The following is a 144,179-nucleotide window of genomic DNA, read 5'->3' on the forward strand; positions in this document are numbered from 1 at the left end:
TGTATGAATTGTGCAATTCTTTGCAAGTGGGTAAAGCAGTTCAAAAATGGTCGCGACTCAGTGTCTGACGAACACCGTTCAGGCCGACCAGTTGCAGTTTCAACTCCCTCACTTGAAAGTCGAATTGATGACATTATTCGTGCATACCGCTGTGTGCCTGTGGAAATGATAGTTGATAAGGTTCAAGTTAGTACTGGTACAGTTCATAACATTATTTGTGACAAGCTGAAGTACCGCAAAACATGTGTAAGACGGGTCCCAAAGGAGTTGGCGCAGCTACACAAGGAAACAAGTGTGAGAGTGTGCACAGAGGGAAAGGAATGTTATTAAAGAGAAGGTGAGCACTTCAACAAAATTGTAACTTGTGAAGAAACTTGGATTCACTATTATGAGTCAGACTAAAAAAATCAAAGCATGTAGTGGAAGCACACCAACTCACCTGTCAAGAAAAAATTGAATACCCAAGCATCAGCAGGAAAAGTCATGTTGACTGTGTTTTGGGATGCTGAAGGTCCAGTTTTTTGTGATTATCTCGAAGAGTAGCGTACAATGAACAGCCAATAACACTCGGATTTGCTTTTCAACAAGGTGAAGCCAGACATGAGAGACAGACGCCGTGGATCTCGGAGGAGAGGTGTGATTCTCCAGCAAGACAACGCACGTCCTCATATTGCTCAACTAACCCGTGAAACCATTGAAAAAATGAGCTCGGAAGTACTGCCTCATCCCCCTTACAGTCCTGATTTAGCACCTAGTGATTTCAATTTGCTTGGTGCACTGAGCCGGCCGCGGTGGTCTCGCGGTTCTAGGCGCTCAGTCAGGAACCGCGCGACTGCTACGGTCGCAGGTTCGAATCCTGCCTCGGGCATGGATGTGTGTGATGTCCTTAGGTTAGTTAGGTTTAAGTAGTTCTAAGTTCTAGGGGACTGGTGACCACAGATGTTAAGTCCCATAGTGCTCAGAGCCATTTGAACCATTTGGTGCACTGAAATAGGCATTACGTCGGAAGAGGTTCCAGGAAAACGAGGACGTGAAAAACTTTGTGGGGAAAATGGTTCAAACATCAAGATAGAGTTATTTGCAGCCGGAATAAAAAAGCTTGTAGCTCATTGAACAAGTGCATGAATGTTCAAGGGGATTATTCTTGAAAGTAGAACAAGTATTGCTTTGGAAAAATAAACGCTTTTTTCTTCAGACCAATTTGTCTCTTTAGTTATTGAAAGACCCTCGTATATTTACAGTTGTCGCCTGTGTGGCGTTTGATGGGGTTGGGGCTGACTCTTTTTGCCAGAGAAAGCATCCCTTGCCTCAGTGCCTTTGCTGAACGTTCCGCATCCTAGAAGACTACTGCGTTACGATTTCGAACTAGTGGAAGCAAGCAACCACTTGCTTATAGCTGCCCTGATACAACTATCGCTAGAAACACACAAGTGATCAACAGGTACCCCTCGTTTAAGGTAACAGTGTCTTTAGCGTTTCTGGCCAGGCCTCTTAGCTGGTAAGTTCTTTGGATGAAATTGCATGCGGTTGAACCCACAGAAAGGGCTTCTGCATTTCTGTTGTTTGTAAATACGTATCAGATAACGCTTCTGGTTTCGCTTCTCGGTTTCTCCAACGTTATCAGTTGCGGTTGTTGTCGCAGATCACGAGAACTCAGTTTCGCGGTGGTATCATTATTCACCAAGGTTCCCCTTATTAGCCCTTCGTAGCAAGTAGTTTTGTTAGAGTATGGGGTTCCTTTGGTTTTTTAATTTTGTAATTAAAAAAAAAACACAGTGACAGTGCTGCTTAATTTAGTACAGTGTTGGTCTTGGTGACTCATTTGGTTTAGGAACGATTTAGAGGAACTCTCACTGGAATCTGGAAGTTTTGAAACCTGTAGTGTTTTCGAAATGCGTTAATGACACATATACAGCGTCCGTCAACCGCGAGGAAATACTGCATCTGCTTAGCAACATTTAAATTCCACCCTATTAAATATTCAATTATGTAGGTGTCACGTTGTGAACTGACTCATGGTTTCGTGTCGAACTATGTGTCTGTATAGCGGACGCTGAAGCATCCGTGTACATTTGAAGATTTTGCATATAAACCAGTCACCCAGAGCACATGCAAAGCTGGGTCTAAGTTTCCCCCAGAAGGCTTTTTTTAGCACCTTGACAATTTGCTGTTTGCAATGCATCCTTATTCGTTGTATCGCGAATTGTGTTTCGTGATGCCAGTTGTATTAGGAGTTGTGATCTGAAGATGGTTGTTCAGTAATTGAAATCGATTGCCTAACTAATTCTTTATATTGCGATGGAGAAAAATTAATAGTTTCAACAGTGTGTTTCAAACAGTTTCACCCCATTTCATATGACTGTATTTTCTGCATGGAAGAACGAACGTGAGATAAATATTAGCATGTACTGCAAAGCTTTTATTTTCAACAGAACCATCAGACTTTACGAGAGTGTTTCTTTTACATGAATGCACTTACAGCTTTACGTTTTGGATTAATGTTTTCACTTACCTTCTACACATACTTACTGTACCTCCACTGGTCGCACGACAAGAATCCAGACGTCCCGTACCTTAACTAGCATGCCTCGATTTACTGCAATCACTGCTGTTACTCTGCGGCGTCATAATTCAGCAAAATTTGTTTTAAAGGGAGGCATATAGACACAGTCTTTCACAAACCTTTACTAAAGCAAATCACATATCGTGAGATCACACTACCATGGAGGCCAGTGGTGTAGAGCGAGATCCGTAGGTAATTTACGCCCAGTCCATGGTTGAGGCAGCTCATTGACAAGAAATGCAAAAATCCAGATCTCCATATACAGGTATGTAATTCTATGAATCGTCTGTTCTGAAAAAAGAAACAACAGGCCATAAATCATTTCTTGAGTGAGAGCATAAAACACATGAAACTGTAGTGTGTCTGTCTCGTGCCAGATTACGGAATGACAGTACTCCTGTGTTCCCTATATTCTTACGTTGTGATGGTTAACTACTCCACTTAAATGGAATGTAGCCCCGTCACTGAACACTAAATGTGGAAGAAAATTGTTATCTTCCAAATGCATGCCCAGAATGAATTGATAAAATTTTATACATTTTCGTTTGTCATCGTCAGTTAGGGCATGAGTAGTATAGTACTGTGGATTCTGGAACAAAACCGGTTATAGCCTGTTTCTTATCTCTAGATCATATACGGTTTTCCGGTGTCACGTTACATACTGAGGCAATTGGGTGAGGCCACCCACCACTCCCATCCCCCAGCGCCCACTCGTCCAGAATTGATCAGGTTTGTTTGAGACCAGGATGTGGCTATTTGTTACAAATAATAATATTATAATAATAATAAATTGTATTATTATTCCATTTATGAGAATTTCTTGCGTCTGCACCTGACGTCAGCGTTGTATCACGTCAACGTCACTTTATGTCGATATCATGATGCTTTCAGCCAATCAAACTGCAGCATTTGCTCAAAAGTATCCGAACAATCCAAATCATTCATGCACAGTTGCTCACCATTCGAAGTATGTACTTTGTAGTGAGAGGATCAGATTGTATTCGTTGTAACTAACAAATTAATTGTGTTATTATTCCAATCACGCGGATTTTGTTGTTCGAGGAACCAGCAACGACCAGCCATCAGTTCCAGATGGGGTAAGAAGATGTTGTTCTAATTGTTACTGATATTCCCAAAATACCGACTAACCAAGTATATCAGCACATAATGTAACAACAAACACGCTCTTGAAAAAACTTTAAATGTTAAAGATACTAGAGTGCAATATACAAGTAAATAAATTCTTGCTAAGACATCCCTAGATTACCTGTGTGTGTGACGTCATAGTGTATGTATTAAAACCAGCTCGTTCTCCTATTAGCAGAAATAACGGCGACACAGCATATTCTGCAAAATCTAGGTAAATATTAAAGAAAGTGTATAAACTATGACACTAGTGTATGATGTCATAGCAGAATCTTGTAAGCACTGTAGTTTTACCAAATTCCAAGGTCGTCAACCAAAGACGTGCGTAAATACAGAATGTATAAGAATCAGCACAGTGCTATTAAATACGCATCTACAGAGGTGACCCCTGCAGGCGCCATCAGACCACCTCCCCCCCCCCCCCCCCCCCCCCCCACTTCCAGCAGCGGTAGAAATTATTTGAATTATTTAAACAATGTATGTTTAATCGTTTGTGACGCAAACGACTGGTTTGCTGGCAGAAAAGACTCTGCTACTAAATCAAGCATTCATGGAGTGGTATGCATCCCACGTCAGTAACAGCAAATCTCTCTCAACCTGCCAGTAAGCATGCGTTCACCAGCGGAATGATAAGCGCTGCTGACAGTTTAAGCGCTAGGCACTTCCCTCCCCTCCTCCGTTTCCTCTGTGAAGCAACCAATAACACACAAGCTCCCTCCTCCTCCTCCTCCTCCTCCTCCTCCTCCTCCTCCTCCTCCTCCTCCTCCTCCCCCCCCCCTCAACCATTCGGCTTTTAATGTTAGAGGTTATGCGAGAGGGAAAGTTAGTGTGCCAGGCAAAATAAAAGACACTCAATTACAATCAACTTTCCGCAATAAAATATTTATACAAATACACTCTTGCTGTATACCATATATACATCACTCCTATATTATTTTTAATGTGCGACGTAATAGTGTGTGTTAAAATACAAGAATTTCTATAGTTTAATGATGTCCTAGCGTTTTCTGTACACACTCCGAAACATGACCAAAACCAACACTCTGAAACACACATGGGGAGCTTCAGTGTTTAATAAAATTCATAATGCATTATTTAACAACAAATACAGAATTGCTAAGTACCCAGCGTTCGTTATCCCTGCACTATTAATATGCAGTGTCATACAGCTAAAAAGTAAAAAATAAAAAAAAGAACAGTGACATAAACAGTCCAATGTACAAACACTTGTCGATATTTACAGTATTTTCACTAACACGCCACATCACCCCTACGCTCTGTAATAGTGTCCATCTGCTTAGCTGAGTGGTAATGTGATTGCCTACCATGCAGCGGGCCCGGTTTCGATTCCCAGCTGGGTTGGAGATTTTCTCCACTCGTGCATTGGATTTTGTGCCGTCATCATCATCATCTCATCATCACTGACTTGAAATAAGACTTGCAACCTGGCGTCCTAACTTCGCCATATAGGGGCCTCCTGGCCATGAATGCCACACGATCATTACATTTCTGTCTGAGAAACCCAGCGTCTCAATATCTTGCGTATATGTTAACCATCTAGCTGGTGGAAGAACCACCACAGCCTGAACACACATGCATTAGTTGCCAGTAAGTCCCAGAAAAACAGCATATGCAAACATGATACATTGGGACTCACTGATTTTTGCTGCTCTAGTTAACGGTCTAGAATTCCTTTCGCCAATATGAAGCGTGTACCTGCCTCCTGCAGATAACTCTTAGGAGACTGTCACCTGACAGTGTCACCCACGCACTGAGATAGAGAGGCTTGCATGCTATCAGTAGCAGCCACTGGACCCAGTGTGCAAATGACCTTAAAAACTTCCTAAAATTATTTTTGTTACATGGGTCATGTATGCCGTTGAGTTCATTCATGAGCTGTTGCAGTTGCGTATACAGTCGTATTAACACTATGCCGTCCGGCGACATTTAAGTGGTGCCGTGCGCGAAATAGCTGTCAACGGCCGGTAACACCACAATGGTGTCTTTTGTATAGTATCGCTCAGTGGCCGGTGACACCACAGTGGTGGTGTGAGCATAGTATCGCGCAGTGGCCGGCGACAGCACTTTAATATCTTTTGCATTCTGTTGGTGTTTTGTTTAGGTAATAATAAGTTACACACGTCAACAAGTATTTTGTTTTTATAAGTACTTGTGCCCTTTCATCATGGCGGACGGAATAGACAATAGGATTATTTACGATTAATGCGCGGACGTCTTTTCTGACATTCCGGACGACTTGACCGATTGGGAAGAAGACGTTGGATATAAAAAAATGAAAGTGAAGCAGCATCGTAGGAAGATAGTGAAATACGTCCAAGACGAATTTGACGAATACTACGGTTGCCAACTGATTCGGCTGAATCAGACGAAGAAGACAGAGCGCAGAGATCAGACTTTGATTTACCGAGGGCAATAATAAATCTGAAGGATCCTGGGTCCAAACATATTTCCCAAAGATACACAGGGTGTCGAGGATATCGTAGAATTATGTATTGGGAAGGATCTATTTGAATATATTAGCAACGAAACCAAGAAGTACTACAGTCAAAATTGCAATAGAAGGAAAATGGATTTAAAAAAAATGAAAATTTGTCGACGTTACGGAACCCGAACATAGAAAATGGTTTGTGTTGGTTGATTTTGGGGAAAGAGACCAAATAGCGAGGTCATCGGTCAGAAAATTATTTGGTTTGGTTGATTTTGGAGGAAGAGACCAAACAGCGAGGTCATCGGTCTCATCGGATTAGGAAAGGACGGGGAAGGAAGTCGGCCGTGCCGTTTCAAGGGAACCATCCCGGCATTTGCCTGGAGCGATTTAGGGAAATCGCGGAAAACCTAAATCAGGATGGCCGGACGCGGGATTGAAATGTCACCTCCCCAATGCGAGAAAATGGTTAGGGCTTGCTATCCTTATGGGAAGTGTAAAAAAAGCTAGGATCGTTGATTATTAGTGAATGAATCCGTTGACAGACACATCGATATTTCGCAAAACGATGTCCCGCAACCGATTCAGACAAATATTATCATTTTTACATTTTTTCCGACAGCAACAATAAACCAGATAATGCCGACCGGCTTGTCAAAGTGGAATTCGTAATTGATTATTTTTCCAAAAAAGTTTAATGAAACGTTTAATCTAAGTCAGAAAATCTCAGTCGATGAAGGAATGATACCGTGGCGTGGACGGTTAAATTTTGAAGTTTACAATCGGTCGAAAATTACGGAATATAGCATACTCATTTGGATGCTGTGTGATTCGGGTATGGGATACATTTCCTCATTCAAGATACACTCCTGGAAATTGAAATAAGAACACCGTGAATTCATTGTCCCAGGAAGGGGAAACTTTATTGACACATTCCTGGGGTCAGATACATCACATGATCACACTGACAGAACCACAGGCACATAGACACAGGCATCAGAGCATGCACAATGTCGGCACTAGTACAGTGTATATCCACCTTTCGCAGCAATGCAGGCTGCTATTCTCCCATGGAGACGATCGTAGAGATGCTGGATGTAGTCCTGTGGAACGGCTTGCCATGCCATTTCCACCTGGCGCCTCAGTTGGACCAGCGTTCGTGCTAGACGTGCAGGCCGCGTGAGACGACGCTTCATCCAGTCCCAAACATGCTCAATGGGGGACAGATCCGGAGATCTTGCTGGCCAGGGTAGTTGACTTACACCTTCTAGAGCACGATGGGTGGCACGGGATACATGCGGACGTGCATTGTCCTGTTGGAACAGCAAGTTCCCTTGCCGGTCTAGGAATGGTAGAACGGTGGGTTCGATGACGGTTTGGATGTACCGTGCACTATTCAGTGTCCCCTCGACGATCACCAGTGGTGTACGGCCAGTGTAGGAGATCGCTCCCCACACCATGATGCCGGGTGTTGGCCCTGTGTGCCTCGGTCGTATGCAGTCCTGATTGTGGCGCTCACCTGCACGGCGCCAAACACGCATACGACCATCATTGGCACCAAGGCAGAAGCGAGTCTCATCGCTGAAGACGACACGTCTCCATTCGTCCCTCCATTCACGCCTGTCGCGACACCACTGGAGGCGGGCTGCACGATGTTGGGGCGTGAGCGGAAGACGGCCTAACGGTGTGCAGGACCGTAGCCCAGCTTCATGGAGACGGTTGCGAATGGTCCTCGCCGATACCCCAGGAGCAACAGTGTCCCTAATTTGCTGGGAAGTGGCGGTGCGGTCCCCTACGGCACTGCGTAGGATCCTACGGTCTTGGCGTGCATCCGTGCGTCGCTGCGGTCCGTTCCCAGGTCGACGGGCACGTGCACCTTCCGCCGACCACTGGCGACAACATCGATGTACTGTGGAGACCTCACGCCCCACGTGTTGAGCAATTCGGCGGTACGTCCACCCGGCCTCCCGCATGCCCACTATACGCCCTCGCTCAAAGTCCGTCAACTGCACATACGGTTCACGTCCACGCTGTCGCGGCATGCTACCAGTGTTAAAGACTGCGATGGAGCTCCGTATGCCACGGCAAACTGGCTGACACTGACGGCGGCGGTGCACAAATGCTGCGCAGCTAGCGCCATTCGACGGCCAACACCGCGGTTCCTGGTGTGTCCGCTGTGCCGTGCGTGTGATCATTGCTTGTATAGCCCTCTCGCAGTGTCCGGAGCAAGTATGGTGGGTCTGACACACTGGTGTCAATGTGTTCTTTTTTCCATTTCCAGGAGTGTATATTCCGGCGCTGGACAGCCTTTAGTAAAAACAGTGATGGAACTGTTGACATCTTCTGATGGAAAGTGGCATCACCTCTGCATGGATAATTATTATAACAGTGTAGAACTTGCAGAGAAGTTACTTGAAAAGAAAATTCAAGTTCGTAGAACTAGACGGCAAAATAGAGGATTTCTGGCAAATTAAAGCGCGCAAAAGTCAATGTGTTTGAAGCTTGTCATCAACGGAAAGGTGACAAGCGGCCGGCGACAAGCCAAGTAATCCGAATTAGCGCTGCCAACGCCAAGCGAATAAATTTGTACGAGACGTGCGAACGGCAAAGTGTTAATAAAAATACGTGGATAACCTGCATTAACTAAAATACATTTTTTATTACACATAAATTCCTACATGTACACAGTGCAATAAAATCAGCAGATTTAAAGTGTTGGAAGTTAAGATTTACCCTGAATCACGCTCTCATGGCTCTCATGTATCGTTAGTGTCCCACTGATTACCGTTTCATGGAAGGTGATGCACAAATTGGCCAATACGGAGTCACGTTCACTGTCTGATGCTGCTGCGAGCAGAAGTCATTATTTATTTATTTTTTTCGTTCTCTTGTAAGATGGTAAATGCGGCAAATCATTTGGAAGGTGTGCTCAATCCTTGCATGTGACAATTTCCTCTTCTACGAGTAGTTAGCACTCTGATGTGTGAGTTTTAGGGTTGCGAAATAATTATGCATCATCGTATCTACTAATCCAACCTAGTAAGGCTGACGCGCAAATCCCACAACCTGGAGTATTTTTGTGTAAAATATGATGATAAATGCACTGGGAAATCTGAACCATTTCCCAAATATGTTAGGCAAGTGGTAAATGACTACAGATTAGATCGACACAGATGGACAAACAAATGCCAGCAGTGGCTTATTACCAAAAGCGTAGCGTAGTGTGATTGGATCACCTATTGTTAACGATGGTGTAACTGTCATGATGCGTAATCATGATCGTCTTCACATTCTGTGAGCTTTCCCGCTACTACAGTAAAATCGTCAGCTTTCATGTAATGCACAGCGAGATTTACCATATAGCCTCCTTGCCTTATTCTCATGTTTCTTGTATGTATCGTTAGATAAGTAAGAGCTCCTACATGTGTGTGGAATGTGACGTCACGAACAAATAAAGTACGTTACGCTATTTTTATCCCGAGTGTCAAAACTAATTCGAGGAGTCGTGACTGGAAGTAAGTGGCATCTTGATCACATGACCAATTTATTAGCTCATATTATTTCCCAGTAGACAAAGTGCAGAACTGCATACGTAAAATTTAATAGGTAATCACTTTACCGAGCGAGGTGGCGCAGTGATTAGCACACTGGACTCGCATTCGGGAGGACGACGGTTCAAACATACATGCGGCCATCCTGATTTAGGTTTTTCGTGATTTCCCTAAATCGCTTCAGGAATACGGTATCCCATTTGAGTCAATTGATGTTTCAAAGTACTGCACTGAAAAGGTGTTTGAATGTTGTGCAGGTGTGGTTAAATTTAGTGGAGCTAAACTTCTAACTGTTGTTATTTATAGATCCCCAGACTCCGATTTCACAACATTTTTGCTAAAGCTAAAGGAGGTTCTTGGCTCACTTTATAGGAAATAGGAAAAGTCAGTTATACGTGGTGACTTCAATATTAATTGTATAAGTGATTGTGCAAGGAAAAGGATGCTGGTAGACCTCCTTAATTCATATAATCTTATGCAAACCGTATTCTTTCCAACGAGAGTGCAAGGGAACAGTAGAACAACCATAGACAGCATTTTTGTTCATTCCTCATTACTAGAAGGGCATTCTGTTAGCATAAAGGTGAATGGCCTTTCAGATCATGACGCACAAATTTTAACTCTAAAAGATTTTTGTGCTCCAACACATGTTAAGTACAGTTATCAACTTTTTAGGAAAGTTGATCCAGTTGCTGTAGAGACCTTTGTAAGCCTTATCAAGGAACAAGAGTGGCAAGATGTTTATAGTGCTGATACGGTAGACGACAAATATAATGCTTTCCTCAAGACTTTTTCGTGCTCTTTGAAAGTTGCATTCCGTTAGAACGTTCAAAACAGGGTACTAGCACAAACAGGCAGCCTGGGTGGCTGACTAGAGGGATAAGAATATCCTGTAGAACAAAGTGGCAATTATATCAAAACGTTGTAAATAGTCAAAATCTGAATGCAGCAGCCCATTACAAACAGTATTTTAAGGTGCTTAAAAAAGTTATTAGGAAGGCAAAAAGTATGTGGTATGCAGATAGAATAGCTAAGTCCCAGGATAAAATTAAAACCATACGGTCAGTCGCAAAGGAAGTGGCTGGTCTGCAAGGACAGGTCGAGGATATAGAATCAGTACGTAGTGGAAATGTCCATGTTACTGCTAAGTCGCATATATGTACAGTATTTAATAATCACTTTCTGAATATAGCAGGTGAACTAAATAGAAACCTAGTCCCAACAGGGAATCATATAGCACTCGTAGAAAAAAGTGTTCCGAGACTGTTGCCTGAAATGCTCCTCCATGATACTGACAAGAGGGAGATCGAGTTAATAATTAAATCACTGAAGACCATGAACTCTCATGGATATGACGGGGTATCTAGCAGAACACTGAAGTATTGTTCTATGTATGTTAGCCCAGTACTTAGCCATATCTCTAACTTTTCCTTTCCGAGTGGCCGGTTTCCTGACCGATTAAAGTACTCGGTAGTGAAGCCACTTTATAAAAAGGGAGACATGGACAATGTTGACAATTATAGACCTATTTCTATGCCATCGGTGTTTGCTAAAGTTATCGAGAAGGTTGTATATACAAGGTTACTAGAGCATTTAAATTCACATAATTTGCTGTCAAATGTACAGTTTGGTTTGAGAAATGGTTTAACAACTAAAAAAGCTATATTCTCTTTTCTTTGTGAGGTTTTGGACGGATTAAATAAAAGGTTGCGACCGCTAGGTGTTTTCTTTGATTTAACGAAGGCTTTTGACTGTGTTGACCACAAAATATTACTGCAGAAGTTGGACCATTATGGAGTAAGGGGAGTAGCTTACAATTGGTTCGCCTCTTACTTTAAAAATAGAAAGCAGAAGGTAATTCTCCGCAATATTGAGAGTGGTAGTGATGTTCAGTCCAAATGGGGCACTGTTAAGTGGGGCGTTCCCCAAGTGTCGGTGCTGGGGCCACTGCTGTTTCTTATTTGTATAAATGATATGCCTTCTAGTATTACAGGTGATTCAAAAATATTTCTGTACGCTGATGACACCAGCTTGGTAGTGAAGGATCTTGTGTGTAATATTGAAACAGTATCAAATAATGTAGTTCATGAAATATGTTCGTGGCTTGTGGAAAATAATTTGATGCTAAATCACAGTAAGACTCAGTTTTTACAGTTTATAACTCACAATTCAACAAGAACCGATATTTTGATCAGACAGAATGGGCATATTATAAGCGAGACGGAACAGTTCAAGTTCCTAGGCGTTCGGATAGATAGTAAGCTGTTGTGGAAAGCCCATGTTCAGGATCTTGTTCAGAAACTAAATGCTGCTTTATTAACCATTAGGACAGTATCTGAAATAAGTGACAGTTCAACACGAAAAGTAGTCTACTTCGCATATTTTCATACGCTTACGTCATATGGTATTATTTTTTTTTGGGTAATTCTTCTGATGCAAAAAGGGTATTTTTGGCTCAAAAACGGGCTGTTCGAGCTATGTGTGGTGTAAGTTCAAGAACCTCTTGTCGATCCCTATTCAATAGTCTGGGAATTCTGACATTGCCCTTACAGTATATATTTTCTTTAATGTCGTTTGTTGTTAGCACTATTAGCTTATTCCCAAGAGTTAGCAGCTTTCACTCAGTTAATACTAGGCAGAAATCAAATCTGCATGTGGAATGCACTTCCTTGACTCTTGTGCAGTATTCTGCTGCATCCATTTCAATAAGCTACCACAAGAACTCAAAAATCTAAGCAGTACCCCAAACACTTTAAACTGAAGAGTTTCCCCATGGCTCACTCCTTCTATTCTGTCGAGGAGCTCCTGGAAGAGCTGAAAAATTAAGCAAATTCCAGTGTTACATTGTTGATTTTCTTTATTTAAACTTAGGAATTGTCGCCTGAATATGTTACTTATATTTCATTTTATCTGTTTCTACTGTCATGTTATAATTTCATGTATTGACTCGTTCCATGACCATGGAGACTTCTTAATTTGGTCCCACGGAACAATAAATAAAAAAAAGAAAGAAAACGCCGGAATGGTTCCTTTGAAATGGCACGGCCGACCTCCTTCCCCATCCTACCGTAATCCGATGGGACCGATGACCTCGCTGTTTGGTCCCCTTCCCCCAAATCAACCAAGCACCCAGTCACTTAAGTCTGTTAAAGAGGTTCGTTCCTTTAGATATCAAGAAGACCAAATTTGTTCTCTATATCTGCCATCAAGACAGTCATGTCTCTCTGTTTTTACAGGGATTTATAGCTGTTCTTTGTATTCTCATCTACAGTTCTGACATGGTCGCATGTGACCCTAGTTGATTTTTCGCCCTAAAACAAAAGAAACGTTTGGATTCCCAGATTTACGTATCAGCATGGAAACAACTCTTACTACATTTCTCCAGTCTTAACACTAGCAAAAACATCTTGTGAAGGTCAGCTTTTGCCAGCTATACTTGCGAGCGTATAACTGCAAATAATAAACATGATTCCCAGTATCATCATCATCATCATACCCCGTGTTATGTCTATAGCAAGTATCTCACCCCAGTAACATAGCTGCCGAATCGGTTTCCACGTAGAAGAATAGCCAGTAATCAACTCCCTCTCACCATTAACAAATGTTCAGTTGTAATACATATGCATCCCATACTAATTTTGAAATGTAATGTGCTTACAATAAACAGACAGCCATCCAGATGCGCAAAATAGAATTCCACCAAGATATAGTCTGCTGTACAACTGTCGGCATCGCTGTTTAGTAGAGTGTGTAATCGATTTCCACGTTAAAAATTAAAACAGTGGACATACAGAGCATAGTCCTATAAACTACTATTGGTCCTGAATACCTGGAATAGAACTGGAGAAAATGGAGGAATGTGGAAAAATGGAAAAAACGGAAAAATGAAAATGTGTGGAAAAGTGCTCTTGCAACACAACAACGCTCGTCCCCACCCAGTCTAGAAACCACGACTACCACTGGTGAAATGGGGTTCTGATTACCACCTGTTCGGGTCTATGAAGAAACCTATGCAGCTGTTCTGTGGTGGTGCGACAGACTGAAAAAAGTGGTTCGAGAAAGAGCTACATAAGAAGGTGCCAAGTCAGAAGAATGCGGTGCGTGTGGCAGTACCTGAACCTCATTTCAGCTATAGCAGATGTGGTTTTCCGACTTTTTGGGGACGAACATTGTCGTGTAGGAAGAGCACTTTTTAGAGTGGCGTATTCTCTACACACTGCCACCAAAAAAAGTGTGTACAGAAGTTTTTACCGGTATGTTTTTGAATGTTCTTACGTTTTAAGGACTGTTGAGGAAGATATCCATCAGTGACTGCACAGAATTCTAAACAGATGTAGAAGGAAATGCAATACGTTATGACTGGAAGCGTCATCATTCCATTACTTAAAATGGGGACAAGAAGTGAAACGAGCGAACTCTGTCATCCGATGAACTAAACAGCCATATTTCCGAAACGAAAAAAGAGAAGTTGTTAAATCTACATTTGTGGACAAACAACGTGGTTTTGGAGCTGAAAGAAGATTTTACTTACCTAAATGCTCTGTGAGAAGCAATTGAAGAAAAATAAAATACTCAACCTTTCTTTTTTTACGTTGAGTCTGTGACTGCGTGCCTCGCAGGCATGAATGGAATGTCTGAGGCATAAGACAACGTAATCGCATGACTAAGACGATGATTTTATGATACTAAGAGCTGTATAAAGGCTCAAAATGGAATACCATGGTGGTTCGAAAGAAAGATTCGAATCCGACAGAGTTGTTGTCTGTCGTCACTCCTCTTTGCCATCGTAATAGATGACGTTTTAAAAGAAGTCAAAAGAAGGAACGCAACAACTTGTGCTTCAATTTTGCGGATTATTAGGTTTTTTAGTGAAAGTGAAGTTGAGGTAAAAAGCAAACTAGATATATGACCTGAAGAACTGACGAGAAAGAGTCTTAAAATCAGCGAAACAAAGGAAATTGATGTGGTGTTTGGAACTCTACAATACTCAGTCTAAGAAATTGAAATTTTTTTTTGTGTGTCACGTGGTGTTTACAGTTCCCTCGGCTTCGCCGAATCTACGTGTATTTGTGTGTGGTTTGGTTTTGTTATTCTCTGTGGTTAATTTTTATTGACACGAACAAATCGTTGGCTTTGGAGGGCATGGTCGGTAACAGTAAGGCCTTGCGGCCCCCGACCATCCTCGATTTATGAGGCGTGGGTTTTAGTTGTTTGGTTCTGTGCAGCGGGTGCAGCGGGTGCTGCTTCCCACTGCTTTCCTTTTGTGGAGTTGCGCCAGTCGGCCGCTCGGCGAGATGTGGTCGTCGTTCCGTGGCGGCCGCTGTGCTCGTTGTTTTCCGCCGCTTGCCCGCTGGGTACGGGCGTCGTACATTCATTGGTCTGCAGCAGGTCTGCGTCTCACTTTAATATTTATTCTCAAACCATTTAGTCAAGTGTGGTTTACTTTAGTTTACTCTATGTAGGTAAGGGTGGTCGCGCAGCCGACAGAGAGTGGGGGGGGGGAGTGGGCTTAGTCACTACATCTTAGATTTAGTTTGGGTCCTACGCTAAGTTGTTTGGGTACAAAAACGGTAACCCAAGGGAATCTCGATTTACACATTTATCTAACACTATTTGGTTTCAACAAGGGAGCACAATCAGCTAGAAAAATTTAACTACTAATCAAGGCAAAAACAAGTTAAACATATTTCTGTTCCCTATTGGTTCCCAACAAGGGAGCAAGGATTTTCAAGGACAATAACAGGGTATATTATGTTAAGAGGAGTGCTACTGGACTAAGCTAGAACGAAATATTATTAAACTATTAGGCTTTTCACTATTGCTTACTAATCTATGGGGTCTTGTATGATTTGGCGTGGCACTCTCTGCCTGTGCCACGTACGGGCTATCACAGTACCTGTGCCCCTGAGTTGTCTACAGTTTTCTCTAATTTCTTCCAGTTTGTCAAATAGTGTTGTTACTAGTCTTTTAACTGTGTCTTGTATCATCTCGATTTCCACTGTTTCGTGGAGCTCTCGTACGGGTGTCCATGGTGCGGCGTCCAGAATCCACCTTAGTACCTTGTTTTGCACCCTTAGCAACTTTTTGTGGTTGGTCTGGCACGTGATTCCCCACGCAGAACACCCGTACGTTAGTGCTGGGAGGACTGTTGTTTTGTATAGTGTTCTTTTTGTTTCCATCCACATCTCCCTGCTGAGGAAGAAGGGCAGGAGGGCTTTTGCGAGGTTTATGCCTCTCTTCCGCTTTTCCCCGATGTGAAGGTGAAACAACATTTTTTTGTCTAGTGTTACGCCCAGGTATTTCACGGAGTCTCTCCACGGTAATTCCTGGGCGTTTAGGGACAGCTGGTTTCTGAGTACCGGCCGCTTTCTTGTGAAATAGACAGCTGTAGTTTTGTCTGCGTTTAATGTCATTTTGTTTCCCCTACACCAGTCTTCTACCATGTCTAGCTGCCTTTGGAGGTGTGCTATGTTTGAGTGGTGCTACCTGCCACTCGTGTAGAAGGCTGTGTCATCCGCGAATTGGGCTATCCTGGCATGCGGTGACAGGGGGATGTCGTTTGCGTATATGTTGAAAAGTGTGGGTGATAGAACCGACCCCTGGGGGATGCCGGCCCTCAGGGTCTTTCTTGAGGAGCGTTTTCCGTCTACCTCAACAAGAAACGTCCGGTCTGTCAGAAAGCTGTCTATTAATTTTGTGTACACATCGGGGATCGTCGTATTGTGGTGTATCTTAAAGGTCAGGTTGTCGTGCCAAACCTTGTCGTATGCCTTTTCCCAGTCGAGGAATACTGCTGCTGTTGAGTTTGTGTAGTTGAAATTGTGTGTAATGTGTTCTGTTAGTCGAAGGACTTGTAGCTCTGCAGAGACCTTTTTGTTGAATCCAAATTGTTCCGGTCTGATGGTTTCATCGTCTACGAGACATTTGTTGATCCTGTCCAATGCTACTCTTTCAAGTGTTTTCCCCATTGTGGAGAGTAAACTGATAGGGCGATGGTTCGCCGGTAGTTTTGGGTCTTTCCCTGCCTTTGGGATTGTAATAACTTTTGCTGCCTTCCAGGCCGCAGGGAAATTTTGTAGCAGCATGCAGCTATTTATTATGCGTGTTAACAGGACTAGTGGTTTCCTAGAGAGGTTCTTTAGATGTATGTTTGAAATTTTGTCTAGTCCTGGTGCGGATCTGCCCTTTCTGCAGGCTATTATTTTCCTTATATGTGTCGGTGTTGTGAGTTCTGGTGCTGTTTGTGTCGGTGTGTCTCGGAGATTTTGAACTGTTTGTGTGACATTTTCTTCCTCAAGCTGTTCTGCGGCTGTGAGGTCGATCTGTGGTGTTGTGTTTTGCTCCACGTACGTATCCGCAAACAGTTCAGCTTTCGACAAGGCATCAAACACGGTTCCCTGGGGTCCTAGCATAGCCCTTTTAGCTGGTCGCTGCTGTCGAATGTTTTTGACCAGTTGCCACTCGTCCTGGGTTTGGAGGCAGAATGTCTCCATCCTGTCTTCCCAGATTTCAGCGCGCCATTCTTTCAGCCGCTTTTCGAGTTCACGAGACAGTCTGTTCATTTCTCTCCGCTCCCGCGGGTCCCTGCTTCTTTGCCACAGTTTTCTGTGTCTGTTTTTCTGGCATCGGAGCTCCCGCAGTAGCGGAGGGAGTTCTGTTTCGTGTCTATCCGGTAGTATTGTGGTTGTCATGGTCTGTTTTATGGCTTTTTGTATTTTGGATGTCAGGTATTCGACAGCATCGTCCAGCTTTTCCTCTGACGACAGGTCCAGTGTTGGGTCTATTGTGTCTGTGAGGACCCTGCGATACTTTTCTTGGGACGTCCGGGAGAGAGTTCATCCTGCGGAGCCTCACTAGTACCGGATTGTGGTCAGACGTTAGGTCCTGGATCGTATCTAGCGTGACGTCGTCTCCAATGTTTTTCGTCAGCAGTACGTCCAGGACGTCCGGTCTGTGTCCGGCTATGACTGGGACGTGTGTCGCGTCGTCTGGGCCGCGGACGATGTAGTGGTACGCGTCCTCCAGTTGCAGGAGTTTTGTTCCTTTCGGGTTCGTTGTGCGGGAATTCCACGCTGGATTTTTAGCGTTTAGGTCCCCGCCCAACGCCACCCTTTGGTGCCTGTCGAAGATCACTCTGAGGTCCTCTTCCAGTAACTGGCGGTTTGGGGCTAGGTATGCTGCCCCCACCGTCAATTTCCCTCTTTCCGTGTTTATTGTGACCAGAGTGACCTCGATGTCCTGCACTGGAGGCGCGTCCACCACATCGTGCGGAATTGTCCGTTTTAGGAACACGACCGTACCGCCTCCTCGTTGATTTTGTCTGTCGGTGCGGTAACCCGTCATGTTCCGCAGTTTAAAAGCATCGCAGGGCCGGAGGTGTGTTTCGGAGACTAACAGGACGTCCACATTGTGATCCGATATGAACGTCTGTAGCTCCGTGTTTTTGTTTCTGATGCCGTTTGCATTCCAGATGCAAAGTGTTGTGTCAGTGTTTTGTCTGCCTCGTTGCGCCATCTTTACATGAACGCACTAAGCAGACCCTGTAGTATTATGTGTGGCTTTTCCGTCCTGTCCGATGCTTGACGGAGCGCGTTTGCTGTGTTTAATATTGTTGTGACAATGTTTGAGTCCTGCTCGAGGGAACGGATCGTGTTTATGATCACCCATAGGGCGTCCACGAGCAGTCCTTTCTCATTTGTGTGTAGTGTGACAGTGGTTTTCTGTTTGTTTTGTGTTGTCTCTTTTTGCTTCTGCGTTGGTTTTGTCGTGTTTGTTTGGATGTGATTTGGTGTTGTGTCGGTCGTTGGTGATGTTAGTGCCTCTCTGAAGGAGCGGCGGCGAGGTGTTTGCGTGTTTTTGTCTGTGTCTGCCGCCTCCGCGTGTGCGGCTGAGGCAATGTCCGGGTGGACCTGTCGTCGCGCAGGGAGAGGTGGAAACTGTGGTCTTGTGTGTTGTGGGCGTGGGGGGCGTGGGGTGCGTGCGCCCTCTGTTGGGTGTGTGTCTGGTCTGTCTGTTCTGCGTGTCGTTCTTTCTGTTTCGTCATTTGTCACCTGTTGTATTGTTTCCCCTGGAGTGGGGACTCTTAACGGGAGGTTTTCTCTGTTGGTTTGGTCGTGTTGTGTCTGTGGTGTGTGTCTCTTAACTCCTGGTTGGGGTGTGTCCTCGTCTGTCTTTCACCCTTACTTTTGTTTTGTCGGGGTTGTCTGTTTTTCGAGGGCGCACGCTGTTTGTGCTGTCCCTCTGTCGGCTGTCTGGGGCGGTGTATATACTTTTGTTGTTCCAGGCAGCCTTTCCAAGATGCTGGATGGTCTCCGAAGCACAGCACACACTTTGGCGGCTGGCTCTCTGGTTTCTGGCAGTCTTTTGTGGCGTGGAGGCCCGCGCACTTTACGCACCTCGCCGGCATGTTACAATAGTTTGCCGTGTGCGTTAGGCGCTGGCAGCGGTGACACTGCGCGCGACCATTCTTGGGACGGTAGGTTTCTACCGTCACCTTTGTGTGGAGGATGTACCGCACTTCGTATATCCTCTCACCGCCCGAGCCCCTGGGAAGGGAGACTTTGTACGTTGGCTCACGGATGAGCCTTCGTGAATTACGTGCTCGTTTTTTAAACTGGTGCACGTATGAAGGTCTGAAACCTTTCTCTACCAGGGCCTCTCGTAGTTCCTCCTCTAGGACTTGGGCTGGTAGGCCGTGGACGACCACGTGTAAATCCTTTTTCTCGGGCGGTTGGTGGTTACAATGAGGTACATCCTTTTCTCTTAGAAAGGCTGCCGCGGCATAGTAATCTCTTAGGAACTCGAAATTATACTTAACCGAGTCACCCTCGAGGATGGCCTTTAAGGGGCCTGATATCCTGCTTTTTATCTCTTTGTTTAGTTTGGTGTAACCCTCTAATTCGTACACCACTATTGGTGGTACATTTCTTGGATTTGTCTCGTCCTCTTCGTTGTCGGTGGGCTGTTGTTGACACGCGACGGCGGGAGTCGAGTTGTCGTGTGACGTAGCGGTGAAGGCTGCTGGTGTATCCCCTGGTGGTGTTTGTTGTGGTGGCGGTGGCGGGTTGACGTCTGGGGAGGCGGTTGTCTCGCCTTCCTCATCCGAGTCCCCTAAGGCGTCAAATCTGTTGGGGCTCTCGAAGTTGTGTGGTACTCTTGTGGGGATCTGTGACTTCCTTTTCCGTGCCCCTTGCTGTTGTCGTGGGGTGGAGTTTTCTGGTGTGTTCGTCGTCGGTCTGCTCTCAGATGCGGAAGTCGACGCGACGCGGTTGGTTGGGCTTTTTTGCGTGACTTTCGTGATGCCGACGCGGGTGCCGTCAGTGTTCTTTTGTGGCGCGGACAGAGCGCGATTTTGGCGGCTCTGTTGGGCTGTGGAGTATTTGGCGCTCGCCGGTTTGGCGAGTTTCTTTTTAGCCATTTCTTTTGCTAATATTTCACTCTCCTTTTCTCGTCAGCGGGGGAAAGGAGTCGTGGTGTTGTGTAGTTTGGCACGGTCGTGCCGTCTGTTTGGATCTTTCCCCGTCTGGTGTGTTGTTGTTTGCCAGTTTTGTGTGGGGTCCTATTTTCCCCATTTTCTGGCTGGTGGAGATGGTAATTGGTATACCTTACGTGGAGGGCATTTCTCCTATGGTTATGGTTTGTGGGGGAGACTAATTTCCCTTTTCGCGAAGTTCACTTTTGCCTTAATTTATTGAGCCTGGCCTGGCAAAGCGCGGGCTTGTCCCGCCGCAGCAGGGGCCCTGACCTTGCAGCGTTCCCTATGCTATCCAGTCCCTACTATTCCGGCTTTCCAGAATATCTCGCCTGTCTTCTATTGCGACCTAACTGGACACGAACAATTTTGCCTCTTCTTCGGCGTTCCCGGCAGCGTAGGCGGCGGCTGAGAGCGCCCCCAGCTGCTGCGTGGCGGAGCGGCGCGGCGTGCGGACGACCTCACGCTACGGCGGCTCGGCCGCGAGTGGAAATTGAAATGAGTGAGAGGGTGGTGTATGATTTCTTTGTTGTTATTATTAATTATTATAGTTCGTCAGTAAAACTTATTCTTGCTCGCTGAGCAAGTACACTGCCTAATATGCACAACGGATAATGCTAAATCGTTCTGTGAACCATCCACCCTACCGAACCATGAGTGCTCACTACTGTTCAAAGGACTCAACCACGTGAATGGAAAATTGCAAATGAAACGGAATAAGAGCTGTACATTCACAAGGCCATAACTGCGTACTATCAGAAATTGTTTACCTCACCAAGCAGCGTTTTACGGTAGCGGAAGATGACGTTCTACGCTGTAAGAAGGTAATTTACGTTACTGACTGGCTGATATAGCTTTGTTATCACTTTATATATCAGGCTATGTTCTATTGAAATACAAAAAGGAATTTCAAGGAAGGCTGTGACATTTACCACTCGGAACTATGGTTACGGCTCTCAAAAAAAATAGAAAAATCGTCAAACAAACGCGGCCGAAGAACCCAAGATACAAGCGGATAGGCATTACGGAACGGGAGAGAGAAGCGAACAGGCAATATGCCGCTCTCTACAAAAACTTTTACAGACTATCTCTTTTCCTTTCCATAATCAGGGACTATATGAAACCAACCTCTATTGCACATTTATCCATCGATGTAATATTTTCTGACACTTCAACAAAACTAACCACCATGCTACAAATTACAGATCTTGGTGAGGTGTTTAACGCAGTGTGTAAGCTTCAACTGAATATTTTCGTAATACGCAAGTAGAACTACAAAAAGCACTTAATACAAAATGGTAGTTCTGCTTCTGTCAAATGCAATGATGGAGAAATTTAAATCTCTGATCTTGAACCAAAATTCGAACTTTGTACCAAAATAAAGTAGTACTTAAAATTGTCTGTATTATTTATCAAAATACGGAAAAATTTCTTCTAGAACTATACCGAACATGAGTGGGTTGCTTACTGGTAACTACTGATCTAACTTACAGGTTAAAATGAATTTAGCGATGACTGACTGACGCAATGCCACAGTGGAAACTACATGACAATGCAGTGAAGTGGCAGTTGTTTTTGCCAGACACTCTAGCTGGGGTTCTTTTATGTCACACTTAGAGATTGCGAAATCTACTGTCAACTTATCTGCGAAAGTGCACGTATAGGCCGGCCGAAGTGGCCGTGCGGTTAAAGGCGCTGCAGTCTGGAACCGCAAGACCATTACGGTCGCAGGTTCGAATCCTGCCTCGGGCATGGATGTTTGTGATGTCCTTAGGTTAGTTAGGTTTAACTAATTCTAAGTTCTAGGGGACTAATGACCTCAGCAGTTGAGTCCCATAGTGCTCAGAGCCATTTGAACCATTTGAAAGTGCACGTATATTTAGATCGACTTTGCAAAATATATAGTTAGCACCTCTGTTCTTTCTACGCTCTACCCACTGTTTATCATTAGTGCACGGTATAAAAAAGGTCCGCTGTTCATGTTTGATGACGGAAAAAACCATGATTGTAACTTTCATTGCGGAAGTGTCGACTAGGCGATTACTAAGGGACTGTTCTACACCTGATCATTCGAATTAATAATAAAGTATCGATGCTTGGAATAAAAGATATGCTATAAATGTCAGGTATTTGGCACCTTTCCGTCACAGGAGAAATCAGTCATCCAACCTCAGACATGGGCAACAACACCTACATACACTGCAAGGTTACACTTCGACCTCTGTAAAATTTTCAAAACAAAACCGCACAGAGAATGCCACAGACATGAGATTGGAATGGAAAAATTTCCTTCTTAAGGTCACTCGTGAAGGCAGTGGTATATCCTTAAAAATTTAATCGATACCCGCTAATAGGGTGGAACTTTCTTTTGGGGTTTGCTATTTCTTCTTAATGACAACACTTATAGCACCATAGTTACTTCTTCTGCGGAAACACTTCTAACTGATTGGTTCTGCAGTAACGTTTGAGAAAGAGCTGTTCAGCTACCTCGTAACATTTCAACTACATTGAGTGGAACCCGGGAGAAAGCAGCTCACTGCATCCAGATGTACAACCTTCTGTGAAAGAGACCTTAGGTACGGAAGTACGAGAGGTAATCATAATGTTTTAATTTCTACCTAAAAAGATGAAGTTAAATAATTACTTGTTGGTTTGCGTGTACATGGCAGCAGTCATGAAACGCACTGAAACTTCCACGCCACAGCAACGTACCACCCAAACTGACAAAGTGAAGTATCGCGCTGTAATTGGTTTCCAGCGTTTGAAGAGAAACAACGTAAGACAATCGTGCTGAGTTGTTGGAAGTATGCGGTAACAATGAACCATGGTATGACTCACTGGTTAGGCTGTGCAGATGTTTCCATTGTGGTCAAGTAAGTCTGAATGGCGGAGAATGAAGCGGCAGAAGATACGATTGAAAAATCGGGAAGCGCAACAGAAGACCGGTATATCACAGTCGATTTATAGCCTAAAAGAAAAAACCAGTCATGTATGAGTTTTCAACATCTTGCACGACACTGAAACATCACCATCCGCCCGGTTTCGCGATTTCTCTCACCAATTCAGCAATCCCGCCGTAACATGGCAGCACGGAAACGTTTCAGCTTGGTCAAGCGAATTCATTCTTCTGCCACCTCATCGCTATGGACGAGTGCCGAGTGTATTTCTTATGACGTTGAGACAAAGGGGCAAGGCAAGCAGCGAAAACATGTGGATTCTTCACCGCCGGAAAAGGCGAAGACTGAACATTCATCGGGGAAAGTGTTGCTGAGTGTTTTTTGGGACTATCACGGATGGTGCTAACAGATTATGCTCGGAAGGGACAAATCTTAACAGGGTATACTACCGAGATCTTCTGACGGGGTTATGGGAGATTGTCGAGACGAAATTTGGCAGGAAGCTGTCCAAGGTAGGAGTTACTTCCCCAATACAGCTTCCCGGCTCACTCTGTACAGGACACAGCCACACACCTAGGTTTTAGACTATCGCATTTTGCTTCACCACCGTATTCTTCTGACTTTGCAACCTGCAACCTCTTCTTTTTTCGCCAGATGAAAAAGCCATTACGTGGCAGGCAATTCTAGAACGGCCATTTTGGAGGTGAAACGTTTCCTGGAAAGTCAAAATGCAGATACTTAAAAAGGTCATCCATCGTTGGTAAAAATGTGTCTCATTGTAGGCTGAATAAGTAGAGAAGTACTAACACCATCACTAAGTTTAATGGTCACAGCTTCATTTTATCGAGGTGATAATTAAAACCGTATTGCTAACCCTTATAGTTATTGAGTGACAAGCTACTTTTTCAAATAATCATAAGACTTGCAGCAGTCATAAATATTTCCTCTATGCGAATTACTTTGTAACTGCGGAACTCTAAATCAACGGTTCGCAACCTTTCTGAAACCATTACCCCTGAGTGCAGTTGGATTGGATATTAGCTATTACCAACCCCCCTTCCCCATCCTCATATCACTCCACCATGAACGTTTTCAAAGAAAATTCTTTTTCTTTCTAAAGTTTAGTTACGCGCTAATGTTTTAGCTCCTAACGAAGCCTTAGAAAGCAAAAGAATTTTCTTTGAACATTTTCATTTTTAAAATAGCTAAAGATAAATGATATTTCACTTTTAGGTGTTTTATTAAACAACGAATTAATGAGTCAGTAAGACATTTATCTGCTTGTTTTTAACAGCCTGTCTTTATAGAAAAATGAAGCGATTTTCAGCCTATCGTGAGTTCTACAAAGAACTCCCTCTCAGAAAAGAAAGTTAACTATTCACATTGAGGATACACACTTGTTACAAAACATGCTTTTTCTGCAACAAAAATCTCCCTAACGGCATTTGCTTCACCCACCTCACGCCATTTAAAATCAAGCAAGTTAAAATGAGTGCACTATACTTAGGCCAACCGCGTGTAAATCACTTGACTATTGGACTCCTTACGTGTGAACGAAAGAAATTACCACTGCCCTTCACAATAATGACAATAATGATATTGCTCGAACAGTCCACGGGTGTACTACCGGTCCATAGTGTACAACGGGCACAATATTTCGGCCATTAGACATGTCGCCATGGTCAGGTGCTCTGACGAACTGAGCTCCTGAGGGCGGGCGGCCGTCCTAAATCCCCTTCCCCCGCGAGGCGTTCTCTCCGCGGTCGCTGAGAGGCTGGCGTCGGCGTCTGTGGTGGCGTCGGTGTAACTGCCTCGTCCGCCCTGTTCGCTCGTTCGTTTTCTTTGCTGGGCCTCTTTTTAATTAGACTCAGTGCCGGTTCCTATGCCTTGCTGAGATTATAGCCGCAATCTCTGTTGATGAGTCCGTCCCTGGTACGAATTTCGATAGCCTCTCTAACGACGCTGTCCCAGTATTTAGATGTCTGTGCCAAGACCCTGGTATGTTGGTAGTCCATTTCGTGATTTTCGGACAAATAGTGCTCTGCGACTGCCGACTTGTTGGGGTACATAAGTCGAGTGTGCCTCTGATGTTCTCGGCAACGATATTCGATGGTGCGCATTGTCTGTCCAATGTAAGTCTTCCCACACTCACAGGGAATGTGGTATATGCCGGCCTTCTGCAAACCGAGATCGTCTTTGACACTTCCCAATAATGCTCCTGTTTTATTGTGCGGGCAAAAGACAGTTCCTACTCGGTGTTTCCTCAATATTCGTCCTATTTTCCCCGATAGTTCGCCAGTATATGGTATATAAGCGGTGGCTATCTCTTCCTCCGTGACTTCGTCCATCTCCACACGCTGTACTGTGGAGGTGGGGCGCAGAGCGCGTCTGGTCTGCCATTCCGAGACGATAATGATATTAATGTGTAGTCCTACAGCAGTGTAGCACCCTGCACATAGTTACTGTTGCATTGTGCCGTACGTTTATTGTAGAAATGTGAATAATGAAGCAATTCCTGGTCCATTTTGGAAACTACCTACAACTGGGAGAAGGCATTCTCATGTATATGCCTCATTGTTACTGTCATAGATGCATGGGGCAAAGTGCTAAACATGTCTGTACTGTATGCTCTACGTCATGAAGACGTTCACAAATTCGTTTGACGAGCTGTAATATCAGCCACATAGTTTCAGGTGTTGTGGAAAAAGAAAATGTAATTACTGGGGACTTAAGGTATCAGTATGTCAGTTCAGCGAAAACGTGATGTTAGTAATGAAGTAAAACTTTCGTTTCGTGACTGAAACACAGTTGAATCCTTGTGATTTTACCTCTCAGAAAATTACATTTTATTGCTGAGGGGTATGCCCCAACCCCAGGATGGGAACCACTGCACTAAATGATACTTCACCTACCACTTGACGTGTTAAGTACAGTGAGGGCGCCGGCCGGTGTGGCCGTGCGGTTCTAGGCGCTTCAGTCTGGAACTGAGTGACCGCTACGGTCGCAGGTTCGAATCCTGCCTCGGGCATGGATGTGTGTGATGTCCTAGGGTTAGTTAGGTTTAATTAGTTCTAAGTTCTAGGCGACTGATGACCACAGAAGTTAAGTCGCATAGTGCTCAGAGCCATACAGTGAGCGCAATGTCCGAGGAAGCTGCTTACTACATGCAGATACGCGGCCTCCCATGTGAAATGGGCCTTAGTTACCCAAGTATGAGATTCAAGAAATAAAAATATTTACGTATTTATTTTGGTGTTTCAGTCCCGGGTATCAACATGGGAGATGGGTATGGAATTACGTTAGGGTGGGACGTAATCGTACAGTCTACTAATCACAAAACGTTTACCGTTCCCATTACGATAACGTTTGCAGAGAGCAATAGTTAACGAGCCTCGAGGTAATTTACGCCATGTTAATGTGTAGGAATGTCATCTGCACGGGCCGGAGATGAGGCGCAGGCGCGGCGGCGGCCGGAGCAGGCGGCCCGTAACGCAGTTATTCTAGACGCGCGGAGAGAGCGTGGCACAAACATAGTTAGCGCTGCCACTTACCCACCAGCCTGCCACAGCCGGGCTGTCGGCTCCGCGCGCGGGTACAAATTGCTTTTCGACACGTATCTTCCTCAGCCCGGAAGCTACTGTCTGTGACGATACCCGCGAGGTCCAGCAGCATGTTCCCAAACTCTGCACGGAAGAGATCCTCATGTTAGGATGTAACATAAGGAATTGTCAGGAATCCACCACAAACTATTGTTTCCCATTATTTCCCCTCTACAGCTTTCGTCGTGCACGTGGCAACGAGTGCTGTCAATGCCTCGAAGACTTAATTTGTAATAGTACCCAGTACGTAGTTGGGGACGGCGAGCGTTTGACAGCGATAATGGTATCGACAGGACTGCCCCAGAGAAGAGTGAGAATACCTCTCTTGTTCGCTGGATGCATACACGATCTGGCGTACAGAGTGAGCAACAATCTGCGACTGGTTTCTGAAGACGCTGCAGTTTACGCGAAAGTTTCGTCGAGTGAGTGTAGGAGGATGAAGGATGACATGGTAAGAATTTCTATTTTTTGTGATGAACGGCAGCTTGGTCTAAGAGTGGAGAAACGTAAGTTAATGCAGATGGATATGAAAAGCAGTCCTATAATATTTGAATACAGTATTAGTGGTCCGCTGCTAGACACAGCCACGTTATTTAGGCGTAACGTAGCAGAGCGACATGAAATAGAATGTGCACGTAAGGTCTTTGTGGGAAAGTAGTGTGGGTGACATCGGTTTATTGGGAGAGTTCTAGGAAGCGTAGCTCATCTATAAAGAAGACCACGTACCTCTTTTGTGACCCATGTTTTAATATTGTTCCAGTGTCTAGTACCCGCACCAGGTGGGATTAAAGGCAGACTGCTAAATTTGTTGCCGTCAAGTCGATCAATACGCGACTATTACGGAAATGTTCCGTGAACTCACATGGAAATCCCCGGAGGGAAGATGACATTCTTTTCCGGAAACACAATTGAGAAAATTTAAAGAGCTGGCATTTGTGGATGACTGCAGAACGATTCTGCTGCCACCAGCGTACATTTTGCTTAAGCACGACGAAGATAAGATACGAAAAACTACAGCTAGAACGGATCCGTATAGACAGTCGTTTCCCCCTCGTTCTCTTTGCAAGTAGAACTGGAAAGGAAATGACTAATAGTGAAACACCGTAGCCTCCGCCATGCACCGTATGGTGGTTTGCTGAGCATTTGTTGTTGTTGTTGTTGTTGTGGTGGTGGTGGTGGTGGTGGTGGTGGTGGTGATCGTCGTCTTGAGTCCAAAGACTGGTTTCATGCAGCTCTCCATGCTACTCTATCCTGTGCAAGCCTCTTCATCTCCGAGCAACTACTGCAACCTACATCCCTCTGAATCTGCTTACTGTTTTCGTCTCTTAGTCTCCCTCTGCGATTTTTACTCCCCCCCCCCCCCCCCCCCTACGCTTCCCTCCAGTACTAAATTGGTGATCCGTTAATACCTCAGAATGTGTCCTACCAACCGATTCATTCTTTTAGTCACGCCCCATTCCTATTCAGTACCTCCTCATTAGTTACGTGATCTACCAATCTTATATTCAGCATTCTTCTGTAGCACCACATTTCAAAAGCTTCTAGTCTCTTCTTTATAAAACTGTTTATTGTCCATGTTTCACTTCCATACATGGCTACACTACATACAAATACTTTCAGAAAGGATTCCTGACACTTAAATCTATACTCGATGTTAACAAATTCCTCTTCTTCTGAAACACTTTCCTTGCTATTACCAGTCTACATTTTATATCTTCCCTACTTCGACCATCTTCAGTTATTTTGCTTCTCAAATACCAACACTCATTTAGTAGTTTAAGTGTCTCAATTCCTAATCTAATTCTCCAGCATCATCTGATTTAATTCAACTACATTCCATCATCTTTGTTTTGCTCTTGTTGATGCTCATCTTACAGCCTCCTTTCAAGACACTGTCCATTCCGTTTAGCCGTTCTTCCAAATCCTTTGCTGACTATGACAGAATTAAAATATCATCGGCAAAACTTTTTATTCCTCATCCCTGGATTTTAAGTCCTACTCCCAATTCTTCTTATGTTTCCTTTTTACAGAGTATTTATATACATGTAAATCTTGTGATAACGAGACTCGCACTTATTTTGCGACTTTATTTTAGAATTCAAGAGAGCTTGTAATAAGACGGCTTTAACGCAGTAGGGACTGGTTTTTTGAAGAACGCCAGCAGGATAGTGCTTTAGAGGCATCAGTCTTCTGTTGTCTCATGTGAAAGGCACATATCCACACATCGACGAGTTCATTGACAAGGCGGTAGCTGTAATCTAACAGTGCAGAGAAGTGGCCGCTGAAATATGACGACGAACGTTGGCTATTGTCATTACTAATGGGAAATACGCTACCAATGTCTGCCTCAAACCGCCGGTAATATTAATGATTAGTAACTAAAGTTGATAACAATAAAAAGAATGCAGCAACTGAAGGTAACAAGTCGCCACGGATTTGGGACCTCTAGTCGTCGATTGGCACGTAAGAAATGTTCAAAAGTGTGTGAGTTCCTAAGGGACCAAACTGCTGAGGTGATCGGTCCCTAGGCTTACACACTACTTAACTTATGATAAAAACAACACACGCACCCAAGCCCGAGGGAGGACTGGAACCTCCGGCGGGTGGGGCCGCGCAATTCGTGACATGGCGCCTTAAACCGCGCGCCCACTACGCGCGGCCGGCTCGTAAGACTGAGAACGTCGTTAGCTAATAGAATACTAGAACTATTGCGTATCGTATGTATTCGTTTTTGACAGCGAGTATTTCACGATAGTTAGAGTACCGTTCCGTTACTATTTCAGACGTTTCGTTATTCGCAAGTTTTCTTCTCCGCATGCAGTTTTTGTCAGACTCGGACCGAGTTGATAGTTTTCATATTCCTACAGTTTGTTACCCTCAGCGGTTTGGACTGACAGAAAAGTTTTGTTGCCCGCCTGTGTTCCTTCCTGCACGGTCGTACCAACTCGGTTGTTTCCGTATTTGGGGGGGGGGGGGGGGTGTTGTTTTGGGGAAGGAGACCAGGCAGCGAGGTCATCAGTCTCATCGGATTGGGGAAGGACGGGGAAGGAAGTCGGCCGTGCCCTTTGAATGGAACCATCGCGGCATTTGCCTGGCGCGATTTAGGGAAATCACGGAAAACCTAAATCAGGATGGCCGGACGCGGGATTGAACCGTCGTCCTCCCGAATGCGAGTCCAGTGTTCAACCACTGCGCCACCTCGCTCGGTGTTTCCGTATTTCTTTAATTACTTATTCCCAGCGGATAACGTCGTTAGTGACACAGGGTACCAGGTAATAATGTTACTGTGTTGCTTGAGGCTTTCCCGACGGACATGTTGTATATATATGGTTCTCGGGCGAGACGTCGGATGTCATGGTGAAAACTCCACAATATTTCGTCAGCGCAACTGGCAGACATCTTCAGGTGCGAGGAACACACTGCTAAGGCAGGTGATGTGATTTGAATATCCGTATAACAGGTAGACTGGTAGCATCACAATGCGCCGCTCTTCAGCCAAAGATAGTACAATGATAAAACAGAGAAGACACATGAGTTTGAACAAAACGGCGGGGAAAAAACAGTAGACATATGAACATAAAAAACATGAAGCCGTCCACATTCGATGACAATCCACACTACAAACTGTTGACACGAAGCACAAGCACTGAAGATGTCAATGGCACAGGTGAACGATGGAGTGTGACGGTGAACACTGAACACAAAACACGACGGCACACACGAAACACTGATGGCGATGATCTCCGGCGCGCGAATGTTCACTTAGCGTGCTAAGCCAGGTTTTTTTTTCTTTATTGTTATTTTGAAACCTGTATTACAGGCAGGCCTGCAGCAGCATACGACGCCGCTCTTTGGCAGCAGAGAAACACAAATATACAAATGAAGACATTTAGAGAAAATACACGGCGGACATATAAACGGAGACAAACACTTTTTAAAATACAAGGTGCCGTTCACGGGCCTAGAGTCCAAGATAAAATTGTTCAGACACTTGGACACAGAGACGAAAATTGTCACACGTGAACGTAGGGGCACAAAACGAATAACACTGAATCACTTAAGCACAAAATGACGGCACACACAGAACACGAGGCGTTGATCTCCGGCGCGCGAATGTTCACTAACCGTGTACGGGTCCGGGGACCTGCCAAGAGAGGAGGAGGGGGGGTGGGAGAGGGGAGAGCAGATGCCATGGGCAGGGGAGATTGGAGGAAGGGAGGAAGGGGGAGGGGAAGCCCGAGGGAAGGAGGGAGGGGATGGGGGAAAAGGAAAGAGAAGGGAGGGAGGGTGCCTAAATGAAAGGACACAGGGAGTGGGGGGAGGATCAAAGTTGACAGGAGGGGTAGATGGAGGGGAGGAGGACATCATCAGGGAGGGGGAGCTGGCGGAAGCCACCTTGAGAAAGGGTGAGGAGGGTGGAGAGACGGAGTCCAGGTGGGCCGTGGGAATACAGGCGCGGCAGCGGGCGGGGGTGGGAGAGGATGGGTGAGACAAGCAGATGAGGAGGATCGAGTTTGCGGGAGGTGTACAGGATCTGTATCCTTTCAAGGAAAAGGAGGTGGTGGGGGAAGGGGATGAGATCATACAGGATCCGCGTGGGGGAGGGGAGACGGATGCGATAGGCAAGGTGGAGAGCATGGCGTTCAAGGATTTGGAGGGATTTATAAAAGGTAGGGGGCAGAGATCCAGGCCGGATGGGCATAACAAAGGATAGGGCAGATGAGGGATTTATAGGTGTGGAGGATGGTGGAGGGGTCCAGACCTCACATACGGCCGGAAAGGAGCTTGAGGAGACGGAGTTGGGAGCGTGCCTTGGCTTGGATTGTCCGGAGATGGGGAGTCCAGGAGAGGCAACAGTCGAGGGTGACGCCAAGGTACTTAAGGGTGGGAGTGAGGGCGATAGGACGGTCATAGACGGTAAGATAGAAATCAAGGAGGCGGAAGGAAGGGGTGGTTTTGCCTACAATGATCGCCTGGGTTTTGGAGGGTTCAAATCAAATGGCTCTGAGCACTATGGGACTTAACATCTATGGTCATCAGTCGGGTTTTGGAGGGATTGACCTTGAGTAACCACTGGTTGCACCAAGTGGTGAACCGGTCAAGATAGGATTGGAGAAGGTGTTGGGAGCGTTACAGGGTGGGGGCAAGGGCAAGGAAGGCAGTGTCATCGGCAAACTGGAGGAGGTGGACGGGGCGTGACGGCGGCGGCATGTCCGCCGTATACAAAAGGTACAGAAGGGGGGAGAGGATGGAGCCTTAAAGAACACTGGCGGAGGGGAAAAAGGTGTAGGAGTCAGTGTTGTGGATGGTGACATAGGAAGGACGGTGGGAGAGAAAGGAGCCAATCAGATGGACGTAGTTAATGGGAAGGGGGAAGGTTTGGAGCTTGAAGAGGAGACCGGAATGCCATACGCGGTCATAAGCTCGTTCGAGGTCCAGGGAGAGGAAGATTGTGGAGCAACGGGAATTAAGCTGGTCGGAAAGGAGATGAGTGAGGTGAAGGAGAAGATCGTCGGAAGAGAAGGACGGCCAAAAGCCACACTGGGTAACGGAAAGGAGGCGGTGCTGGCGGAGATGCTGGTGGATGCGGCGGGTGAGGATAGATTCCAGGACCTTGCTGAAGACTGAGGTAAGGTTGATGGGATGGTAGGAGGAGACGGCAGATGGCAGTTTGCGAGGTTTAAGGAACATCAAGATACAGGAGGTTTTCCACAGGTTGGGGTAGTAACCGGTGGACAGGACTACATTGTAGAGCCTGGCCAGGGTGGAGAGGAAAGAGACAGGAGCTTCACGAAGGTGACGGTAGATGACACGATCGTGACCAGGAGCGGTGTTGCGTTTTGTGCGGAGTGTAGCAATGAGATCCTGTGTAGTGATAGGGGCATTGAGTTCTGTGTGTGCAATGTTGTCCAAGTACTGGAAACCAGGAGCGAGGGGAGGGACAGAGGTGTCAGTTCGATAACGGACATCCGGGAAGAGGGAGTAATCGAACTGGGGTCATCGGGGATGGAAAAGGCATTGGAGAGGTAAGAGGCAAAGTGATTTGCCTTACTAAGGGAGTCAGGGAAGGGGTGATCATCATGGAGAAGAGGATAGTAGGGGGAGGGTTTAGTTCGGGTAAGGCGATGGAAGGCTGACCAGAACTTGGACGAGTTGATAGGTAGGGTAGCATTTAAACGGGTGCATGTCTGTCGCCAGTCCCGGCGTTTCTTAGCCGCGAGCAAATTTCGAATGTGTCGCAGGAGTTGCCGGTGGCGTCGGAGTGTGTCCGGGTCACGCGTGCGGAGGAAGGCACGGTAGAGACGGCGGGATTCACGGAGGAGGAGGACGGCCTGTGGGGGTAAGGTAGGACGGTGGGGTTGGATGGCGACAGTAGGGATGTGGGCCTCCACGGCCTCAGACAAGGTCTGCTGGAGAAAGGAGGTGGCATGGGTTACATCGTCAGGGTGGTGGTAGGTGAAGGGTTGGCTATCGACCTGGGTGGAAAGGGTATCCCGGTAGGAATTCCAGTTGGCATGGGAATAGTCATGGATGTACTTAAGGGGAGGGTCATGACGAGGGTCAGGGCGGGGGCGACGACCGTCTGAAACGGTAAGGAGGACAGGGAGATGGTTGCTACCAATAGGCTCCAGGACATCCACTGTTACGCGGCCAAGGACGTTGGGGGAGGAAAGGATAACATCGGGAGTGGAGTTGGATTCAGGATGGCCGGCCGCGGTGGTCTCGCGGTTCTAGGCGCGCAGTCAGGAACCGTGCGACTGCTACGGTCGCAGGTTCGAATCCTGGCTCGGGCATGGATGTGTGTGATGTCCTTAGGTTAGTTAGGTTTAAGTAGTTCTAAGTTCTAGGGGACTGATAACCACAGCAGTTGAGTCCCATAGTGCTCAGAGCCATTTGAACCATTTGGATTCAGGATGGGTGTGCTGGGGGATGGGGATGAGGTCGCCTTGAAGGGAGGAGAGGAACCGATGCCACCGCCGTAACTGGGCGGCGGAACGACTATGGATGTTGAGGTCGGCGGCGATCACGTAGGAGGAGAAGGTACAGTCAATGTGGGAGAGGAAGTCGAAGGGAATAGGGGCGTTAGGGCGGACATAGATGGTGGCGCAGATAATGGTAAGGAAGGGCAAGAAGAGACTAAGGGTCAGGTGTTCGGTGGGGTCGGGAAGGAGAGGTTGGAGCCGAATGGGGATCTGGCGGTGGTGTCCAATGGCAACTCCGCCACGCGCAATCGGAAGGGGATTATCGGAGCGGTGGAGGATGTAGGGCGAAGTGTGGACGGTGTGGTGGGGTTGGAGGAAGGTTTCATTGAGGAGGAAGGCATCCACACAGTGGGTGGCAAGGGTGTGCAGGAAGAGGTTCTTGTTGGCGGGAAGGGAGCGGATGTTGTTGAAAAGGATACGGTGCTGTCACGCCATGACAGGGATATAAACGAGGGTGTCAAGATGGGAGAAGGTGAAATGGACCTGGTTGTTGGAGTAGGTGGCGTACATTTTGAGTTGGAAAATGGAACGGGCGGCGAGGGAGATCTGTTGGAGGGTGTGCAGGCGCTGAAAAGGATGAACATTCTGAAGGACGATGGTGAGGAATCTGATGATGTCCTCAGCAGTAGGGGGTGGGCAAAGGGAATTGCCGGGAGGGGTGGGGGCGTCCAGAGGGCGGACAGGAACGGTGAGTTCAGGAGTGGTAGGATGGGGTCGGGCCTTAAATTCCTGGGAGTAGGTAGGATGAGGGAGGTTACAGGTATTAGGAAGGGGGGGACTGGAGATTGGGGCACTGCCGTATAAAGTGGGCTTGCCTACAGTGCGGGCAGGTGGTGGCCTCATGGCACTCAGATGTCGGGTGTGTATTATACTGCAAGCATCTTTGGCAGCGGAGAGATTGAGGAGGGGAACGGAAGGGATCAACTTTATAACGTTGGTTAAAAAGGAGGGCACCCTCCTTCGGAAAAGACCCGCATAAGGCGGGTGGGGCCGGCAGCATTGTGTATGCGACGAACCGCACGCACCTCCAGATGGGGATGGGCCTGAAGCTCCGCCTACACCTCCTCCTCCGTGATTGTCGGACTATGCTGAGTGATCACGCCGGTGAGGGTCGGTGGGCGATGCGGGGTTTGGGGTTGGGGTTGGTGGGAGAGAGGCGGGGAAGGAGCAGGGGTGAGAGAGGCATTAGCGCCAAAGCGGGTGACAGGGATGCGGGAAAGGAGGTCTGTGTGGAGGGTAGGGCTGGGGGAGGAGATGAGCACCGAATCATGGCGAGGAGTGTGGAGGGAGATGGAGGCACCAGGAAATTTCTGGCGAAGGAAGAGGGTGAGGTTCCGGGCTTCAAGAAGGGAGGGATCAGTATGGGAGAGGAGGTAGCGATAGGAGGAGGGGGTGGAGGAGGAGGAGGAGGAGGGGGCAGGAACAGGCGGGGAGGCATCCATGGCATCATGGGTGGGGGAAGGGGGACGAGGCGGAGCCTTTTTGGGAGTAGAGGAGGCAGGGGTGCCACTGGGGCGCTTGACGGCGACGGAGGAGGTGTGGGGGATGGGAGTGACTGGAAGGTGGCGGGGAGTGGCAGGTCCCGGTGCTGGAGGCGGCGCCAGAGATGGTGAGGGCGATGGCGAAGGCGACGGTGAAGACGATGACGACGACGATGAAGACGAAGGGGAGAGTGGAACGTGGGCCGTAGCCCTCCGGGCGACCACCCTAGTGGGGACTGCAGAAACGGAAGGAGCAAAGGGAGGGAGTGGAGGGAAGGGATCAGAGGAGGCATGGGAGGGAGGAACCGGGGATGGGGTGACAAATAGTGAGGGAGATGGAGATGGGAGAGTGAGGAATAGGGGGATGGACTGAGGGGGGGGGAGTGATGCGGCACACCACGTGATAGTGGTGGCGGCGGCGGAGGGGGATGTGTATATGATGGCAGTGGTGGTGGCAGTAGTGGCGGTGGTGGGGGTCAACATTACGAGAAGGGGAAAAGCACAGGACAGGACAAAGAAGGCGACGAGAAACACAGAGGAGAAGGGACGGAGAAACTACGTAGGAGACTGGGGCCAAGCCCCACTCTGCTGCTGCTGGCAGGGGAGGCGACCTGGCTGGCCGGCTGGTGGGGACGCTGATACTGCTGCTGCTGCTGGACGCTGGCTGCTGGCTGGGACCGCTGCTGGACGCTGGCTGCTGGCTGGGACCGCTGCTGGACGCTGGCTGCAGGCTGCTGGCTGCTGGCTGGGACCGCTGCTGGACGCTGGCTGCTGGCTGGGACCGCTGCTGGACGCTGGCTGCTGGCTGGGACCGCTGCTGGACGCTGGCTGCTGGCAGGAACCGCTGCTGGCTGCTGGCGAGGACCGATGCTGGCTGGCACCTGTAACACCTATCGCTTCGATTGGTACCGTAATAGCACAATCGAAGGGCGGTATTCAAACGAATTACTGCCGGATATGCTAATGTAGGACCAGAGCCCCCTATTTATGTCAGTCTTAGGCAGGAAGTGCGCATGCGTGGAGGCGCCAAATTCGATGGCCAATAGTGAAGATATCAACCGATAGTTGGAAGGACAGCAACGCCACCTACAGGATGAAGAACCAAAGACTTCGGCGCACGCGCGGAGGCCCCCGCCGCTGCTCTGCGCTGCCATCGGCCGCCCCAGCGACCTCTGTCGGAAGCCGCAAGCAAAAATGGGCGTCCACATGGGCGCCTTGATTATCCTCCCGTTGTCAACAGAACATTTGTGTTTCTGGCGAATCGTCATCCGTCTTATGACCAACAGTACTCCTCTCTGCTCGAACCGACTTCAATATGGCCAGTGCTGGATCCCAAGCTGTACTAAGCTGAAAGCCCGTGTCTCTGTTTACAAGATTTATCGAGCTACGTATTTCCAATGAGCAACAACTCATTATCGAGAAGCTGGATGGGGAACTTTTAGACTTATTCCAACATGTGCTCACCTCGACGTACTTTTTATTTAATGGACAATACTTTGAACAGACTGACGGCGTCGCAATGGGTAGTCCCCTGTCACCCATTGTGGCTAATCTTTTCATGGAAGACTTCGAGGAGAGCGCACACCAGACGTCGGATTTGAAACCTACGTGCTTTTGGCGATATGTGGACGACACCTTTGTTATCTGGCCTCACGACATTGCATCGCTGAATGTTTTTCTTGAGCATCTTAATTCGCTTCATCCCAACATCAAGTTCACTATGGAGATGGAGAAAAACGGCGAACTTCCATTCCTGGACGTGTTGGTGCGGAGAAACGAAGATGGCACATTAGGTCACGCAGTATACCGTAAACCAACGCACACGGTCTTATACTTACAGGCCACCAGCTGTCACCATCCTTCGCAACGAAGTGGCGTACTGAGGACTTTGGTTCACAGAGCACGAGCCATATCAGACTCAGACAGCTAATCCAATGAGCTACTCCATCTGCGTACCACTTTCCAACAAAATGGATACTCCGAACGGGAGATTCGCCGTGCCTTACAACCGAAGCGGGTTACCCAACGTGAAGAAGTGGAAGAAGGCGAAGAAAAAAGGGAATGGTCATCTTGCCATACATCAGCGGTGTCTCTTCAAAAATAGGAAGATTATTGAAGAGGCATAAAGTTAAATGTATTTTTCGTCCGTCGGCAAAACTCCGAGCTCTCTTGGGCTCATCTGAGGACAGCCTTGGCCTAAGAGGACCCGGTGTTTACGAGATTCCTTGTAGATGCGGCATGTCATACATCGGACAAGCTTGTCGCACTGTAGAAGAGAGATGTACTGAACACCGACGCTACACTCGTCTGGAGCGACCAGAAAAGTCTGCAGTGGCCGAGCATTGTCTCAGTACAGGCCATTCTATGAATTATCAACGTACCAAAATTCTCGCATCGACGAGTTCGTACTGGGACAGTGTTATTAAGGAAGCAGTGGAAATACATAGCATACTGCCTTAGCAGTGTGTTCGTCGCACCTGAAGATGTCAACCAGTTGCGCTGACGAAATATTGTGGAGTTTTCACTATGACATCCGACGTCTCGCCCGAGAACCATATATACAATAATGTTACTCACCATGGAGTCTTTCCCGCATGCAGTTCGTAACGAACTTTTCGATAGCCCACAGCGTTCAATTGAGTTTTGACAGGCCAGTGTATCGCCACGACGCTACCGTCGCATAGCGAGCGCGCCGCCAGTCTCGCCACATGAATACTCCGGCTAGTAGTGTTCCTCGAGGCCGGTATAAATACGGCCGCTCAGCGAACGGTCAGTCCCACTTCTCCACGATAATCTCACCCCTATCTGACAAACTGAGCAAAGCTAACCATTTTGCATCCTATCTGTCTGGCATCTTCTCCATACCTGATGACCCCCATTTTGATTATTCACTTTCCCGTACCATCTATGAACGTACAAATACCGCTGTCCCACCCTCGCTCCCAGCTTCCAGAACGTGGACATACCACAAATTAGAATTAATTACACCAATTACAGCAAGTGACATAGAACGAGCACTCCACATAAAGCGCAATACTTCCCCCAGTCGCGACTGCATTGTTCATCGACGCCTTAAAGAATGCCCCCTCTCCTTTCTCATCACCCTAGCAACCCTACATATATCCTCTCCACAGGTTACTATCCTTGGCAATGAAGAACATGTAAAATCCTACTTATCCTCAAACCACACAAACCCTCTACTGATACCTCCTCATATCGGCCCATCTGCGTCACCCCAGTGTTTAGAAAGGTCTTTGAATCCATCCTCTTCTGACGCATCCATCAACACTTGAACCAACACTACCTCCTTCCCGTTAACCAGTGTGACTTCCATCCAAATTTCTCCTCTGATGACCAGCTCCTGCACCCCACCCATCTACTATCCCACCATCTCAACTCCCAGATATCTGCTAGTTTCGTGTCCCTCGACCTAGAAAAAGCATATGACTGTGTATGGCATTCATGTCTCCTTTTCAAACTCCAGACATATGCACTTCCAGCGAACTATGTCCGCCTTGTTGCATCCTTCCCATCCAATCCCCTTTCCTTTGTCACTATTAACAATACTAATTCCCATATTTTCCATTCCATTGCAGGAGTGGCCTAAGACTCACTCTCCTCTCCTTTCCTTTATCTCCTCTTCACTGCTGATATGCCCAAACCACCCCATCAGTCTCTCTCCTTCAGTAGGCTGATTACGCCACTATCCTTGCCCTGTTCCTTACACTCCAGAAATCCCAACAATCCCCCTAAATTCACTTCAGTCAGTTTACCTCCTGGTTTAACCAATGGTACCTCAATATCGACCCCTCCAAAACCCGGGTAATAATTAAAGGTCGAACCACTCGCACCTTCCGCCTCCATGCCTTATTCCATACCATTTACGACCATCCTGTCCAGTTGACTAACACACTAAAAACTGTCTTGGACTGACACACTACCGGTAACTACCGTGGAAACCTCACCTACTAACCATCCAACACAAAGCCCACAATAGACTAAAACTACTAACAGGCAGGACTTGGGGATTACACCTCTTCACTATTCTCCACACCTACAAAATCCTGACCTGACTCATCCTCTGTTATGCAAATGTTGCATGCACCTCCGGCCCACTAAAGTTCTACAAGTCCCTCTGAATCCTTGAACGTCTTGCACTCTATCTCGTCTCCTGCAACCATTTACTTTCCCGCACGTGGATTCTCTACCTTTGTATCAGATTTCCATCTCTCCTCACCCACTTCAAACACCCCCGCACCTCCTATACTATCTGCAAACAAGACTCTGATCACTAACCCTGGTATGCTAATGCACCTTCACTAACACATCCCTCCGTCCCTACACCTACACACACTCCAGTCTTATCTCAAATCAATTTCTACCAACTCCCTCTCCTAGACTATGAGATCCACCCCAATATTTATCCCCCCGTCCCACTCCTCATCAGGGCTTCTCTCTCTTTTTCTCTCTCTCCATGAACCCTCTATTCTATCCCTACCACTACTATTCTAATTTATTATGATTTTACCTAAATAACAGAAAACTCTGTCTCTATGATGCCATATATATCCATCTTACTAAATTTAGCTTAGTTTCAAAATAATATACACTATGGGAGGATAGGCCTGTTAATAGGAAAAGCTAATCAATACAGTTATCCTTTTTAGAGGATTTGACCGTGTGTTTATTCAACTCTTTTCCTAAGATCTTACCCAGCGGTTAGAAAGAAACGTAGTATGAATAGTATTATATTGCAGCAAGGACAACTCAGTTCGAAGTTCATTTAGTGGTTTAAAACATGTACTAACGGTCGGCAGCCTATGCAGGCAATGAAACAGTGAAGTACTGGAAAAGCAGAAGTATGAATTTTGCCTACTTTCTTTCTACTGTTTAAGTTTCTTCTTCAAATAAATATTACTCCACGTAAATAGTGTTGGAGCAGACACTGGAATTTATTTTTTACTACTACACCCCTATACATTACGTTTTTCCCCCCTGCGGGTCCGGGGATTAGAATAGGCCCGAGGTATTCCTGCCTGTCGTAAGAGGCGACTAAAAGGAGTCCCTCCCCCTCAAGGGGGTAGATAGCGCCTGCGTCCGGAGACGGACGGTTCCACGACCTCTATTTGCGGTCATTTTGCTTTTTCACTCCTCGTTTCTTCCTTCCTTCCTTTGGTTGGTTCCTTTCTTTGCTCTTCTCAATCTCACTGTCTTCCTTACTCTTTCCCTTGTCTTCTTCTCCTTGCCTTCTCATTGCCTTCTTCTCCTTGCCTTCTCTGGTCTCCGCCTCGGCGTTTGAGACAGTCTGTCCTCTCTCTCCCTCTCTCTCTCTTCTTTTTCCTCTTCTTCCTTCCTCCCTGTGCGCGCCTGAAGGCCGACCCACGCGTTCGCACGCGTAGCCGGTGACGGGGTAACGCGTAATTCCCCGCCCTGGGTAGACAAGTAAGGCACTCACGTACCCCCTGGTAAAGGCCAGGCCCGGGGAGGGGTGATTGCCTGAGCTGATACCTTCTGAACTTGCCGATTGGTCCCTCTGTCTGTTTCTCGGGAGGTGTGACCTGAGGTGTAAACATTCACCTAAGGCGGGAGTGCTCTCTGAGAGGGTCCCCACAAGGAAGGAGCGCGCCATCGGAGACGCTGGCAATCATGGGGGATTCCTCCGCAATGGATTTCTCTCCATCTCTCTCGACTTCTGCCCAAAAACGGAAACTTGACCAGCCACCAGTGACAAAAGTACTACCGCCTGCCCCACAGTTCCTCGTCGTTTCTCGATCTGAGGACGGAAAGGATTTTTCCTCTGTCAACCCTTTCGTTATCCAGAAGGGCGTAGATGCCATAGCCGGATCTGTCAAGTCGTGTACCATGCTGCGTAATGGTACCTTGTTACTCGAAACTGAGAGCGCCTTTCAGGCACACAAACTGCTTCGGGCCACACTCCTGTACACGTTCCCTGTCCGGGTGGAGGCTCACCGAACTTTGAATTCGTCTCGTGGTGTGGTCTATACTAGATCCCTCGACGGATTGACTGACGAGGAGATTCAGTCTTTCCTCGCTGAGCAGGGCGTGACGGCTGTCCATAGGGTCATGAAAAAGGTCAACAATAACCTTGTACCAACCCGGACACTTTTCTTGACCTTTGACAGTGTTCAGCTGCCGTCGCGTATCAAAGCGGGCTACGAGGTTATTTCTGTTCGCCCCTATGTCCCGACACCTACGGGCTGCTACCAGTGTCAGCGTTTTAATCACACTGGCCAGTCTTGTTCCAATGCGGCTAAATGTGTCACTTGTGGCAGGGATGTCCATGAGGGTGACTGTCCACCTCTGTCTCCTCATTGTGTGAACTGTCGGGGTGACCATGCAGCGTCCTCCCGCGACTGTCCCATCTACAAGGAAGAACGCTGTATCCAAGAAATTCGGGTCAAAGAGAAAGTGTCCACCTCGGCTGCTCGCAAGCTATTTGCTAGTAGGAAGCCCGCGCTGCTCCCAGCGGGAAAGTACAGTACTGTCCTCGCCTCTCCTCGGACTACCAGGGAGGTGGCGACGCAGACATGCGATCTGACCTTCGGCACCACGGTCGTCCGTTCAGCCAGTGCTAAGATCGCGCGGTCGACGTCTCCTCTTCCTCCCGTCACCCCTCCAACACAAGCACCTTCATCAGCTTCTGCCAAGACGAAGACCCAGAAATCAGATGCACGGGCCTTCAAGAAGGAACCGTCCCGTGCAGACTTCCTACGTACCTCGCACTCCCAGCCGTCGACCAGTACTTCAACTAAAAGACCTTCCAAGAAGGCTCATAGGAAGCACAGTTCTCCTTCTCCTCCACGGCGCATTTCTTCTCCTGCGCCACCCAGCGGTTGCCGCCCCAGGCCGTTATCCGTTTCGCCTGGCCGCACCGCTGGTAGCCGAACATCTGGTAGTCCACCGGCGGAGGAAGCTCCACCTCCCGGCCATCTTAACGAGATGGCCGATGAACCCATAGAACCAATGGACGATGCCTGTCCGCCTACTGATAGCGACGGCAGTACTCGCTCGAAGCCAGGCCCTCAGCGGCCTTCGAGGTGACCCCTTTTTTCATCTTCCTTTTCTTCTCACGATGGCACTTATCCACTGGAATATTCGCAGCATTCGCTCCAACCGAGAGGACTTGAAGTTGCTGCTCCGCTTGCACCGTCCGCTCGTCGTAGCCCTCCAGGAAACGAAGCTACGCCCATGCGATCACATTGCCTTAGCACACTACACCTCTGTGCGTTTTGACCTACCCCCTGTGGTAGGTATTCCGGCTCATGAAGGGGTTATGTTGCTGGTCCGGGATGATATTTACTACGATCCCATCACATTGCACACCGGCCTGCAGGCAGTTGCCGTCAGAATTACTCTCCCCACTTTTACATTTTCTATTTGTACCGTTTACACTCCATCGTCGTCTGCCGTTACCAGGGCAGACATGATTCAACTTATTGCTCAGCTACCTGCACCATTTTTATTAACTGGAGACTTCAATGCCTACCATCCCCTTTGGGGCTCTCCAGCATCCTGCCCGAGGGGCTCCCTGTTAGCAGACCTTTTCAACCAGCTCAATCTTGTCTGCCTCAATACTGGCGCCCCTACTTTTCTTTCGGACACATCTCACACCTATTCCCATTTAGACCTCTCTATATGTACTACCCAACTTGCACGCCGGTTTGAGTGGTATGCCCTTTCTGATACATATTCGAGCGACCACTTCCCGTGTGTCATCCATCTCCTGCATCATACCCCCTCTCCGTGCTCAGCTAGTTGGAACATCTCCAAAGCCGACTGGGGGCTCTTCTCTTCCGGGGCGACCTTTCAGGATCAAACCTTCACAAGCTGCGATCGTCAGGTCGCACACCTCACGGAAGTCATTCTCACTGCTGCTGAATATTCCATCGCTCACACCACTTCTTCTCCACGTCGCGTACCGGTCCCCTGGTGGACCGCAGCATGTAGAGACGCTTTACGTGCTCGTCGACGTGCTTTACGCACCTTTAAACGCCAGCCTACAGTGGCGCATTGTATCACTTATAAACGATTGCGTGCGCAGTGCCGTCGTATTATTAAAGAAAGCAAGAAAGCCAGCTGGGCTGCTTTCACAAGCACCTTCAACAGTTTTACTCCTTCTGTTATCTGGGGTAGCCTGCGCCGTCTATCTGGCACTAAGGTCCACTCACCAGTTTCTGGCTTGACGGTCGCGAATGACGTCCTTGGGGCCCCTGAGGATATCTCCAATGCCTTCGGCCGCTTTTTCGCAGAGGTTTCGAGCTCCGCTCATTACCACCCTGCCTTCCTCCCCCGAAAACAGGCAGAGGAGGCTAGGCCACCTAACTTCCGCTCCTCGAATCGTGAAAGTTATACTGCCCCTTTCGCCATGCGGAAACTCGAAAATGCACTTGCCCGGTCACGGTCCTCCGCTCCAGGGCCTGATTCTATTCATATTCAGATGCTGAAGAACCTTTCTCCTGCGGGTAAAGGTTTCCTTCTTCGTACTTACAATCGCATCTGGATTGAGGGACATGTTCCCGCATGCTGGTGTGAGTCTATTGTTGTACAGATTCCTAAGCCGGGGAAGGGCAAGCACTTGCTTTCCAGTTATCGACCCATCTCGCTTACCAGCTGTGTCTGTAAGGTGATGGAGCGAATGGTTCACTCTCGTTTGGTTTGGCTGCTCGAATCTCGGCGCCTACTTACCAATGTACAATGTGGATTTCGTAGGCGCCGCTCTGCTGTTGACCATCTGGTTACCTTGTCAACCTTCATTATGAATAACTTCTTGCGGAAGCGCCCGACCGCGGCTGTGTTCTTTGATTTGGAGAAGGCTTACGACACCCGTTGGAGGGCGGGCATTCTCCGCGCCATGCATACATGGGGCTTTCGCGGTCGCCTCCCTCTTTTTATTCGTTCCTTTTTAATGGATCGACAGTTCAGGGTACGTGTGGGTTCTGTCCTGTCGGACACCTTTCGCCAGGAGAATGGGGTGCCACAGGGCTCAGTTTTGAGCGTCGCTCTCTTCGCCATAGCGATCAATCCAATAATGGATTGCCTCTCAGCTGATGTATCAGGCTCCCTTTTCGTGGACGATTTTACCATCTATTGCAGCGCGCAGCGTACATGTTTCCTGGAGCGCTGTCTTCAGCGTTCTCTTGACCATCTTTACTCCTGGAGTGTCGACAATGGCTTCCGTTTTTCTGCCGAGAAGACGGTCTGTATTAACTTCTGGCGCTACAAAGAGTTTCTCCCACCGTCCTTACGACTCGGTCCCGTTGCTCTCCCATTTGTGGAGACAACAAAATTTTTAGGTCTTACATTTGACAGGAAACTTAGCTGGTCTCCACATGTGTCGTATTTGGCTGCCCGTTGTACCCGTTCACTAAATGTCCTCCGTGTTCTCAGTGGTATGTCGTGGGGAGCGGATCGAACCGTCCTACTTCGCCTATATCGGTCGATCGTCCGCTCAAAGCTGGATTATGGGAGCTTCGTATACTCCTCTGCACGGCCGTCCATCTTACGCCGCCTCAACTCCATACAACATCGGGGTTTACGTCTTGCGATCGGAGCATTTTATACTAGTCCCGTCGAGAGTCTTCATGCTGAAGCCGATGAATTCCCACTGCCCTACCGGCGCGATATACTGCTTTGTCGGTATGCCTGTCGGCTACTGTCAATGCCCGACCACCTGTCTTATCGTTCCTTCTTTGACGACTTTCTCGACCGTCAATACGGGTTGTATGTCTCTGCCCTGCTACCCCCTGGAGTTCGCTTTCGTCGCCTCCTTCAACACCTTGATTTTTCACTCCCTGCAACCTTTCGAGTGGGCGAGAGCCACACGCCACCTTGGCTCCAGGCTCCAGGCTCAGGCTCAGGTTCGCGTTCACCTTGACCTCAGCTCGCTCCCAAAGGTGGTTACCCCCGGTTCGGTATACCGCTCCCGTTTTGTCGAACTTTGTTCGAAGTTCATTAATATGACCTTCATTTATACAGATGGCTGTAAGACCAATGACGGGGTCGGTTGTTATTTTATTGTCGGGGCACAAAGTTTCAAATACCGGCTCCATGGCCATTGTTCGGTCTTCACAGCTGAGCTCGTTGCCCTCTACCAGGCTGTTCTTTACATCTGCCGCCACCGACATTCCGCTTATGTCATCTGCTCTGATTCCCTGAGCGCCATCCAGAGCCTCAGTGATCCGTATCCAGTTCACCCTTTCGTGCACTGCATCCAACGCTCTCTTCAGCAGCTGGTGGACGACGGTTCTCCGGTTAGCTTTATGTGGGTTCCTGGCCATGTCGGTATCCCTGGGAACGAAGCTGCAGATGCCGCGGCCAAGGCTGCGGTCCTCCAGCCGCGGACAGCTTTTTGTTGTGTTCCTTCATCAGATTGTAGCAGGGTCATTTGTCGGCGCATTTTATCGCTGTGGCATGCTGATTGGGCTGCACTTACCGACAACAAGCTTCGGGCCTTGAAACCTCTTCCCGCGGCTTGGACGTCCTCCTCACGCCCTTCTCGGCGGTAGGAGGTAGTTTTGGCCCGGTTACGAATTGGACACTGCCGGTTCAGCCATCGCCGTCTGCTGACGGCTGCGCCGGCGCCGTTCTGCCCATGTTGGCACTTGCTGACGGTCCGCCACATTTTAACGTCCTGTCCGGATTTTACTACACTGCGTCTTGATCTTGGCCTGCCATGTACTCTCGATGCCATTTTAGCAGATGACCCAGGAGCAGCTGCTCGCGTTCTTCGTTTTATCAAATTGACCAACCTGTCTAAGGACATTTAATTATGCTGTTTTTTTTGTTTTTTTTAATCCTATGCCTGTCGATCTTTTATCGTGTTTTCTCTTTTAGTTGCTGTTATAAACTTGTGCCTCGCGGTGCATTCCTAACGTAGTCTGGGCGCTAATGACCGTTGAAGTTGTGCGCCCTAAAACCACAAAAAAAAAATTACGTTTATAAAAGGGAAAAAGCCCAGTAGATAACTTCAAGGAAACTAAAAAAAATTTGTCAGGGCAGACCTTTACAAAAAGCAGTTTCCATAATCAACAAATTTAAATACTAAAATACTTAGATACTAAAGAACACATTTTTTATACTGAATAGTTCACTTCAAGAAAACCTCCTTCGTACTGGAATTGACTTTCGAAAGCTATTATTTTTTTAACTAGCTCTGTATAGTCATTTAACAGATTCTAGTAACTTCGCTTAACTCTGATTGAATTTTACCTAAGCGAACTTTTATTATAATACTTTGCAACAGTTAAGACAACTTTATCATTATTTACCAAACAAAATTTAAATAGTGTCTCTTCATATTAAACTGGCACTTCATATGTCTGTAAAACAGGATACTGGGATTAATCAAACACCAGGAAGGAAACCTACATAGGTGTATGATTAGAAAGAAATAACAGGATGAACCAGTTTATTTAAAGTTCAAGAATGATTATTCACAGTTTAAATTAATGGTTCACGCTGTACAAAAGTTGTATACAAAAAAAAATCTTATCTGCTGGCTGTACGCTTGAGAATGGCTACACTCCCACAGTACAGCCTGAAAGTATCTTGCTGTATGGGCTCAATTTCTATTCTTGACGTCGTTCAATTTTACATACCGTAACCTTGCAGCTATGCCGTAAGCCGTTTGCAGTCTTCATCCGAGGCACTTTTGTGTAAATTTGCAGGCAAAGCGTCTCCTGCTCCACAAGGATGTTACTCAATCACTGTTGCCTACAGACTGTGTGACAGTTCACGCGCTTGCTTTAGGTAGCGCGCCAATTCGCCCTTGTCACCTTTTCCACTCCTCAGAGCCACTTTCGTTTCAAACAAAAGCACACGGGCATTTACATAAAGCGTATTTCTTACAATTGTCAAATTTACATAAACGTGAATAGTTTATACACACAAATATTTTTAAATACAAATGTCATCAGAAAATTATTTAACGTAATAAACAATTTAAATAGTATTTTATATACGTTACTCCCATACAATGCAAAGAACTTCAATCTCCAGTATAGTACACTTTACATTACATATACAGAAAACATAGAACCAATATGCGAAAATTTTAAAGCAAAAAATTATAAAAATACAAATGAACCATAAACAAGTAGTGTTATACTATGTCCTCTTGTACTACTACCATCCCCACATACCATACCCCTCCTCATCCTCTGTCTTTCCCACTATCTGTATTCCCAATATCCGCTTCACCCCGTACGTTTGTTGTTGTTGTGGTCTTCAGTCCTGAAACTGGTTTGATGCAGCTCTCCATGCTACTCCACCCTGTGCAAGCTTCATCGTCTCCCAGTACCTACTGCAACCGACATCCCTCTGAATCTGCTTTGTGTATTCATCTCTTGGTCTCCCTCTACGACTTTTTCCCTCCACACTGCCCTCCAATGCTAAATTTGTGATCCCTTGATGCCTCAGAACATGTCCTACCAACCGGTCCCTTCTTCTTGTCAAGTTGTGCCACAAACCCCTCTTCTCACCAATTCTATTCAATACCTCCTCGTTAGTTATGTGATCTACCCATCTAATCTTCAGCACCCCGTACGTACGTATGGAGGTGGTACGTACGTACCACCTCCATAATTCTCCGCCTAATAGACCCCCATCTCTTCACCAACATCCCTCAACCTCTGTGGATTATTTTCTCTGGTTACACAATACTCCGTACCCAGTGCAGGTCCTTCAGTTGTTAAATGAAAAAGCAGAGCTGCAGCGCTTTTTCATGGAAGAAAATCACCACACTGCAATTTGTGTTTTTTAAATTATATGTTTTTCGTTCTTTTTACTTTTGAAATTAAAACGACAAAAGTCCTCACATTCTTTTTTCTCTCATCTTTGTTATATCATTCAGAATGCTCTTGGCTGAGAACAGAGTATTGTGCGGCTGACTGATCTTCCCGTTCCCATATGGGGCGAGGAGGTGAAATGACAATAAAAAAATGCTCAGTCAGTTCTGTACTCGTGTCTGATATTGCCTTTTACTATCGTAGCTGTAGTACAGACTATTCGATAACAACGTTGCTGAGCACTAGCTGCTTCTCTCTGATCGCTTTTTGGACTGCCCCTCTCTTTGCTCTCTGCCTGTTGACATCGTTGTGGCGAAGGTTTCCGCTTTGCGCCTCGTTGTTCCATAGGTTGCTATGGATTGTCGTAGTCTGTCTCTTGTCCACAGTCAGTCAGCCGTGTTTACCTCAGTCGCCGCTTGGTGTGTTCTCTGCCACAGGAAGCCCTTTTGCCTTGTGGTTTCACACATTTCTCTCCTGGGTTTCGACACATGTGCTGATACCCGGCTACTCGCTGATGTAAGAGTCACCGTTAATGCCAGTATAGCCATGATGACTGCTCGTAAGAATGTATCAAAGAAAAATCTGTTCAGGAAAGAGAACTAACTCAAATGGCGCACACATTAGCATAGTTATACCCTCAACTTGTTATGTCAACAAAACAATATTTTTTTTTGTAATGGCTACATCAGTAATTTATGGTTAGTAACGACAGTAGTATTTAAAAGAGACAGTTATCTGAACCGCGCAAAAATAGGAGAGAGAGAGAGAGAGAGAGAGAGAGAGAGAGAGAGAGAGAGAGAGAGAAAGAGAGAGTTGTACATGTTAAAAAAACGTTGCTAACTTACTATAATAAATTGTCATCATTCCACTCCAGATACTACCGGGTGGGGCAATGATAGTTAAGGGGCAACTTGTTACAGTTTCAAGTTGATACTGTTTTGGGGGTAAGTTTATACTATTGTGTGGTAAATTGGTAAAGTTAAAGTCCCTACATCTCTGAACAACTACTGCAGCCTATATCCATTTTAAGTCGCTCACAGCGTTCATCTCTTAGTCTCCCTTTACAATATTTATCTCCAGCACTTCACAATATTACCAAATTGCCAATTTCTTGACGTTTTTTAAATTATTGAGTAAAACCATGCACTACGAGTAATGACGGTAACCCAAAAAACTGAGCATCATTCTTCAGCCTGTAAACTGACTTTTATTATCTCAGAGGAAATAGTCACCCTGTGAACTGACCACCATTCTCCAACCTGTAAACTAACCATCATTGCTCCTAGTCTCCACTATGCAATAGGATAAATTAGTATTATCTGTGGAAGGTGACCAACATTTTGAACTGCAAGATAAAGTTAGTTCCCTAGCAGGGAATTACTACAGTGTTAGGATGGATCTTAAAAGTTGCTAAAAGCATATCAACCCTCATTTCGTACCTATATAAAAAAAAGAGATTTTCTGATTGATAACACACATAATAGACAGTCAGTCGAAGGACAATGCATTTTGTAAGTGGTCAGTTGTGACAGGTTTGTATCAGAATGCCCTACTTACAGTAAGCATTGTCATTTGATTGAACGTTTTTGTGTGCATAGCCCTGCATAAACCTTCCAATTTCACTAACCTTAATGAGCAGTTGAACAGTTTCTTCTCAGTGCTCTTTCCTGACAGTACAGGAAATTGAACCCAAGTCATCTGCGCAAGTCAGCCTCACTGACCACTCTGCTATCGACAGTTGGCGTCGATTAGTCTTAGCTTGCTGACTAAAAGCTTTTGCTTATTGGAACAAGCAGCAACTTGCTTAGACAGTATCATGATTAGACTTTGACGTATGTGCATTTGTGTTGATGTAATATCCAAGCTTGTATAATTTTCACAAGTTGAGAGAAGTGCGCAGGTGGAATAGCGACAGTCACTAAGTCAACTGGCCCTCATTGCTCCACCCACTAGTATATGGGGTAATAGTAGTCACCCATAATTGTACTGTAACATAATGACATGACTTGTCGGAACTAGTCAGAAGTAGTTGGAACTACTGAGAACTTTTTACAGCTTGCTGCATGCTGTAAGGGAGACCATGCTAAGATATGGATGGACGTTCATCCAAGGTAAAGGTAGCCTCCCTGTAAATTGACCATAATTGCACCCCCCCCCCAAAAAAAAACGTATAAACTGATCATCATTGTGCCCACAATATTATCAACCATGTGTTTGGGGTAATGGTAGTCACCATCATTGGTGTTACGGCGTAAAGTCAAGCTCCCGCACACCAGTCGGGAACGACAGGGAAGCGAAGGCTGTCAGGAGAAGCAAGCCAATCGCGCGCTGACCGACCTCCCTTTCAGGACGACAACGCAACAGCATCGGCCCCAAGGTGAAGAGGACATAAGCACCACTCCCGGCTGGTGGAGCCCACTTGTGTAGCGGCGTCAACGTTAGCCACTTCGATAGCCTCTGCGTTAGTCATCTCTATGTAGCACAGGCTTGCGGTTGTCTATTCTGAAGAAGACAGATTAACTTGTATGTCGCCCTTTGCTTGCGATACATTTATCAAAGTTGAGCATTTGTAATGTTCTTATTGTAATAAAACTGATTAATTCGAGTTATTTGATTGTTTGTCTAGCGAACCGAGTAGGCAGGATTCCTAGACACAACAATTTGGTAATGGCAGTCAGCGTCTACTGTTCAGTTCGCTATTTCATCGAATTGTCATCCAGTTTTCATCTGTGTGACAGCATGATTTAGCATTAACTGAAGTAGACGGCAAACGATTTGTACTACAAGATAAAGTTGATACCCTGGCATGAAGTCACTGTAATGTTTGACTGACAGTAATACTGAAAGAGTTTTTGTCTAATTTAGATGTAGTAATACCACTGTTTTCTTCGGTGATTCTTGTCAGCAAATGTACTTTATGGTGTAATAAAGATTAGCAGTAGTGCCCATGTGTGTTCTGCAATGTTACAGAACCAGTTTTTATCTATTTTGATGAGTTTAGTGCATGGTAGAAAGATCAAATTACATTCGTCTACAAACATATAATATATTTCAGTAATGACAATAAGGGAATGATCTGTGTTTTAATATAATACAGACAACTTTGACGTGGAGTGGAATATTTAATTTGGAGGTCTGTTGCCATTGCAAAGTATCGTAAGGCAATCATGCTTCAGTCGACAATAACTGCTTGTAAGTTTTTATCAGTAGTTCCAACATAAGTCATACAGACTAATTAAATTATTACAGTAGTGCAATGTATGTTTCATCCTCAAAGTCTTCTATATTTTGAGAAACAAACAGTTTTATGTTGTTGCCAAGTTACAATTTTTATTCATGATGTGATTTCTGTTATTGCCCTATACTTGTGTATTATGACAAGTAACGTGCATGTGTTTTGTACTTGATAAATAATTTTATTTTGGTAGCAAAGACGTTTTTCGAGGTACATGTCTTTCATGTCTGTGTCGTCCCACTGCCTTGCCTTCTTTGGTCTGGTTATGTGCAAACGTTGCAGAAGTTCTCAATTTTTAATAACCTCGTTGACGACAGGATGTAGCACTAACGTTACCCTGGGTTGTTACATTTACAGGGAACTCTTTCCAGTATTTACACTTTTACAATGGAGTTTTCATTAGCACATTAATATCATTAAAAGACAGAGATCTCAAGGAAACTCTGACTAAGCTGCAGTGATACGCGGCCGTTGTTAATTGACTGTCAACTACAACAGATGACAACTTTACTATGAAACAATCGTTTCTTAACTTACACGAAAATCTACTAACTGCTATTAAAAGTTTGAAGACCATACTGATCTAAGACAAGCTAGATCAGTCGCTGCTCAGAAATGAAATTGGAAATACGTGTGAGGCATTTCCCTATAGTAATGTGCGTAGATTTGTAGTAAGTTGTGTGTGTCCGGTGCCACAGCATTTTTTTAAAATTAACTGTGATTAGAAAATTACGTTCGTACATGCGAAATGTTGTAGCTAGTATCGTACATTTTACGGACGTCCTTAACCTCAACTTCCCCCTGTGCCAACAGTATACTTCACGTAGTTTCTGTGGTGAAGTGAGGGCAGAAAAACTTTTATTCCGGTAGAAAATGTTATTTGTGAGGGAGTCTACAGTATGTAATTACGCTAAGAGATGTAATTCTGTCAATGATGTAAATATTGTGTTTTGTACATTACCTCCCAACTTCTTCATTGCGTCGTCATCGTATCTCAGAAAAGTCGTGCAATTGTAATCAAATACAGTCCAGCAAATAGACGATTGGTGCACGGACTGGCAGTTGACCCTCAACGAAGATAAAGAATTGGGCATAGATAGGGAAGAATAGATGCGTTTTAGTTTGATTATACAATCGTCAATCAAGCAGTGGTAACAGGCACATCATTAATATAAGTGGAAGTATAAGTTAGGAGTGCCCTGAAGTGGAACGACAACGTAAAATTAATTTTAGGCAAAGCAGATAATACAGTTTTCTTTGAAGAATGCTAATTTTAATTCACTCACGGAAGAGGGACCGATCCCAGAGTGTTGTTCGTCAGTCCCTACCAGTTAACAATAAGAGAGGAAGCAGAGATGACCCAAAGAACAGCAGATCATTTAGTCACAGATTCGGTGAGCAATTGCGAAACCGTCACTAAATTTTTCATTAAACCCTAGTGAGAGATTCTGCAACAGTGCTACACACCTGAAAACTAAACTGCGCTCGGTAGGAGAAAAATCCACTCGTATGCGAAATTTTATGGCATCAAAGGAGAAGCATCCCCGGCCCTACGCATCTGGGAATGAAAGTCACGTCTGCCGCCTACCAGAATGTCAGCATTACATACATGACCTGCTCGCTCGCTCCTTCCATACATATGTGATAGTTTGCTTCTATGAAGGCACTTCCCTGCAGTCCGGAAATGTATTACAATAGTTACCTTTCTACACTGCTACTGGCAGTGCTACGTACACATGCATCGTCCTCTTTCATGTAAGCCGATATAAATATGAGTGCAGTTACCGAATTACTTAGGGCGTAAAAACTCGTTTTTTCTATCCAGTGTTTTGTGTGTAATATTTATCACAAGGGAACAGTCTGGCCATTCACGTGGAAACTGGATATGACTTTTTTGTTCACTAGCCGTAAGTTCTGTATGCGAAATTTTTGCTGTCAGAATGAACAGGAGAAGATAATCACGTGTAATTTTTTCACCTGTTTTCTGTGCTTAAATCCGGTTGATGTAGAGGACTAAAGTCCTGCGCTAAAGGACTTTGCGATCCTTTTTCGCTGCTTCCATTGTTTGCCAAGGTGAGCTACTGACCTGCCAGTTGATGTCAACTGAAATATGACTATCATTTCATAGAGAAATAAAAGTTTTATTTTCTCCATAACATCTTTATGTGGCAAGGAACATACAAACTAATATTTATTTATGTGTTTGTTTAACCGGGCAATATAAAGTCCTTCACGGCGTCTCTCACGTCTAACCAGACTTCCTCACCAAGTAAACATAACAGTTGGTATGATACATGAGCAATATATAATTATAATGATAGTAATAATTATAACTGTTATCAAAATAATACTAATAATAATAAATTTCCTCATTGTGTTCTTGTCGAATGTGAACACTCACATTTGACCCAAACGTTTGACAACCAAACAGAAAGAATAAATGTGGAGAAGTTGAATGGTTAGAGTAAGGGCTAACAAATAGTAGGATATGAATAGCAGTTAAGATGGAAACAAGATAACAGAAATAAAAAGAGATGAGAAAAGCATACTGAGGAAGCTACGCCGGTGACAAAAGCTTTAATCTCATCTTGAATGCAGACTGGTTTTGGATAAGACACAGGTTTCAGGGTGGAGGAGCTGGAGGAAGATTTAGTATTGTCCAAAGGTACAGCCAAAATGCTGGACGTATCCGATCTGGTATTGCAGGTGTAAATGACGATACATATATATATGTGAGGAGAGGTCCGAGGAAAGCAGTGACTAAGAAACCGCTGAAGTAAAAAGAGAGTGTGAAACTCTCGCCGCCTATCCCGTCATTTCCAACCTAACTGAGTATAGAGATGAGTGATATGATGAAACAACTGAATATTTCACACACATGTTAAGCAAGCGTTCATCGCTAGCTCGTATCTTCTGCATGTCAAAAGGAACTTTGCATCGTAATCAGCATAACACTGGCACTGCAATGTCGTATTTATTTGCCAATACCGGGCAAGTGACATCCAAGTACAACGTCTGACCTGTACGGGAACATACCGGGTGATCAAAAAGTCAGAATAAATTTGAAAACTGAATAAATCACGGAATAATGTAGACAGAGAGGTACAAATTGACACACATGCTTGGAATGACATGGTGTTTTATTAGAACCAAAAAATACAAAAGTTCAAAAAAATATCCGACAGATGGCGCTTCATCTGATCAGAATAGTAATAATTAGCATAACAAAGTAAGACAAATCAAAGATGATGTTCTTTACAGGAAATGCTCAATATGTCCACCATCTGTAGTCGAGGAATAATGTTGTGAACAGCACTGTAAAGCATGTCCGGAGTTATGTTGAGGCATTGGCGTCGGATGTTGTCTTTCAGCATCCTTAGAGATGTCGGTCGATCACGATACACTTGCGACTTGAGGTAACTCCAAAGCCAATAATCACACGGACTGACGTCTGGGGACCTGGGAGGCCAAGCATGACGAAAGTGGCGGCTGAGCACACGATCATCACCAAACGACGCGCGCAAGAGATCTTTCACGCGTCTAGCAATATGGGGTGTTTTTTTATGTTCTAATAAAAACCCCTGTCATTCCAAGCATATGTGTCAATTTTTACCTCTCTATCTACATTATTCCGTGGTTTATTAAGTTTTCAAATTTATACTGACTTTTTGATCACCCGGTACATAATGGATGTACGAGTACAGGTCGTGGACGCATGGTTCACAAATATGGAAGTTTGGGTCTGGCCATGAGTCGTGCACGGATATCCAAATGGTAAGTCGACCACTCGCGATAAACGGGGAAAACCGGGTTCGAGTCCCGGTCCGGCACAGATTTTCATTTTCGTCATTGCATTCTACAGCTGACGGTAGTCCTTATTCGCAATTGCGAATTCATTTGATGTCGTACGGTTTAGTTTAATACGCAGGTATTCGTAATGCTGAACTAAGATCGTAATTCAATCGTGATACGACAGCAGGAATGTCCTTAGGGCTGTCAGTTTTGTACAACTGAATCAGCTGGATTATATTTATCGTGGATGTAAGATTTGAGGTAGTCAGTCAGCAGTTTGTGGACAATGTAGCCGCGCGGTCTTAGGCGCCTTGTCACGGTCCGTGCGGCTCCCCCCTCGGAGGCTCGAGTCCTCCCTCGGGCATGGGTGTGTGTGGTCTCCATAGCGTAAGTTAGCTTAAATTAGATTAAGTAGTGTATAGGCTTAGGGACCGATGACCTCAGCAGCTTGGTCCCATAAGACCTTACCATAAATTTCCAAATTAAACAATGTACTCAAAGACTTTAGATATTTCAGGTAATATGCTGACTGACATTGTGATTTTGGATTATCATTCGTGGGTGTTACGTCAAAATATCTGCTGCGTGACGGATCCCGGTTTACGTGTAGTTTTCTTCAGGAATAAATTGTTACTGACAGCCAGCGTTTGAAGTCGCGTAAGCCTAAAGCCTTTAGTAAGAATTACGATACTGGTTACATTCTTAGACTTCGTAAACTACATAAAGTATATCAGTTAACTTCTGAAGTGCGTTCGCTAGCTTTATATATGGAGAAGCGACCGACAGTCGCGGGTGTGTCACGTTCGGCGGCGGCGGCGGCGGCGGCAGCAGCAGCAGCTGCAGCAGGGACATTGTGCTGCGGCCGCTGAGGGCGTCAGCCGTCAGCCGACAGCGTCTTGTCGAGAAAATTCTAGAGGCAGCCAGCCAAAACTGTGTTTGTCTTCGTTAAAAACTGAAGTGAGTAGATAGCGACAGGTTACAGCAATTGTCTGCTAACGCCTCGACAGCCACGCCAAAGAACAACGTAACATAGTATGTTCACTTACCACTGAATATGGCTGGGGAATCATCTTAGGAATTCTACGAGGGCCATTTGGAAAGTAAGGTCCGATCGGGCGCGAAATCGAAACCACAGTGAAAATCCGATGAAGCTTCGCACGGGTGTGTTGGGCAGTGTCTGTAGCATGTCCGTCGGTCGCTTCACGTCACTGTTCTTAGTTCACATTGCACATTGAGCACGTGAAGAGGCATAGAAAATAGTGTCTCCCATCAAGTACGAGGGCCTGGTGAGAGATTTCCCCTGATGTCCTGCAGTCCACATGACATAACTGGCACGCGTTTCCTTCTTCAGGACAATTCTCGGCCGCACTATGCCCGAGGGAGGACTCGAACCTCCGGCGGGAGTGGGCGCGCAATCCGTGACATGGCGCCTCAAACCGGGCGGCAACTCCGAGCGGCAATAAAAAACAAGTTGTACGGGAAACGGAAGAAAATGTCTCCGTTGATAGCAGCCAGGAATTGCGTTGTGTCATAGGCTGCCGTAAGCAACTTGGGATTATATTGTCAGGGAGAGGAGTGCCATATTATGGCGACACGTAAAAAAAAAGGGGGGTTCAAATGGCTCTAAGCACTATGGGACTTAACATCTGTGGTCATCAGTCCCCTAGACTTTGAACTAATTAAACCTAACTAATCTAAGGACATCACCCACATCCATGCCCGAGGCAGGATTTGAAGCTGCGACCGCAGCAGCACCACGGTTCTGGACTGGAGCGCTTGGAACCGCTCGGCCACAGCGGTCGGCTACAGCACGTCACTACAGAGTTTACTGAAAAGCAGCAACTTGACTTCACGAATTTTGTAGATGAAATGATGCTGCAGAAAAGATTAGAGACAGCAGTCGCAAAGGAACTTAGAAGACAGAGACTCTTAAATGGGTAATGAGGCAGACAAAGGTGTGTTGCATGATAAACGATCTTGAACAACAGCAGTTTTGCGCAAGTAAAGCTTAACATTCAGGAAGCTTCAACACAGACAGTAGAACTCATAACAACCTGTCCACGAGATGAGAAGCCACTTCTTCATCACGTACGAATTCACACCAGTTCGTGAACTTCTTCAAAGGAGAGACCTTGTGGGAAACACTGCATCAACACAAGCTGTGAGGGCTGCTGATAGAATAGATGTTCTTAGTGCAGCTACGCCTGCAACGGGAGGCTTCGCGACTTGTCAGCTGTCGATCCGATGCCGTATCTGCATGGAGCTCCTGCCACGAGTATGACGTCATTTCGTCGTGTGACTAGGGCCTCCCGTCGGTTAGACCGTTCGCAGGGTGCAAGTCTTTCGATTTGATGCCACTTCGGCGACTTGCGCGTCGATGGGAATCAAACAGTGATGATTAGGACAACACCCAGTCCCTGAACGAAGAAAATCTCCGACCCAGCCGGGAATCGAACCCGGGCCCTTAGGATTGACATTCTGTCGCTCTGACCACTTTTTTCGTGTCTTCTTCCTTTTTTTTAATAATCTTTATTGAACAAACTAAAAGTGCATATATACAGGGTGTTACAAAAAGGTACGGCCAAACTTTCAGGAAACATTCCTCACACAGAAATAAAGAAAAGATGTTATGTGGACATGTATCCGGAAACGCTTAATTTCCATGTTAGAGCTCATTTTAGTTTCGTCAGTATGTACTGTACTTCCTCGATTCACCGCCAGTTGGCCCAATTGAAGGAAGGTAATGTTGACTTCGGTGCTTGTGTTGACATGCGCCTCATTGCTCTACAGTACGTAGCATCAAGCACATCAGTACGTAGCATCAACAGGTTAGTGTTCATCACGAACGTGGTTTTGCAGTCAGTGCAATGTTTACAAATGCGGAGTTGGCAGATGCCCATTTGATGTATGGATTAGCACGGGGCAATAGCCGTGGCGCGGTACGTTTGTATCGAGACAGATTTCCAGAACGAAGGTGTCCCGACAGGAAGACGTTCGAAGCAATCGATCGGCGTCTTAGGGAGCACGGAACAGTCCAGCCTATGACTCGCGACTGGGGAAGACCTAGAACGACGAGGACACCTGGAATGGACGAGGCAATTCTTCGTGCAGTTGACGATATCCCTAATGTCAGCGTCAGAGAAGTTGCTGCTGTACAAGGTAACGTTGATCACGTCACTGTATGGAGAGTGCTACGGGAGAACCAGTTGTTTCCGTACCATTTAAAGCGTATGCAGGTACTATCAGCAGCTGATTGGCCTCCACGGTTACACTTCTGCGAATGGTTCATCGAACAATGTGTCAATCCTCATTTCAGTGCAAATGTTCTCTTTACGGATGAGGCTTCATTCCAACGTGATCAAATTGTAAATTTTCACACTCAACACGTGTGGGCTGACGAGAATCCGCACGCAATTGTGCAATCACGTCATCAACACAGATTTTCTGTGAACGTTTGGGCAGGCATTGTTGGTGATGTCCTGATTGGGCCCCATGTTCTTCCACCTACGCTCAGTGGAGCACGTTATCATGATTTCATACGGGATACTCTACCTGTGCTGCTAGAACGTGCGACGGGGGGTGGATGCATGTATCCTCGCTAACGGAGGACATTTTGAACATTTTCTGTAACAAAGTGTTTGAAGTCACACTGGTACGTTCTGTGGCTGTGTGTTTCCATTCCATGATTAATGTGATTTGAAGAGAAGTAATAAAATGAGCTCTAACATGGAAAGTAAGCCCTTCCGGACACTTGTCCACATAACATTTTTTTTTTCTTTGTGTGTGAGGAATGTTTCCTGAAAGTCTGGCCGTACCTTTTTGTAACACCCTGTATACACTATGCAAGAGTTCTTCAAGGTACCATTTAAACATATACAAATGACTGTTAGTTAAACAAAAAATATTAGAAAAACATAAAATACAACAAAATATAACATATTCTGTCTTCCTTTTTTTTATTTGTTTTTAGGTCGATGCATGAGAACGTGGATAAGGGTGTTGCATCATGTGACAGGTAGGCATTGCACACCCCAACTTTGAGGGGGGTCAAGGAAGACGCTGCGGAGATAACCGGCAAAAGTTTGTCAGTAAGATGGTTTTCGGGCGAGGGTGCTATATGCGGTCACAACTTTGTACCAGAAGTCAAGGGCTGTATGCGGACCACTCTGAAAGAGGTATTCTAAAGTCTGTCCTCGAAACTAGATTAGCGTATGGTGCTTAGCAAGATGGTAGTGAAATGTCTGGGGCAGCAACAGGAAATCCGGGGTTACCGTCGTTGGCGGGGACGGAGGTAAAAGCCCACGATTCGTTGGATGAGGACGTTTCGTTTCAGGGGGCACGTAAGACGGTGCTCGTCGGTGTCTTCGAGCTGACAGTCGAGGCAGAGTGGGGAGGTGGCCAGTCCTATGCGATAAAGTCGACTATTAGTCGGGAATTTGCCATAGACTAAAACATACCAGAGTGCAGACACAGACGACGGTAAAAAGGGTGCATGCACACACCCCCAAACCGTTCGCCAGTTAATGTCAGGATGCTGTAGCACCATGGGGTCGCAAGGGTTGGACAGCATAAACAAACGATAATAATCTTTTCTACGAGGAGGACGGGTGACTGGAAGATCGGCCCGAACGTAGCTGAGTTCTATGAAACAATTGGCGACGTGGTACAATAATGGAGAAATAGGTGCCATATTGATCGGTGGATAGAAAGAAGCTGGTTGGAGGACATTTAAAAGACTGCGTGTTAAAGACGGGACCGGCCCTTTCCAGTGCCGCAACATAGTGTGGACAAAAAGTGCAGAAGATCGTGCCCGCACGTTGACGAATCCGAGGCCACCTTTTGCAGGAGGCAGTGTTAGAGTGTTGTAGCGGACTTTGAAAAATGCCCCTGCTGACACGAAATATCCAAAGGCTAATTGGATGCGGCGGCCAAGGAGTAACGACATTGGGAGTATCTGGGCGACGTGTATCATTTTAGGGGCGACATACATGTTGACATAGGACACACGTTGGAGTTGGTTTAAGATACGGTGCACTTGACCGCGGACATGGTGCCGAATCAACTGCAAAAGCCGCCGGTAAGCGAGGGCCACTGTGCGGTGTGTGGAGCTCGTAAATTCGATAGCCAAGTAACGAAGGGTGGTACTGACTGCGAGTGGGGTCGGCACCATAGCCAGGAGGTCGCGCCCAATGTGCATCATAGTCGATTTACGGACATTAAGAATGCTACCAGAAAGACGTCCATACTGGTGGATCAATTCGATGGCGTCATTGAGTTCCGTGGAGGAGCAGGTGAGAAAGAGGAGGTCGTCCCCATAAGCGCTGCAGTGAAAGGTGTAGTCACGCAAAGTGAGACCCTGCAGTCTAGAGGTAAGACCAGTGATAAGGAGCTCAAGTGCAATGGCATATAGTAAAGTAGACGTAGGGCATCCTTGACGCACAGAGCGGCGTATAGGAATCGGTCCTACAAGCCTCCCATTGACTTGTACCATCGAGACCGAGGGAAGTAGTAACAGGCGAATGGCATCGACAAAAAGTAATGGGAACCCCATACGTGTCGCCATCATGAGGAGGAGTGGGTGTCGAACGCGATCAAAGGCACTCGAGAAATCGATTGATACCAGTGCTACACGAAGGCGACAAACCGACGCCAGTGCGATGAGGTCACGGCATTCTCCTACGGCTGTTTCTAAGGTGGCCCCACAACCACGTGCAGTCTGCTCCGATGAAAGGACCGTAGGTAAGACGGTGCGTATGCGCGCTGCTAAGAGGCGTGCATAGATTTTATAGTCGGCATTCAGTAGTGTCGGGGGGCGATATGCAGAGACATGAGACCTCCCTTCGGCTTAGGCACAGGTAGAAGAATGCCAGTGACGAATTCAGGTGGGATTGGGAAGGACGGTGTAAAGAGTTCCTGAATCATTTCCGTCCAGCGAGGAAGCATTAACGTGGTGAACGCCCGGTAAAACTCCACTGGGAGACCATCTTGTCCTGGTGATTGGTTCTTGGCCCCTTTGTTGATCGCATCTGCCACCTCGTCTGCGGTTATTGCAGACATCATGGACGTTGACTCCGCTACGGTGAGGGTCCGATAAGGGGAAGGACGGAGATGATCATAAAATAGGCGATAATGTTCAGCAAAAGCAGACACCACTGCCGCCTGTGTTGTGTGGTGAACACCGTCGGAGGTCGTGATGTTGGGGACGAAAAGTCGACGTCGACGACTATGGTCGGATGCGGCATGCATTGTGGATGGGGTTTCGTCGTGGAGGAGGTCTTGTCGTCGGGAACGCACCACGACACCATGCAGTCGTGCACGTTGGAGAGAGAGGAGACGAGCTTTAGTACGTTGTCGTTCCCTATGGGTGTCAAGTGGTGGAGGGGGCGCATCGAGCTCACGAAGGACGGCGTAGTGAAAATTTGTGGTGTCTCGATGTCATACTGCTGCTTCCTTGCCACATTGCATGAAGACTTTTCTGATCGCAGGTTTGGCACATTTGAGCCCCAATGGAACGTGGATGTGTACTGCGGGAGGCGTCTTTCGCAAGACACCCATGTAGTGGCAATACGTTGTCGGCAGTGTGGATCATTAAGGAGGGAGGTATTAAGCTTCCAGTAACCTCTGCTGCGTCACACTGACTGAGGTGGCAGAGCCAGGGAGCAAATGACGGCGCAGTGGTCCGAAAATGCAAGGGGCCATCGTTCAGCTTGGGCGACTTCATTGTCAAGGAGGGCAGAGACATAAAACCGGTCCAGTGTGCTCGCAGAATGTGCTGTATAATGGGTAAAACCGGGGGTATTGCCATGAATTTTCTCCTGAACGTCCACTAGATGAAAATCTTCAATTAAGGTGAGCAGCGCCGGGCATGGCGAATGCATTTGGTCCTGCGGATGGAGGACGCAGTTGAAATCGCCTCCCATGATAAGGCTATCTATCATACCGTCCAGAAAACAGGGTCGCCACGTCATGTCCGAAGAAAGTGGACCGCTGCCGACGGTTCGTGGAGCCAGACGGAGAGTAGATATTGATGACGCGCGTGTCGAAGATGATAACAGCCATGCCCCTTCCACAGGGAAGGATTGTCGTGTCCTTGAGTGGGATTCCTTCGCGTATGAAGAAAGCCACTCCACGCCCTGATTGGTCACATGTGGGCGTGTATGAGTCGTAGCCGTAGACTGGTGGTACTGTGGCAAAGCGTACTTCATGAAGAAGGGCGACGTTGACGTCAGAGGCCCGAAGCATGTCACATAGGAGTTGCAGCTTGGGTGCAGTGCCGATCATGTTGATGTTCAGTGTGGCGAACCGGTACGTTTGTTTCAGTGGTGGTGGACGCGCATCTACCATCACCAAGGGAAGTATGAAGAGGGCACCGACAGGAAGTCCCGTCCCATCAGCTCCAGTGCCTCGCTTTTGATGTTAACAGGCAGCCTCGTCCGACGGAGGCAATTCATCCGGAGGAGGGGGCGTATCTTCCTCAATGTCGTCGGCCCATTCTACTGTGCCGTGGGGCTGTCCAATGTCCATGGGAATTGCGTCGGGGTGAGAGAGATCTGGAGTTGTCGGCCGGGAGACAGGCGTCTCAACCTGCGCACCGATCGTTACATTGTGCGTGGCGACCTCCATGGTGGTCCCGTCCTGCGAAACGTCTTGTTCATCGTGAAAGTTGTCCGCCAACCTCTGCGCGGAAATGTCGGCTGGTTGGGTGTCGTCTGCGTCGTCGCGGGTGGCGACGCTTTGAGAGCCCGTGGGTGAACGGCGACGGCGTTTGCGCCGACGTGGCGAGCGTTGTTTGCGCACGTGTTCCTCAGTGTCGGACGAGCGGCGACCTGGTTCAAAGGCGTCGGTGGGTACAATGAAATTGTCAAACAGGTGTTGTGAAGAAGTACTGGTCTCCTCAGCGTCCGGTGCGGGAGCCTGTTCGGCGGCAATGTTGTCAGGTGGGACGTCTGCACCGTCCGTAGGTGAATGGGACGGTGGGACGTGCCGATCGGAAGGACCGGGCGACGGACTGGACGAAACTGTAGACGTGGCAAGAGCCGCTGCGCAAGTGACGGGTAGGGCGGTCATTGTGGGTGTGACGGACGCTTCCGACAACGGGAACTGCGCGACACGTCGTTGAATGCATTCAGACCGTAGATGACCTTCTTTTCCGCAACCGGAACAGGTCCGAGGTTGGCCGTCGTACATTACAATGGCACGGCAGCCTCCGATACGTAGATAGGAAGACACGTGTTTCTGCAACTCGATGCGGACCTGTCTAATACCGGTTAAAACGGGATAGGTTTGAAATTGTACCCATCATTCGGCAACACGTTCCAGAACGTTGCCATAGGGACGGAGCGCCTCGATGACGACGTCTGCAGGTAGTTCGCACGGCAGTGCGAAGATCCTTATCGTCCGCGTGCCGAGACCTGCATGATCGACGGTAACGGGTCCGACGTTGCCGTCGGAATGACAGAAGCGTAGTCCACGTTTTGCCTCTTGAAGCACCTTGTCGCACGTCGCATCGTTGATCATTTTGACGTAGACGGTACTGCTAACTATGGACAAGTGGATACCAATTAGATCCGTTGGTGGTATTTTAACTTCATCGCGAATAAATCGTTCTACCTCCAGGGCCTTGGGTCGGGCGAAGTCGGAACAAAAGTTGAAACGTAATGTCTTCTTCCGATAGTTGTGCGCCATGGTGGTCTAGAAGGAAAACGGCACTTACAGCGGCCGAAGTAAACACAAACACACGGTGCGCGCCTCGCCCGCAGCGCTCTGGCGCGTGACGGCCTCGCAGCACTGCCGGCGGCAGACTGTCACCACTCAGCTATCGGGAACGGACACAAGTATGACAAAGATGGTGATGACATGATGACAGCGACACCGCACCTGCAGTAGCAGCACACACTAATGCAGCCCCGACATCATTAGATCCTTCCCCATTTCGGCGTGAAATGGAATGTAGCGACCGTGACAATTGTGATGAGTATAAAAACCGCAGAATAGTGAAGTGCTGTCAGAATCAGGTATTTCTATCAAATACCAAAAAAAAATTCTAGCATTTCGAGCCCAACTATAAAAGATACTCAATTACACAGAGACAAAATTTATAATAAATTAGAAGTTAACGTCGATAAAGTCGTTTCGAGGACACAATGTACTGCAGGTTACTCTAAGACAGGGCTTAACAACTGGCCGGTTTTGAGCGCGAGTACTCGCGTCTGCTCAGGCACGTGCTCGCGAGCAGGTGCAAGGTCGCGGAGTAGGGAGGGAGGGGAAATGCGCGCGCACGTATGAATAGGACCGCAGCGTGCCTATTGAATTCGCGCCGACTGTGTAACGTTAAAAGTACTACGATCAACTCTAACAGGCACTTCGCTGGTTAAGAATCATGTCAAGTCGCCGTTGTGTAACCCCAACCATGCTTTCGCAGTTCAACCCCCCATTGGGAGGAATTGTATCTGTTTACAGAAAAAGATGGCGTTGCAAAATGTTTAGTATGTCACAAAACGCTGAATTCTTTTAGGAAATTTAATTTGCAGCGACATTATATGTCGTACCATGCGAAAGACTACGGAAGTGGAAAATGTGATGGACCAGATCGTACACAGGAAGTTATTAAACTTAAAAGGAAGCTATCCGAAGAAGATCTGGATGACGAAGAAAAATCAACTGAGGCAGCTCTCAGAGTGAGCTACAAAATTGCTTTGTTTTTAGCAAAATCCTTGCGCCCCTTCACTGATGGCGATTTAATAAAAGATGTTTGGTAGTTGCACCGTGACATTTGTGTCCATCTCAAGTTGAACAATTTCGGATTGTACCATTATCTAACATGACCATTATGCGTCGCATACAGGACATGGCAGACGACGTCCAGAGCCAGCTTGCAAATATCTATAAAGATTTTATGGGTATTCTCTAGCTCTGGGCGAAAGTGTTGATATCACTGGAACAACGCGGCTTTCCATATTTATTAGAGGTGTTAATAGAGATCTTCAGGTGAGGGAGGAGCTACTCGATGCAGTAGCCATGAAGAACACTATAACCGGAGGTGATATTTTAAGTAGTGTTGAAGAAAGTGTTGAAAATATAGGATTGTCGTGGAATTCTTTAGTTTCAGTGTCTACATACGGTGCACCAGCGATGACAGGGAAAAAAATTAGGTTTCGTTGCGCTGTTGAAGGAGAAAATTCAAAAACTGACCGTGCCGAATGAAATAAGTGGCGTTCACTGTGTGATCCACCAGAAAAACTTACGTGCAAAGATTATCACTCTAAAAAATGTGATGAGTGTTGTTGTTCGTACAACCAATTATATAAGGAATATGGCTACGAAGTCTTTCGCGACGTATTTCTTGAGTAAAAATTTCTCGGTGTACATGCCGCGTCAAATCAGGATAAATCTCCAAGCTCTCGACCAGTTTTAGCCCTGACGACGACCATGGAGGTAGTGGTCGAAAGCTTGGAGATTTATCCTGATTTGACGCGGCATGTACACAGAGAAATTTTTACTCAATTATATAAGGAAGCATGGGCTACAACACAGGCAAATTATATGCTTTCTTGAGGATGTAGAAAGCCAGTATGGTAGCCTGCCTTATAACAGCGAGGACTGCTGGCTTAGTCGTGGCGAATTATTAAATCGATTTTTTTTCCTATTAGATGAGATAAATATGTTCATGGAAATAAATAACATGTGTGTTCCTGAATTGAAAGAGCCTTCATGGAAATGTGATCTCGCGTTCTTAGCAGATTTAACTAGCCATCTGAATGCTTTGAACATTTCACTACAAGGTAAAGATCTGCTAATTACTCATTTCATAGATCGAATACGAGCTTTTAAAATGAAATTGGCACTTTGGGTGAGTCAGCTGGAAACAGGAAATCTAGCTCATTTTCCTAAATTATCATCCATGCAAGATGTTCACAAAGACTGTGAACGTTATTCACATAGTTTAGTTGCCCTTAAGGAAGAATTTGATCAACGCTTTCAATATCTGACTGCACTAGACAGTGATTCTGATCTGTTCTCCTCTCCATATTCAGCGAATATTGAAGAGATTCGTCCTGAGCTGCAGCAAGAAATTATTGACCTGCAGTGTGACAGAGAATACAGAGACATATTTCAGAACAAGAAAAACATTTTGGAATTCTACAGACACTTCCCTCAGGATAGATTTCCTCGTTTGCACAAACTGGCGGCTACAATAATATCAATGTTCGGTTCCACGTATATTTGTGAACAACTGTTCTCTGCAATGAAATGTAACAAGACGCTCCTGAGAAACGCATTGTCTGATCGAAATTTAAACTGCACGCTGCGCCTACGATGCACAAGAACAATTACTCCGAACATAGACGCAATTGTGAAGGGCAAAAAGTACAAGATAACAGAGAATCCCACACATCAGTGACACCTTTTATTGTGTAACAGTTCACAAATTAATACGAATGTAGAGGCATACACTAAGCCAATAAAATTATGTGGCACTTGTACATTCTCCTTTATTTGTTTCACTTGTCACAGTAATAATTCGTGAGTGATATCCCTGCAGGTGGCGCGGATTTACATTGACTGACGGCAGCTGTTGTGTGCCCCACGTGACTCTCCCCACTCTCCGCTCTGGTCCGGTAGTGGGGGGTAGCGTGCTCGCGCTGCTCCGTACTCGCGCCTTGCTGGTCACAGCTTGCTCCGCGAGCACGTATGTTGTGAAGCCCTGCTCTAGGATATGTTATGAGCGTTGGGTATCATAAAGTGAAATCTGTTACGTATTCTACACCCAGAGCATTAGACAGGTTTCTTTTGAGAGTAGCCGGCCGGAGGCTACAATCTCGAACCGCACGACCGCTACGGTTGCAGGTTCGAATCCTGCCTCGGCCACGGATGTGTGTGATGTCATTAGGTAGGTTAGGTTTAAGTAGTTCTAGGGGACTGATGACCTCAGAAGTTAAGTCCCATAGTGCTCAGAGCCATTTGAACCTCTATTATTTTTTTTTTTTTTTTTTTTTTTTTTTTTTTTGGGTAAATAATTTGCCGGCAGAGTTTAAACCATTATGTGACCTCCTTTTGCAGGCGTTCACGAGAATAAATGTACCATTCGATAATGACGATTTATACGTGGATTTTGTAAAAGCATATGGACGCGTTTCCTTTGACCCAGCCGTCCCCACTCCCAGGTGCGTAAAAGGATAAAGATACTACAGATAAATGCTCCGCGAAGTAAACTGGCAACGGCTGAAACACACAAACTGATAGACGATCTGAGTGTTGATGTAGCCTCTTTGCAAGAACCATGCTATAGAAACAATAGGCTCCCACATTTTCTTGCTGATATGTTAACAGTTACGAGCCACAATTACACTGTCTGCCTTTGTGACTACAAGTAGATAATTCGCTGTTGTAGGACGTACGTTGTCTTTGTACTTCTTTCAGTGATAGTAGGATCGTTTATTTAACTTGGTATCATATTATGTTTTTTGCCTGTTTTCAATTCTGTGGAATATTACCGATGCTGAAAGGAAGTGTCCGCGTAAACCTGAATTTTATTTGATAAGCAAATTCCAACTGTGTGCCGGTTCTCTATAGTGTATGAGAATATAAGTTTAGCTGACTATTGGAACGAACTTTTTGCCCTGCATTGGTGATGGAAGACAGTGAGGCTCTGTTAGCTTTCGTAACACAACAGCATGATGGGCACGGAAAAAAAAGCTACAGGAGTGCCCAGCAACACATTCCTGTGAGGCCTACGTCGTAGGTCGTGAGCCTATGGAGAAACAGATCTTTCCGCTAAATTTTTGGGAGAGGCGTTTTGTTGGCCCGTCAGACCTCCTCGGGAGAGGTTTCTAGGAGCTTTTGGTAGTTTTCTCTCTCCAGAAATAAGGTGTATTCCTACCCGCTCTTCTCGGAGTTTGGTCTATACCGTAGCGCAGAAAATCGTGACGGGGGCTGGTTGTTGAGTGACTGCGGAAAAACTTGGGTAAGGTGCCTTCTTTGTTGCTGGAGTATAGGCAGATACTGTAGCTTCAGGTGTACGAGCAGGATAGTCGTGATAGCTTTGGCGGCGCTGAAAGGGCAGTCAGATATTGGTGTAATTGTATCAAGTTCAGTCAGATTGCAATGGGAAGTTAGAGAGATCATGAAGATTAATTTCGTTGCTGGGTATGATCAGGTGTAAAGGCTGGGAGTAACTAGGAATCAATTAAATCCTTATGTTCTCAGATAAACTGTGGGCGCTGCACAGATCAATCTCAATCTTGTCAAATGCAGCAGATGAGTGAATGGAGACTGCAGAGGTTGCTCCCGTACGGGGCTGCTCCAGCCGGCATGCTGAAATGGTAACAAACATGTAATTGTAAGCGTGGTTAGCATGAGTTGTGGACCCTGGAGTAATTGATAGCTTCATCAGTATTTCATCCTCCTCCTTTTGATGAACGGTCAAATTGTGAGACAATTCAGAATCATTGTTTCAGTTCACATGGGTGTCCAATTTGTTGTTTCAGAAAGACATTTTTCCGAAACAGCCCATCTTGTTACTCAAAAATGTTCAAATGTGTGTGAAATCTTATGGGACTTAACTGCTAAGGTCATCAGTCCCTAAGCTTACACACTACTTAACCTAAATTATCCTAAGGACATACACATACACCCATGCCCGAGGGAGGACTCGAACCTACGCCGGGACCAGCCGCACAGTCCAGGACTGCAGCGCCAAGACCGCTCGGCTAATCCCGCGCGGCCATCTTGTTACTAACTACCAAAGCTTTACTTAGTGGAACTCTAACTTGGCTCTCTCCGTTTGTCTCGTACGTGCTCTGTAGTGTTCTTCGCTAAAGCAAGTGGCCACTTTCGTTTCCCATAGATTTCTTTAACGGAGCCTGTCTGGGCTTGCATGATTAACATCCTCTCCAATGCAGTATCCGTCTTCTCACTGCGCAGAGCACACTCCACGCTGATCTTTCTCCCACTTAATTTTCACTCAGTTGCTAATGCGTATGGGACAGTTAGATAAATTAAGTTTCCATTCTTTTGTTGTCAAATTCCTTGTCAGTTGGTCAATATAATGTTAATAAATATTGTAGTTCACAATGCTTCTTTAAAATTACCAGTTTCCCCATCCGACGTAGCTGTAGTCGGTAGCACAAATCAGAAATGTACCAACTGTATGCGAAGATCTGGTACTCGTCAGCCTAAGGCTGTACCGTGTTAGCGTTGCCTAGTGGGGGCTCATATTAAGATCTCTCTCTTAAATTCAGGGCTTAAATGATTCATTTTTCTGTAGATAAAACCCAGTATGGCCATTGCACTTATAGTTGACTAACGAGTCAAAACTATAACAAAAAAGGTTGGGATATGTGATGAGGGACGACGCTGATACTCTCGTATAGACCAGAGAGGTCAGCTGGCAACTATTCACAATTATTGTCGATTGTAGCCGCCAGACATCTCCCACGATTTGTGCCACCATTAATCATAATATATAACGAAGTACCTGTAACTGTGACTAAGGTGGCACAGTTATGCGACGATCACATGGTCAGTTTATAAGTGAAGGCTGCGTGACAAAGTGGGTTGACGTAAGCATATATTTGCAGTATTCTCATCCAGTCCTACCTTGTGCACAGTAGATGAACTCGGGACAGTAACACTATATGAAGAGGTCCATGCCTCTTTGTGGCAACAGACGTGAATGCAGAATCCTCTATGTGGCACACTACGGGGACTGATGAACAAGGTGAGATACTAGAGGACGCAATACAGGAACTGGACTTCATTGTTCTAAATCTAGAAGGCCAAACGAGAACACTCGAGAGACGAACGGGTGTAGCCAGATCATCAGATTCTATCGACATATATATCCATCTTCACTTTGGAGAAGATGGCGAAACTATCTTGCTTTATAGTTGGTGGCTGTAATGTGGGCGACAGCTGAGGACACAGCACCCCTCATCCCTACAAAGGACGGCACAAAGGCGTCACCGAGAAGTGCCTCCCAGGGAAGGGAGTCATCTGGCGTGGGACAGTGGGACAGAGGCGAGGGTGCGACTGTCGTCCAGAAGGATGCTGGGGGAATTGCATAACAGGCGACCGGTGTGGGGACATAAGGCTTGCCATGTGGCGTTGACACAGGCAGGAGAGGAGGATGGCTGCAGGGTGTCAGTGGCCGGTGGCGGCTGCTGGCATGCGAGAGTAATTATGGGGCTAGCCAGGTACCAACAGTTAAAGAGGACATGATGGCAGCTGGGTCCTGATGTGACATTGCCAGCTAAATGTCCTGGGAGGTCGTTGGACGCCTCGCCTCCAGCGGTAGGATCGTCCCAGGGCGTTGAGCCACCCAGGGAAGGCAGGGCAGCCATGACTGCGGACTTCAGGAAGCAAGTGCATGCAGAATCTGGCACAACCAGTAGGGAGGGAGGGGGGGGGGGGAGGCAGCTGAGGGCAGACAGCGAGGCAAATGAGGCAAGGAGTAGGCTTGGAAAACAGATAGACATGCTTTATCTTCATCAAAATGGGTGACTCGGCTGCAGTAAGCATGACCTGGTGAGGCCAAACTTGGGGGGGGGGGGGGGGGGGAGTTTCCACAACTGGTTTACTGGAGTGTTGGGTAATTCGTGGAGGGTACCCTGAGGAGTAGAGGCAAGCACTCTGCAAAGACAAAGTTGTGGGATGAATGTATGCAACAGACAAAGGATGGCGGCACCAAATGGAACAATGTTGGGTCAGTGAAAACGACAGGGGACAGTGTCGAAAGGGGTGGGTACATACGAGCCAGTGATGTGAGAGATGGTGACGTGCAGGGTTTTGAGTGGCAGTGAGGATGGCGCCTGTGGTACTGTGACCTAAGGAGACACCAAGACCAGTGACGAGGGTACCAGCAGTGTTGCAATCGGGAGAAGTTCTGGGTCTGGTGGTGAGGGTGCCAGCAGCACTGGAACCTGAAGAAGCACCAGGGGTGGTGGCAGGGATGCCTGCAGGGCAAAAGGCAGCGTGGGAATGGTTGGTGTGGGGATTGAGGCATGATAGATTGAGATGCTGGAATGGGGGGGACACTGGAGCAGTAGGAGCCAGAGGAGTCATCATCCAAGCCAGTGGCAGAGGAGCTGGTAGGGCCTGAGGTGCTGGGGTAAGGGGTGCAGGTGCAGGGCCATAAATGTAGCACTGGAGGCAAGTGTGCTACTGGAGGCTGATGGGCCTGAGGTGTCCAGGAGATAAATGTTGAGAAGAACAGAAATTTGAGAGAGGCAGCCCAGTCCAGCAAAGAAGGTAGGACAGGAATCCAATGCAGTGTCGAATTCAAGAGGGAGTGCAGCAGCATAGCTGAGTTGTGGACAGGGGTAGTGATCGAACAGGTGAGGTATTGTCAGAGGTCAGTGCTGTGCAGGAAATGTCATGCATGATGCAGACATTGTGTTGTCACGTTGGTAGCACATGGGGGCAGTGTTGAAAATCAACACAGTCAAACAGGGGATGTCCTGAGTGAGATGGTGTAACTTCTAGCCACTTAACTGGACAGTTTTGGCGAGAAAGTAACCCACTTGCTGGCGCTGAACTCCGACAAATGACACTGGGAGAAAATCGATGTCGAAATCACAGAATGGGACTGGAACTCGCACAGTCACAGACTGACTAGGAACCTGCTGTGTGGCATCTTATAAAGCCATCTGGCGGAGGAATGTTGGAAACCTGTGCTTTTACCACGTGGTCCACCGAGGCGAGCTAGCGCTGGCAACAGTGATGATGTGGTGCCCTAATATACCATAGAGTGGCTCTCACAGACAAGATGAGCTGTAGTTGCCCTTGAAAGGGTGATAACCCACCGCTCTCTGTTGTGTAATAGGTCTCTCTCTCTCTCTCTCTCTCTCTCTCTCTCTCTCTCTCTCTCTCTCTCTCTCTCTCTCTCTCTCGCTCGCGCGCGCGCACACACACACACACACACACACACACACACACACCATTCAAGAGGTACTGTTGGATGCTTGGACTTAAGACGTCCCTTCTGATTTGTTTAGAAGCTTGAACAACCGTTGTCTGCTGGCAGTAACACCATTTTTCATTTTTTATCTAGTTTGGTAAGGTGATCACATATATAAATCTTGAAGCTCTTGTAGGTGAATTCATCATAATTGACTTACATCCTGAAGCACTGAAAAGTATATGGAATGGTAAAGTATCTGGACAGACATGACAGCACTGTTGGTTCAGGTACTTCATGGATCAACAGTGGCTCGATAACAACTGGGGAACAGAACCCCATGTGAAGAAATGACGTACCATGCAAGTCAATCTATAGGATGCAGAACGTCGTAAACCACATAGAGATCTGGAAGGGAATAAACTCGGCACACAACTGGCATAGGTGGCTGATGACTGAGCAACAACACCCGGCATGAGGCACAAGACAAGTTCCACAGTGGTTGATCTCAGTGTAAGCACTAGCCCTCTCAACTTACTGTGCCCTGCAGGTAAACACTTTTGTGAGTGGCTCTGCCTATTCTATGCATTACATGCACCACCCTCAGTGGCAGGTTTCCACTCTTTTACTGCAGTAGCAGCTACATCATTGAATGAATGAGCCAAGATCACAAAGAACATGGTGACTCCTGAGTTGCTTTGCGATTCAGTCAATGGGCATCCTGGAGTGGTTGAGGAGCAGTGAGTGGTAACCAGGAGCTAGTTTACCTGTGATCTGAGCCGGCTGCTGTGGCGGAGCGGTTCTAGGTGCTTCAGTCCGGAACCGCGCTGCTGTTACAGTCGCAGGTTCGAATCCTGCCTCGGGCATGGATGTGTGTGCTGTCCTTAGGTTAGTTAGGTTTAAGTAGTTCGAAGTCTAGGGGACTGATGACCTCCGATGTGAAGTCCCATATCGCTTAGAGTCATTTGAACCATTTGATTTTACCTATGATCTGCTCCATGCTGCCCAGAGCGATAGGTGACAGAGTGCTAGGTCACCAGTTCACCCGCTCTCACGAGTCAGTTCCTTGTACTTCACTCATTCCTAGCCGCGCGGGATTGGCCGAGCGGTCTCGGGCGCTGCAGTCATGGACTGTGCAGCTGGTCCCGGCGGAGGTGCAGAGGTTCGAGTCCTCGCTCGGGCGTGTGTGTGTGTGTGGGGGGGGGGGGGGAGGAGGAGGGGGGGTGTTTTTGTCCTTAGGATAATTTAGGTAAGTAGTGTGTAAGCTTAGGGACTGATGACCTTAGCAGTTAAGTCCCATAAGATTTCACACACATTACATTACTCATTCCTAAGCGGTTCGCCAAGCATATCAGCTTTGCCAACCATAGTATTTTGCAACGAAACTTCGAACTGGCCAGTGCAGCATCTGCTTCCAAGCTGTTCTTTCAAAACAAGAGCAAGTGACCTCCCTTTGCTTTCTGCTCGTAACACTAAAGTACAGACATAAACATCATATATAACGTATTTTACTATTGCATATTCTCTGCCACAGTGACTATTTCAGCATGCCGGCCGCTGTGGCCGAGCGGTTCTAGGCGCTACAGTCCGGAACCGCGCGACCGCTACGGTCGCAGGTTCGAATTCTGCCTCGGGCATGGATGTGTGTGATGTCCTTAGGTTAGTTAGGTTTAAGTAGTTCTAAGTTCTAGGGGACTGATGACCTCAAATGTTAAGTCCCATAGTGCTCAGAGCCATTTCAGCATGTTGAATGGGAAACCAGTGCAGCAGCCTACCCTAGAGTATTCGTTCTTCTCAAAGACGTCATTGCAGAAACATTCAAGTCCAAAGAGCTACTTCACCTTTTTTCCAAATCACTGATCATTTACTCAGTAGAACGATCTAGCTCTCGTAATTAGTTCAGGAGTGGATCGTCTATCTCTACAAGGTACGCAATGACCAGTATTTCCTAAGTTATACTTAATACAGTCTTTGATGAATGATGGGCTGGATAATAGAAAATGTCGAAAAATTAGTGAGCAGTTTAATGTCAAGGAGTAATTCTCAACAAGGCTTAATAATTATGCTAACCTGAGTGCATCTATCCGTCTTAAGCAGCAGCTGAGAAGTTGGCGTAAATAAAAATAATTACAGGGTTCCGAAAGAAGTGACTGCTGGATTCCAGTATCGCGCCAGTAAATGTAAAGCAACTGAAACCATAAATTAACTTATGATAAATGACACAATGTACATCTGTCGAACATTGTAACACGTTTGAAGTAGTAGACAACATTAGTGAGGAGAATGAGAACTATAGGGTTAAAAAGGCAGATTGAGGAGATTGTTGTTAACGTAGTAGGTCAATACCAACTGGACTGACACATGAATATACATAAAAAAGTAGAGAATAATTTGTAACACAATGAAGTAAAATAATTGAAGTAGCTTATATAAAAAATACAGTGTCAAAGTACAAAGTTGTGAATATTTATAAATCTCGAGAATTCACTTAATCTCTCCCAGTTCAGATATATCGGCTACAATTCTTTTTCCTTCCGCTGTCTTTACCACGATCCTGGCGTTCTGAGTCCATACATTTTGTTATCAAAACTGTGGTACACCGACATTCAACAGTCCTAGACTTTTGCGCGTGAGATATTCCCTGATGGTGATTCCAGATTTGGCGAGTTTCTTATTCTGTCCAAACATTTCTACTCTTCTTCCGTTAGGGCAAAATTGAATTATTATGGACCTGCTTTGGTAGCCTGAGTCCTACACGATGGCTACTATCGATAGTAGCCACGTTAATCTGCATGTTAAGTTTCTCATGCGCGATAGTTATGAACAAATCATCGTAGTTATCACGATCGATGTCCGCCACCCTGAACATGTGCAAGCTGTCAGTTATCTGGTTCAATGGCTCTGAGCACTATGGGACTCAACTTCTGAGGTCATCAGTCCCCTAGAACTTAGAACTACTTAAACGTAACTAACCTAAGGACATCACTCACATCCATGCCCGAGGCAGGATTCGAACCTGCGACCGTAGCGGTCGCGCGGTTCCAGACTGTAGCGCCTAGAACAGATAGGCCATTCCGGCCGGCTGTCCCTTATCTGGTATTGCTCTTTGCTCTACTAGTTCGTCAGTGGCCGCGGACAGTTTATTCTTTAGACCGGCAGAGGTTTTTTTTTTTTTTTTTCCAGCTGAAGACTTCATTAGACATTCGATGTGGCACTACTGTGTCCGATAATCTCTAGTATTTTGTACATGAAAGGTGCCGTCACAGAGGCCGTAACTGAATGTACAGTGAGATATAGCGTGTCGCTGCTGCCCAGCGTCGCACTTAACCTGGAACAGAACCAGCTCCGCGACGTCTGGTGGGGAGGCTTAAAGTTACGTTGTGCAAGACGCGACAGTTGGCTGCGACTGCGACGCTGCCCCCTCCTTTTTCCCCACCCTGGCAGACGGCGACACGGCCGCAACACGACTGGAGTCGTCGCCGTTTCCCAAGCTCCGGTCGGCGGCGGCGGATTCAAATACATAAGAAAAATAAGAATTCCGATTTTCTTGCTGTAAAAAATACTGTATGTTAATGCAACAAAGTTACATCGGCTCCCAGAGTTAGTTTTTCGATACAGATTCTCCTTTTACATTAAAAAATTGAAAAGTATCTCTTCCGGTTTTGCGTGTTTTTTTCGCTGTATATTACTTCTCTATCAATTGTGAGGAAAGTAAAAGGCACAAAAAATTGATGTTTGCGTATCTTACAGTTTCACATCACAGCTTGATAATGAGGTGTCTATTTTTCCGATATTCGTCACAGTTATCCGGATACTTAATTTACAAGTAACCTACTGCATAAAATTTGAATTGTGTACAGTGAAAAATGTGGTCGCTGGCTACTTTACGTATGGTTCACGTTAGGTCATACATCGTTGCCGATGAAAAGAAGCTAACATATCGAAATTATTTTTTAAGTTGAGATCAGATTGATATCGATCTCCGTTTCCGAGATTTGGGCTCATATATCTCCGGGAGCGTCGCGACTAGCCGCCAGTTCTGTCGACGCGCAACGAGAATCGTGTGGTCATCACACGATAGAGAATGCATTTGTTGCATTTGTTTTGTTTCGCTGACACATTTGGACCTAATGAAACCATTTTATGTCATATTCCTCCGGTATGAGTTACTAATATTTCTCCATATGCTCTTGACAATTTCATTTAAAATGCCACGAAACGTAGGTTTCTTAAAGCCAAGTGATCAAGCAGAACCCATTTTCTTGGTTTTGCTGAGGCATCTGAACCTGTTCCAAGCTTTCTTTCTCGTTTATTTCTCTGATACGAGTCCCGAATATTCCTCCATCTGTTTTTGCACATTTCACCTAAAATTCCAATGAAAGATAAGTTTATTAACAATAAGCGCACGCTAGCTTCATTGCATTGTTTCAAGTTCTTGACAACAAGATAGGGTTACACCTTAAACATCTCTAGAATTTTGATTCTGAACGTCTACAGTATACACTGGCAGAAATGTGGAAGAAATAATGTCCGTGCTTGTTCACAAAATTTCCCCAAATTATACTTGTCAGTTTCTCCCATGCAGAAACTTTTGGAACAAGCTAAGGCAACTTTCATAGCCGACTGAATCTTTATTCCCATCGAAATGAACTTCCATATTCTTGTATTCTGACAGCATACATCGTTATGGATGACATCAACATTTAATCTTGCCAAGCTGCACTCAAAAGATGACTCCAGGATTTACAAAAGACGAATTTCAATTGTGAACTGTGTCAGACCAGAAGGGCCTTGTAAAACAGTAGTGCACTTTTGGCACAAGTTTTTTGAGCACCATCTTCTACCAATGAATTGAAGTGAATGTGACAAATTACTTATTGCAGCATACTGTTTGCGCAATCTGTTGAGAAACGCTTTCCTCAAAAACGAACATCTATTGATTACAGAAAGCTGTACAACAATCTGGCGGTGGTTTTTCACAACTAGAAGGTATCATCAAGACACCAATCTACCGTTTACTTTCAAAGTGAAGGTATTGTAAAATGTAACTTTCTCGTTGTACTTTAGATTGTTCATTTTGTAATGTATTTGCCGTTTTCAATTTTTATCGTCACAAAAAAGAGTAATGCGAAAATTGACCTTCAGGTTCATTTTCATCATTCTAATTCTACATCTGCATGGATTATACTGATTTTCATAACAGGCCTGAAAAATTTGCATTAATGGGAAAATATTATATATTTCACTCACCTGCCAGTTTCAACTGTGCACCAATTTCTTCCCAAATTCTGTCTCTGAACATAGTGTCTCTATATTTAGGGTTCTTCATATCGTAAAGGCAAGGCTGTTGCGACACCAGCTTACAGAGCATCACATCCTGTGAGTGGCTCATTTCAGTTTTCCTTGACTGGCTCGACATCTTTCTCGCAGCCGTACGTCTTTGTGTCGTGCGACTTCCGTCGCAACACTGCTCACTGGTGCAGTGCTGCGACAGCTGCCGCAACAGTCGCGCGTCGCATCCCAAACTCGAACTGCGCATGCGCCAGCGGACAACTTCTGACGTCACGTAGCGACCCGTCGCAGTCGCTAGTATGCGTCGCGTCTTGGACAACGTACCTTTAAGGTACGTTGTCCAAGACGCGACGCACACTAGCGACTGCGACGGGTCGCTATGTGACGTCAGAAGTTGCCTGCTGGCGCATGCGCAGTTCGAGTTTGGGATGCGACGCGCGACTGTTACGACAGCTGCCGCAGCAGTGCACCAGTGAGCAGTGTTGCGAGGGAAGTCGCACGACACAAAGACGTACGGCTGCGAGAAAGATATCGAGCCAGTCAAGGAAAACTGAAATGAGCCACTCACAGGATGTGATGCTCTGTGAGCTGGTCTCGCAACATCCTTGCCTTTACGATTTGAAGAACCCTAAATATAGAGACACTATGTTCAGAGACAGAATTTGGGAAGAAATTGGTGCACAGTTGAAACTGGCAGGTGAGTGAAATATATAATATTTTCCCATTAATGCAATTTTTTCAGGCCTGTTATGAAAATCAGTATAATCCATGCAGATGTAGAATTAGAATGATGAAAATGGACTTGAAGGTCAATTTTCGCATTACTCTTTTTTGTGACAATAAAAATTGAAAACGGCAAGTACATTATAAAATGAACAATCTAAAGTACAACGAGAAAGTTACGTTTTACAATACCTCCACCTTGAAAGTAAACGGTAAATTGGTGTCTTGATGATACCTTCTAGTTGTGAAAAACCACCACCAGATTGTTGTACCGCTTTCTGTAATCAATAGATGTTCGTTTTTGAGGAAGGCGTTTCTCAACAGATTGTGCAAACAGTATGCTGCAATAATTAATTTGTCACATTCACTTCAATTCATTGGTAGAAGATGGTGCTCAAAAAACTTGTGCCAAAAGTGCACTACTGTTTTACAAGGCCCTTCTGGTCTGACTCAGTTCACAATTGAAATTCGTCTTTTGTAAGTCCTGGAGTCATCTTTTGAGTGCAGCTTGGCAAGATTAAATGTTGATGTCATCCATAACGATGTATACTGTCAGAATACAAGAATATGGAACTTCATTTCGATGGGAATAAAGATTCAGTCGGCTATGAAAGTTGCCTTAGCTTGTTCCAAAAGTTTCTGCATGGGAGAAACTGACAAGTATAATTTGGGGAAATTTTGTGAACAAGCACGGACATTATTTCTTCCACATTTCTGCCAGTGTATACTGTAGACGTTCAGAATCAAAATCCTAGAGATGTTTAAGGTGTAACCCTATCTTGTTGTCAAGAACTTGAAACAATGCAATGAAGCTAGCGTGCGCTTATTATTAATAAACTTATCTTTCATTGGAATTTTAGGAGAAATGTGCAAAAACAGATGGAGGAATATTCGGGACTCGTATCAGAGAAATAAACGAGAAAGAAAGCTTGGAACAGGTTCAGATGCCTCAGCAAAACCAAGAAAATGGGTTCTGCTTGATCACTTGGCTTTAAGAAACCTACGTTTCGTGGCATTTTAAATGAAATTGTCAAGAGCATATGGAGAAATATTAGTAACTCATACCGGAGGAATATGACATAAAATGGTTTCATTAGGTCCAAATGTGTCAGCGAAACAAAACAAATGCATTCTCTATCGTGTGATGACCACACGATTCTCGTTGCGCGTCGACAGAACTGGCGGCTAGTCGCGACGCTCCCGGAGATATATGAGCCCAAATCTCGGAAACGGAGATCGATATTAATCTGATCTCAACTTTAAAAATAATTTCGATATGTTAGCTTCTTTTCATCGGCAACGATGTATGACCTAACGTGAACCATACGTAAAGTAGCCAGCGACCACATTTTTCACTGTACACAATTCAAATTTTATGCAGTAGGTTACTTGCAAATTAAGTATCGGGATAACTGTGACGAATATCGGAAAAATAGTCACCTCATTATCAAGCTGTGATGTGAAACTGTAAGATACGCAAACATCAATTTTTTGTGCCTTTTACTTTCCTCACAATTGATTGAGAAGTAATATACAGCGAAAAAAACACGCAAAACCGGAAGAGATACTTTTCAATTTTTTAAAGTAAAAGGAGAATCTATATCGAAAAACTAACTCTGGGAGCCGATGTAACTTTGTTGCATTAACATACAGTATTTTTTACAGCAAGAAAATCGGAATTCTTATTTTTCTTATGTATTTGAATCCGCCGCCGCCGACCGGAGCTTGGGAAACGGCGACGACTCCAGTCGTGTTGCGGCCGTGTCGCCGTCTGCCAGGGTGGGGAAAGAGGAGGGGGCAGCGTCGCAGTCGCAGCCAACTGTCGCGTCTTGCACACTGTAATTTACCTGACGCCCTGCACTGCTTGCGTCGTCCCCGCGACTCTTGCTGCTGCCGCCTGTTGGTTTCCCCATTACAATTGAGGATCGGCGGAACAAAAACCGATAAATCTGCATTTGCTGTTAATACATAAAGTAACAAATAGTGATCTCTAAATGGCTCCACATGCTATAAAAAGAAGAAACACACCATAAAACACCTGATGTCGCGTTGTGCTGAAAATTACTTTGTGGCAGCATGTATTATTACTCCCGTATCTCCCCCCTACAGCTAAAACACGCGAATGAGCAAAGGTGGATGTACTGGGTTTTGTTCCGGCGCTCCTCAATTCATATGCCACATCTACAAAAAGTAGAGTATGTAGCTTTGTGATTCTCTTGATTTTAATGAAGTCGTGTGGCACTTATCTCCACTCTTCCATGATTTTATTCGTATAAGTAATAAACAGGAGTGCTCAAACGCCGCATCCTTGTCGTACTCCTCCATATATTCTGCTTCACTCTGATAATTTGGCATGTTTCTTGACAAAAACTAAATTTTTTTCTGTCAATTTTGTGTAGATTATCGATAAGTCGCTGGTGAACATGATCATCTTTCGGAACCGTGTAATAATTGTTTTATGTTGATTACGTCAAAAGGTTTTTGAAGTCTACAGTGGCATTGTGTGTTTCTAGATTGAATTCGCTGTGCTTTATTATTAGTACGACGGCGTGCTAGAAAGTAATGCTTCCTAATTTTTTGTTTTGTTCTCGTTATCGATTGAGATATTGAATGTCATGCGTATTACTCGGTTGACTTTCCTGCTTCGCTAACGTAACTTGCAACCCCTGCCGCTAAAGGGCTCTCAATTGTAGCGTGTAACATAACGGTATGTAACATAGCTATTTCGTTGCCTGAGAAACAGCGTACTGTAATTGAGTTCCCAATTCTAAGGGTTCTTCGACAGGTGGAGCACTCTGTCCTTCAACACGACAATACCAGACCACACACAAGCGCTGTAACATCTGCAACAGTCCGTCACCTTGGGGTCACTGTCATCGATCATACTCATTATAGTCCCGGCTTGGCCCCCTCCATTTTTTATCTGTTCCCAAAAGTTTATGAACGCTTTCGATGACTTCACTTTGGTAGGGATGAAGCGGTGCAGGTAGAGGTAAGGTTGTGGCTCAGTCAACAAAGTCAAACTTTCTACTGTGACGGTATCAACAAATTGGTATCTCGTTGGGAGAAATGTGTTCACTGCCAGGGTGGCTATGTTGAGAAATAAATATGTAGACACGAAGAATGGAAATATAAAATGTTAATAACGTTTGGTTTATTTAAAATACTTCAAGGCTTTTCACATAAAATATTCGGACGCAATACTTTCTAGCGCGCTCTCGTAATTTCAGTGAAAAGTAGCCATCAGAACATGATGATCCTTTTCGAAAGCTGTCTTGCTCCTAGCCTAGGATGAGTTTGAGTCTGTAAAATTTGTTTTTGGTGATCTAGGCAAAAATTTTATATGTCGAGTTCAATGAGATTATTCCTCGGTCGTTATCTTTTGCAGATAGGTGTGACAACTGATCTAGTCCGGCTCTCAGGTATATCATCTCCTGATCATATCATATTTAAGAAGTTTAAGACTCTGTATATAAATGACTTACTTGCACATTTAAACAGCTCTATACTGATAAAGTCTTCTCCTGGGTCTTTATTTTTTTATTTTAATCAAATCTAAATCCACATCACACTCCACAAGCCACGTAATGTTACGTGGCGGAGAGTACTTCTTCTGCCACTAACCGATCCCCCCCCCCCCCCCCCCTCCGGGTGACATCGCTGTTGCAGAAACAACGAAAAAAACAGGCCAAATTTAAAAGAACGCAAAATCTCAAAGATTGGCAAAGTTTTGCAGAATTTTAATAATTTCCACAACGAAACTCTGTCTCTGAATCTGGCAGAAGACCCAGAGTGTTCGGGTCATACATAAAGCACACGAGTGGCAAGACGCAATCAATACCTTCACTGTGCGATAACAATAGTGAAGTCACTGATGTCAGTGCCACTAAAGCAGAGTTATTAAACATTGTTTTCCGAAACTCCTTCACCAAAGAAGACGAAGTAAATATTCCTGAATTCCAGTCAAGGACAACTGCCAAGATGAGAAATGTAGAAGTAGATACCCTCGGTGTGGCAAAGCAGCTTAAAGCATTTAATAAAGGCAAGGCCTCCGGTCCAGATTGTATACCAGCCAAGTTCCTTTCAAAGTATGCTGATACAATAGCTCCATATTTAGCAATTACATACAACCGCTCGCTCACAGAAAGATCCGTACCTAAATACTGGAAAATTGCTTAAGTCACACCAGTACCCAAAAAGGGAAATAGTGATACGGGACTGTAATTCAACGGATTACTACTAACATCGATTTGTAGTAGGGTTTTGGAATATGTACTTTATTCGAACATTATGAAGTACCTCGAAGAAAACATTTATTGTCACATAGTCAGCACGGATTCAGAAAATATCGTTCTCGTGAAACACAACTAGCTCCTTATATTCATGAAGTAATAAGTGCTATCGACGGGGGATGTCAAATTGATTCCATATTTTTAGATTTCAGAAAGCTTTCGACACCGTTCCTTAGAAGCATCTTCTAACCAAACTGTATTCCTATGGAATATTGCCTCAGTTGTGCGGCTGGATTCGTGATTTCCTGTCAGAAAGCTCACAGTTCGTAGTAATAGGCGGAAAATCTTCGAGTAAAACAGAAGTAACATCCGGCGTTCAACAAGGAAGTGTTATAGGACCTCTATTGTTCCTGATCTCCCGGGTGATCAAAAAGTCAGTATAAATTTGAAAACTGAATAAACCACGGAATAATGTAGATGTAGAGGTAAAAATTGACACACATGCTTGGAATGACATGGGGCTTTACTAGAACAAAAAAAGTTCACAAAATGTCCGACAGATGGCGCTCGACAGCAAAACGTCAGTGACTGCGTATGACAATCGTGTATAAAAGGAGCTGTAATGAGAGAGAGAATCAGATGCGCCAACAGTCGTAGCATGTTGACGTTACCTGCAAAGACGCTTTTAGTGAAGCTGCATTATCCAAATGGGGAATCTGCTAGTTCAGCGCTACGATCCTATCGCCATAGGAAGGGGATTCGAACAGGTAAAGGTCCGTTGACAAATGCAGCTGTGGCGAGAATGATTTCGAAGTTCGAAGCCACGGGTTGTTTAGACGATAGACCCCGTAATGGCCGACCGAGCACAAGGCGTAATGCTGGTGAGACAGTTCAGGAAGAAATGGAGACTGTAGCGGGTTCGTCTATGTACGGGGAAGTCAGCGCTCGTGCAGTCGCACGTCGCACCGGCATTCTATACACTACTGTTTGGTTGGCACTGAGGAGTACCCTCCGATGCTATCCGTACAAAATCCGTCGGCATCATGAACTGTTACCTGGTGATTTAGTGAAGCGGAGGGCATTTGTGGTGTGGCCGTTTCAAAAGATGGCGGAAGATGACGATTGGTTGAGTAACGTGTTGTGGACCGACGAGGCTCATTTCACGCTCCAATGGTCTGTCAACGCCCACAACTGCAGAATTTAGGCTACCGAAAATCCTAGAACTGTCATAGAACCTCCATTGCACGACGAGAAAGTCACGGTATGGGCGGATTTACCACATCTACCGTTATCGGGCCTTTTTTCTTCGAGGAAATGCGTGATTCTGGTTTTGTAACTGCTACCGTGACGGGTGAGAGGTACGCAGATATGTTACAGAATCGCATCATTCCCAGCCTGGCTGATAAACACCTGCTGGAACGCACGATGTTTATGCAGGATGGCGCTCCACCCATGCTAGACGCGTGAAAGACCTCTTGCGCGTGTCGTTTGGTGGCGATCGTGTGCTCAGCCGCCACTTTCGTCATGCTTGGCCTCCCAGGTCCCCAGACCTCAGTCCGTGCGATTATTGGCTTTGGGGTTACCTGAAGTCGCAAGTGTATTGTGATCGACCGACATCTCTAGGGATGCTGAAAGACAACATCCGACGCCAATGCCTCACCATAACTCTGGACATGCTTTACAGTGCTGTTCACAACATTATTCCTCGACTACAGCTATTGTTGAGGAATGATGGTGGACATATTGAGCATTTCCTGTAAAGAACATCATTTTTGCTTTGTCTTACTTTGTTATGCTAATTATTGCTATTCTGAGCAGATGACATTTTTTGAACTTTTGTATTATTTTTTTTGTTCTAATAAAACCCCATGTCATTCCAAGCATGTGTGTCAATTTGTACCTCTCTATCCACATTATTCCGTGATTTATTCAGTTTTCAAATTTATACTGATTTTTTGATCACCCAGTATATGAACGACATAGGAGACAATCTGAGTAGCCCTCTTAGACTGTTTGCAGCTGATGTTGTCATTTACCGTCTTGTAAAGTAATCAGATGACCATATCGAATTGCAAAATGATTTAGATAAGATATCTGTATAGTGCGGAAAGTGGCAATCGACCTTGAATAAATAAAAGTGTGAAGTTATACACATGAGTACTAAAAGAAATCCGCCAAATTTCGATTACGCGATAAATCACACAAATCTTAAGGCTATAAATTCAACTAAATACTTAGGGATTATAATTACAAATAACGTACATTGCAACGATCACATAGATAATGTTGTGGGTAAGGTAAATCAACGATTGAGATTCATTGGCAGAACACTTAGAAGGTGCAACAGGTTTGCTTTGTCTGCTTACACCACGCTTGTCCGAGCTATTCTGGAGTATTACTTTACTTTATTACTATATCTTCGTCGTTTACCATGGCTGGACAGACTGCGTCACAAATACAATGTTTATCAACTAACATTTATGCAACACCATATACAAAATTTATATTACAAATAAAAGGAAATATTTATGCAGTGCACAAAAACACACAAAACATAGAGAAAATGAAATATAACTAAACAGGAAAGTAAAACTTCATAGCAGCAAATGAATATACCATGTTTGCAAGACCATGTAGATCACACACACACACAGTTTCGTTTTGGCAAAATATGTACTTTAAGTAAAACACAAAATTAAATGTGCAGTTAACTGAGAACATAAAAGAAGAATAATTTTAGGCAAAATTATATATAAAACATAACAATATTTATTATTTTGTCCATTCACTAGAACCACTGTTGTAAAGCTCTTCCAAGGAATATAGTGGATGTTGTTTCAAGTCCCGAGCAATTTTTTTTCCGAAATAATTCAGGTGGCAGGGATTTCACTTCTGGAGGCAGTTGATTGTACATTTTTAGGGCGACTGTTGGAAAGCTGTCTTGTGTACTTGATAGGCGACACCTCGGCACTTCAATGTTCCTCTTACAGCGAGTGTCATGATTATGTATTTCTTGTCTTATGCCAAAATTCCTTTGGTTTTCTTTTAAATAAATGAGGCAGAAAAACACATACTGGCTACAAACAGTCATTATGCCTAGCCAGGTGAAAATAGGCTTACAGTGGTCCAGTCTTTTGCTAGAGGATATGATCCTGATGGCTTTTTTTTGTAATAGCAACGCATCCTTACTTCGTGAGGGGTGTCCTCACAACAACAGTCCATAGCTAATGTGGCTGTGGAAGAGTGCATGGTAGACTATTGTGAGAAACTGGTCAGTTATTACCCTCTTCAGCTACCTCAGGAGGTATATCACACGAGAAAGTTTGGTGCATACATATGCAGTGTGATCATTCATGGAGAGTTTGCTGTCAATCTTGAAGCCCAGCGGTGTGACAGTCTCCATGTTTTCTTGGTCTTCAATGTTGGTTGGACTGCATATCAAATGTTGGGTTTTTTCTTCATTGATCTTCATTTTGTTTATGATAAACCATTCTTTTATTTCTTCAAACATCAAATTTGATGCACCAAGAGCTTCTGCTTCCTTTGGCAATAACGGTAGTGTCATCTGCAAACTGCAACATTTGACTATTACAGCTCATATCATTGACATATATGAGGAATAGGAGAGGTCCTAAGACTGATCCTTGGGCACTCCATGTTCCAGTTGCTGTGCGGTGTGGGATCCGCATCAGGTGGGACTGGCGGATGACATCGAAAAAGCCCAAAAAAGGGCAGCTCGTCGTGTATTATCGCGAAATAGTGCCACAGACATAATACGTGAATTGGAGTGGCAATCATGTAAACAAAGGCGTTTTTCGTTGCGACCGGATCTTCTCATGAAGTTTCAATCACCAGTTTTCTCCTCCGATAGCGGAAACATTCTATTGGCACCCACCAACATAGGTAGAAATGATCATCACAATAAAATAAGAGAAATCAGGGCTCGCACATAAAAATTTAAGTGCTCGTTTTTCCCGCGCGCCGTTCGAGAATGGAACGGTAGAGAGACACCTTGAAGGTGGTTCAGTGAACACTCTGCCAGGCATTTTATTGCGGATAGCAGAGTAATCACATAGATGGAGATGTAGACCTTGTGTCACTCGCGAATGGCGTGTGGGGAGAATGATTGCCTGTAAGCCTCTGTATCGGCTCTAATTTATCGAATATTCTCGTCGTGGTCATCATGCGACATGTATGTAGGAGGAAGTTAAAGCGTAAACAGTAAGCTTTTTGTTGAAACAAACGCAAGTGAAATAGTAAATCTGGTGAAATGTTAGCAAAAACCGCTGCGAACCACACAACATTAATTAACATCATCGACAAAAGGCGACAGCGAAAAAAATAATTCCCTTACCCGTATCTCATACCATGTCACTTCTTCCCTGCTTCCAATATTTCTGGCTTTCGCGGAGAGTTTTTTGTCGTTGAGTTATTGAGCTACGCCAGGCTACAGCTTCTCTCAGCGCATTCGTAATAGACTTCCGACGTCCACTCCCAGAACCACATCGCGCTCAGAATGAAATAACGAGACCAATAAAAGTGTCTTCCTCTCTGACGTTTTCCCAATGTGATTGAGAGACAGTACGCTTTCGATTAGTCCAGCCGGCAGGATGTGGGTGGACTACATTTGTTTTGTTCATTGCTATAATTCCTGCCTTTGACAATTTTTGTCTGTAGTGAACCTCATCAGTGATAATTTTATTTTTATATTTCTACTTGTGGGTTTGTGGGACCATGAAGGCCGAAGCTACTTGGTCATGGGACGAGTCAGTACGTAGTTTGTAGAACACTGATTAGAAAACTTTTGACCAAAGAATTAAATAATTAATAAAACGAAAAACAAGTATACAAATAAATATTTCACAAGAGATAAGTTCTCGAGTACTACGAGGAACCTCTTAACAGAATAGAAGTGTGTCGCAAGGAAATTTTCAACTTTAATTGGAATACTTGGGATTTATTACTCAATTTTTTTTTCAGTTGTCCTGGAAGCCTGCTGAAAATGAAACCTACAAAATGGTGCACACCTTTCTATACGATGCGTAGGGAACTGTTACCCGAGTACGTATCGTCTTGCCGTCTAGTGTTCACCGAATGAATGTTGCAGTTTCTTCTGAATGACTCATTATTGGCCGGCCGCTGTGGTCGAGCGGTTCTAGGCGCTTCCGTATGGAACAGTGCGACCGCTACGGTCGCAGGTTCGAATCTTGGGTCGGGCATGGATGTGTGTGATGTTCTTAGGTTAGTTAGGTTTAAGTAGTTCTAAGTTCTAGGGGACTGATGACCTCAGAAGTTAAGTCCCATAGTGCTCAGAGCCATTTGAACTCATTATTGTTAAAAACAACTACCATAATGGAATTTATGTACAGGGCTGGCAGAGTTAGCATTTCAAGACATATGTACAACGTCCTACATGAAATTCGTGAACTGACTCGGCAGATAAGTCTAGCCGTCCGTTTTTGGGCTAAGAATATTCTCGGTGAGCGCCAAAGTTGCTTCAGATTGTAACACTACACGAGACAACAGAGTGAAAACAAGCAAATTAAACAAGGCATCGCCTTTCAGTGTCAGAGGCAGGAAGGTCTTTCTTACAGCAGAGACGGCAGCTTTATTTTTGCACAAGATCTTCAACATGATACTTGCCAGGCATTCACTGACAGTTTCCGTCTCGTGCTGGTCTCCTGTTAATTTCATGCAAGGTTTCCACCTTCAAAAGTGAAAAATTAATTTTAACCAACTTTGAATGTTGGTATTGGCTTTTTGGCTAACACAGTGTAGAATCCATACCTTCATAATATGTATATAATGCAATAAACCCAATGAATGAGTCCTGCTGTTATTGTGAAAGATAATGTTGCTATGCTGAATGCCTGTTAATTGCCCAGTCCCATCGTCTAGAATAGTCAGTATTGACACGAACTACACTTACTGAAAAAAAAATTATGTTCACAGGTAAACTTTGAACGAAAGGCATTCAAAGCCCCCATGGCACGATACTCAAAAATCAGGACCCCAAAGTTGTGACCATCAGCGCACAGAACGAATTGCCTATATCAGTTGCGTTGAAATTTTTTAAGTTCGGAATAAGTGCACGCCAGTGACAGCTATAGTAGCACAAGAATAAACAAAATACCGTACATTCTGACCTAGAGGCTGCTTTTTAGCGCTCCAAAATCCACCGGCCAACGCTTCAGACACACTGAAACACTCCTTTCGTGCGGGCCTCCGAGCTTCCGTGGCGTCGCGCGAATTCACACTGGCGACCGCGGCCTGAATCCACGTATTACTGCGATTTGCGGCGTGCGAGACAGATTACGCGCCGTACTGCTCCGTGGATTTAATCGCAAACTTTTATCGACGTATCCTGATTAATCCTCCACTCTGTTACGCTGCAAAGTCAGTTTAAATAAGAGTTGCCAGGCTCGCTTTGACCCGCGAGATAGGGTTAAACTTCTTACAGATCCGAAGTCAATAATCAAAGCCCTGTAGCAATCCAGTTACTTTCAGAAAACTCCGAGGTCCCACCAGTGGACTGGAATGCGTACACCGCCTCCAGCTAGTCCCTAGCTAGTTCGCTGACAATCAAACCAACAACAAAACAGGAGTACAGTTCAAAGTCAATAGGGAATGAGTAAAAAAATCACTCTGACATGAGCACGGAAACAAATTAAATTCGTTTGGTTATTAGTTAACCTTACACAAGTCCGTCAGTTTTATTCAGCTCCACATCCACCCAACTAAAGGCTTCATGCTATGCGCTGAGGCCTCTTTCTTTTGAATAAGAATACGCTCCCTTATCCGCCACATTCGCCGAAAAAAGATACAAAATGTCTAAGAAGAAACCCATGCCCGAGCACGGGAACGCACTTTCGAATGCTCTGCAGGCTTTCCGTACCATAAACGTAACTTCGTTACTCACGAGTGATGACTCATTCCAGAATTCCGAAACGATAACCACTTCAAAACACTAATTCCACCTCAGGGGACCTACGACATGGCCCCACCCCCACGACGGCTGCCGGCCGACTCTTCGGTGAGCTCCAAAGCGCTTCACAAAATTATTGATGTACACTGTCCAGTCACGTTAATGTGACCACCTGTCTAATCCCAGAGTAACCACCTTATGCAGCACTGGCCACTGCGAGTAGCGCAGTAAGAGTGTCAATGAGATTCTGGAAGGTGCCGACAGGGATGTGAAGTCATGTCGACTCCAGTGCCACGGCCAGCTTCTCCAGGTATCTCAGTTGAGGATCCATGGAGCGAACAGCCGGATCGTGATGGTCCCACAGATTCTCGATAGGGTTTTAATCTGTGGAGTTCGGTGCTCAGAGCAATACGGTAAACTTTTATCCTTACACTCTTTGAATCACGCACGTACAATGCGAGCTGTGTACACGTTGCATTGTCCTGCTAGTAGATGCCACCGTGCTGGGGAAAAACAGACTGCAGTAGGGGTCGACATGCCGCCGCCGCCCCCCCCCCCCCCCCCCCAAAGGATTGATGCATACTTGTGTTGATCCATTGTGCCCTCCAGAATGGCAAGGTAACCATGGGAATACCACGAAAACATTTCCCAGACCATAACGCATGCAGCTTATTTGCTATCAGACGTTTCACGCCGTGCACGCCAACGGCCATCTGTCCGATGGAGCATAAAACATGATACATCTGGAAAGGCCACATGTCGCCACTCAGGGAACATTCATTTGCTGTATTGGCTTGCAAACTCCAGCCTTTGTCCCAAACGAACAGCAGTCAGCATGGGTTCATGAACCAGGAGGCCCATACACGGCAACAGTCTCTGAACGGTCGTTGATAGGACTCTGTTGGTAGCCTCTTCGTTCATCTGGGTGGTCAGTTACTCATCAGTTGCACCCTTGCACATCTCCGCAGCCGTCGTTGAACCTCGTCAGTTATCGCCCATAGTGCACCACAAGTTGCCTCCGCTCCGGCTTTGGATAACACCATTTTTGCATGCGTGGTATACTTTAACCACGGTGGCATGCGAACGGTTTACAAACTTAGTCGTTTCTGAAATGCTTCCAGCCTTGTCCTCAAAGCTAATGGTCATGCCTTTTTTTAAAACAAATCGCTTCAAAAACATAGGCGGTGGTCGCACTAATGTGACTGGATCGTATACATCCCTTTCAGACAATCAGAATCAGGGATAGAATGTAAGCATTGTCGTGGCCATATCCAGCTCCTGCTTACAGCAGTTATGCAAGGTGCTTTCTTCTGACATCATGTTAAGAACCTTTTCTGCAGCGTATGTTGGAAACACAGACAGTCGCGAGAATTGATCGCCCAAGAGATGAGCCTAGTCCCCCCCACCCTACCATTGCCCATTTAGGATGATTACGTAACAACTCGCCCATCGACTCTAGGCTGAAGAAAGTTTTCTTCCACCTGAAACCGAAAGAAAAAACGACTGCGGCTAGGAAATAATATGTTACAACATGGCGCGGCTACCGTCTAGAGCTAAACTGAAACGTTCTAATGCAAAGCTTCACAGAAGCTAGTAGTCGGTGAGCGCAGGCCTCCAAGCTGCGTGTACTGTACCCCCTCCATCGACACAGGTTGAGACGGAGAGTCGTGTAACCAGTAAACGATTCTGAGGGTAATACCTGGAGAAAAAATGGAAATAATCGTATGGCGTCAGTGGCCGGGAGTTCCCAGGCGGGAAATGGCTCTGAGCACTATGGGACTTCACTTCTGAGGTCATCAGTCCCCTAGAACTTAGAACTATTTAAACCTAACTAACCTAAGGACATCACACACATCCATGTCCGAGGCAGGATTCGAACCTGCGACCGTAGCGTTAGCGCGGTTCCAGACTGAAGCGTCTAGAACCACTCGGCCACCACGGCCGGCCCCCAGGCGGGAAGTTCAGCCGCCAAGTGCAAGTCCAACTGTGTGTGACGCCACATTGGGCGACTTGCGCGTCGACAGTCTGGATGAAATGATGACGAGGACAACATAACAACCAGTCCCTGGGGAGAGAGAATCTCCCATCCCAGCCGGGAATCGAACCCGGGCCCCCGTGCTTGGCAATCCAACACGCTGACCGTTCAGCTGTTGGGGTGGACAATGCTTGGAGAAATCTACACTGTCGTATTATAGATAAATTACTTTCAAGCTGTAGATCAGCACGGATTGAGTACTGGAAGCTTATTCATGTCTTATTCATATCTTATTCATCTCTGCTAAAAATTCTGATTTTCCTACCATCCCCTCCTCTCCCCTGTCTCCAACGTGATTGGCGCTAATGTACTACACTTTCTTCACTGAAGCTAAGAATGCCACATACAGCTGTGTGCGTACGATATTTATACTCTCATAAAGCGCTAAAGAATATGCGAAGAACTCTTTACAAAGATATTCCATGCTTGCTCCATGTGTTGTTTGCAACAACCTGTGTCGGACGCATAATTGTCGCGTTTGATAACGACACCGGGAAATGGTTCTTGCTGAACTGGACATAAATGTTCAGCTGCAACCAACAAATATTCTTTTGTTAAATCAACACCCCTGAGAGGGCACAAGAACTTTGGTCAAGGTAGTGCAGTTTTCTACCTCGTCCGAGTGGCATAAACATATGTTCTTTTTCTTCTCCTCCTTCATCTTCAGAGAGCGTGGTTTTCCGTTGTAAAACCTGATGTACACGCTCAGGTCCTTCACACTTGCCCTTTCTGTATTCTTTTTGACGTGTTAAGCTATGTAGTGCCCTTGTAAATTGCGCTTCCTGAAAGTATTTAAAATTACTCACAATACAATTACTTACAATACAGTAAACATTTCCAAACCCATCTTTTTGCGTAAAACTGTAAGATACTCGTACATCCATGGCACTGGGGATTGAAGTGTGAAGCCATTGTCGGTTTTACAATAATATCGACTCGCCATTGCTGCTGTTAGATGGCACCGCTGTCGAAACTTAACCTTTCCCTCCCTTCTTCCCACACCTCCCCCCTCCCCCCCCCCCTTCGATCCCACCTTCTTCACCACCTATTTCACAGTAGGCGCTTCACACGCGTTGTCGCGACCAAATGATGCGCGTGCATTTCCCCCACGACCACCACGCTTCAACGGCTCTGCTCGCGAGCAAGAGCGTCAACAGGTGCGAGTGCTCACTCTCAAAATCAGCGAATTGTTGAGCCCTGCTCCAATGGTTTCATGGTCGGTTCTCAAATCCTGACTCTGTTGAAATGTCGGTAGATTGTGTCTATGCCTTCTAGACTGCGCTGTGTGATGCAGAAATGATTGGTTATGATGCTGAGAGGGGCTAAGGGTTAAGTTCATCAGTGGTTCAAGGGACAGGCAGACATCCCTAACTCTTGATGAATGACGAAGTTTGGAATGAACCAAACTGCATCGAAAATCAAACGTACCGCTCTGTTTTATAGGGTCTGTACTTTCTTGGTTTACTGCATCAATAGTTCACGCCTCGTCCCAGATGCGTTTTTACAAGTCTTTAAACACGTTTTCTGCCCGTGCCTTTCCTTTCTGCACTCTTGCATTTACATCGCGTTCCTTTTCATAGTCATTTATCGCAATCTATAGCAAAACGTGATGTTGATAGCTTGATGTGTTGCAGCATTTCATTGTGACAGGCGTCTCCACATTCCTTACGCTTTACTGTTTGCAGCACCTTAGTTCATTCGATACTGTGTGACGCCATTTCTATGTACGCATTTAACACGCATTACTTCAAGAGGAAGAAAAATAAATTTCATCTTCTTTGAGTCAGATGAAAGTGGAAATGGTTTGCAAAAGTAAATAGCTGTAATCAACACAATGAAATTCTTGCACTCTGATAGTTACATGGGAGTTTGGAGACGAATTGCCGTCTAACGTACCTTCTAAATCAATTTACAAGTGAGCCAAGAAGTTTTTTCCACCCTTACTTTATGCCTGGTACACTACGATCAACTTTTTTAACGTCCTCTGCGCCACATGTGCTGTACAACACTGCACTGCACAACAAAATAAATCATTGGTTTGCAATTTACTTACTAGCAAAATACATAAGGAATTAAAATATTAGTTCTTATTTGTTTTCCACTAAATCAATTGTTTTGTTTGCGTTGCAGGTGAGTGGGCGCCGCAAAAATTGCAGCATTTGACAATGGCGGCAAGGTACTGTGCATCGTTTAATAATAATTAAGAGTTATGTCCTAATTGCTTTGTGAATTACTTGAAAAATATAGACCTTTCGTAAACTTATTTTTTTTCTACATGAATTGAAGTGCGTTGTATCCTCAAAAAAGTGTTTATTTCGTTACTGTCGATAAAATACTTCTTCAGGAATAGTTAAACAATGGAAAAGCGCTAACTGCACCCTTGTGTTACTCATTGACTGACTATATCTTTGTACACACTGTTAAATATGGCAACAGTATCAGACTGGGTTGGTTTACCACTGCTTTGTTCCGAAGTGTAAGTCTATCGAGGAAGTACAAGAGGCATCCGGAAAGTAAGTTTTCCTATTTTTTAAAGCAAAGACAACAGTTCATGAAAAACTTTATTGGCAACGGTTACAGCAATGTTGGAGCTATTTTTTCGACATAGTCACCAAAAGAATTGAGACACCTATCGTTTCGTGGGATCAACTTTTGTATGCCTGTGTTGTAGAAATCTGCCACCTGTGAATGGACCGACGTGTGACAGTCGTCTTCAGCTCTTCGTCATTGTCAAAATGCTGATCGGAGGACAGGAATTTCTTTAGGTGCAAGAAAAGATGGAAATCGCTGGGGGCAAGATCGGGACTGTATGCTGGATGATCAAATACACTCCTGGAAATTGAAATAAGAACACCGTGAATTCATTGTCCCAGGAAGGGGAAACTTTATTGACACATTCCTTGGGTCAGATACATCACATGATCACACTGACAGAACCACAGGCACATAGACACAGGCAACAGAGCATGCACAATGTCGGCACTAGTACAGTGTATATCCACCTTTCGCAGCAATGCAGGCTGCTATTCTCCCATGGAGACGATCGTAGAGATGCTGGATGTAGTCCTGTAGAACGGCTTGCCATGCCATTTCCACCTGGCGCCTCAGTTGGACCAGAGGTCGTGCTGGACGTGCAGACCGCGTGAGACGACGCTTCATCCAGTCCCAAACATGCTCAATAGGGGACAGATCCGGAGATATTGCTGGCCAGGGTAGTTGACTTACACCTTCTAGAGCACGTTGGGTGGCACGGGATACATGCGGACGTGCATTGTCCTGTTGGAACAGCAAGTTCCCTTGCCGGTCTAGGAATGGTAGAACGATGGGTTCGATGATGGTTTGGATGTACCGTGCACTATTCAGTGTCCCCTCGACGATCACCAGTGGTGTACGGCCAGTGTAGGAGATCGCTCCCCACACCATGATGCCGGGTGTTGGCCCTGTGTGCCTCGGTCGTATGCAGTCCTGATTGTGGCGCTCACCTGCACGGCGCCAAACACGCATACGACCATCATTGGCACCAAGGCAGAAGCGACTCTCATTGCTGAAGACGACACGTCTCCATTCGTCCCTCCATTCACGCCTGTCGCGACACCACTGGAGGCGGGCTACACGATGTTGGGGCGTGAGCGGAAGACGGCCTAACGGTGTGCGGGACCGTAGCCTAGCTTCATGGAGACGGTTGCGAATGGTCCTCGCCGATACCCCAGGAGCAACAGTGTCCCTAATTTGCTGGGAAGTGGCGGTGCGGTCCCCTACGGCACTGCGTAGGATCCTACGGTCTTGGCGTGCATCCGTGCGTCGCTGCGGTCCGGTCACAGGTCGACGGGCACGTGCACCTTCCGCCGACCACTGGCGACAACATCGATGTACTGTGGAGACCTCACGCCCCACGTGTTGAGCAATTCGGCGGTACGTCCTCCCGGCCTCCCGCATGCCCACTATACGCCCTCGCTCAAAGTCCGTCAACTGCACATACGGTTCACGTCCACGCTGTCGCGGCATGCTACCAGTGTTAAAGACTGCGATGGAGCTCCGTATGCCACGGCAAACTGGCTGACACTGACGGCGGCGGTGCACAAATGCTGCGCAGCTAGCGCCATTCGACGGCCAACACCGCGATTCCTGGTGTGTCCGCTGTGCCGTGCGTGTGATCATTGCTTGTACAGCCCTCTCGCAGTGTCCGGAGCAAGTATGGTGGGTCTGACACACCGGTGTCAGTGTGTTCTTTTTTCCATTTCCAGGAGTGTAGCTCCCAACAAAACTTCTGCAAAACAGCTGCTGCGCACCGACCCGTATGGCGATGAGCATTGTCATGGGGCGGCACAACACCTGCAGTAAGCATTTTACGCCTCTTGTTCTGAATGCCACGTCGCGGTTTCCGCATTGTTTTACAGTAACGGTCAGCGTTTACTGTTTCACCTCTGGGCAGGACGTCGATGAACACAATGCCCTTCCTGTTCCTAAACACCGAGCACATCAGTTTCTGCAACGACACAGTCTGTTTGAATTTCGTCTTGACTGGAGATCCACTGTGACGCCAATGCATTGACTGATGCTTGGTTTCTGGAGTCAAGTAAGAAATCCGCGTCTCATCGCCCTTGACGATACTGTCGAGGAACTCGTCGCTGTCATCACGATACCGCTGCAGGAATGTCAGTGCTGTTCCAAAGCGTTTCGCTTGTGCTCGGTTGTCAGGTTTTTCGGCACCCACCTGGCACACAATTTCTTGAACAGCAGTTGCTTAGTGACAATTTCATGCAACAAGTTTCGCGATATCTGCGGAAAATGGCTGCTGAGCTCCGTAATCGTGAAGCGACGGTTCTCCAGGATGCACTGCCGAACCAATTCAACCAGGTGATCATTGATGGGGGACGGTCGCCCACTGCGCTCTTTACCATGGACACTTTGACGACTTTCGGGAAAAAGCCTACACCAGCAACGCACCATATGTTTGCTCATGATGTTCTGCCCGTAGATTCGACAAAGCTGACGATTAATTTCGATGGGCTCTATGCTTTGTGCATTAAGGAACCTTACCACCGACTGAACTTTGCAGGCGGCGGGGGAACGAATAAGAGACGCCACTTCGGGGCACTGCTGCCGCGCTACTGGCACCAGGCGGGACAATGTTCGGCCGACATCGACATCTACATCTACATCTACATCTGCATCTACATCCATACTCCGCAAGCCACCTGACGGTGTGTGGCGGAGAGTACCTTGAGTACCTCTATAGGTTTCCCTTCTCTTCCAGTCTCGTATTGCCTCTGTGTGGGCTCTAATCTCTGATTTTATCCTCATGGTCTCTTCGTGAGATATACGTAGGAGGGAGTAATATATTGCTTGACTCCTCGGTGAAGGTATGTTCTCGAAACTTCAACAAAAGCCCGTACCGAGCTACTGAGCGTCTCTCCTGCAGAGTCTTCCACTGGAGTTTATCTGTGACCTCCGTAACGTTTTCGCGATTATTAAATGATCCTGTAACGAAGCGCACTGCTCTCCGTTGGATCTTCTCTATCTCTTCTATCAACCCTATCTGGTACGGATCCCACACTGCTGAGCAGTATTCAGGCAGTGGGCGAACAAGCGTACTGTAACCTACTTCCTTTGTTTTCGGATTGCATTTCCTTAAGATTCTTCCAATGAACCTCAGTCTGGCATCTGCTTTACCGACGATCAACTTTATATGATCATTGCATTTTAAATCACTCCTAATGCGTACTCCCAGATAATTTATGGGATTAACTGCTTCCAGTTGCTGACCTGCTATTTTGTAGCTAAATGATAAGGGATCTATCTTTCTGTGTATTCGCAGCACATTTTACTTGTCTACATTGAGATTCAATTGCCATTCCCTGCACCATGCGTCAACTCGCTGCAGATCCTCCTGAATTTCAGTACAATTTTCCATTGTTACAACCTCTCGATATACCACAGCATCATCCGCGAAAAGCCTCAGTGAAGTTCCGATGTCATCCACAACGTCATTTATGTATATTGTGAATAGCAACGGTCCTACGACACTCCCCTGCGGCACACCTGAAATCACTCTTACTTCGGAAGACTTCTCTCCATTGAGAATGACATGCTGCGTTCTGTTATCTAGGAACTCTTCAATCAAATCACACAATTGTTCTGATAGTCCATATGCTCTTACTTTGTTCATTAAACGACTGTGGGAAACTGTATCAAATGCCTTGCGGAAGTCAAGAAACACGGCATCTACCTGTGAACCCGTGTCTATGGCCCTCTGAGTCTGGACGAATAGCGCGAGCTGGGTTTCACACGATCGTCTTTTTCGAAACCCATGCTGATTCCTACAGAGTAGATTTCTAGTCTCCAGAAAAATCATTATACTCGAACATAATACGTGTTCCAAAATTCTACAACTGATCGACGTTAGAGATATAGGTCTATAGTTCTGCACATCTGTTCGACGTCCTTTCTTGAAAACAGGGGTGACCTGTGCGCTTTTCCAATCCTTTGGAACGCTACGCTCTTCTAGAGACCTACGGTACACCGCTGCAAGAAGGGGGCAAGTTCCTTCGCGTACTCTGTGCAAAATCGAACTGGTATCCCATCAGGTCCAGCGGCCTTTCCTCTTTTGAGCGATTTTAATTGTATCTCTATCCCTCTGTCGTCTATTTCAATATCTACCATTTTGTCATCTGCACGACAATCTAGAGAAGGAACTACAGTGCAGTCTTCCTCTGTGAAACAGCTTTGGAAAAAGACATTTAGTATTTCGGCCTTTAGTCTGTCATCTTCTGTTTCAGTACCATTTTGCTCACAGAGTGTCTGGACATTTTGTTTTGTTCCACCTACTGCTTTGACATAAGATCAAAATTTCTTATGATTTTCTGCCAAGTCAGTACACAGAACTTTATTTTCGAATTCATTAAACGCCTGTCGCATAGCCCTCCTCACACTTCGCGTAATTTTTGTTTATCTGCAAGGCTCTGGCTATGTTTATGTTTGCTGTGAAGTTCCCTTTGCTTCCGCAGCAGTTTTCTAGCTCGGTTGTTATACCACGGTGGCTCTTTTCCATCATTTGATTGCCACGTCATAGATCTGTTGCGCATGTGCAATATTCCCGCTAAATTTGTCTACTTTAAAGGAAACAACATCGGGAAACCACTTTCTGGGTGCGCCTCGTATAACCCGATGATTCTGGTTTAAATGAGGAATATTAGAGATCAAAGTTAAAGTTACGGTGAATCCCACGTCAGCACACACCCTACTGCTCTTCAAGACTATCTATGAGCTGGCTCTGTATTTCGTCCCTTCTCTTCCTCCCAGTCCGTATGTATTCCTAGCAAAACACACACACACAAACACACACGCACATACACACACACATACACATACACATACACACACACACACACACACACACACACACACACACACACACACACACACACACACACACACACACACAACCACGAGCGGACAAGTGGGAGCCTACCTCGGTATTTCAGTGCCTCTCAGTAACGATTGAAAATGCTTCAGGAAGTTACATTGCTTATTGTGTGGTCGTTTAACACGTACAGCGCACTGTTCACAACGAAAGAAAAAGATTGTCAATTCGAATATATTACAAACGGAAAGTCGTATGTTGAATAATTTTTTAAAAAACGTAAGGAGGACATACATTTAATATGTTTCTTAGTCAACACGTTCTTGACATATTCTAGGCGTTTGCCATGGCTTCAGCATATTCATCGCCAATCATTGTAAGAAATTACGTCCGTCACATAAACACAAGCTAATTTGGCAAAATGAAAAATCGCCATTCACGTAGGTATATATTGTCGAGAGGCTACGATCTGAACTATTTGGGCAACGCCTTATACTTCGCTCTGAAAACCATAACGTTCGACATACATCAGTACAAAATTTGTTAACTTGTTAACAAAGCGTAAAAAATATGAAAAACACTGAATCGCTTCGGACACGGAGCAAGTGCCAATCTAGACTCCGTCTGCTGTGCAGTCTGTTTCAGTATTGAAACGAAATCGTCAACGACACTGTGTGACAGTCGCTCTTCGTTTGGTATTGAGTAAATATGTGACTCTAATATCTGCCTAACATCCTCACTCTATTACCACGGCGTGTATAAATATTTGTGGAATGCTGAACTTGCGCGTTGGCCAAGAACGTTGGCGGTTCATTGTATTGCTGAGTAGTAGAGAAACAGATAAACTTCTGTTGCTCTAATTGTTTATGGCAGTATGGAAATATTACCCTAGTTCAGGTAAATGGCTTTTATCGAGTAATTACTCGTTTAGATATACAGTTCTGGGCACGAAACATACTGCGTATAGGTACACCACTAATTGATATGAAGTGTCATTATAAAAGTATCTGACGCGTCAGTTATTAGTTACCCGTATCTTTGCGTAGCAGCTCTTTAACGGGTATTTTAGCTTTCCTTCACGGGGTGTTACTTCGGGTTACGTGCAGTTTGTTTTGCTGCTTACTCCGTGAAACGTACGAACAATAATTAGTTGTTGTGTGAAATACGTTACAAAGTAAATACATCCGATACATCTTCAAAGTGCTTCTACAGTTGCATGATGACCAGTTATACTGTTGTATTTAGTAATTTATGGTTTTAAGATATTAACACAAATTATCTACAGATGGGATGGGACGGCTGGTACAGCCGCGCGGGGTTAGCCGAGCGATCTGAGGCGCTGCAATCATGGACTGTGCGGCTGATCCCGGCGGAGGTTCGTGTCCTCCCTCGGGCATGGATGTGTGTGTTTGTCCATAGGATAATTTAGGTTGAGTAGTGTGTAAGCTTAGGGACTGATGACCTTAGCAGTTAAGTCCCGTAAGATTTCACACACATTTGAACATTTTTGAACGGCTGGTACAAGTCGACAAGGGAAAGACATTTTTCCGTTGTGGAGAAGTGTACAAATACAATAACCCTACAACTTACTTTAGGAGATAGGTTATAGTGTTAGTAGAGGTAGAAAGGCTATTCACAGTGTTCATTGGATTAGACTATACAAGTCAGAGATGTACGCATCACGCATCTTATTCAATATGTAGAAGGGAATTCAAGATTAGGAAGAAAAATAAAAGTTTCGAGGTTTGACACTGACGTAATATAAGGGACAGGCAAATGAAAATGAGACAGAGGAAAAAAAAACTATTTAACGTTTCAAAAGTAAAACAATTGTCCCACTGTGAAACAAGACGGCCGTTGTTATGGAGAAATGTTTGCAATTGTCTGCGGGAACATAATTGTGTCCAGGAGTGCACCTCTTCTTCGTACGAAGCGAAGCAAGGGCCACGGGTGTTTTTCTTCAGGACCCCAAAAATATTGAAATCGCATGGGAAGAGATAGAGTATGAAGCATATGTAACGGCTTCTCAGCGAAACTTCTGCAGCGTAGTCAAAACAGCAGGCACGTTAGCTTCGGGACTCTGTGTGTGTGTGTGTGTGTGTGTGTGTGTGTGTGTGTGTGTGTGTGTGTGTGTGTGTGTGTGGGGGGGGGGGCAATAAAGTCCCGCAATAAAGTCTCCTTATAAGAGGAGAAAAGTCAATGGGGACTCATTCCAAAGACGGTAAGAGCCGCAAATGTGGAAATCGAATGATAGAAGCGAGTTTGACGAAGGGTAGATTGTTACTGTACGCCACCTTCTAGCGAATATCTCGGAAAAGGCAAAGCTGGTCGGCAGTTTCTCGCGCTACTATCGTGAGAATTAAAAAAAAATGGCTCTGAGCACTATGGGACTTCTGAGGTCATCAGTCCCCTAGAACTTAAAACTACTTAAAGCTAACTAACCTAAGGACATCACACACATCCATGCCCGAGGCAGGATTCGAACCTGCGACCGTAGCGGTCGCGCGGTTCTAGACTGTAGCGCCGGCTTTGTAGACAGTAAAGGATATGAAAAAGCAATTGATCGGAATGGATAGAATCTTGAAACATTGTAATATGAATTTAAATATATGTAAATAAGGTTACTGGACCTGAACGAAATAAGTCATTTGATACTGTGGGAATTAAATTAGGGAATGACAGTCTGATAATAGATCAGTTTTCTATTTGGGGATATATAAAGAAGACGTAAAACGTAGACCCGTGAAGAAATACCAGTGATGAATGCGTTCATGAATAATAAAGATATTTTAACATAGAATATCAGTTATTCAAGTGTAAGGAATTTTTTTTAAAAAAGCGCTTGGAAATAGTAGAGCGTTATAAGACAGTGAAACTTGGACGGGAAACAGAACAGACAATAAGAGAATAGAAGCTTTTGAAATTAAATGTGGCGCTACAGAAAGGATAACTGATGTAGGGTCCTGAACAGAATCGAGAAGAAAAGAAATTTGTGGTCCAACTTGACTACCAAATTATGTCACATAGTACGTCCTTTCAATGCATCCTATTTTAAAGACAGAAGAACGAAGGAGACACATTACAGAGGAGGGTTAGTGCTTGATTGCAGTAAGCTGATTCCAGTGGGTGTACGCAGCCGTAGTTATCGAGAGATGAAGTGAATTACACAGACTAGAGTATCGTCGTGAGTCGTCAAATTGAAAGATCGTAACATAATAACATTTAAGTTGCCTCATCCCGTGACTGAAAAAGTTACATTTTTAAAATTGCGAAATACCACACAGTATTTGATCTGCTTGGATGGAGTAGAAGTTCTCGCAGTGTAGATCCTACTTGTAACTTCAGTATATTCCTCAGAGCATTTGTAACAGCGCTTCCGACTCATGCATAAATAGCTTCAAAGGCTGCAAGTTTGCATCTATCCTTGGACGCTTATTTTGAGCTACATAATTGAAACAATGACAATTGGGAACTACACACTGACGCCGCACCAGTACATATAAACATAAAGTTTGTGCTTTGCTGTCAACTTCTCTCATCACTTGAACTATACGCATGTTCGCCAGCTGGGCTAGTTCCGAGAATTCACAGAGAGCTGCCAGGCGAGATATTTCTAAATGTGACATCGGAGCAAAAAATGGAAGCCGTACGTCCACGACAGACATGAAGGAAATGCCTTTGTGGTGAGTCTGTCGCAAGCTACCCACTTTTATGTTTCCACCCACAGTGGAATGATATTCATAAGTCGAAGTACGTGAATGCAATGGAGGTAACGGCAGAAAGCTGAAGCAATCAAACGCATGTTTAGTGTGCTCGTTATGTCCACTTATTGTGACCGTTAAACTGCTGTTTACGCGTATCGCCGGAAAAGTACTACCACCACAGTCAGTGGGATATCGGAGAGAAACTGCCAGCCAGTCACAAGCCTCGTGAGTAATAAGGATCGTTTCCATTATTCAGGGTGATGGCGGCAGCAGCAAAAAGAAGTGTCCTGACGGACAGAATGTTTACAGAACGAGTACATAAATTAGTACATTATCGTCTCTATGTGCTATTTATGTTATATAGTGGATATCAACGTAAAACTGATCGCAACAAGAAACTCTCCCATCTGAAGTAGACAGGTTTAAGAGTCATGTCTGGAAGGGTCTTCCGCAGTTTTTCTGTTGATGATGGAGCGTAGACAAAAGCCTGAAACCTAAAGTACCCTAGGTACCCACATCTCCTGCTAGGGTGAACGGTAGCCTGCCGCGAAGTATAATAAGTCAAATATATATTCATAGTTATTAGAAACAGTTTCCTTGTCGATTACCAGTACTGGTAAAAGTGCGAAAACTCGCACAAAGTGGCATCATTCACTATGGTGGTGGTGCTGCTGACGGAATTCGCTGTTCCAGGACCTGTATATTTTTGGGGAGCTGCGAAGCTAAAGTCAGACTTTAATACATTAAAATATACGCATGTTATTACCTACATTTCATTTCTGATCGCGAGTGACATTATCTTCATACGTTATACCCAGTGATTGACTGTCTGTACCAACCATTCTGCTTTAAAGTGCTGGAAGCGAAGGTGGAAATAATGAAATCTGATGTCTTCACTTCGGTGAAATCCGATAGTGGCATTAGTCTTAATGATACTTTTGGCCATCCAGCCAAAGACTGCGCTGCGACAGGACACACAGTTTGTCTTAGTTCCTACGTACGAACTCAAGTTGCAATAACCTGCTTACACTGTTCTTCCACTCTTTCTGCGGTAGCTGCCTTCTTTCAGAGCTAAACTCATGAAAATTTTCTAGACATCTGTACAGGTTGCACATCGTGTAGGCTACTTTCTGTTGTTTTGGAGAACACTCATCTTCAGTTTGGATTCTCCTCGCAACATAAAATACGGCTTTTCCCTTACTAAAACAAGTGAAACTTGTTCGTCCGTTGCTGTCCTCTGTGACGGCTGTGATAGCAAAACAGCATTACACGCTTACGACGTGTTCTTCATACATAATTTCGTTGCAGATATCTACGTATCACAACAACATAATGCAACGTACCTGTAAAGTAGTATTTATCGTCAACAAATCAGTCAGTTTTGTATGGTATTATGTATACGAAGGACCTGGCTGTATTCTGCAAGTTAAAGACCGACAAATAAAATAAAAGACGAACTTCTAGTAATCGCAAAGTATCGTAGGAAGTCAGTCTAATTTCTGGAAGAACGAGCTGGCATTTAAACGTTTATCATGTAATCTAAGTATGGAGTTTTTTCGATATAAGCGAAGTTTTGAAAGAGCTTCTTTAACTGGTATGGTGGATTAATAAGTAATGCACCAAAGTTACTTTCCGCGATGCTATTGTATCAGAGGTATATCAGTTCTACGGATAAAAAGAACTGAAGTTCGCTCTAAGAATACTGTGTATTCGATGATGTAGTACCAGCGGCCGAAGCGTGTACTACTAAACTTGGCGCGTATGATACCGTAGCCCACTTGTCGAGAGCAAAGAAACGCATTTTTATTGTGACAGTTATATTCCCGGTGAAATTCATAAAAATGTGTTTGACACGTTTTGTGGAGACAGACATCCATACTAGTACCTCAATACCATACAATTTTTTTGAATCGCGGTGCCTAAACCTTAGTATTTAGCACATCTCGAGAAATCAGTCACGTCAGCAGTACCACCACATGCGACAGGAACAATCATATCGGTATTGTGAACCTCGACAGCCAAGTTCGTTACCTGTTGTGTTACGATATCGTGCATGTCCTTAAGTTAGTGCCATCTGAATGCCGAAGAATCTGACGAACGACCACATAGGTAACCGAATGACTATATGATTCGGTCATTTTATGCTGCAGGAGAGCATGACTTCCCCAAATTAATTGTAGCTTACAAGCTCTGGACGTACTCCTGCATAGACAATACAGAGGAGATTTCTGTGGAGTTTAAATAAAGAAAAATGATTCTCCAGCAAATGAGGAATTCAGATTGTCGCAGTCTGCGAAAAACTACTACTGTGTGTGTTACGGAACATGCACTGCTCTCTTTAGCTGCCATAACTGTCCGTGGTTATGAGAGGACCTATACAAAATTGCATCGTGTCCTTTGCAAACACCTTAAAATTAATGCAATAAAAGTGACTGCCCCATGAAAATGCAATTGCAGTCTGAGATACTGTTCTTAAAAAAAATTGTTAAGTTTGGTTCAGAGGTGCTCAAGCGTCTAATATGCGATCCAAACATTTAACTGTCGAACTGAGTATCTTTGGTACAATCAAAAAAATTTCTGGACAGCCATCAGTTCAGTTCAGAGAAATGAATGAAATCACTCATGCGTAGGTGGCAATAATACGAGGTAAACGGGATTACATGACGCCCTATATTGGAGACGGTATCACAGTAGGAGAGAGAAATTTGGCTCATTTATTTAAAAACTGCTTTTCATGCAGTTTCATTGACCGTACATGTTAAACCTATTTTAACAAATGTTGTGTGTAGTATGTTAAATGTCCATGCTATTAGACGTTACAATGTTCTCGCTTCACTACATGTTTTCACTGAATCACACTCCTATGTAACAATTAATGGAAACGAAAAGTTTAATATTGTTGTCGTCGCCTTCAGTCCAATACATTGTTTGGTGCAACTCTCATCTCAAGTCTTTCCTTTACAAAGCTTTTCACCTCTGCGTAAGTACTACAACCAACATGCATTTGAACTTGCTAATACTTTGGTCTCCCTCTACGATTTTACCCTCTCTGCCCACCTCTCCTCTTCCCTACATTATCAAATTAACTACTACTGAATGCCTTAAGATGTGTTCTATCCAGGATTTGATCTATCCCTTCTTTTACTCAAGTTGTAGGCAGATTTCTTTTCTCTTCAATTCTATTCAGTAATTTCATTAGTTACCCGAGGCTCTATACTCTTTTTATATGAACTGCTTATCGTCCACGTTTCACTTCCATACAAGGCTGCACTCCAGAAAAACACCCTCTGAAAAGATTTCCTTACACTCAAATTTATATTCGATGTTGACAAACTTCTCTTTTTCAGAAATGCTTTTGTTGCTATTGACAATCTATCAAACGTTTAAGGTCTGATTTCACAAACTGATCTCCTCGGTATCGTCCGATTTTACTAGACTAAATTCCATCAACTTTGCTTTAATTTTGTTGATATTCCTCTTATAAGCACTTCTCAAGACTCTACCCGTTCCGTTCAAATAAACTTCCAAGTCCTTATCCGTTTATGATAGAATTACATCATCGACAAAACTGAAAGTTTTTAATTGTTCTTCCTGAACTGTAATTATTTTTAAATATATCCCCTAGAATCCCATTAATGCTTCTAGTTTTTAAATCTTCTTTCCACGATATTTTGGTAAAGCACCCTAGCGTTATTCTAGTATAGACCGATGAGTTTTATCGGGGAGCGCATTTGGCCGTTACGTTGTTCGCCTGGCAGCCCTCAGAATCCATCTACGAGATGCCTCTAAAGCCTACAATGCAGGACTGTATGCAATCCTGAATCGACTTGAATAAATGAGGAACGATCTAGAGAAGAACTTTCCTGTTCGTTCTGATGCCTTCAGTGCCTTCCAAGCATTTGACATACCTATCAACTCAGCGCAGAAAATGATTGAAATAAAAGGACGCTCTCCTCTTCTTAACAGACGCAAAGGAAGAATGTAGCGTTGAGGGGAGTACCAGTGTACGTTTCTATCCAAGGAAATGATCAAGCATATACAGCAGCTAAAATAGAATGTGGAGGAAATCTCGTATCTGCATCTGCATCTGCATACATACTTCGTCGCTGTGCAATGGATGGCGGGGGGTATTTTTGGCACTACTGGTCTATCCCTTCCTGTTCCACTAGCAGATGGAGTGAGCGTAAAATAATTGCTAAATATGTGCAAGAGAATTACTCACCATTTTTTCTCCTTCCGGTCCTTACGTTGGCGTAAGCAGAATTGTTCTCCACCGTGTTGCAAAAACTGGCTCTCTAAACTTACCATGAGATCTTCTCCTTTCGTAGGAGTCCCATCGTAGCTCATGGGGTATTTCCGCAACACTTTCGTATTAATCTTACCGATCGGTAACAAATCAACAACACGCCTGTGAACTGCTGCGGAGTCTTCCTTTAATCCGACCTCATGGGGAGCCAAAGCACTCGAGCACTATCCAAGGATCATTTGAAAAAGCGTTATTTTTACGCTGTCTTCTTTATAGGTGGGCTGCACACTCCCAAGTAACTTTAATCGACCAGTCGCCATCCCTACAACTGACCTATTTGTTCGACGTGACCGAGTCAAGGAGCATACCATTAATACATTACTCGAACATTACAGGGATGTTTCCTCTAACCATCCATATCCACAAGACACATAATGACGACACTTAACGTAACACTGTCATCAGAAAATTGTGTCAAATTACTGCCTACCCTATACGACAGATGTTTTATGTACATGGTTAAAAGAAACTGTCCTAACATACATCCGTACGTCGTGTCCCCGTGCGAGATTGTGTGTCGTTGTTGAGTCAGAAGTTCACGTTTCATTGGAAGGAAGACTGGCTGGAAGCTATGGTCAGTGAAACCAACTGTCTGGCTGTAGTGTTACCCCGCCAGTCACGTAGATAGGACAAATTGCTATTTCCAGCGGCTCCGTGCGTGACATTGTGTTCCCACTCGCTGCTTTCTGCTCTGGCGAGAACATCCTTCTGTTTATTGTGTAAGTGGCACAAGCATTTTAGTATGCCACATTTTAATAGAGTATATTTTAAATCTCCCATTACAAGGTAAGATATGGGAACTTTTCGTCGATCTTAGCCGACGAAGAGGTCTCCGCGGCACACATTGTAGAATTTTGTGAATTGTTCAGTGTCGAGCTGAAATTATTAGCTTGGAGGATCTCGTGTGTTGCAGAGTAGTTGGCTCATGCATGTTTAGTTCAGTGATCAGCCAACCACGTGGATCTGTTGTATTATTTTAGTCTCTTTCATCTTCTGTTAGTATTTTTATCTGAAGTTTTGCGAAGTTACTTGTGTGTATGTCCAGTTCAGAGAATAGTTGCAGTTATATAAGTCGAAAGTTGCAAGTCTTAAAATTGTAACTACCATCACTTCCAATAATTTATTATAGGCGCCGAAGATTCAGATGTTGAATACTCACGAAGCGCTGTCATTATCGCACCCCCTCATTTCGTAACAGGTTTGAGAAAAGGGAAAAAAAATGCGTCCGCAATGATATTACCCAGGAGAGCGTTATAGAAGTCTTGCCATTATTCCCCGTGCTTATCACCCGAGCGTGGAACTGGCTATGACTTTGACCAGTTCCATTATCAGGTGGTACTGAAGAAAAGTAGTGCGAAAGCGAGCAATAGCTACCTCTGAATGGAAGATCAAATGTGAGATAGATCATGTTTCTTTACAGGCTACCTGGCAGGAAAACCGTTATGTAATTACTCATGGTCGCTTCACTTGCAGTACATTTCTTTTGCCTTCATGCACCAAGATAGCTATCCAAAGAGGAAATAAATTGCAGTAGATAAAATTAATCACCTCTACGAAACGTATAATAAATAGCGCTTGCAACTATCGAAAATATTTAGGCAATGAAATACTCTAATTCACCGGCTAATAATTATATATTACATTACACCATGAAATTGCAAAATGCTGAAAGCAATCATTTATTTTTTATGACACCACAGGCATAAATTTATTAATTTCAGGTGACTGTTTTGTACTGAAGGGTATAAAAAAAAGTGCCATAGCTAATAACCTGATAATCGAAGCGTAATACCTTAAATAACAAACAGTTGTTAATGAACGAGTAGAAGTGAGGCAATGGTGAACGGTACTCCATGGGATTATATTTATTTATTGCTCTCTGTTGTGGTATTCAGTGAAACTTTCTTGTCGTAATTTTGTAGCCTTAGTCGATGCAGCCTGAACAGGGCATGGCTAAGAAGTTTTTGTCAAATACATAAAACATATGTTTGTTACACCAGGTGACGAACTTAAATCACAGGTAGGCCGTGTGAATGTGTGAGTTTCGTAGATCGGGGTGGCAATAGCGTGCTTTGTTTCTGCACCACAGTAACGACTGCGATAGGGTTGCTTGCCTGAAGCGGTTTGGGATGGCTCGTTTACTGTGAGTGTTACGGGAGCATGGGCACTCCGATCGACGGGAGTCGAGTGAATTTTTCTCCAGGGAGGGTCTCGGCGGAACATTACACGGCGACTGTAGCGACCGGCGGCGCCTGCGGCTGGATTTCTATTCTGGAGGAAACCGAACCGTCTATTTCATCTGTCCCATGCATTTCCACATCCTACACGCAAGAGCTGAGTTAATGCCCCATCACTTGCAATTCTGTTGGGGTAAAGAAATTAACGATGGACATGATTAGCCACTAACGCTGTGCACTAACGTTTCATTTAATGAGTCTCAAGTCTTAAAACTAGTCCGATTCAATTTCACATGTAAATTTTATAATGAGAAAAAAACGCCATAAATTTCACAATAAATTTTACAGAGTGAAGGGATGCATAGTCAAGTTGTTAATTCTATTCATGTTCCTTTTATAATATGCATAATTTCTCTCGACGTGATACCTAACGGCTCAGTTTACACTTATTCTTTAGGTGTGACTACAGGACAGGAAGTAATACAGGGGATTAAATCAAATAAATATGAGTGTATTAGTCTTTTTAATTACTCGTATTACTAGTGAAACATACAGGGAATTCGGATATCACGGAGTATCATTCACATTTGTGAGCACAATTTACTAAACTGATGTTATTGTTGTCTTCCGTCCGAAGACTGGCTCTTTTTGCATGCTATCCCCCCCTCCCTCCCTCCCACCACACACACACACACACACACACACACACACACACACACACACTGTCTCACTCTCTCCATTACCAAACTGTCGACTCTCCCATGGTTCAGGATGTGTCCCATCAACTGATTCCTTCTTTTAGTCAAGTTATGCCATACATATTCCCCCAGTTCGATTGGGTTAGTTACCTGATCGACTCATCTATTCTTAACTTTCTTCTGTGACACCACATTGGTTCTGTTCTCTTCTTGTCTAAGCAGCTTATCGACCATGTTTCACTTCCGTACAAGGTAGCCTCCAGCCAAATACCTTCAGAACGTACTTCCTAAAACTTAATTTTATATTAGATATTAACAAATTCGTTGAAATATGTGATATAATTTGTTAATAGAATAAAATCCTCGGCGTCTGTTGTGCGTTAAAAGTAATAGTGACACCACATTTCATTTGGGGAAACGAAGAGAAGAAGGAAGTAAGAAACTATTCCCCCCTCCCCCCCCCCCCCCAAAAAAAATCACTTCCCCAGAAATTAACCCTGAAACCGCGCCTCTTGCGCCAGGCTAGAGGATCTGAGCCGGCTAGCCGCTATCTAGGTCAGTGCTTGAGTATCAACAAACTAGAATAATGAAAACGGGTAGTGAGCTTACAAGCTCCCATTAATTATGTTTCCAGTAGGTATGAAACAATATTCTGCCGCGCTAAACACGATAGAAGAGGATGAAATAACTGAGTGTTAATTACTGTAATTTACAAACGAAGAGCAGGGCGAAATTTTGAAGTATGAATCTGCTTTCTGCTTCGTTCACGTAGAGGTTTCGAGTGAAGTACAAGAGCACTGTTTTTCTTAACTCACAAAAAAGTCGGTCCAGAAACAGTTCCTAAGGGCACAATTAACGGGATAGATTTCGATTATTTACTACGTCGGTAGCTATTTTTTACTATACTTCTGTGGTATCAAAAACAAACATCTCAACAAAACTTCCGCGTTTCACCGTGAAATGACGCCGAAATTCTGGCACCATGTCATATTTTGGGCCAGTGGTTTGCTTTCACACATCCAATAGAGGCTGCTAATCGAGGCTCTTTCATTGGTGCTGAACTTCAAAACACGAGTTTCTTGATTCTATCTTATCTGATTATTGGTGAAACTTTCCCGGCACCGTGAAACTACTGCCTTGATGCGTTTCAGGATACCTCATTTCCTTTATTCGATAAGTTTTATTCGCGGCCATGTGTTCGTGATGGAGCAGAGTCACGCGAATTGTATCGAAGAAACTAACTTCTAACAGTTACTGCAAACATTCCTCTTCGACGCTCTGTGGATATGTTTTGTGAAGCTGCAGCGTTCGAAATAATGATTTACTGACTATATCTCTAATACTCAAGTGACCGAGCAAAGGTGGGGACTACTGTACAAGCCACTCGAAAGCAAAGTACTGAATTAATTTTATCTGAATTTTTAAAGAATAGTATTCTAGTTTCGTTCATGTTGTCATTTATTTATTTATTTATTTTATTTTTAACAGGTAAATTTACACAGGTATCGGATTTACCAACATGAGGAACAAATGAGACAGTTTCCTCATATTTGCGTCCACGTATTCAATTTATTTTCTGGAGGTCAAATACATTTTGTCCTCTATATTTAATGGATGGGAACAAGATCACTTTAGTTTCAAAATTTGTTTTGCAGTACAATCATCTAACACTTTCGTTAAGACTTGGCTTGTTATGCATTTTGTGGACATTTCGTTCCACCCACTCACACCAATGTGCACACATTCGTTCCGAAGTGCGGGAGCAGGCAACTTTCTAAGGATTTGGTTATGTCTTGGCATGTTACAGAGAGTCGATGTATACTGAAAGACCTGGAAAGTTTAAATTTCAAATACATGTGTACTAACTAGGATAATATTCATACTGAAGTCCGTGGTGGCTCGCAACCTTGACCCCCTGACTTATGTCCATTCGTTGCAAGCGTTGGTACATCAGGGCTCCGACGAAGCACTGCCAGAGAGCTTTGTTTTGTGTCATTGCCTTCACCTCTCCCCACACTCTCCCTGCTTCTTTTCCTTCTCTCTCGACTGTCCTCCTCTACATTATCCGCGGTGTTCCTCTTCTGCTATGGCCCTGAGGATTCCTGTTGAGAGCTTGCCTCTCTATTGTTGTCTGTTTGTTATGCAACGTGTGTCTAACCCATTTCCACTATTTTTCCCTAATCTGTATGTCCGTATGATACCAGAGTTGTTCATTTGATATTACAATCAGCATGATGCTCTCTCGATTCCAAAGGCCTCTTTTCAGATAGGACAGTGACTAAAATATGACAGGTCAGTGAATGAAATAGTGTTTTACCGTTTTTTTGCTGCACACTGATTACGTTAGCTTGTTACTGACATACGACGAGTCTCTTTTCGGAAATTGGCGACTTTCAAGCAATTGTTTTGTGTGTCAAAGTATAATGACTTGGAGTGTGTGTTGATATTGTTTCTCAGTTGCCGTGCTGTTGAAGTATGTCACTGGTTCATGTATGGTGTGTACTTTTTATTTGCTCTAACGTTCGTTTGACGGCACAATCCACTCCAGCAGAGCACGTGTGGCGTGCGCATATGGGTTTCTTATGACAGAAAATCCCTCCACAGGCCCGATAAGTTGCGTTCTCATTCTAGTCAGGGTAGTATTCGCCATAGCATTTCTGTGAAAAAAAAAAAACAGATGTTAACAGCAATGTAATTCTAAGCTCTGATTGTTATATATTCGCAAACACGTGTTGAGCGCTGGGGGTGGAGGCGTGTTTATAGAAATTGTAATATCTAGTGAGATCAGTACAGATTTCGTGGGTGAAGATGTGTGTTAAAGTTGGCTCAAATGTGGTCATCAGATGCTTCTAAAAACCCCCGCCTCGGGAGCAGTAGTGGCGGAACATCTGTGGGAAACCTGAAAAATATTTCGTATGAATTTTCTGGTCATCTTGTTGTATTAGGGGAGATTTCAACTTCCCAGCTGTAGGCTGGGGAACCCAAGTGATGAGGGCAGGTGGTATGAACTGTGAATCGTATTAAATTGTTCTAAATGTCTTATCCGAAAATTACCGTGAGCTGGTAACAAGAGAACCGACTCGTGAAGATAACTTCTTAGATTTGCTAGTGACAGGCAGACCCAAACTTTTCGACTCAGCGACGAAGAAGGAATCAGTTGTCGTAAGACCGTTACAGCATCACTGAATACGGCTGTAACTAGGAATACAGAGAAAGTCAGGAAGATATTCCTGCTAAGTATGCGCAACAAGTAACGTAATTCAGATTACTGAGCTGTCAGCCTGAAAATTTTACCTCCAGCACTAATAACGTTGAGTGCCAATGAAAAAAGTTCAAAGGTTTTATGCAGTACTGTAGGTATGTGCCAAACTAAGTTGTGGGGGGTGGAAAAACCCGCCGTGGTTCGACAGCAGTGTTAGAAACCTACTACGAAAGCAAAGATGGCTTTCCCGAAAATTTAAACGTACCCAAAGTCTCACAAACACATGAAAATTAAACGTAGCCAAAATTAATGTAAGAAGAGCAATGCGTCAAGCGTTCAACGAATTCAAAAGTAAAATTTTGTCTACCGATTTGACAGAAAATCCTAAGTAGTTTTGGTCAGGCCGAAATACAAAACGTCTTTCTCCAAAACACAGCAACATCGCGCTGTAGTACCTCCTTTAAATCGTACCACGAACGTACTACTTACAAATTATACCACGAATTTTCTCCCACACAAGGTTCCATATATTATGGTCAATGCTGCTTCGTATTTGTAGCTGTGTGTCCAAAAGCTGTCTGTTTAGAATGTCTTTTTTCTTGCATAAAAGCTTTATTTCTGTATTTAACGATATTGTTTCTATTTTTCAGTTCACAATATTTCTACGGTCACTTCTGTATCCCAGTTTAACGTTAATGCAGCTAGAAATCACACTTAACTGCCGACATCCTTTGTTGAGCTTTGTGTGTCCAATCGAAATGAAAACTTCCATTTTCATGCAGTCTAACTTACAAAAAACCGCAAGAGTGTCAGAAAAACACACATGTAAACATCAACAAACATATTCATGTGAACAAATGCACAAAATCTATTGTGAATATACAGACAAGGTTTGCATACTGCTTTAAAACACAGTTGAGATATTAGCATTTGCTGTAAATAGCAATAGCAATGGCTAGTAGCCATACACTGGAGTACTGGACCAAAAAATGGCGAAATCGAGACCACTTCCTACGTTAAGGGACACATGGAAAATAATTTGTTTACAAAGCTCCATTTCCAACTGGATCTACTTTCAAAACGATGCTTACATTGCATCCAAATTTGGTGAACTAGCTATTGTGCACTAGCAACAGAACAACCATTTTCAGAGATTAAAACCGATGGAATAACAACATCTAATGGTAATTCGTTGGCAAATTTTGTAATCTTAAAGCTCCATACGGAAATTCTGAAGAAGGTGGAGATGATGATTTGCCAATATACACGCAGGTCAATGAGTTTTCTAACGATAGTGTCATTCAGAAGATAAGAGACAAAATTAAAATCCTGGTAGGAGCAAGGCTAATTATTAAAGCCTTAAAAGAGTAGAGTTCACAGGAAGAAAATTCGATATGTGTTACAATTCAAGAAGATAGTCTTTGTACTTAAAAATTTCTGGCTGGAAAAAGAAACAGATGATGCAGATGTGGATTTCAGCTTTAAGTTAAAATTGAAACTGGATGTTATTAATACTACATAGTTATTAAACAGTTGTTTTCTGTATGTAATTTTATATGCAGAAATTAATAAAAGTTTTTGTACGAGAATATTTGTTTTTAATCGCTACGATGTCAAAAATCCCAAAGAAAGCTCCTATGTACGATGATCTACGCGTGTCTTTAGTGTGGTACGGAGAGGGAATGGGAGGGGTGAGGGGTGACCTTGAATAGTAGCTAAATGGTTCAAACGGCTCTGAGCACTATGCGACTTAACTTCTGAGGTCATCAGTCGCCTAGAACTTAGAACTAATTAAACCTAACTAACCTAAGGACATCACACACATCCATGCCCGAGGCAGGATTCGAACCTGCGACCATAGCGGTCGCTCGGTTCCAGACTGCAGCGCCTAGAACCGCACGGCCACTCCGGGCGGCAATAGTAGCTAAAACTAGGTAGTTCGAAGTATAGTGACCCCTCGTTTCTTACCTATATGAATATAACTACCCCAGCTGCATAACGGGACACTGGAAGAGACATCATCAAATCGGTTATAATCGGATCTGTGCTAGTATGCCCACCTGAATAACTACTCCCATTATATTAGGAAATCTCGATTACAGAACAGTCACTGGAAGCAGTTACTTACATAATATACAGTGTAATTATAAAGTTATAGTTTCAAAAAGGCGTAAAAAGAGAATCGCTGCTCAGAATGACGTCAAAATGAATGCAATATTATCGAGGAAGGGAGAAACGTCATGGAAGCAAAAAAATTTCAACGAAAATTGTCCCTTTCGGTGGCGCTGTAAGCGTCATAACGTAAATGCGTTCGGCTGCAAATGACAGATGAATCGCAATATGGTGTGAGTTACACGTTAAACCAACCGTAATGTGCAATGTGCATGACCCGCATAAGTGTGGCATTCAATGGTCGTGGCACTCTTATTTAGGGAAGCCCATCCACCACGGCAAGATCGTATCGCATCGGCCGGGAAAAATCGGTTTAAAACTGTCCCGAGACCATAAACCGTATCAAACTCAACAAAGAAATCGGTTTTTCATTGTTGTTTGACTGGCGCAATACACAGTTTGGTCCCGCCAGTTGAAATCGAGGAACAGCAGGTTCCACAACGGATCGGAATGTCTCAGCGGTCACGTTCAGTAAGCGTTTCACAGTGCGTGCTTTCATTTCAGGTACGTTTGTAATCGTAGCAGTGATCGCTGCGTCTTTCAGACAACCCGTTAGCAGAAGTCACAAGGATTGAGATCAGGTGATCCGGATGGCCTCTGCGGCAGCTACTTCACTGACTGTGCAATATGCGGACGAGTGCTGTCTTGCATAAAAATGATGTTACACAAGCATCAACGCTGTAGAAGTGTTGAAATGACAGTGTTGCATAATAGACTCTCATAGCATTTACCAGTGACAGTATAGGTAACATGACATGCAGGACTCATCTCTTCGAAAAAAATATGGCCCTACGTTAAACGATGCCGTCAACCCACACCAAACAGTTACTTTTGCAGAATTAAGTGGCACCGTTTGATGTGCGGGCGGATTTTCCGTAGCCCGTGTTCTGCAGTTATTTGTATTGACGTGTCCTTGGAGATGGAAATGGGCGTTGTCTGTCCACAGAATGTTTAGTGGCCATTCATTGTCCATTTCCTTGTGAGCAAGAAATTCTAGCGCAAATGTTCGTCTTTCTGTAAGGTCAGCATGAAAGTAACTCCTGAACATGGGTAATTTTGTGTGTGTAGCAGTGCAGGACGTTTTGTAGAATTTTATGCACTGTGCTCACAGGCATTTCCAAAGTTCAGGCAATGTCCTATGCACGGCATGTTTGCACACAACCATTCGACCCCTCCTGTAGTGCAGTGGCCACATCTTCTACTGACGTCATTTCAATTGTTTTCTTCTCGCTGCCACATTGCACTTCAAAAGAGCCTGTCTTTTCGAATTTCGTAATCATTTTCTCCAGACCCTTGGCTGACATCGGCCCAACGCCTTTTTTCTTGCCCTTGAGTGCCCGGAACTTCTGCAGAGCTACTGGTGCACAGTCGCCGTAGCTATAAAAGAACCTTACCAGCAGGTCGCGAACCTGCATTGAGACAGTAATGTATCCTCAGGAAACGTAGTCCGTCAATAAAGAAGGTAGCTTACAGATCCCTCGTTCGACCAGTACTTGGATGTTGCTCGTCAGTATGGGACCGTACCAAATAAATTGATAGAGGAAATAGAGATGATCCAAAGAAGACCAGAGCGTTTCGTCACAGGTTCATTTAATAAATGCGAAAGGGCGACGGAGATGCTCGACCAACCTCAGTGGCAGACGCTTCAAGAGAGGCGTTCTGCATCACGGCTTGGTTCACTTTTAAAGTTCCAAGAGCGTACATATCTAGAAGAGTCAACAGATACATTGATTTCTCCTACGTATAGGTCGTGAAAGTCCATGAAGATGAAATCAGAGCGGTTCTAATCCATACGGAGGCTTACTGGCAGTCTACCTTCCAGAGACCATGTGCGACTTGGACAGGAGACGTGGGAAGCGGCAGTGGTACGCGGAGAACCCTTCGTCCCACACCGCCAAGGTGGCTCACGGAGTATGGATATAGATGTCAATTTATACTTCCACGCTTGGCAGCTTTCGCTTCTACGATGGACGTTCAAAAAGTAATGCAACACTTTTTTTTCTGGAAGCAGGTTGGTTTTATTCAGGATTCCAATACACCGTATTATTCCCACTCTTTTGGGTACAACACCCTATTTTTCAACATAATCTCCATTCAGTACGACGGCCTTGCGCTAGCTTACTGGGAGGACTGGTATGACCGCATGGTACCACTCTACTGGTCGACGTCGACGTCGGCGTCAACGTTTTGGTGCACAAATAAACTCCCAATCATGTACGTACTGCTTTCCGCGGAGTGCAACCTTCATTGAACCATACAGATAGAAGCCGGAAGGTGCGAGATCCAGGATGTAGAGTGGATGAGGAAGAATAGTCTAATGAGATTTTGTGAGCTCGTCTCCGGTGCGCAGACTTGTATGAAGCCTTGCGTTGTCATGGAGGAGAAATTTGTTTGCATTTTTGTGCCGACGAACATGCTGAAGCCGTTTCTTCAGTTTCCTGAGGAAACCGGAATAGACTTCAGGGTTGATCGTTGCACCACTGGGGAGGACGTGAGACAGAATAAGCCCTTCAGAGATGCAGAAGTTCGTGGCCATATGACTGTACCGGTACAACTTTTTCTTCAGAGGAGAGATAGTATAGTGCCATTCATGGATTGCCAGTTCGTTTTCGGTTCGAAGTAATGAACCCATGTTTCATCACCTGTGACGATGTTCGACAGAACATTGTCGCAGTCAGTCTCGTAACGCGCAAGAAATTCCACGCAGATGGTCCTTCGTAGGTCTTTATGGTTTTCTGTTCGGCGGCGAAGAACCCAGCTGGCACACACCTGTGGCTACCCCAACTGGTGGACGAGTGTGTCAGCAATAGAAACAGAGACGTCCAATTGTGCAGCGAGACGTTTCATTGTGTATCACCTCAGAGTGTCGGCACGTTCCAACATAGCAGAAGGCAAGCGGGAGATGGGACAGATTTGCGCGACCTTGTTGCGATGATGGCAGCCACCTCGCCACCGACTCAACGTGCTTCTGTTCACTGGCAGGTCTCCGTCGACATACTGCAGGCGCCTATGAATATCTGCGATTCTCTGGTTTTCCGCCAGAATAAACTCAACTACAGCTTTGTTTGGAATGCACCTCTGTTACAGACGTCATTTTGAAGACTAGCACCGCGATCTGTAGGAACGTCCTGAAACTATAGTGGCGAAACGGGAATATTCCACCATGTCCACCAGCAAATTAAGCATTTTTTCAACTGAAACTGACTGAGAAAAAATATATGTTGCGCCCTTAGCCAGCTCGCGCGTATTCACGACAAGGAGCTTTTAAGTCTGATATAATTGTTTCGCAAAATGCCGTGATTGACACCGTACGACAAACACTTTTATTCTTTTTACAGTTACCAATTTCAGCAGTGAACTGCAACCATTCTGATATTCAGTGTCAAAGCTTAAGAAGTCTCCTAGTACAGCGGTGCGGTAGTTGTCAAGGCAAGCGCTTTTAGGCTGCAACACTGCGTCTCAAGATGGCTGTAGATTACAGCTGAAAACGGTTATTGTAGAAATAATACCAGTTATTGTCGCCGCGTTCACAGAGAGCTAAAATATTTTAAGAATTCTACTTTTTAAAGGCGTGCTTTACTAGTAAGCGTACTTGCCAGATGTGTTTGTGTTGTGGGCCAAATGTTTTCGTCCCAAAAGCACTCTGAGCTGGCTCGTTATAGCCGCTATTGCCGAGTGATGCCGGCACTCGAATGTCGCTCGCAGCGAGAACAGCCTCATTGTTCCTTTTGTGCGGTAAGCCTCTTTGTGACGTCTGGCGGAGCGGAAGTGGCCTTGGAATGGATAAGCCCGCTGCCGAGCGAGTTATTGAGAAACGATACGCCGCCTTACTGGCCACCGAGTACAACAATTTTTACTGCCGTGTGCCAGGCCGTTCGTCTCCAAGTAAATTTCGCTCTCTCCACGTGATATTCCGTCATACAAAAGTTCCTTATCGCACATTTTAACGACTTCTGTTACAGACGAAACGCTAACGTACAGCCACTGTTTTCCTCTTTTTCCTCTTGGCTCTGATTAGTTTGTGGCTGCTTCAGAGGGACTTAAATTTTAGTTTTCTTTTCTCAATATATGGGATTCTATCAAAAGTTTTTATATCAACGAAAAGTTTTTAGAATAACATTCAAGGTACTATGATAGTTTACAAGGAATGGTGCATAGTCGAAAACGAGTGTCTACAAAGACTTCCTAAGCTCCATTACCGTGAGGCATACGTATTCTGAATGGAGAAAAATTTAATAATGGATAAAATCCTAAAATGGCTCTGAGCAGTATGGGACTTAACATCCGAGGTCATCAGTCCCCTAGAACTTAGAACTACTTAAACCTAACTAACCTAAGGACATCACACACATCCATGCCCGAGGCAGGATTCGAACCTGCGACCGTAGCAGTCGCGCGGTTCCGGACTGCGCGCCTAGAACCGCGAGACCACCGCGGCCGGCTAAAATCCTAAAAGGTGAGTATATCTACACTGAATAAACGGAACATTGGAGAAGACATTGAGCTTTGGAAAAATTTTAAATTTTTCTCGTGAGAGAATTGTGCTATTCAGGAAAATGGGATGTCATGGGCTTCGACTCTGGAGGGGGGGGGGGGGGGGGGGAGGCGGTTAGCGCGAGCGAGAGAGAGAGAGAGAGAGAGAGAGAGAGAGAGAGAGAGAGGGGGGGGGGGACGCGGATGATCCAGGAGAGGCATCGTGGGATGGTGGCTGCCACAAACTTATTCACCACTTGGCTACAATGCGCGGATGATATTCTGTTTGCGCGAACAGGAGCGAGAATTTACACTGTACTTGATTTACAAGTCCCTTCTCATTTTGGTCATCACCGTAAATTTTGGAAACTAATTTAAATTTTATATTGTAAGATATTTCCGGAGTTAGATGTGCACTCTGATCACAATTTATTGGTTATGATGTGTAGATTACAACTGAAGGAATTGCAAAAAGGTGGGAAATCAAGGAGATGGGACTTGGATAATTTTAAAGAACCAGTGATTGTTGCGAGTTTCAGAGGGAGCAATAGGCAACTATTTACTGTAACAGGAGAAAGGGGTATAGTTGAAGACTAATAGATAGCTACGAGAGATGAAATAGTGAAGGCAGCAGAAAATAAAATAGGTAAACAGACTAGGTCTGACAGAAATCCTTGGATAACACAGGATACATTGAATTTGATTGATGAAGGAAGAAAATATAAAAATGGAGTAAATGAAGCAGGCAGAAAGGAATACCAAAGTCTAAAACAAGAGATTGACAGGAAGTGCAAAATGGCTAAGCAGGAATGGCTGGAGGACTAACGTAATGATTTAGAAGCCTTTGTCACTAGGGGAAAGATGGATAACACCTACAGGAAAATTAAAGAGGCGTTTGGCGAAAAGAGAAGCAGCTTTATGAATATGAAGAGTTCACGTGTAACACCAGTACTAAGCAAAGAAGGGAAAGCTGAAAGATTGAAGGACTATATAGAGGGTCTCTCCAAGGGAAAATAGACTTGACGACAATATTACAGAAATGGAAGAACACTTAGATGAAGATGGTATGGGAGATACGATACTGCGAGAAGAATTTGACAGAGCACTAAAAGATCCAAGTCGAAACAAGGCCCCGGCGGTAGATGACATTCCATCAGAACTGCTGATAGCTTAGGGAGAGCGAACCATGACAAAACTCTTCCATCTAGTGTGCAAGATGTATTGAGACAGGTGAAATACACTCACACTTCGAGAAGAATGTTAGAATTCCAAAGGAAGCTGTTGCTGACAGGTGTGAAAATTACCGATCTCAAGACTGCAAAACACTAATTCTTTGCAGAAGATCGGAAAAACTGATAAAAGCCGATCAGTTTAGATTCCAGAGAAATATGGGATCACGCGAGGCAATAATGACGCTACGACTTCTCTTAGAAGATAGGCTAAGGGAAAGTAAATTTGTGTTTATGGCACTTGTAGCCTTGGAAAAGGCTTTTGAAAACGTTGATTGAAATATTCCCTTTGAAATTATGATGGTAGCAGGGCTAAAATAAAGGAAGCGAAAGCCATTAACAATATTTAAAGAAACCAGACGGCAGAAATAAGAGTCGAGGGGCGTGAAAAGGAAACGGTTGTTGAGAAGCGTGAGAGACATGGTTGTAGCCGATTCCCGATGATATTTAGGTTAGGTTAGGTTAGTGTTGTTTTAACGTCCCGTCGACAACGAGGTCATTAGAGACGGAGCGCAAGCTCGGGTTAGGGAAGGATGGGGAAGGAAATCGGCCGTGCCCTTTCAAAGGAACCATCCCGACATTTGCCTGAAACGATTTAGGGAAATCACGGAAAACCTAAATCAGGATGGCTGGAGACTGGATTGAACCGTCGTCCTCCCGAATGCGAGTCCAGTGTGCTAACCACTGCGCCACCTCGCTCGGTCTCCCGATGGTATTTAATCTGTACATTGAGAAAGTGGTAAAGGAAGCCAAATAAAAATTTGGAGTAAGAATTAAAGTTCAGGAACAAGAAATAAAACTTTGGAGGATTGCCGATGACACCGTAATTCTGTCGGAGACAGAAGAGGATTTGGAAGAGCAATTGAACGGAATGGTCAGTGCCTTGAAAGGAGGATGTAAGGTGAGCATCAAAAAAAGAAAAACAAAGACGATGGAATACAGTCGAAGTAAATCAGACTATGCTGAGGAAGTTAGATTAGGAACCGAGACCCTTAAAGTAGTAGACAGAGTTTGCTAGTTGGGTATCAAAATAACTGTTGATGGCAGAGGTAGAGAGGATATAAAATGTAGTCTGGCGATAGCAAAAAACGTGTTCGTAAGAATAGAAATTTTTAAACATCGAATATAGATTTTAGTGTCAGGAAGTCTTTTATGGAAGCAACTAACGAGGAGGTACTGAGAAGAATTGGGGAGGAAAGAAATTTGTGGCACAACCTGACTTAAAGAAGGCATCGGTTGATAGGACACATTCTGAGACATAAAGCCGGCCGTTGTGGCCGAGCGGTTCTAGGCGCGTCAGTCTGGAACCACGCGACCGCTACGGTCGCAGGTTCGAATCCTTCCTCGGGCGTGGACGTGTGTGATGTCCTTAGGTTAGTTAGATTTAAGTAGTTCTAAGTTCTAGGGTACTGATGACCTCAGAAGTTAAATCCCATAGTGCTCAGAGCCATTTAAACCATTTGAGACATAAAGGGCTCACTAATTTAGTATTGGAAGGAAGTGTGGAGGTATAAGTCGTAGATATAGACCAAGAGACGATAAACAGTAAGCAGATTCAGAAGGATGTAGGTTGCAGTAGTTATTCAGAGATGAAGAGGCTCGCACAGGGTATAGTAGTATCGAAGGCTGCATCAAAGCAGTCTTCAGACCGAATATCATAACAGTTTAAATTTGACAATTTACCGCTGCTTGAACCTCTTTCAGTGTTCAACGTCCCGTAAGTCAAAGTATTAACTAATTCCATTTATATGCAGTCCACGTGGCAACTAGAGAGCTCAAGGTGTATTGTTTGAGCCGGCCGGAGTAGCCGAGCGGTTCTAGACGCTACAGTCTGGAACCGCGCGACTGCTACGGTCGCAGGTGCGAATCCTTACTCGGGCATGGACGTGTGTGATGTCCTTAGGTTAGTTAGGTTTAAGTAGTTCTAAGTTCTAGGGGACTGATGACCTCAGACGTTAAGTCCCATAGTCGACGGTCGTGTCCGGATACGCTGTCATACAGGCAAACGGCTGCTTGAAGCATGGAACACGCCACGAACGCAAGCCTTTTGTGGCATTGTTGTGCTGTGGGAGACATTTACCTGCGCTTCTGTAGGACCTGCGGCAGTAATCGAAGGCATCAGGACAGCCGCGGATTACATGAACATTACTGTGGGTCACCTGCATCATTTCAACCTTGACATATTCCCCCCTATGGCGATGGCGTCTTCCAACACAATAACTGTCCGTATCGCAAGGCCAGCATCGTGCTACAGAAAACTGAGGAGCACGGCAGCGAACTCACAGTAATGCGCTGGCCATCAAATGCGCCCAATATCACCGCTATTGAACGTAACTTGGACGCTATCAAGCGTCAGCTCCGCAGCCACCAAACATCGGGTCAGAATTTAAGGGAATTGCGTGAAATGCGGCTAGATGTCTGGTGCCACATACTTCCGGAAACCTACTAAGGACTTGTAGAATATACATAGAATCTCTGCTATATTTCGTTCCAAGCTTTTACATGATACTTTGTCTGGTAATACAAGCTTAGCCACTATGTTACCATAGAGAGACTGATGATGGCACAATGGAACGCCAAAACCCGAGTGCCTCTGTAATAAATCAAAGATGAAAAAACAACTGTTGGTTTTTTTTTTATCGCTGGTTGTATGTTACTGAATAGGTCGTCCTAATGTTTTGGATCATGTGTATACGCCACACTCTGTTACAGTAAATAGCAACAATTGCAACCTGAATGTTAACCAGTTACAGAGAAACCAGTTTTTAACGGTTTTTTTTTCGATAGATCTCTAAAAGAAATAAGGAAATAGATATGTATAAAAAAATCTGCAAAGAAAGAACATATATCGATCGGGGCTGTACTTTTTAACTTGTTCAAGAAAAACAGAGTTAAACTTTTTTGTGTTCGCCATTTTGCATCAGTTTCATGAAAAAGAAACACTACTTAAAATTTAATTTCCTACACGTTCGTATTTTTTTCGGTTATAATTTTTGCAAATTTAAAGTTAGGCCGTCACAGAATGCTTGGGCTATAAGCAGTCCTCACATGGGACGTGTTTCTCAAAGCGAAGCACACAAGACCTGGTATCTGTCGTGGTTGTTGCAAGCTCTGAAACGACCTCTACATCTCCCGGAACGTGCTCTTCAGCGTGGTTAGCGGCCGCAGTGCTATCTAGTGGCAGTGGTTGACTGCAACTGGGGCGCAAATCTCTCAGTTTCCTTACGAAAATCGACACACGTAAAATAGTTGAATTGCCTCTTAGCGATTGTCGTACAAGAGCGCATAAAATCACGAAGAGGTTCGTGGACTCGTCCACTGCTTCAACAACGAATTGCTGGTAGAGGATTACTACATAATGCTGTTCAACGATCTGAGATACATACTAGTAGAAGCTATCCGTTATGTCAATTGAACCTCCTTCTTATTTTCGGTTTTAGTTTAATTATATGTTGAATATAGTGGAAAAATGTTCTCGAACCTTCTCTGCACATAGGTTTCAAGATCAGAATTCGTTTCGTAATTTCGATCGAATAGAAGAGGAGATTTTTTCGAAGCTGGTCGTAATCGCTGAAAAAGATATTTACCGGCAGGATATACACATGAGATAGTCCATGTATACAGGGCGGTCCACTGATAGTGACTGGGCCAAATATCTCACGAAATAAGCGTCAAACAAAAAAACTACAAATAACGAAACTCGTCTAGCTTGAAGGGGGAATCAGATGGCCCGCTAGATGGCGCTACCATAGGTCAAACAGATATCAACTGCGTTTTTTTTAAACAGGAACCTCCATTTTTTATTACATATTCCTGTAGTACGTAAAGAAATAGGAATGTTTCAGTTGGACCACTTTCTTCGCTTTGTGATAGATGGCGCTGTAATAGTCGCTAACGTGTAAGTACGTGGTATCACGCAACATTCCACCAATGCGGACCGTTTACCAATTGCAGAAAAGGTTGATATCGTGTTGATGTATGGCTATTGCGATCAAAATGCCCAACGGGCGTGTGCTATGTATGCTGCTCTGTATCCTGGACGACATCATCCAAGTGTCCGGACCGTTCGCCGGATAGTTACGTTATTTAAGGAAACAGGAAGTGTTCAGCCATATGTGAAACGTCAACCCCGACCTGCAACAAATGTTGATGCCCAAGTAGGCTGTTTTAGCTGCTGTTGCGACTAATCCGCACATCAGTAGCAGACAAATTGCGCCAGACTCGGGAATCTCAAAAACTTCGGTGTTGAGAATACTGCATCAACATCGATTGCACCCGTGCCATATTTCTGTGCACCAAGAATTGCATGGCGACGACTTTGAACGTCGTGTACAGTTCGGCCACTGGGACACAACAGAAATTACGGGACGATGACAGATTTTTTGCACCCGTTCTATTTAGCGACGAACCGTCATTCACCAATAGCGGTAGCGTAAACCGGCATAATATGCACTATTGGACAACGGAATATCCACGATGGCTGCGACAAGTGGAACATCAGCGACTTTGGCGGGTTAATGTATGGTGCGACATTATGGGAGGAAGGATAATTGGCCCCCATTTTATCGATGACAGTCTAAATGGTGCAATGTATGCTGATTTCCTACGTAATGTTCTACCGGTGTTACTACAAGATGTTTCACTGCGTGATAGAATGGCGATGTACTTCAAACATGATGGATGTCCGGCACATAGCTCGCGTGCGGTTGAAGCGGTATTGAATTGCATATTTCATGACAGATGGATTGGTCGTCGAAGCACCATACCGTGGCCCACACGTTCACCGGATCTGACGTCCCCGGATTTCTTTCTGTGGGGAAAGTTGAAGGATATTTGCAATCGTGACCCAACAACAACGCCTGAAAACATGTGTCAGCGCATTGTCAATGCATGTGCGAACATTACGGAAAGCGAACTACTCGCTGTTGAGAGGAATGTCGTTACACGTATTGCCAAATGCATTGAGGTTGACGGACATCATTTTGAGCATTTATTGCATTAATGTGGTATTTACAGGTAATTACGCTGTAAGAGCATGCGTTCTCAAATATGATAAGTTCACAAAGGTACATGTATCACATTGGAACAACCGAAATAAATTGTTCAAATGTACGTACGTTCTGTATTTTAGTTTAAAAACCTACCCGTTACCAACTGTACGTCTAAAATTGAGAGCCATGTGTTTGTGACTATTACAGCGCCATCTATCACAAAGCGAAAAAAGTGGTCCTATTTAAACATTCATATTTCTTTACGTAATACGCGAATATGTAATAAAAAGTGGAGGTTCCTATTTTAAAAAACGCAGTTCATATACGTTTAACCTATGGCAGCGCCATCTAGTGGGCCAACCATAGCACCATCTGGTTTCCCCCTTCAAGCTAGCCAAGTTTTGTTCTTTGTAGATTTATCGTTTGACGCTTATTTCGTGAGATATTTGGCCCGTTCACGATCAATGGATATACACTCCTGGAAATTGAAATAAGAACACCGTGAATTCATTGTCCCAGGAAGGGGAAACTTTATTGACACATTCCTGGGGTCAGATACATCACATGATCACACTGACAGAACCACAGGCACATAGACACAGGCAACAGAGCATGCACAATGTCGGCACTAGTACAGTGTATATCCACCTTTCGCAGCAATGCAGGCTGCTATTCTCCCATGGAGACGATCGTAGAGATGCTGGATGTAGTCCTGTGGAACGGCTTGCCATGCCATTTCCACCTGGCGCCTCAGTTGGACCAGCGTTCGTGCTGGACGTGCAGACCGCGTGAGACGACGCTTCATCCAGTCCCAAACATGCTCAATGGGGGACAGATCCGGAGATCTTGCTGGCCAGGGTAGTTGACTTACACCTTCTAGAGCACGTTGGGTGGCACGGGATACATGCGGACGTGCATTGTCCTGTTGGAACAGCAAGTTCCCTTGCCGGTCTAGGAATGGTAGAACGATGGGTTCGATGACGGTTTGGATGTACCGTGCACTATTCAGTGTCCCCTCGACGATCACCAATGGTGTACGGCCAGTGTAGGAGATCGCTCCCCACACCATGATGCCGGGTGTTGGCCCTGTGTGCCTCGGTCGTATGCAGTCCTGATTGTGGCGCTCACCTGCACGGCGCCAAACACGCATACGACCATCATTGGCACCAAGGCAGAAGCGACTCTCATCGCTGAAGACGACACGTCTCCATTCGTCCCTCCATTCACGCCTGTCGCGACACCACTGGAGCCGGGCTGCACGATGTTGGGGCGTGAGCGGAAGACGGCCTAACGGTGTGCGGGACCGTAGCCCAGCTTCATGGAGACGGTTGCGAATGGTCCTCGCCGATACCCCAAGAGCAACAGTGTCCCTAATTTGCTGGGAAGTGGTGGTGCGGTCCCCTACGGCACTGTGTAGGATCCTACGGTCTTGGCGTGCATCCGTGCGTCGCTGCGGTCCGGTCCCAGGTCGACGGGCACGTGCACCTTCCGCCGACCACTGGCGACAACATCGATGTACTGTGGAGACCTCACGCCCCACGTGTTGAGCAATTCGGCGGTACGTCCACCCGGCCTCCCGCATGCCCACTATACGCCCTCGCTCAAAGTCCGTCAACTGCACATACGGTTCACGTCCACGCTGTCGCGGCATGCTACCAGTGTTAAAGACTGCGATGGAGCTCCGTATGCCACGGCAAACTGGCTGACACTGACGGCGGCGGTGCACAAATGCTGCGCAGCTAGCGCCATTCGACGGCCAACACCGCGGTTCCTGGTGTGTCCGCTGTGCCGTGCGTGTGATCATTGCTTGTACAGCCCTCTCGCAGTGTCCGGAGCAAGTATGGTGTGTCTGACACACCGGTGTCAATGTGTTCTTTTTTCCATTTCCAGGAGTGTATATACTGGATGGAGAAAAATTGGCACAAATTTTAACCCTGGATAGCTGCTGCCTAAATTACTAATGTTCTGTTGGTCGACAGTTCAATATTTTTAAATTACGGAAATTTGGCGCCACGCGCTTCGGTGGGCCGTGGGATTGCCCTGTTGCCGTTCGTCGATTTACAGGCAACGCTATGGTTGTTGGTTCACACATACAAACGTCCCTCGCCCCGTCACTACCCCAACGTGATACGCACACGTGTCGAATAGGTTTTGCTGTTTGTCTGCACCTCACGTCAGGGGCATTCACACGTAAGCTTCGCTTCGGAACACACACATACGTCTCCTGTGATTTAGTCATACAGTAAGCATTGCGGCACAGTGTTCGTTTGAAGAACAACGAGATATGGTTTCTGTTTATGGACTAGCCGACGGTAATGTGCATGAAGCTCGACGGTTGTATGAGGAACGGTACCCAGCAAGACGCCACCCACAGCCGCAAACGTTTACATCAATTCACAGGTGACATGGCGAAACAGGCTCGTCAGCGGGATATCATGGTGATGCTGAAGACCTCGAACACGACGGGATGCTGCATTTGAAAAGACTGTTCTCGAGTGCTTCGAGGGAGCACCTACGACAAGTACTCGAGCGGTTGGACACGCCATGGGGCTCACTCATCGATTAGTCTGGGAGGTTTTGCGGGATGACGGCCAACATCCATTTAGTTTCCACCCTGTCCAAGGCCTAAATCCTGTGGCGGACTATGAACGCAGGCTAGAGTTTTGCCGGTGGTTTCTGCGACTTGTTGCACGAGATCCCGATTTTCCCGACATTGTATTGTTTACCGACGAGTGCATCTTCCATCGGGATGGCAAGGGGAAATCCTCACGTCACGTATGTCCACGAACACCAGAAATGATTTTCGCTCAACATTTGGGCAGGCGTTGTAGGTGATCATCTGATTGGGCCGGTCCATCTACCTCCTCGACATACCGGGGTAAATTACCTTCACTTTCTGCAAGAAACTCTACCCAGCCCGCTGGATGATATTCCCCAGGTAATACTGCTACGCGTGTGGTGGCAGCGTGATGGAGCTCCTTCACATATCAGTGGTGTTGTGTGCTGATGTTTAAATGTACTCTTCGACGGCCGGGTAATTGGCAGAGGTTCAAATGGCTCTGAGCACTATGGGATTTAACATCTATGGTCATCAGTCCACTAGAACTTAGAACTACTTAAACCTAACTAACCTAAGGACATCACACACATCCATGCCCGAGGCAGGATTCGAACCTGCGACCGTAGTGGTCGCGCGGTTCCAGATTGTGGCGCCTAGAACCGCTCGGCCACTCCGGCCAGCAATTGGCAGAGGTGCTCGTAGGACATGGCCCCAGCGATCACCAGACCTCACGATATCGGACTTTTTCCTTTGAGGATTCTTAAAGGTTCTAGTTCACCCACCTAGACGCGAACCACCTAGAAATGAAGAGGAATTAGTGGATCGCATTCAACATGCCGCCAACCACATCAGGGCAATGCCAGGAATCTTTGAAAGAATTCAAAAAAACACCGATCGACGTTACCAAGCTTGTGTCGCATCAGAGGGTCGCCAGTTCGAGCACTTGCTTTAAGTAAACAATGTCCTAGCTACAAAAAAAGGCCCTTTTCAGGGCAGACACAATTTATAAAAGACTTACTGCACGCGAACTAACAGCTGTTGACAGGTTTTTTTTCCCGGTACGTCTAATCACGAAACTACAATGGATGTGTCTGGACCCCGGCGGATTCGCCTCCAGGCCCCCAGAGTGGAAGGCTGGCGCGCTACCACCGAGCATGCGGGCCGCCTTGGATACATCGCAATCTCCGGCAGGCAAAGCATTCGCTGTCACGCGTTGTCCAGAGCATCCGGCAACAAGGCAATCCCGCGGCCAGTCGGAGCGCGTGGCGCCAAGTTTCTCTAGTTTAAAAATTGTGCGCTGTCGACCTACACAACATTAGTAATTTTGGTCCCTACTGGCATCAGCTATCCAGAATTCAAAATTCATGGCACAATCTTTCTCCATCATATACATATACAATATGCGTGTGAGTTTGTGTTAGCCGGCCGCTTCAGTCTGGAACCGCGCGACCGCTACGGTCGCAGGTTCGAATCCTGCCTCGGGAATGGATGTGTGTGATGTCCTTAGGTTAGTTAGGTTTAAGTAGTTCTAAGTTCTAGGGGACTGATGACCTCAGAAGTTAAGCCCCATAGTGCTCACAAGAGAACCTCCCCATCGCACCCCCCTCAGATTTAGTTATAAGTTGGCACAGTGGATAGGCCTTGAAAAACTGAACACAGAGCAATCGAGAAAACAGGAAGAAGTTGTGTGGAACTATGAAAAAAATTAATAAAATATGCAAAGTGAGTAGTCCATGTGCAAGATAGGCAATATCAAGGACAATGGGAGCTGAAGAGTGTCGTGGTCCCGTGGTCAGCGTGAATAGCTGCGGAAAGAGAGGTCCTTGGTTCAACCCTTCCCTCGGCTGAAAATTTTGCTTTCTTTATTTTCGCTAAGTTATGATCTGTCCGTTCGTTCATTCACGTCTCTGTTCACTGTAATAAGTTTAGTGTCTGTGTTTGGCGACCGCACCGCAAAACCGTGCGATTAGTAGACGAAAGGACGTGCCTCTCCAATGGGAACCGAAAACATTTGATCGCAACGTCATAGGTCAACCGATTCCTCCACAGGAAAACACATCTGATATATTCTATACGACACTGGTAACGGCATGTGCGTCACATGACAGGAATATGTTGTCGACCCACCTAACTTGTACACTTAGCGAATGGGTAAAAAGATTTTCCAACTTGCCCGATTTAGGTTTTCTTGTGTATTTGATAATCACTCCTAAAAAAGTGATGAAAACATAAGAGTTTGTAACATAAACTGAAAACAAAAATTGAAAGTTTTCACTCGAGGGAAGATTTGAACCCAGGACCTCTCGCTCCGTAACTGCTCTCACTAACCACGGGACCACGGCGCTCCTTGACTCCCATTGTCCATGATGTTGCATATTTTTGACATGGACTACTCAGTTTGTATATTTTGCTTATTTCTTCATAGTTCCACACAACTTCTTCCTGTTTTCTCGATTGATCTGTATTCAGTTTTTCAAGACCTATCCACTGTGCCAACTTATAACTAAATCTGAGGGGGGTGTGATGGGGAGGTTCCCTTGTCAGAGCCATTTATACGTCAAAACCATTGGAGAGGGCATTTCTCTAAGTTTAGATTCGTGATATGCGCCATGGCATGCCGGTACCATAGGGGGCAGACGTATCAGAACATGTAGACAAATCAGCTGCTTCGCACTGTCGCATCGAATTAGTGTGCGCCGGCAGATAGGCAACCCGACGAACAGATTTCGAAATTGGGCTGCTGTCGCACCTTCTCTGGCAGTTCGGGTCAAAGATTTCAATTAATTGCTCGCGCGTAATAACATTTTCCGTGCCACAAGCGGTGCTCAAAGTGAAAAAGTTGGAGATATGCTGCATACACTGATATGTATTTACACTGACGCCTGAGTTTGGCCGCGCGGGATTAGCCGAGTGGTGAAGGGCGATGCAGTCATGGACTGTGCGGCTTGTCCCAGCGGAGGTTCGAGTCCTCCCTAGGGCATGGGTGTGTGTGTGTTTGTCCTTAGCATAATTTAGGTTAAGTAGTGTGTAAGCTTAGGGACTGATGCCCTTAGCTGTTAAGTCCCATAAGATTTGACACACATTTGAATATTTTTGAGCCTAAGTTTGAAATTTGACCCAAAGATGATTACAAGATTTTTTTATCTTATTCTGTGCTACAGCCTTCCTCTTCAATAGTGGCTCCTTGCGACGTCACCCTCTGGCACGACGACACTTTCAGACAGCAAGGTGTCGACGTATGCGGAAAAAAGGCCCCAGCCCAGAGTTTATGTGACGTTTAAACTGGGTTAATGGCATCCAATTTGCACAGAATTTAACGACAATTCTGTTCAATGCCACCGTGAACGTGTCACACTATGGTAAGGTCGTCACACGCCCTCTTACCCACATTTCAAAAAAATGGTTCAAATGGCTCTGAGCACTATGGGACTTAACTGCTGAGGTCATCCGTCTCCTAGAACTTAGAACTACTTAAACCTAACTAACCTAAGAACATCACACACATCCATGCACGATTCGAACCGGCGACCGTAGCGGTCAGCGGTTCCAGACTGTAGCGCCTAGAACCGCTCGGCCACTCCGGCCAGCCCCACATTTGACCCCTTTCATTTCACGACGCTGCGGTGGAGGTCAGAACCGCATCGCGCAGCGTTGAAATCACTCTGTTTCCTTCTGGGTGACTGAGGGAATAATTCCAGACACACCGCCGGTAAGAATCGACACGAAAAGGCCTCAGTGTGTAGTACAAAGAGCGTCAATGAAACTACCCCTATCGTTGGGACGTTGATTCCCACACATCTGGCGGTCGGAAGCGATAGTTCGCAGTGCTATGAGCAACAGGAAGACGTTGTTGACAATCTTCGATACTTCTGACATTCCCCTGACGCTTCGACCTTTCTCTAAAGATATCTCGGCTAGCAACCACATTGAACGTTACGTCACCACTCTGAACTGCAGTATGACCGCAGTTTTCGCTCTGGCGTACAGGTCGGCACCACTAGGGTTCGTTCAAAACAATTCGACGAAATTTGAACGTTGACGTGAAGTAGCAAACGGTTCTTATGCTTTTTCAGTGTTGCTGTTTCACATCCTCTTATGACGTCATCACGGAGGAGAGCAACATTGGCACAAGTCTGAATAAAATCGCAAAGGGTCTCCCAAAGCCCCCGGTTCGCCATTAACCATTCAGTAGCACCCCACCCCCAAAAAAATCAAAATTTTTTTGAGAATTGTAAAAATATCTCTTTACAGAGAGAGCCTTCGAATTAGTGATACGCGCCTGCAGGTAGGCAACCACTTGATACACGTTTGGAGACAGTTGTCGTCCTACAGGCTCCTAGCAATTCTACGAACGTTTTCTCTGTGAGGCATATTTTTAAAATAGGCAATAAATGCGGGTTGGAGGAGGGGTGCACCGAGGTTATTGGTGAAATGGGAGGTCTAAGGCACGTGTGTCTTCGTCGCACCCTCAGTGATCACATCACAGAAGGAAATGGAAGAGCAGCACTGAAAATGCATAAGAGACTTTTGCTACTTCAGATCACGTTCAGATTTCATCGAATGGTTTTGAACAGTCGCTAGTGGTTCCACCCTGTACACCAGAGCAAAAACTGCGGCCGCACTGCATTCAAAAAAGGTGACAGAACATTCAATTGTGTTCCTTAGAGAAGGGTCGAAGCATCAGCAGCATCAAAGACTGAATAATGTCTTCCTGTTGGCACACCGCACAGCGAATTGTCGGTTTCGACCGCGAAATGTGTGGGAATCAACATCCCAAGGTATGGTGCGGTTATGGAAGATCTTCACGCTACTCACTGAGGCTTTTTCGCGTCCATTTTTAGCTGTGGTGTGTCTGAAATATTTTCGTCGGCCACCCGTAAGAGAGGTGCGTGATTTCAAGGCTGGGCGTCGCGATTGTGATCTCCATCACAGTGCCGTCAAACGAAGGGGTGAAATGCAGGTAAGAGGGTGTGTGAGGACCTTCCCATCATGTGACACGTCCAAGGCGGCGTTGGGCAGAATTGTGATGAAATCAGGTGCCAATGTGACGTCGTTAACACTCCTTACAGCTCACATGAACTTCTGTTCTGTGGCCTTTTTTTCCCCCATTGTGGACACCTTACTGCTTGAAGTGTCGCCGAGCCGGAAGGTGAAAGTCGCATAACGCCACCCATTTGAGAGGAAGATTGTAGGCGCCTTTCAGCCGTTTCCAAACTTCAGCGTCACAGTGGGAGACAATTACGGGGTTTCTAATAAGTGATTCTTTAATTCTGGTGCACGCTATGTTTTCTGTATGTCTCGGAGTTTTATTTAATTACCTTCTGAAATACCGGAGGTACTAACGAATAACTCAGCACAATATACAGGGTGTTACGAAAAGGTACGGCCAAACTTTCAGGAAACATTCCTTACACACAAATAAAGAAAAGATGTTATGTGGACATGTGTCCGGAAACGCTTAATTTCCATGTTGGAGTTCATTTTAGTTTCGTCAGTATGTACTGTACTTCCTCGATTCACCGCCAGTTGGCCCAATTGAAGGAAGGTAATGCTGACTTCGCTGCTTGTGTTGACATGCGACTCATTGCTCTACAGTACTAGCATCAAGCACATCAGTACGTAGCATCAACAGGTTAGTGTTCATCACGAACGTGGTTTTGCAGTCAGTGCAATGTTTACAAATGCGGAGTTGGCAGATGCCCATTTGATGTATGGATTAGCACGGGGCAATAGCCGTGGCGCGGTACGTTTGTATCGAGACAGATTTCCAGAACGAAGGTGTCCCGACAGGAAGACGTTCGAAGCAATTGATAGGCGTCTTAGGGAGCACGGAACATTCCAGCCTATGACTCGCGACTGGGGAAGACCTAGAACGACGAGGACACCTGCAACGGACGAGGCAATTCTTCGTGCAGATGACGATAACCCTAATGTCAGCGTCAGAGAAGTTGCTGCTGTACAAGGTAACGTTGACCACGTCACTGTATGGAGAGTGCTACGGGAGAACCAGTTGTTTCCGTACCATGTACAGCGTGTGCAGGCACTATCAGCAGCTGACTCGCCTCCACGGGTACACTTCTGCGAATGGTTCATCGAACAATGTGTCAATCCTCATTTCAGTGCAAATGTTCTCTTTATGGATGAGGCTTCATTCCAACGTGATCAAATTGTAAATTTTCACAATCAGCATGTGTGGGCTGACGAGAATCCGCACGCAATCGTGCAATCACGTCATCAACACATATTTTCTGTGAACGTTTGGGCAGGCATTGTTGGTGATGTCTTGATTGGCCCCCATGTTCTTTCGCCTACGCTCAATGGACCACGTTATCATGATTTCATATGGGATACTCCACCTGTGCTGCTATAACATGTGCCTTTAGAAGTACGACACAAAATGTGGTTCATGCACGGTGGAGCTCCTGCACATTTCAGTCAAAGTTTTTGTACGATTCTCAACAACAGTTTCGGTGACCGATGGATTGGTAGAGGCGGACCAATTCCATGGCCTCCACGCTCTCCTGACCTCAACCCTCTAGACTTACATTTATGGGGGCATTTGAAAGCTCTTGTCTACGCAACCCCGGTGCCAAATGTAGAGACTCTTCGTGCTCATATTGTGGACGGCTGTGATACAATACGCCATTCTCCAGGGCTGCATCAGCGCATCAGGGATTCCATGCGACGGAGGGTGGATGCATGTATCCTCGCTAACGGAGGACATTTTGAACATTTTCTGTAACAAAGTGTTTGAAGTCACGCTGGTACATTCTGTTTCTGTGTGTTTCCATTCCATGATTAATGTGATTTGAAGAGAATTAATAAAATGAGCTGTAACATGGAAAGTAAACGTTTCCGGACACATGTCTACATAACATATTTTCTTTCTTTGTGTGTGAGGAATGTTTGCTGAAAGTTTGGCCGTACATTTTTGTAACACCCTGTAGAAGGTAGCACTGCAAAGCAAATGATGAGGCTGCGGGTGAAGGTAGAGTGCAGTATGATTCATCGTGTGTGTGTGTGTGTGGGGGGGGGGGGGGGGATGCTGTCGCCATCATTTATTTTTGACGCGCGTGCATTAGATAATGTGGGCGCATTGCTGACCGATAATTGTATACGGCGCTGTCTGGCAGATGCCGACTCTGTGCTCCGCAGTTTTACGGCGCTTTCTGCCGGCGCCCCGCCTTCTCGAAGTGCTGCGCCGCACAGACCAGGCCACAATAGCGCGCTTTTATACTCGCCTCGCCACCCGTTCCAGTCGCTACATCTGCCCAAACGGTACCGAAAAACTAAGAACTGTTTCCCATCTGTAACTGCGAACGGTAGTTGTCACTGAAATCAGTATGAAAACTGTGCACCCTGTCAGAATTATTGTCGATAACTTGCATTACCTTCTGGGTATCGTCTTATCTCTGGATATGGCACTTCTGGCACAACAGCTGTTAAAACCTCAAGTTCAACATCTTACCACAGTTATTTCAGGAGTGTCGTGATGATTTACAGATATGTCCTCTAAGTCACCGGATACCAACACTGTCGGAAACATTTGTCGTCCAACGCCACCCAAGAGCGCTTTAAAAAGGCTTACCACCGAATGGATATTATATGTACATGTTTTGATAATAATATTCTGGTCCAGAACCTCAAGATGAGTATATAAATGTAGTGGTACACTAAGTGAAATCCACAGGCAAAACAGAATAAATTCACAGTAGAGTCCAAAGTTCTGCAAGCTGAATAGCATCAGCTTCTGAAATAACCTGATAACATACGATTACAAGATTAATTACGAATATGTGGAGTACACCCCATCGTTTAATTTTAAACATAATACTAAAAAAGATACGAAATGGGGCGAAAATGTAAAATCAGTAGTGGCGTGGGAGGGAGGGAGGGAGGGAGGGCGGGCGGGCGGGCGGGCGGGCGGCAAATTATGTTCTTTCCAGAAATTGGAAATTTGTGGTAAGCTTCTATGGGACCAAACTGCTGAGGTCCTGGGTCCCTAGGCTTACACACTACTTAATCTAACTTAAACTAACGACAACACACACATCCATACACACGGGAGGACTCGAACCTATGACGAAGGGGGGGGGGGCGGCTTGGGGGGGTGGACCCGCTCGGCTAAACCGCGCGGCGTTCTTTGCGGAAGGGGAAGGTTCTCAAGAAGTACAATGCGTCTGTAAAAGAAACAGCATATGAAACGATAGTGTTACCAGTTCTAGGGTACTGCTCCTAAGTTTAAAGAATATCAATCGGCTTAAGAACAAACGTCTCACGAACTGAGACACACCCTGCTAGGATGGTGACAGGTCGGCACAACCAGCACTAAAATATAAAAGACATGTTCGGTGAACTTAAAAGGAAAATGCGACGTTGTTCTCGTGAAACCCTGTTGGTTGAATTTAGAGAACCGGTACACTGTGGGTTCATTAAGTCTACTAAACAGACGGCAAAAACAAGGCGAATAGAAAAGCCCTACTGACGACGAACAATACGTGCAACATCATTGACTTCAGTGAAGGCAGAACAGAAGGCAGCGACGTAGAACAACAACAACAACAGTATCAAAAATTAATGGCGCTTGTTCGTCTTTGCAAGTGGTTTCTGAATGAAGTAAAGTCGGGACGTTTCAATGCCTCATTTTTATTTATTAAGGTAAGATCTGGTTCAGTCTGCCCGAGTATGTGAAATCTCGAAACAACAGCAATTTTGGACCAGAAAATGTTGATCAGTGTTTGGTGCGCAATTTTGGGAACCTGCATGTGTATATCAATAAAATTATCTGGTAACTGATTTTCTTAAATGGCTGTGGAAGACTTATTTTTTACGTCTCGAATGCATATGGCGACTTGAATATTTTTCATAACCCATCGAATCTTAACCATTTTTAATTATATTCCCTTTCAGTTTCAAAACATTTGACTGTGCATACGAGTACTGTACATAGATATTTCCTTCTGTAAAGGAAAATACGAGTACGCTTCACTAGAGACTGTCTTGATGCAGATTTTAATATTCATTCTGAAAATGAAATGGTATTGCGCCACCTTTCTCCTGTTAATATTCTGCTCGTAATCGGTTTTTAGGTTTCTTTGACGAAGTGTGACAATAGTTTTTTTATTTGTTTTTTCTCTACAGCTCTTGCTGCAAACAGTAAATACGTTTGTAGCATACCAACTAGTCGTGTTACTTAATTATATATGTTTAGTGTTGTGACCATAATAATGGACGTGCGTTCGTACGACAGTAGCAGGAGAAGCTAACACGACACGTTCATCGACATACACGGGCAGGCAGTATGTCAACATGTGCTGACAGACCGAGAACTGTAATTTGGCTTCGGGCTTGCGTGACCGCTTTCACAGACTCAAATTACGGTGTAATTTACTCTTCAGAATAATGGTTGCAAGGCATCCGCTTACAAAACTGATTTACGAATCAGTTTCTTGCGTGTTTGTTTTACATCTTGTGCTCAAGTTTGGCTAATCTCATGTATGTCAGAACGTACAAATTTCATTTTTTAAACGATGTTTTTTAATTACTTTATTTGTGAGTTTTTAAAAAACGTCAATACAATTCTTGTACAGACTAAGCCTACTAAATTATGTAATAAAACAAAACGATCATATTGCGATTTGAGACATGTAATATAGACATCGAAAGTACCACTCGATACTATTATGTTCATGCAAAGAATTTACACACATTCACATCTCTATACACTACGTTCTTATAATCTGATGAATGGACGGTCAGGATGTCAAGTTCTCTGTTTCTGTATTCTCATTATCAGTAGTTTTTCCGTTTTTCACAGCGATATTAGGACGTCACTCCCGATGCCGTCAAATAATGAAATGGTAGTTTTCTCTTTCCATCTTCATTGGACCGTGCAAACACGGACACGTAACACATTAAGATACTCCTTATTCTAAACGTAGGACCATTTGTAGGCTTCTTGAGTCATCACAAGTACACAGAAATAATCAATCTAACATCTTATTTGGCATGAGCGTAGTGGTGTCTCCGTTAGATGCATGGAGTTGGTTAACTGAGTGAGAGTGCGCAAATTTAGTTTGCCGTCATGTGGTAATAAACGATTCCGATTTTTTATTAGCAGCACACAGTAGTCACATGATCATCAAAAGATACATAGAAGCGCTACTAAAGCTTACACCAAAAGATCTGGTGTCACATACAGGGCGTTGTAAGGAATACATTTGATTTTCTGTATAATAATAGCAACAACTATTACTCCTATAATGCAGTTAATTTTAAATTGTTCCCTATTGCTCTTGTGTTTGCCAATACAGACTCAGCCATGAAACTCATGTAATACAAATTTTCACTGTGCTCTACTTAACTTTGTAATCTAAAGCAGTTCTTGAAAAAAATGTCTGGTCAAGAAAAACTTGTAAAAGACGAGTTCACTCATTCCTATTCTCAAGGTAATGAACAAGCAACTGAAGAAAAATGGCCACAAATACGAAAAATATAACACTGTAATAAACTTCGACCAGTGCCTATACCGAACGAGGTGGCGCAGTGGTTAGCACACTAGACTCGCATTCGGGAGGACGACGGTTCCATCCCGCGCCCGGCCATCCTGATTTAGGTTTTCCGTGATTTCCCTACATCGCTCCAGGCAAATGCCAAGACGGTTCCTTTGAAAGGGCACGGCCGACTTCCTTCCCCGTCCTTCCCTAATCCGATGAGACCGATGACCTCGCTGTCTGGTCTCCTCCCCCAAACAACCCCTCAGTGCCTATTTTTGATGGTCCGAGTCTCTTCTTAGAATTCTAGTCAATATGCTTCAATTACTGCTATCGGGGAACACTGTAATTTGTTCTGACCCTATTGTTTTCAGTTTTATCGATTTATTTACTCATTTATTTAATGTCTTCTACTCTCTCTCTGACCGGAAGCAGGCCTCTGTGCGTTCACGAAGGCTATTGTCTCATGTGGAACAATCAACTTTGACACTGAATAATGTGATATTTTCTTCTTAAAGCGATACAGCTTTTCCTTTATTTTAGCATTTAATGTATCTTTGACAGTAAATAATTATTGATAACGCACTTGCCTGAACTGAAAGGAATCATCCATGACTATATCTTACGAAGCATTTCAGAATTTACTTCGAGTGTACACCAACTTTATTTACGACATTCGTGCAGGATTTCAGTATAATGTCCTTTCGATATCGAGTCCACTGTACTATTACTGCTAACCTGAACTCTATTTAACTCAGTGCACTGCACATTTTAATGTTATGAATACATAAGCACTAGCATCTTTTCCCAAAATGGGCAATTCCAAAACGGTTATCTTCCGTATTACTGCGTATACAACATATTTTTCTGAGTATAATATTGGTGATGAACAGAAGCTCAACATTAAATAATAAATCCTACGAAAATTCGCAATGAATCCGACATCTATAAAGGACTCCCATCAGCTGAATAGCGACAACTTCGATTCTAACCTTACGACTTTTAGCCAGACTGTCCTCCTTATTCTGAATTTCAAGAAAAGAACTTAACTTTTTCGACAGGATGTCAAGTTCTCTGTTTCTGTATTCTCATTATCAATAGTTTTTCCGTTTTGCACATCGATAATAGGACGTCACTCCCGATGCCGTCCAATAGGTTTTTTTTTTATGATTTACTTCCTTCGGTAGCGTAATAGTTACGAGGTCCCCATTCCGAGTAAAAGCAAAACCGTCTTCCCCAGCTGGCGCACGATAGCAGCGCTCATTAAAACTTCCCAGGCGACAGACCCCGAAGTGGAAAATTTTCCTTATGGTCCGCTGCAGCTTTTGTAGGATATTTATTGCTTGGTCGTCCACAGGTTCAGAGGAGCATTCAACTCTCAGTTCTAAAACTACTTTCTCTCTCGCAGTCTCGTGGAGTTCTGTGGTCTCTGCGTCGTTCTATGTTTCTTTGCTTTCTTTAGATCTTCTTTTCTTTCGTGAATTAGGTCGACGGAAGCAGCACCAACGATAGCGTAAAATATTGTTACTAGCGCATTCAGTGAAGTTCGCAGCTTGATACCCCCCCCCCCCCCCCCCTGCTCCTCTTTTAACAAAAACAAACACACACACACACACACACACACACACACACACACAGAGAGAGAGAGAGAGAGAGAGAGAGAGAGAGAGAGAGATATGTTACGCCTCAGTAAAGACTACTTCAGACGGTACTACTTGTTAATTTCGTAAATAATTGGTTCACTTTCAGCGCTGAGCTCATCGGCTCGAATAATCAGACAATAAGTGCCCTTGTAATTAAAAGAAGCTCATGTCTTAGGTCCGTATTATTATGTAAAAGTAGTTGTAACTGGAGAGTAGTGCTAATAATATTCATCAGAGTAATACGAGCCTTACAGTGAGCCGTGAGAACGGACACCTTTTTAGCGCTTCGTAGCAACGAATCATGTAGCAGAGTGCAGAATTTTTCGTCCTTCTGCTGCGTTTACACTGTTATGAAACTTCCAAACGGGTTAAAAGCTCCTAAGTGTCACAATCTACCTAACATTTCACCTCTGACGGCCCCTTTCATTCGTCGGCCACATAGCTGTTATCCGCCAGGGGAGTTCACAAAAGTGCACTTCCTGCTGCAGAGTGTAAAATTAATTCTTGTAATAAATTGTAGGCTGCGGCTAAACGGTATCCGTTCGCCGAGCAGTGCTACTTTGGCGAGCTATACAGAAAGGCCTCTCTGAAGTTTGAAAAATAGGAGACTGATACTAAAAAATAGAACGAAACAAAAAATAACTATCATCAGCGTCTGTCACCTCCTGCCTACGGCATCGTTTGGATGGTGTATGAAGCGGCGTGGAGGTCAGCAGTCTGTCTCCCTGAGAGTAATGGGAATTGAATCTGAATCCTTCAAATGACAGTCACATGAGTGATCACATTTTTTGAGGCGACTCGTCTGGAGAGTTCAGTTTATGATCTTGGTTAGAATGACGTAATTTCCAATAATGATGCACGTCTATAGCTCAGGTTAAATTGTCACAACTTGACGAAACTACAATAATCCACTAGAACTGTGAGTTCTTTGATTGCTCTGGGAGATGGTGGAGCAGAACTGTGACATATAACATATTATTTTACTTTATTACCAGAATGATAAAAACATTCGCTTAGCATTGCCACAGGTATGTGCCGAATATTTACAACTGTCTTTGAATATCAAAACATCACTTCATGTACACATTTACTAAACTCTTCACTTGAAGTACAAAGTTCAGAATGACAGTTCAAAGACATAAATAACACATGCGCCCTAACTAGATGACGATGTCTGCTTGATCGGAGGTCAGGAACTGGGGTGAGCCGCCTCCTGCTCGGCTGTATATTGGCCTCTGTGCAGTGGCGTTGCGGAGCTTCAAGAGAGGGCATGGCTTCGCCAGCACCTCCTACTCGTTGTTGCGGAATGCAGCGAGACATCACTATCTCCTGTGGTATTGATGCGAGGTGCCGACTTCGTTTCGGCACCGCGATATTTGGACGATACAACATAAATTATTTGGATGCCGTGTGAATGGCATAGGGGTCAGCACGCAATCAACATACTTATGAAAATAAGAGTGATGAAACTTTGACCAGAAGCAGGTAAAATCCGCAGAATGCGTAAGCTCCTAACTAAACTATCAGTGTATCTCTGTCCACATCTTAGAATTTGTTCCACAGTAGCTACAAATAGAATTGGCTGCATAATTCCAAGTAGATATGTTTACTGACAGTGGCAGTAATATGAGACACGGGGCTAGAAGAATAATAGGATTTCCAATGAACTAGGTCCTGTAGAACGTCAGAAAATGTCGTACAAGGGTAAATTGAAAAATGAAATAGTAAATGGATTTTATTACCTGACATTGGTCTATAAATATGGAAAAAAATCAGTGTATAAAATGAATTATATGCACTGCAATAAAATGAATGGATCGATGGGGTTTATTACAAATTTATTTCTTCGTATCCAAACACCACCTTATTTCTGAATGCCTGCTAAATCATGACAGCATGAAACTAAAAGAAGTACCTGCAAGCTTCTCAAAGTAGAACGGTTTTGCAGTATTATAGCTCCATTTTCAATGCAAGAAAATCATATTGGATTGTGCAAGTAGTTGACTAAATTCCAACTCAGAGCACTGATTCATCAGAAATCGATAAAAAAATTCACGCCCTATGAAATATTTTAAAAAATATGGACTGATTCTCCTATTTATTAAAACAAAAAAATGTTCAAATGTGTGTGAAATCTTATGGGACTTAACTGCTAAGGTCATCAGTCCCTAAGCTTACACACCCATGTAGTCTTTTTTGTTGATTTCCGATTGGACATTATTCTATCCTGCCGTATGCACACTATTTGTAAATACGGAATTAATTGTTTGCATTGAAAATGGAGCTATAATGCTCCATACCGGCCTGCAAAATAAATATATTTAGTAGCTACGTGGTGCAGTTTCTTTCACTTACACAGTACAGCTAAGGCAAGAAGTAAGCTTACCATGATCAGCAAAGTAAATAAAGAAGCAGTAGTGTCGTATCTCAGTAAGGAACTTGAAATATTTGACTCTTGGACACGAACATATAGAACCGTGGCTCACTTTTAAAAGAAAGTAGGGCAGTTCATGATAGGAGAGACCATCCATGGTATACAGTCACTGTAAAGAACCTTCTAAACAAAAAGAGACGTAAAATGTAAAATATAGTTCAATAGACAGATACTGAATGACACTCTTTTGGCTCTCATGAGGGAAATGCATGAAGCCTTGAGCGACTACTGTAACAGAATACTGTCGAAGGATCTCCCACGAATCCCAAAGAGATTCTTATCATTTGTAAAGGTGCCGAAGATAACGAAGCTATTCCACAGACACTCATGGACGCCACAAGAACTGAAATTGTGGGCAGCAGATCAAAAGTAGAAATGTAAAACGCAGCTTTCAGATTTTCCTTTACAAACGAATAACCAGGAACATTGCCCCAGCGTTGCAAAGATGAGCGATATAGCTATTTGTGTCAGTGCTACTGCGAAATCGTTAAAATTGGACCAAGCTCAAGGGTCAGATGGAATTCGTATCAGATTCTGTAACGAAACTGCGACTGAGTTAGCCCCTCCTATAACCCATTCCCACTAGTTACAAGAAAGCACAGGCCACAGCAGTCTACGGGAATGGTAGCGGAAGTGATCAACAAAACTAACGTCCAAAATCCTTTTGTTGTAGAGTCGTACAACACATTCGGATCGGTAACATAGTGAGGTATCTCGAACAGATTGACCTTCTCCTTACCAAGAAGCATGGATTCCGATAACATCGATCATGTGAAACCCAACTCGCAATAGTCTCACATGCCATCCTGAAAGTCATGGATCAAGACAGTCAGGTAAATGCAGGACTTCTGAAAAACATTTGGCGCACAAGTAAATGCGTCACCTCGAATGCTCAAAAACGCACGAAAGTGTGCGTAGGATATAAATAGCCCATCCCAAAAACAGTGGTATAATCAGTTCCCACCACAAAACTGCGCGTCTTACCACGAGACACATTTGAGTGATAACCTTTTCAAAATCTAGGAGAGGAACTGTGGTAACACGAACAAAGTACGGATAATGTATAAGAACACTGAGAACACACGCATTTCTAAGCCATTACTTATTGCAACATTTTCCTGTGCTTAAAATAATTGACGTAACTGAACAACAAACTTTTCTACTGATCTGATCGTGTAGCACAGCTATTCAGTTTTCAAAGTATGGGTGTGAAATTTCAGTGACACGCTCAAAGCAAAATGGAATAGAACAATACGCACAGTCAATATCACTTCTGCATTCAAACAGTCCAATATCAAATCATTTTCAAACGACGAATTGGCATATCAAATTTATAACTTACCTTTTCCAAGAATATTCTAATATAGGCTTGTACTTCCGTGCATGAAGTTGATTTCTTGCCACACAGTCAAATCTGATTATGAAATTATGGTAGTGAAACTTCACTTGTGGTTTTTCGTACAGAACTTTTACTGCCTAAAGAAGTACACCTCAAGAATCCTGCAGTATTTCGTTGTCTTCAGTATGCTTTTGGTTCTATCAATCGATATTTCGCTTCTTAACTTAACCAGAGTTCGTCTCCTCGATCTTGAATAGGTGATCATTCCGATGTCTCTCGTGGAAAGACGCGCATTTTTCCGTGAGAATGGCTGGTACCACG

This window comes from Schistocerca americana, chromosome X, assembly GCF_021461395.2.
Source record: "Schistocerca americana isolate TAMUIC-IGC-003095 chromosome X, iqSchAmer2.1, whole genome shotgun sequence".
Taxonomy (NCBI): domain Eukaryota; kingdom Metazoa; phylum Arthropoda; class Insecta; order Orthoptera; family Acrididae; genus Schistocerca; species Schistocerca americana.